The following is a 144179-nucleotide window of genomic DNA, read 5'->3' as shown; positions in this document are numbered from 1 at the left end:
AGAATTTACCTGTATCAAAAATAGGGTTGCGTTTTAGGATTTGGAGTAAAAGGATGTTTTCTTCCACAACGATTTTTTCAAGGTGACTTGGTTCTCGAAGATTCTTAAAAAAAGGTTTTTTGTTCAGGTATTTTTTACAGCCATGAAGTGGGTCCAGAGCATATGAGATAAAAGTTATATTAGGAAATACTTTGAATTTTTAGTATCAAAAGGAATATTGTATACATAGAATGTACAATCTTTTATTTTGATCAAGTATGGGCAATTTTGTAAAGAAAATAATAAATATTTAATTTCTGTCATCGAAATAATAATTAATATAAAAGTTATTTTAATTTATTTAAGGCATTCATTTTGCAATTGTTTTAATATAAATAAAAAATAGCATTAATTTTAGGGAAAAAAAGTGCAAGTTTCATATCTAGTAATAAATGGCTTGAATATACTACATATTATAGTATTAATATAGATAAAAATAATAGTGTTTGTCTGTCTGAATGTGTATGTACCTATAGGTGCGCACACAGTTGGAGCTAGGAGGCTTTAATTTTGCATGGGTGTGTCATTTGAACATGGTCAGGCAAAAACAGGGGTGCTGAATTTTTCGGGGGGAGCTCATATAAGGGGGTCTTATTCTATACCAAAACACAAAACCCTTTTTTGAAGCTGAAAGAGAACAAGAACGGGGTTGCGTTATAACTAAAAAGTGACTATCGTCTCAAAGACCAACTATAACAACTACTTTTTTTAACTTTATTCAAGGTCAAAAAACTTACAATTAAAAAATGAAATCGGTGAGAATTGAAATTTCGTTTTTTTTTTTAGTTTTTTTTTTTTTTTCAGGAACAAAAAAATGAACTTCCAATGAATTTTGGAATCATAAATAGAATAAAGTTGAACAATTTGTCTGGAAATTTGTTTACATATAAATTTAACACATAAAAAGTTATGTTTAACGGATATATCTGTCATTACCTGAATGATTTTTCTTTTTTTTTTCTTAATTTTCCATCAAACGTACATTTTCAATTTTAAATAAGAAATGCCATTTTGGATATAATATTTTAAACTCAATTTCATTTTAAAAGTTTTTTCAATTTCCAAATTATTTTATTAGATAGTTTTTGCAATATTTGCGCAAATGAACCCCTTATCGAGGTTTTCGACCCTCATTATTATCCATAACTTTTTGTTTTTGCGAGTACGAAAAAAAATATTAGTAGTTTTGTGTTTTTCTTCACAATACCAATAAATGCTATTAATTACTTATTTAGCAAAATTATTTTGAAGTAGGTTTTTGCAACTTTCATTGTGAAATTTGGTTTGTAAAAGTTTTAACCAAAATAAAAGATAGACTTGTCATCTACATCTATTTTTGTACACAATTTTATATGCAGATATGTTGGTATTTTATTTGAAGATTATAACACTTTTCTTTTAATTCATAATAATAGTACTAAGGTTGTAATAGTTGAGGTTAAGGGTATTTAAGGGGGTTGCTGTGATGAGACTTTGTAGATTACTTTACTTAACCGGATTGGTATAGTGTGATAATTTCCCCTTCAATCGTTGTTATCATACTAAGAGAATTAGAATTAAAATTATCAGGATCTTTCTCGACATCAACGAAATATTCATTTTATAATTATTAGTTTATATAGTATATAAAAATACTTTCTGAATAATTTTTCAAAATTATTTTGACCATTGTCAATATGATTTCCCGCTCTCTCCTTTGCCCGAGCAACGCCGGGCTATCCTTTGCTAGTTTTCTTATATGTATTTGAAAAATACTTACAACATTCTTGTTAAATTATACGTGATAAAAATGTAAACTATTATTAGGAATATCTAGACTTTGTTTGCTTATATCGCTGACGTCACAAATACAATAATATAATTCCAATTATTACAACTTTGTTCCAGGTTCACGATATATTCTTAGTTTATCATATTATTTTCACAAATAATACCTTTACACTGTATAGGTGTAAGTTAAGTACAAAGTTGGAGTTGTAAAGGGGATATGATTAATAATATTAAGGGCCATTCAATTTTCAAAAAAATAGGATTTTTCTAAATGAAAAAGATTTTTTTAAAACGAAATTGGCAAAAAATAGTTTTCCAATTTATCTGAAAAAAAATAATAACTTTTTTAAATTTGTAGTGTACTGGCAATAACATTTACGCATGGCGTCTCCTGTGAAAGATATATAAAGGAAATTAAAATTGTAATTTTTCTATACAATAATCCTATCCCTAACAATCATGCCGCGTAAAAATTACTCTAATTTTGAAAAAAATCATTCAGTGTTCAAGGTGATACATTTTTTTTTCTTCGTTGATATCACTATAAAAAAATTAGTCTTTGGATTGAAATGGTGGGTTTCTGTTTGATTTTACTTTGATAAACTTGAAAGTTACCTTTATAATCCACATTTTCTGCTTTTGTGGCCTACTCAAGGAACATTTCATATACCATCATTACACATTTTCTTTATTAAAAAATAGCCGAAAGACATATCTTTATTTTAATTAATAAATTTTCAAAATCAATGCACAAATTTAAAGATCTTGAGATCTGATAAATAAATCAGATCAAAAAGAGAGGATCTCAAGCCAGTTCTGACAAATAATCGTTGGTGTTTGTTGTAATTATATTTCCCTATTCATGGAGAGGAAGTCGAGGGTTACAATTATGTACTTAAGATACATAATTATGGAGTCACAAAAGGAGTTCTTGTGATTTACTGTGTATATCATACTTTCTACTTTAGAAATAAGTCACTTAATCTTACACCTCTTCTCATAACCAGAGGCCGTTAAAAGGAACCAATCTGAGGGACTCAGTCTTACATCAAAATGTATCCATATCTCTTTCTCCGCCATCCAAAAAGACAGGGGTAATTTTTCCTCATTTCAAACACTTCGTGGTAAAAATAACTATTTCTCTTTTTCAGATCTGCCCGGGACAGTTGATAAAAATAAAGGGTTTTCCTAGTCTGTGCCTCAACCATTTGTGATGCGTAACAGTGAATGGATTCTTCAAAATTAGGTTTGGATCTCACAATCCATTCTGTCTCCAAGAACAAACCTGTCGAACCTTTACCTCGCGATAGATGATGGGTCTTTCTCTTGACAACCAATACTAATACTGAAAGCTTCCTTAATCATTTTGTCTGGAAATACTTCTAAAGCAATGGATTGGAGGATTTGCGCTTCAATCTACCGTCCTTGAATCATTTTTTTTTCTCAATCGTTTGCTCAAACATATGTTTCTAATTTATCTAATGTATAAGCGAATGTACTTCATAACAGATTTGTCTATACATGTATGTGACTAAAGGTGACGGGAGTAGACTCCCTCTCGTCCGAATAAAATTTTGAAGTCAAATTTCTACTATTTTCTATAAAAGATAATAGTTGGGCACAAAAAAAAATGAAAAACTAACAACCCTTTTTTTTTTTATTAATCCTTTTCTGACGCTCTTTTACATCACAGTATTGGGGCATTTCTTTTATAAGGACTTCAAACTTTTCAAAATGATTTTTTTTTTCATTACTAATTTACGTCGTTTATCTAAAAATAGAATATAATTGCCTGACTTGTGACATACGTTTTGCCATAATTTTCATCTACGTTATAGCAATGCTAATTGAATTGTATCCATTTATAAACAGGTTGCACGTGTTATTTGATTCTTTCAACTGTTAAACTACAGATGTATATACCCTTTTATGCTTACTTTATAATATTTTGAAAAGGATTTGTAGATAGCGGAGGGGGCTTAAATGTAGAAAAAATTATTGGTAGTAAATTGAGAAATGTAGAGGAAGAAAAAGTCAAAAAAAATCGATTTTGTTGTCCCTAAGCTGTGCCAACATAGAAATACTTGATTTTGTCCATTTTTACAAAAAAAAAACTAATATAAACTCACTTTAACGACTGTTAAATAACAAACACATGTTCAAAATGGCTGTAACTGTCAAGAAATGCTAGAAAGAAATGATTATATTTTACTTACAAGTGCTGCTATCTTCACGCTGAGTGTTGAAATTCTTCAGACCAAATTCCTATGTAACCTTTAAACAGAATAAAGCTCCTGTACAAACTACCAAAATCCTCGAATAATTATTGGCTAAAAATAACAATTACTGGGAGAAGTCAATGGACTACTTTATTGCCTAGATACTAATCCTTTTGATTATTCCTTCAGGCCAAATTTTGAAATGAAGGCATGTAGAGAACGTCATGAAAGTGTGGAGTTAATGGAGGTAACTATTGACCAACATTAGATTGAAATAAATTTGTACTACATGAGTAAGTCATGTGTTTCTTTCCATTAGAGGCTATAGTAACATAAATATTAGTAAATCAATATCTGAAATTATTTGAGGTAGTTTTGTATAAAATAATATTTTTGTTTAATGTATAATAGTATGAATATATAAATTATTTAATATGCCAACTGTGTAGGTCCCACTCAGTGTTCACATATGAACAAACATCTGTATAATATTTAGTTAAGTATACCTTTGTTTCTGTCCAAATGAATAATAGTTAAGAAAGATGGAAATGAGTATATTTCTACATATTAAAGAGAATGTTTTGTTTTAAAGGTAAATGTTATTTTAATTCCACCAACTGGGGATGTATCGATAATTTTGAGACGGTGTTTAAATTGGACAAAAAAACTGTTGCATTGGAAAATCTCTGTCATAATATATATATATATATATCAACTAAGCTCATCATGAATATATCTTAGTTTTATTTGTGAAATAAACGTCCAATGTTTATAAGAAAAAAAAATACTTTAAATGAGATATTTAATGTTTCACTAAATAATTTATTATATAATAATAAATTGAAACACTTTATTATAATCCAAGAGAAAAAGATACATTGTAGATGACACATTAAAATTTGGGGCATTTCTCAAGGACTGATATCAGGGACAGGACAAGAATGGTTTCAAGTCCCATATATAGTGCAAGCCAGGTTTGTGTCATTTTTTCCATCATTGGAAGATAACGAGAGCTATGAATGCACAATCGAAAGGCCAGGCCTCACCATTTTGTCTCATAGACGTGCTATTAAAGCTATAATTACACTCCAACGAATTTTAAACTAATAGATACACCTATCTCCTCCACCCTGGATATTAAATAAAGGTTACCTCTTCCACAAAATGAGACTCTTCATTCCTAATACAATTAACCTACGAAAACCAAAGATTGACATCTTTAAGCGTAGTTTTTAATACAGATCGACTAGTCTTTAGAATACAATACCTTTTTGCTTTCGCCAGGGAAGTGAGGCTGATCTCAAGCGATTTTTAGTTAATTCTTTTTTTTGTGTGACACGTATTATTCTTTACATTTGTGGTATACTTGATAATCTTGTTGTTTTTTTTGTTCTTTGGACTATCACGTTAGTTTTAAAATCTTAATATTTGTATTTTAAATGATTCACTTTTATTAATAATGATAATTTTAATATTTTATAAGCATTAGATATAACTCGACCTTTATTGGGTTTGTTTATTGCCCCTGGTCGAAATAAATAAAATTAGAGATACAGTAAAAATAGGAGGAAGGCTGAGCTGAAGTACACGAGTCATGTTTTGATGGATTCGGACTTGAATTGGACTCCATATTAAATCAGTAGTACGCGGACTCTTTTCCAAAAACCTTATTTCTGAATTCCATTTTGCTGAACGGACATTTTGCCGGGGAAAAAAATATACATTTGGTGATGCTCAATCATGTTACTCCAATTTTAAAGTGAAGATATGAGTAATTACTTGGGATGAATTACAATGATCAAGTATCGATTGATTAATTATAACTGTTTCATTTCTTTATGAAACTGCTTCAAAAGTTAACTCAACCCACCCCCTATTAGAACCCTTGTAACAAAAATCATGACAACCCACCAATTAATAAATTAGAAGGAGAAACAACGTTTGAAGAATAAAAGGAGGCAATCAATCAGTTATTGAGATTCAATGGCCATTGAGAAGTGATCAATCGTTTGGATCGAATGTGTTAGTGATCTATGTATATGGGCAAGTGTTCATCGACACTTGTCTATCCCGAGATCGTCTCTCACTCTATAATTATGAAAATGTGTTTATCATTGGAGTTGTCTAGAAGGTAATTACCTAGTAAAGTAGTAGGAATCATCATCAAATATATTTTTTATTTTTTCCAGCAATGTGTCCGTTCAGCAAAGTGGTCATTTGGGATCGTGCTCATTCGGGAAAGAGGATTTCAGTAATATGGTTTTCGGCAAAGTGGTCAAGAACTGAACTCAGCATCGTAGTGTATCGTAGCTTTTGTGCTCAATCTTGTTTTTTGAATAGCTCTTATTTTAACACAAAAGTATTGTGAGAAATTCGGGAAATTAGGTTTACTCAATTAATTTTTATCTACTCAGATTATATGACCTTGAGAGTTTAGACTCAGACTTAACTCAGAGCATGAAGACTTGGACTCGGAAAAGTTGGACTTGAATACAGGTCTCCCCATCAACAACACTAGGGTATTATCAGCTTTTAATATGTCAGTCAATGTTATTGATCCTTGGAAAACGTTCCATTTTTTAGAACACTTCTTAAATCCTTTTCACTTTTATTATAATAAATACTACAGTAAATTATTTGAAGTAGCTAAGTAGAACGTAAGGTATCTTTGAATTGACTCTCTTGATGCAGATAAATCCTCGAAAATAATTTGCCAGTAATACTTTATAGAACATTATGAAGTCATGTATCCTTCTTTTAAATGTAATATGCTTCATTATACCTCAAAAAAGCCGTGATAGATTGATGATGATATCACTGGTCCATACTTATAATGATGAAACCATTGAACAAATTTTGGTCTATTGTTTGGCTTTTGTTTCCAATTCAGAGTCAACCTTAAGATTAAATACGGGCTACATCCCAAGCAATCGAAATAAACACCTATTTCTAAAACATCTAATCTCTCTGCAAGGGACTTATGTAGTTATTTTAATCGTGTTCTTGCTTTCATTTTCCATACCAAGAGCAATCTCGATAATTAAATCTCCATCAGTACTATTTTAAATTTAATTTAATCATAGTTACCAACCGTCCACTTTTTTTTTTTTTTTTTTTTTTTTACATCCTCCCCAATAAATTTTTTATTATTTCTGAAATCTTTGGTTTTTTGTCAGAGAAACAGTTGCATATTAATTTTAAAAAATAGAATCTAAAATAAAGAAGGAAAGGCCAAAAGCCAAACGTGTTTTTAAATAAAATTATTAATATTCAATAAATCTTTTTAAACAAAGAATCACAGTTTATTAATATTATATTCTTCAATTTTCGACATAAAACTTATCAGGCCACTGGTTCTTTCTCGCCCTAATTTAGCATTAATTTAGTTATGGTATTCATTTTCTTTTTAAGTGTATTAGGATTAAACCGAATTGGTCTTAATTAACTACATATAAATATTTGAAGGATTTATGTATAAATGTGTTAATGTTAAACTAATTCGATATAACTAAGTAAGTGCATAATTAAATTTAATAATTAATTGTATTTTCAAATGAATTGCACATCTTGTCGTTCAAAGTAGATGTATGATATTTTTTAGTATACATAGAATATTTATATTGTTATACAGTCTTGAGTGAAGCCCCGAGATCTCTTGCATGGGCCCTCATGTATTTGATGGGATTGGTTTGGGATGTTTTCTTTAACTCCTCCGAGTCCAGTAAGTGAGAGATCCCGTCTTTCTTTCCAACGTTTCAGACTTGTTCACAGCGTAGACTGCTCGAATTACCCAAATGGAAATTATTCTATCACGTACAATTCTCATTTTCTCGAATTGTACATAAGCTAGAGAGATCATGTTTGTTTGTTTTTTGTAAATAATTGTATATGGTTTAATATATCGAAATATGTATTAATTTCAATCACTCAACTTTCATTCATTATTGAATTAGTAAGTGATAGATAAATACCTCAAGAAACATTAAAATAACTCTAATTCCCTTTAATTAATGTTATTTTCGTATATCATTTAGTTTTGACAACTTAATAAATATCCAAAAAAATATGTTTTCAAAGCAACTAATCTTAATTAACTTAATTTCTTAATGTGTTTTTTAATTATAACAATAATTTTTGTCATTGTGATCATGTATAAAAGGTTTATTATACTTTTGAATAAAGTTTTCACTTTTTTAGTCCAAGGCACTTTATCTAATTCAGAAAAAGACAAATAAATATTTTTTTAAACGTATAAATCTGGAAATATGTATTTACAAAATATATATAATGATCAAAATATACAGGGTGCGGTTTTAAAAGTAAGAATTTTTAAACCGGTTTTCTTGGGAACCCTTAGTCGTACAGCTTTAAAGACTAGTTTATCAGATTCAGCAGACAATTTTGTATAAGTTCTGTTTATAAAGAGTTGAAATTGTCCTCCGAGTACGACTGTCGTGCAGCAATCATTGTCACCCTCCATGCAGGGCGTGCGTCCAAAGAGATCATCGACTTTCTCAAGTTGTTCTCTGCCACAGCGTATAAAGTCGCAAAGTAGTTTTGCAGGTTGCAGCTGGAAGACCATATCTCTACCAGCAAGACAGCGCACCCGCTCATACTAGCCATCTGGTACAAAATTGTAAATCGGACAATTTGGAGATGTTCTGATCTAAGGAAATGTAGCCCCCTAGCTACCTGGACTGCAATCTTTGTACTATTTCGTGTTGGGTATCTTGGAGAGGGAGTCCAACAAGCGTGCTCACAATAATTTGACTTCTCTGAGCGCCTCCATTATTGAGGCTGTGAGCAATATAAATAAAGATCACCTGATCAATGCGTGCAGCAGGTTCCGCACCAAGTCGGAGGTCGTGGTTGAGGCTGAGGGTTGTTGGAATGAACGATTAGGTTCATGGAGGGTCCCTACATTTGTATATAAATGGATTTGTAAATACCTTTACTAATTTAAGAAATAAAAAGATTTATGCGCTGGTCTCGAAAATTCTTAATTGTAAAACCGCACCCTGGACTTATTTTATAAAAAAAATAACAAACTAACTTTTTCCCCAACTAAATATACATATATGATACATTAGAAGATTAATAGAAATACCACAACTAGGTTATACCATAATGCATGTACTACTGATGTTTGTCTTCCAACACGGTTTTTAATATTGACGTCATAGACTATGAGTGGTTGCATGTTTTGTCAAAATCTACCTGTATTGCCCAATAGTCGGTCATATACATTAAATTTAAAATTCTAGCAAGCCCGGTTACATGATGTTTAGATATTTTCTATATGAATCAAGCAAAGTCTCTTTATGTGTTTGTTTGTCGAGGCTTCATTTTTGAATGTGTGCTTAATATTTTAAAACTGTGTGACTACTCAATCTAAGAAAAAATAATGTAGCAACGAGCGTATGTAGCTAAAGCTCAGTGCGTCACATTAAAAAGAAAAGAAAAGAGGAGTATATATCTATATTATTAAAGGAAAGTTTGTTTGTCGATTTGTCAACGGCTAACTTTTTCGAGGAATGCCGTGTACTCTCACTAATTTTGAATATTTATAGATAAAAGACACTTCATAGGATCGTTAAAGTACAAAGTTGTCATGAGATGAAAATATGCAAATTTTAACATTTATTTTAACATAAGCCACTAACCCCTTAAGAGCAAGTTATATATTTCTTTTATTTTAAGAAGTTTAAAAAAAAAAACCACATAAAAACGATTTAATCATAATAATGAATCAAAGTCGGATATTTCTCCTTTAAGCTATTTATTTTCAAAGCAATCCATATATAAAAATCATGCATTTACAGATATATGTACAATGTACATATATATACTGTTTTAAAATTATACATATGACAGATATGCTTAGACAAACGCCAATGTCACTTTCTTATTCTTCATGAGTGAAAATTGGGGCTGGTGTGCCCACTTTTCCCTTTTTGTGATATTAATTAGCTTATTGTAGCAATATTGAGAACCGTGTTTTTTTGTAAAATTTTAAAAAATTGCCTTTCAGATTATGGGAATATTAACATTTTTTTCGATCTTCAAAAAGCTACAGCCATAAAATTTTCTACAGAATTGTATGATTATACAGTGCAGATTATTATTAAAAAGTAAACAAAAACTTTTGTTTACTTTTCTTAGTGTATAACACTGATTTTGAGGGGTAAAAAACACTTTTTACAAGAGTAATACTTTTATAATATTGCAGTCAGTTTTTCGGTTTTTTTTTTAATAGTATCCTGTATTATTTGAATTATTAATTACTAGTGGGAGTACCCCCTGTATTGGCCAAAGTAATTAGGCACCAACTAAATGACTAAATTCATATGGCATGCTTTATCCTCAATAATGAAAGAATGAGGATAAATTTTATATGTTGGGGTGTGTATTTTTGTCTTAAGAGAGCTCACTAATAAACCCAACAAAATGCATTTCAACAAACCTGCGTTTATATTTAATTATTTAGTACATACAAAAAATGCACATGACTTATGATATATATACAAAAGACCAATAACAAAACAATATTCTTATTATATTTGCACTTCCCACATACTGCAATATTTTATTAATACGACTCCATGATTATATATTATATCAAAATATGAATGTGATTTACATCATGGAGCACTATATACAGTCCATCCGCTGACTTGTTCTCATAGATTAAGACATTCAGAGAGAAGAAAAACAACTTTGCTCAATTAATATTAATTTGCAATTAGTTGATTTAACGTTATCAAATTTCAAAACTCTTTTATAGACTAGTAATTATTGATGTTATAACGCTCAGTACAAGGGTTGCAATTTTCCTCGTATTCTTATACAGAGTGCAACAGGATAACTGCCATATATATAAGGCAATGTAACCAGACTATAGTACTAGCCGTTTATAGGCGAAGTTCTAAAGTTTTTGTAAAAATGTAGTCAATTGCTAAATTATGTGTTGGAGTAGTAAGGAACGTGTGTTTGTCGTCGAAAAGAAATACGCCCAAAAAATTATCTAACTTATTCAATTAAACTAATTGCAATTTAGCTCCGGAATGTTATCGGTACAATTTATGAAAATTTAGTAAGGGTGTTCATTCAATTTTTAAAATACAAAAGACGATCTTTCAATTCATTTTCATAATTTAAAATTTACAAAATTCTTTGAAAGCGAATAGTTCCAATGATGCTAGAGATCTATGAGATTTGATATCATGCAAGTATTTTGAATTAGTGGGATTTCTACACATGGAACTATTAATGTAGACGGCAATGTTGTAGTTTTAGTAAATAACTATGATTGATTTTTTCTTCATTTGAGATATTACCAAAGTTTTAAAAATGGTTACTTCCCTCATCAATGATCGTAATTAGAATATTGATATATTATTATTTCTGTGGACGTCTCCAATAGAGACAAAATCAATTAAATGTTACTGATCCTCTAAACATCTATTTTTATTATGTTGGTTGAGTCAAGTCCGTCTTCTTTAAAGATTATTAAGATATTTATTTTGAATAATAACTCCATAAATATTTAATAAAAATTAGTGAAACTTTTAGTTATGATGATAAAATAAATGCTTTTATTTATAATTACATCATTATATTGTATATTGCTTCAATCAGCATGAATAAGTGATGCAGTTATCACGATAATTTTCAATAGTGAGGTAAGTGCTTTAAATCAAATTAAATTCATAATTTAAAGTTATACAAAATATGTAGGGAGCATTATAAAATATATAATGAATATTTTTGTAAAAAAGAGAATAATTGGTTTAGTTTCGGTCCTTATTTTGGACTGAAGACTGTAGTCTCGTCCAGTCTAGTCCGGCTCAGTTCAGTCGTACGTATAATTCATCAATTTATATAGTTTAGTCTTTTATGACGTTCCACAATTTTATTTCTGCTTTGTTTGATCATTTATATTAATGAAAGTATAAAAAGTATACAAGTCAAATGGACCTAATAAATAGGGACTGGAACAATGCTACATTTGAGTCTTTAACAATGGTCATGGATTCTTATTATGACGAAAGAGCCGATGAGAGCAAATGTAGGAACATTTTTAGTAATTAAAATCGTGTATATTTTGGATATGTCAAAAAAAACCTCGAAAATCAACATCGTGACTCTGACAATTAGAATTTTTTTTAGGAGGAGGGTAGGTTAACTGTCATGCCGTTTAATTAGGTCATCTACAATTAGCTGTGCTGAGAGAGGAGGGAGATAAGGTAATAAACAAGGACTTTGGCAAGAAATACTTCAACGAACTCTGATTTCTACGAGGACTTACAATTATAAGTATGAAACAAATTTTAAAGGTTTATACTCCGTCTTTTATGAGCACAGAGGAATGTTTTATCAGGTTTGGAATATAATGGAAGTTGAATAATAATGACACTATCTCAAGAACTAATAAAAATTGGTCCTAAGAATGGATTGAACCGAATAAATCAGGACTAACGCACCACTAAATCCAATACCCCATATATCCATTTGAAGTTGTTTAAAAAAAGTCATGACACTTGATGATAAAAAATTTCAAAGTGCTCTTTATGTATTATTTTGAATAATTATAAAGAAATTGAATGTAATATAAAATTTGTAAAAGAGACGGATATTATTTATCATTAAAAATTAAACTTAACACTAGATAATTTTTATTTATATTTACTCATATGCATATTACTCTTTGGAAACATTCATATCATTCAAACGTTCTTAATTTTGTTTTGTTAAAAGGGCAATCACCATTAATCAAATACTTAAGTCGTAGTGTCTTTATTTATTCTTGTTTGTCAAAAAAAAATTAAAAAAAGGCATACATACATTAGCTTAGCTTATGTATTTAAAGATCAAAGATAGTTTATGGTGTACTTGAATGAAGATTATTTGCTTAACTTACGTTATGATTTATAACTTTAAAAGGTATATATTTTAGTCAATATTACAAATATTGTCCGATGGACAAAGTTTCACATCCATGAACAATTTTTAAATAAGTTTGTTCATGAACTGTGTACATAACGTCGTTAAATTAAGCTTGCATACGAATAATAGTAGAAAAAAGGACCAAAATCAGTTGTGAGTTAGGCAAGTATGGTTCAAATCTTTCCATCTATATAATTATGATTCAATAACTGTAGATAAGTGTTTAGAACTTAAAAAGAGTTAACTCAAAATCAACCAATTCATGTTTAGAACACTAATTTCTTGCAATGTTATCAATGTCAAATAAATAAAAGTAAATTATATATCAGTTTTTGTACTGAATCTAAAACTATTGCTTATTTTACTCAATCAGGTTATCATGTTATTCAAATAGTATTACATTAAAAATATCCTAAATTCGGATCTATTTTTAACAATTAAAATTAATTTTTTGTTTTTACTATTCAAAATATTGATTGATATATTCCCTGAGAACATAAAATATATTTTGAATAAATAGCAAAAATATTTCGTTATATATATAACTATCAATATGGATTAAAACAACGACGAACGTAGGTAAAATTCAACGTCGGGACTTTTGTAATTCTTTTATAAAAATGGGGGGAAAAGTTTGAACATAACATTTAACTCTGTCATTGTGTGAGCCCACATTAAATAGCTCTACTACTTTTATTGAATGTGTGACCTCTGTTTTATATTATATTATTGACCATAAATCATAAATAATACAAATAGAGCTAATAATCTTACAAACGGTTCTTTTTTTATTATATTCTTAAACTCAACTCTATCTCTACTTTTATCGCGCCCCCATCTATGTTTGGGTAAAAATTAGAGAAAATTAACAATTTTAAGATTAAACAAGAGAAAACCCTTGGTTTTACCATTCTTTTTTCTCTCATGTTCATTATTTAAATGATTGTCGGGGTATTAACATCTCTTTCTGAATGATAAATTCCCGCCTAGTTTTTGTTCATTTTTAAAAATAGGTATGTTTAAATATAATTTTACAATATATTTCCCCTGCATTAGTGTTATTTTATATGTTAAAGGGACTTATCTCTATAGCAGTAATACATTTTTTCCTTAGGGTACAAATTTTTATAACTGAAGCTTATGTCAATATGTATATTAATTTAGTAAGCCTCCCTCGGCCTTATCCTCGCGCTCTACGAAAAGTATCTATCTCTAACTATAAGATATGATAGAAGATTGAAAAAAGGGAGCATTTCATACTACCTAAATTATGTTAATGAGGTTTGTTAATTGTGTCTAAATTGAACTCTTTAAATACACTTATTTGTATATTAATTCCATTTGGAAGCCCTTAATAAAGCCACATCTTAGCACACGAGTTCGTAAGAATGAACAATCCCAGTTATATTCCTACCATAGAAAACTGGAATCGATTATAATATTATTTAAAATCAAGTCACGATTCTAGGATTACTTTAATACTAGAAATAGACAAAACTATTTTGTAAAAGATTTAGTTGGTATCAGTGTTGTATTTTATATATAAGCCTGAAGTATAAATAGTTTATACTTTAATAGTGAAATAATGTATGCAATCTGCAAACTCAATTTCAGAGGTTTTTTTCTTATTTAATATTGTAGGTACTAAAAAAACTGCCCTGGAGAAAATTACTAGTATGGAAAAATATTCATGATGAATAATAACACATTATAAATTCCCCTAATATTATTTATAAAAAACATCTAAACATATTTGTTTGTTCCATCTCCCAAAGGAGAGCCTTCAAGTGTGAGTAATATTATTACAATAACATGTCCTTGTAATTTTTTTAAATTCAATCTAATCTTCTAAGAAATGGATCGAGAGGATTTGTAAGGATATAAAATATGGTTGAATGCACTCCACTCTCAGATTGGCCTGGGGGTATTGTGGAATTACTAAAAACCACTGCAAATACCCCTTTAATACCAAAAAGTAGTTATAAGCACTCGGGTTACGTTGGGTACTTAGGGGTACTCCTGAATCCTTAAAAACCACCGCCAATTCATTCAAGACATCCAAGTAACCCCTCTAATACTAAAAAATAGTTTAAGCCCTCGGTTTGCAAATTGAAACCCGTAGTTTTTTTTTGTATTTTTACGCCATTTAACTCTTTTTTCTTATGGATGCTACGTTACATACAAATAACATTATTTGTATTTCAGTAGTCATATCAATAACTGTTTTTTCTTTCATTTTGTATTGGGTACACTCAATTTTAATCTATTTTTTAGCTTTCCTTTTTTGAAAGGTTAGAGTATCTAACTGATTTCTGTTAGAAATAATTGAACTACCAAGTTTATTATTTATTTTGGTATTTTCTATTGACAGTTTTTGTTTGCCTTTGGAAGACTACAAGCTACACACACATTAGATTATTTATTGCATCTTTTAAACTTTCTTGAAAAAAGATCGTAAATAAACTGTTAGTTTGCCAATTACGTCTTATACTCCACAGCTATTGGGCTATTCTTTATTTAATAGTAGAGACACTCCTTAACAACAGATAATTCAAGTACAACCAATCAACATTCAGAAGACTAATCAGGAGCAAGGAAATTAGAAAATCTACAGATGCCAAAAACATGCATGATTGTGATATACCATTGTGAAAAATTAAATTATTTTAATTAATATCATCCTGTTAATTTTATTATAAATCACAACCTTTGCTCCAAAAAGAAACAAAAAAATAGCCCAATAGCAGTTGGTACTTAGTAATTTTCTTTTTTATCTTTCTAATTAGAAAATTATTATTTAATTAGTGTTGGAAATTATTCACAGTATTTTAACAAATCCTTATTTGAATTCAACCAATCAACATTTAAAATACTGATAAGAAATAGAAATAGACAAATCGACAGCTCACAATAAAAATTAAATTTTTATCGAAGGGTTTGGTTATGATTTCAAATCTTTTATTACATATAGTTTTAATAAATCATGAGAAAAGAGTGTCCAAACTTATAAAAAATATACTTCATGATTAATTTTGAAAATGTCCAAAAATGAAATTGGTCACATATTGAACAACTGTTGTGTTTCGGTTGCAAATACAAAAGGAGACCAATCTTCAATTTTCATATTTTCAAAGTATTAACTTCAGCATTGGCTGGTATGTATGAAGTACAATCATTCATCACGTTCACTAACGAATAAAGCTAATTTTGGAATCAACGCACTAATGATAAAATTCTAATTTTTTGTAATAAAATTATAATTCTAGGTTTTTTACTTGTCATTATTGTAATTATAGAACGGAAGTCTGAAATAAGTTCAAAGTAGAATAAAATATTAAATAACGAATTCACAAGAGGAATTAGGAATTCTATACACGGAACATATTTGTTTCCAATTCTAATATTTCCAATTTTACTGCTGATATGACCCAGATACTTTTCTCCTGCACTAAACCATTGTATATCTAGAATCATCCAAATTTGGTTATGTCCACGGAATTTTATACTGGAAAAGTCATTCCCTGACTTTGCTTCTCAATCAACAAGCAAATGGAATCTCAATATAAACTAGTGTTGTCCAAGATCCATAAAGCACTTGACATGTTTTATACAGCTCTGCTAATATTTTTTCCATACAACTTTGATTCTAACTCATCTATTTAACTATGACATCAAGTGGCCAAAGTAAAGTTAAGCAAATTTAAATTATTTAAAATTTCAAAAATCAATTCATCAAAATATTCATTTTAAATTATCCAAAAATGACGGCGTAAGTTCTACCTTCTTAAACAGATGTGGTCTTTATCTTTCAATAGAAGTAATATTATGTATACTCCTGTATAAATTATAGCACATTAATTATTAATGAAATCTAAAAAAAAATGAATCAAGCCGGATACAACTCTCTAATAGTGATACAATATGTAATAATTATTTTTTTATATTTCACGTATATTCCTCAAATATTATCAAATATCAGTTATGTATCTTCGATCACTCGTGATTCTTACTTATTCAAGTTCATTGAATTCTTTAAAAAATTTCAAATCGTATCTTTGGCAGCAAAAAAATAGACATTTTGGACACAATCTGATCCCCTTGTTTATACACTAACTTTGTTGTTGTAGCCATTAGACTAGATTTTTTGAAAGAAACATAATTTTCAAGTGTTAAGCTTCCTCTATTTCTGAAGTACCTCAAAAAGACAAATCAATACAAGAATTTAATTTATTAATCACAAAAGACATTAAACTAAAATATAATTATTTTTGATTAATAAATTTTATGATCAAAGTATCAAGAGTATCCTGTGAAATGGAGGTAAGGAGAAACATCCAGTTGAGCGGACCACAGTACTAAAATTGTATACTCCCATCTATCAATATTATTTTCTCTTATTTTTACCCATTTTTTGGACAAAAGATATATATAAATATTTGCCAATAGATTCTACACATACCTCAATTTCTTATTTTAGAATAATTTTTCTAATACCAATATGAAAATCAGAATGATTTACCTTTTATATTATTGTATATATTTTTATTTTTAGACTTCTATCAACAAAAACATAAAAAAACAAAAAAATGGGAATTTGTATTATTCATTTATTTATTGAACACATTTTTTTTTCAAACTTTCAAGGACACAACCTCTTTGATTGAGATTTTTAGTTATTATGTTCGGATAGTAAATCATCATTTTTATTCCTTTTTAATAACTTAATCCAATAACTACTTGTCTACATTTTACGTTTTTAGTCATAGAAGTCTAAGAAATATATACAATAATATAAAAGGGTTATTATTTTGATTTTTACGAATTTAAACGAATTCTTAAGAATGATCGAGTAATGCCATTTATTAGTCATTTTACATAGAAGAAACACTCAATTCAAATCACTATAAAGAGAGTATTTGGTATTTATTGTCTTAATCATTTACTAATCTTCTTATCACTTTCTTTGTCCATTTTTGAGTATTAGAGACTTTAGGATCATTTTAGGTTTTTTTTAATTCACATCAATTGATTTTGATGTTTCTATATTCTTAAATTGACTTTAATTAAAAAAATATTTTGTTAAAGAAAATCTCAAATTTTATTAGGGGGACCAGTCGTTCTTTTTATTACGAACACTTTCTCGTATAACATCCTGAAAATCTATTAAACCTATAAAAGTACTGGACATATCATGAATTTATAAAAAAATCCCTCTGACAGGATATAAAAAGATAAAATGTCGTTAAATATGAGGACAGTTGGTCACCCCAGACAGAATAGTAAAAAAAAACCTTTTTTTAGTGAAATTATTGACCCCTCCACTTTAAAAAAGATGTACAGCCTGTCTTGTAATTGTTTTTCTATCTTTTTTGTCCAGGTTACAGATATAGGTGAACATAATTTAGGTACATGTATTTTGTTTCATTATTATTTGAACTATCTTGTGACCTCTTTCTTAAAAGTCTCTTAGAGACGCATAACTAAAGGAAAACTTTTATCTTGTTTTCTTTTGGCAACTGCGTCGTAATGCACTATTTTGGAGAAACACTGGTATAAGCTCAATGCCACATTTTGAATATTTTTTATATTTGTATTTTTCATAGTGAATATACATATTTATACAATAAAAAAAATGGAATAAGACCATTAATATAAAAAATAATTATTGTTTGTAGGAATTATATGACCCATAAGTAAATGAGAATTTTTAGTACCGCTTAACCATTTCTTTCTCCAAAAAAGAAATGTAATGCGAGCCAATAATGAAAAGTTTCAAAGCATGATAAGGTTTTTCATTTTTGAACAGTTTTTCATACAATAAATATATTTATAATTAACGCTCTGCTACTTTCTAAAGGTGTGTATCCACTCCCAAGACTACAATATCCTTGTAGTTTGGGATGTGAAAGCTGTTTCAATCTTTATGACCGTTAATTTAATAAGAAAAGTATATGTTGATAACTATGACGGACAACATTATTGAATTTTCAAAACAGAGAGAAGTAATTAATAGGAACACTAATATCTTTCAGGTATTCAACATATACTTTTTTTAAATGTTTTCTCACGAGTATTTTGACACCTTTCTCATTCCTACACGTAATATCTAGCGAGTATAATTCTTTGCTTCAACTTTTATGTACGTTATATATTTATCTTATACTTTCTGCATTGTAAAATTTTGGAACTAATCCTCAAAGTTTTAAAGAACATTTTGTATGGTTTTTTATTAAATATTATATACCTCAACGATGTATATGAAAAGAAAGATGAAATGTAATTAGTAGATGTCTTTTTCAGTTTAGAACATGTCTTGTTTGATACTAATAGTTTATTAATAATCCATTATTTGCAGGCTAAAAAATTAATTTGTAGACTTTCTACAATTAATATTTTAGAACATGAACTTACTAGTATAAAATATAAAATGATGAAAATTTAGGAACACGCGTAATAGACCTTGGGACTTCAGTTGAACATGATATTTCTTTAAGTGCAAGTATTTTCTAGTATACATAGAATAATGCACTCATGCATCTGTTATCATGCATTAGTTATTAACATCGGCGCCATAACAAGAGGGGGATGACCTTCCCCCTCCACTTTTTGAAAGACAATAAGTATAAGAAATTGTGTTATTATGTTGTCATCAGTATTAGATGTCATTTTTATTCAACTCAACTCCCCCCCCCCGCCCATTGAATTGCTATTAACTGGTAGTGAGTGAGTATATAAACAATTTATAAATTTGTTACTTAATTTTTAAGACCCACGATGACGTCAGTAAAAAAACTATTAACTGCTTCATTTCCACAGTCATTCCTTGTAGCCACGTACTCATTCTAAAAGGGAGGGACACGTAATTATACACTACGGCGACTGACCGGGAGTTTTTGACGATGATGGATGTGTCCATGGTGGTGTACTATGCTGTCTTGATAGCAGCTCGGAGCGAATCCAAATTTGGATCAGAGGTGCAGCAGAGATTCTATATTAAAACGCCTCAAACCACTATGTGTAGATGGTTCAGGTCAGAGTGAAATGGAGGTAGGCCAGAGGTCAGACAAATTGTTGCTGTAGAAGTTTTGGCTCTTCTTGGCTGTATGGGGCTATAAAGGACTTCTTGATGTTGTAGGCAGTTCGAATGGAGAAGCCTGCCCGGCACTGACGCCAGCGGGGAGGAGGTCTAACACACACTTTGGATTTTTTACAGATATTTTGACATTTTTAGACTTAAAGACATTTTTGTTTCAGCTGTCATTTACTTCCGTATTTAATTAAGTTTTTGCTATTATTATTGAATAGTTTGTATCACTTTGCCTCTTTTCTGTCATATTACCTTCAATATTTCATTAATTTACGGAAGAAACCCCCAATTAAATATTACTCAGATGAGCTCAAGTTTTATTTGTAGCTTAAATTTGTTATATAATGGTGTCAATTAACAATTATTTTAGATCAAAACTAAGAAAGAACATCTGTTAAGACTTAAAATCAATTGGGAAAGTATAGAAATATAACAAAAAGGCGCCATGTAAATATAAGCAATTTAAGTTTTATATTGCTAAGATATCTACATTGGGGTGAACAAAAACCCCAAGGAAACACTCGTGGTAGGAATCTGAAGTGATTTAACGAAAACATTGTCATTTTGAGCCACAAATGTTGATATATATATAACTCTGTTAATAGAAATATGGAATGACAAGGTTCTATTGGTTTTATATATAGATATAGTGTAAAATCCTTCTTTTTTGTGTGTAGGGTATCTTGTAAGCATTTATCAAAGTGTGAATTGTATTTATTTGTAAATTAAGGTATCAAGTTTCCTTTACTTGCGTTACTTAGGCCTCCTTGCACATTATTTACTCTAATGGGCAAATCATGCTAACATTTCCTTTCATTAAATGTTTTTAATTTGCAACACTTTTTTGTTTCTTTTTGGACGAAGAAGTTTGGAATCATAACTCACTTTTGTTTCTATTTCCTTCTTATCATTTTATATGTACAATCAACTTAATATATTTTACTAAGACATGGAATCATTTGTCTTATACCAACTCGGCTTCCCAACTAATGGAGGTTTATATGCATGTATAATGCATATGTTCCCTGTCAACACAAAAGCAAGCAGAATGATTTTTCTCTAAAAGGAATCTGAATTATTATAGGTATAAATTTGACTTTTTCAATTGATTATTTTCCATTTCTGTTAACACGTTCACTACCAGAGTATTTCTCCATGTTCTTTCCTAGTGATGTAAATTCAAAGGATATATTCGTGGGTTTTTCAAAGTTGTTATCATTATTTTTTCATACTTGAATAGGTATAAGTTGACGTTGAAGAATTTTTTTTTTTTTTTTTTGGGGGGGGCGTCGTGTATGTTATAAGTGTAAGCCTTTGTTGAACTACCTAAGAGTAGAATTAAAGATCGACATCAGAGTAATTCCTGTTTATGTTTTTTCTAGATACAGAGTGTTTCTTTGCTTCCTCTCAAAGCTACTCGTAGTTAACACACAATAGAACGTCATGAAAGCAGAGCTGTTTTACTCAAATATTTTTCAAATTGTCAGGGTTAACACGATAATTTTCTTTTTTTTTTTTAACATAACCACAGTTCATATTTTTTACAACTCTACCTATCAGAATAACTTTTTTATATAAATGCTCATTCAATCAAATTTTACTATTTTCGTTTTTTTCCCATACATTAATATCATTTATACTAAATATTATTAATATAATATATATTAAGTATTTATACTGTCAATGATAAATTTTGTATATTTGATTCAATTAGATTTAATTTATACTATTGTGTCCACCCCACTGGCAAGCCCATGGGGTATGCCTCCTCATTTCTTTGGAATATATGTAGTAACGACAATATTTTTTTTAGGAAATAGCTTTTGTTAATACATAAATTCTTTTTTGGGTTAGACATAGGCTCCAAAATAAATACATAGTAGGGTTGAAAAACAAGGACTGTTTATTAATGTTAATTGTCTCATTACTTGTTGTGCCTTGACGAGGGAGAGACACAAGCTTATTTATAGTAGGAGAGATCCAGGATGACCGAGAGACAAATGAGAAGATGAAATGGCGTGGAGGAATAAGACTACACTGTTAATAAGATCATATGTATTCTTTATAATACAAAACCATACTCTATTTTATTTACACAATACGAGACTATTTATACTACGTAAAACACAGTACTTTAATACACTAAAGAACATACAAGAAAGGAAATATGAAATACATAACATCACCCCCCAAGCACCAAATCCATGGCGGTGATTACACAGGTTCCTCTCCATGAACAGCAGCCTATAGATCTGCTCCATCCATGTCCAGGTGCGGACAAACTGTTTGTTCTTGCACATAAAATTTTTATCTCCATAGACGTGCTGTGCTCTCAGCACGCGTACCGGAGAAAGGAGGACAATACTCCTCATAGAGGTTTTAAGGACCCGAGCACCCTGCTCGTCCCTGGGAGAAATAACCTTCACCCTTATCGAAGTTTCAGAGACACGAGCACCCTGCTCGTCCCTGGGAGACATCTAGCTCGATGTACCCTCATCCAACTCGGGATGATCCAGGAGAGAGACCGTTGCACATCCATTAACCAATGATGTGAACGGGAGAGTAGGAACAGCAGAGAACCAAAATTGCGTAGGGCTAAATCCACTTTTAATTATGTGGTCCCTGACCCGGACACACACTTCACTTCTTGTAAGTGACGAAGGTTCTCTTCCTTCCTCCACGAGGCCCAAACTGAGGCACAGTCCATATTGCTCCGCCTTCCGCAGACGAACGAGCGTTCTCCCTATCGACGAAAAAGGGCTACCCAACTCCAACAGGGCTAGCTTCCCCGACGATCCCACAGCAGGGAGGTCACGTGATCCTGACCCCATCCTCGTCGCCAATGTTGCGTCTTGACAAAGGTAAGGAGGTTCCAATTCTTTAAACCAATAGATCCAGGACGACCGGGAGAGATGAGGTGAAGGAGTGCGTGGAGGAGTAAAACACTTTTTACAGGAACATCTGTCTTCTTATTAATACAAAACCTACTCTATGATTGTACCCCCAATCCAATGGTGTTCTTATTGACTTTACTCCGGTCCGTTGCTTCCGTCTGTAGGTGGTGTTTGTAGAACATTACAAGTGGCGACGAAGATGGTGAAACTATTACCAAGGCTCACGCTCGCGGAGCTGAGATGCGAATGTTCCAGGTTGGAACTTGGAAGTGAGGACGAATTGAGGGGTAAAAAGAAATTGGAACTCGTGGCATTGGTGAGAGAGTACATCGAGGGTTGTGGCTGTGATCCCAAGTCGTTCGACTTCAACAATGGGGCTCAAGCCTCTGGAGATGGTGCTTCAGGCACGACGGGACAGCTTGGGGTACGGCAGCCCTCTCCATTTGTGATGGATGGTCCACGTAGAGGCAATAGATGGTCGTCATGGTGGGACGAATTCGAAATTTACGTGTCCTTGTTTGGGGAATTGTCCCCGGAACGTAAAAAGTATCTCCTGCTTCACTGTGCTGGGACAGAGGTCCAACAATGGTTCAACACCATACAGATTGTTGCATTGCCTGGGGAAGACGTCTTCACCTCGACGGTAAGGGCAATTCGGGATGCTTTCTCCCAACGGAAAGTCTGTTGTTTGAACACTTCCGGCTCTCTGAGATGAAACAGGGAGTCGGGGAGCCTGTTGATGATTACGTGACTCGGTTGCGTGGCCAGGCAAAGTTTGGTCGCTATGCGTGTGGGAGCTGCAAAGTTTCGTACGAAGACGAAATTATTCTCGACGTGGTGGTTAAGAACACGTCGTCCCCACGGCTCCGTCAAACTGTCTTCGAGAGAGGTAGCACGAAATTGACAGACGTGTTGCCATTAGCCAGAGCATTCGAAACCTCCATCAGCCACGTCAAAGAAATGGAATCGAGTGAAACTGTAATGGCATCCGAGTATAAGGGGCCAAAAGGTGTCCGTCGCTCCAAAGGGACGTGGTCGACGCAAAAGACTAATCCAAAGATGGACAGAGAGAACATACAAGAAAGGAAATATGAAATACATAACATTACTATGAAAAGGTTTAGTGATTATGTTTTGATATTCTGTTTCCGCCGTACGTTTTAGATAAACAAACTATTCTAATAATTTATTAATTGCATCATCATGAATAGGAACACGTAAAAAGGCATCTCACATGCTGGAGTTAATGTGATGAAGATTACAAGCATTGTTAAGTGTTCTAGGAGCCTGGTTTTTAAGTTGGTCAAGATGAAAAAAAAAGACCTCTCCAGGATGTCAGGAAGTGGAGGGCATAATTTAAAGAGGGATACAAAGTTCTTGTTAACTTTAGAGAAGAATATAAAGGAGGATCCCAAGGATGAATTGCCACGCAAACAACGACTTCTCTGTGGCTCTTATGACCATCAGAAGGGCTTTAAAGTACAACTTGGGATTAGTTTCTTTCACAAGGACCCTATGCCACCTTCTAACAGAGAGCATGAAAGCCAGGAAGCTCGAAAGGTGCAAAAAAATTCTCACATGGATCAAGGTAAATGGGGCTATTGTGAAAAATTTATCGGACAAGAAGATTTTCACAGTTGATCAATTTTACTGCCGTTGGAACGAACGCTGGCTTGTGTCAGACCAAAGAAAAGGTCCAAGGAGTTTACCACTCTAATTATCCGAACCAAACAATGGTCCTCAGTGTTGTGGCCTCTGATAGAAAGAAGATGCATCCGTTCTTTTTCAAGGATGGACCGAAACTCGGCTAGGAGTCCTACTATGTGCTTAGGTACACCATTTTGCCATGGCTGAAGATCAACTATGCGTTGAGGCTAACTATGTGTGGACTCAGAATGCCTCTCCCTCTCACACGTCTGCCAAGTACAATCACAGATAACATGGCTCGATTCTGCTCCAAAGAGATATGGCCCCTTCCTCACCAGATTTGAACCCACAGGGAGTTTTCTATATTGGCCACTTTGGAGAGGAAAATCAACAGGACCTCATACCCACATTTGGACACACTGAAGTCCTCCATAGTGTTTTGCTTGCATAGTCATTTGAAAAAGTCGATTTTCTCTAAGTTTATCGAATACTGACATGTATTATTAGACATCTATTTAACATTATCTTTCCTACGATTATGTTTGATAAAATAAATTAGTACTTCACTATAATGGAGGAGGATTATCTTCATTGGAAAACAATAAATTTTTACGATATTCTTGATATTTTACAGGCAGTCTTTCAACTAATTCATGCAAAATTGCAGGCTTGTACTCCTTCTCCCTTTGTCCGTTCAATCGTTTATTTTGTAAAAACTTTCCGTTCGCCGTTCATTCGTTAATTTCTGTTCAATCGTTCATTTTTGAATTATTTATTTATTCATTAAATATTTATCCAGTAAAAAAATTCCAACTACAAAATACTCATTAATATATAAAGCCCTTTTTTACTCAATACATAAAAATGAGCCTCAATGGCGTAGCTTACTAAAAGCAAAATAGGAAATCCAAGGGGTCCTGAAATGAACAGGGCCTAATTTACCAGCAAAAGTGATGTTCTCAATTTTTTTAACTTAACACACAAATTGATACAAAAGTATATAGTAATTATTAATTTAAATACATCATACCAGTTGTCATTGAAGAAAAAAATTGTAACAACTTCTTGATTTATTTGGGGCGTGTAAAATATAATTCACACTCAAGTACTAAAGTACTCCTTCCCTACCAATGATTAATGAATAATTATACAATTGATAAGATTTTTTTTTTTTTTTTTTTTTCGAAATCCTGAATGACCTTAACAGCGTGGGAGATGGACCTTGAAGCGTATGCTCTTGCATTCCCACATACTAAATCTTCCCTTAATTTATATATGTTCTCACATATCATCTTTGAAAAAGGCGCGAATCTCAGGAGAAATAATGTTTTTGGGAGGATATTGATATCCTAAGCCTTCAATTTTTCATTTCTGGTGAGTGGGTATTACTGAAAAATCTTACACTTTTCTGTATAGAAGATAAGATTTTAAACTCATTTCTTCTCTCAGCATCGGCACTGCATCTAGAAACCGGGTTTATTTTTTAAATCCTGACTGACCTAAATGGTGTGGAAGATGGAGTATGCAACTTTTTCTTGTGTTCCTGTTCGAAATAAGGTAAGATCATCAGCATATAATAAGCACTTGAGTGACTTTTCATTTATTTTCATACCTTCAAGGCTGGAGTTGTGGTTGATCATCTCGTTCCATCCTTTCATTGCGATTAAAAAGAGGGATGGTAATAGAAAATCTCATTGCCAAGCTCCACGTTGAATGCAAAACTTAGAATGAGCAGCGGGAATGTTGTTCAATGATGAGTTTCTAAGGATGGCCAGATGATTGAACTATTCTTGTTTAAGACATATGATTTTCTTTTTTTTTAGTTTTATGAATGATGCTATTAATCTAATTTTTTAAGTTTTTCATACAAATATTAAACATAGTGCCAAAAATTTCGGAAATATAACAATCTAAATCATTGTAGCAAATATTACGCATAAATTTAATATTATCAAAAACACTCTTGATCGATGATAAATAATTTCAATCATAGATACAAATATATGTTTTTGATTAGCACCATTTTGAAATAATGCTTTGGCGTCTTTATTTTGTGTAATTGCTTCATATAGATTCCAGGAAAGGATACAAATTAAATATTTAGTATCTGAAGGACATACAAATCCTCCTCGATTTATCATATTGATCAAAGAATATTTGACTCTTTCCGACTCATCATTTATAAATTCTACTTGAAAAATTAATATTAGGAAATACTCTAAGTGAACAAAATTTGGATTGACAACAGTTGCATGACTCAGATTTCATGAGGTCTCGAGCAACATACCCACTTATAAAGATTAATAAATTTGAATCAAGTTCATCACATTACATTAAACTATCAACATCTACATTATGGGTTTAATCAAAAATAGGAAAAAAAATTCCAAGATTCTCCATATGAAAAGAGATTGTAATAGCTCAATAGCGAACGGAAATTACTCGGAATCCAGCTTAATGTACAGTTTTTAAAACAAGATCATCATATTGTTTTTATTTTTTGGAATTGAGTTTGGTCACAAGATTTAAGCTCACAACATCATTGTACGTCCCACACGAACTTTTAATCAAAAATATTGAGATAGTTTGTGAGGGCACAAAATCTTCATTCTATCCATATAATTTAGCGTTACTTTAGTCTACTTGCTTTTTCTGTATTGGATTCAAATTTTCACTTCTACATTTCAGGTATTTAATGGTGGCATCATTGATGCCAGTGTTGACAGTCACCGCTCCAAAAACTCTCATCAAACGGGACACATGTGGCATTGCAACAATTCCTTGCATTTGAAGTTGCTTGTAAAAATTAGGGCTGGTTTGTTCCAACATTAAATATTTGGCTAACATTTCAACCGAATATTTTGAGTTCATCTAAAATGACTTTGAAATGAATAAACTTGATCATGATCTTTTTCTCCTCAACTATGCAGCTGTACAGAAAAGCTAAGATATTTAGTACTTGAGACATGGATTGGATATTCCATTTCTGACTCATTATTTGTTGTACTTAACTGAGACGTAATCGAACATTCCCATGAGCCATGATGAATGTCATGTCGTGAAATATTTCTAATTGATGCTTTATAACTGTTCTTCCATGAACAGAATCAGAATCAAATCTAGAAAATATGAGTCCATTTTGAATATCTGCGATTGATATATTAGCAGAACGATTATCCAAAGAGAGCTATTGACCCTTAATTTCTTCGTATAAAAGTAACGTTATCCGCTTCAAGAAACTGTTTTCTGTTCGACTAGAGAATAAAGCGCATAACTATTAATCGATATATATTAAATTAATATCCACTCTATCTAAAAATTGTCAATTTTAATGGAGAATATGAATTTGGTGAAGCACACACACACAAAACAAAAACATATAAAGAATTACTAATACTCTTCTTGGAAACGTGCTTGATTAGTTGATCTACCACTCCTTCGATCTGGTTGATGTCTTGATAAATAATAAAGGATATTTTAGCTTCATCTTTTAATCTTCTATTCGACAATTTTAAACCTTTTCGCTTCTTCATTCGAAAACTATCGGAATCCATCGATACTGTCAAGAAATCTTGATTGCGTAAATGTAAGGAGTATAATTTTAACTGTATTAAATGATTGGGAGAAATTTGTCTAATCTCTTTGAATGACTCTTTTCCACACTTGGAGTCTATCTGGATCTTTTGGATTTTGATGGAACGTTATTTTGTTTTCCGTTTCATCAAGGCCTTTCCTTTTTTAAGGCCATACCCAGACCGACAGGAACTAAGAACCTACTCGACATCTTCGCTTGCTCCACCAAAGAATCTTATTTAACAATCAAGGGATGATAACTTACTAAAAGACACGTTGCAATTTGAAGCTGTTACTACCTAAATTTTTAGATGTGTTCTTCTTTTATCACACCAGACTCTTTGATTTTTGGCCCAAACATGCAATTGAAAACAAAAAAATCTCCATATAAATAATGTACTCATTAATCTTGTCTACAGTTTTCGTATTGTACATAGTTCAATTATATATTTTGTACTGCATTGACACAGGGCATCATTCATACACGTTCATACAAAACTAAAAATATGTGATTAGATATGACAAAAAAAATAAAGTCTAGACAATGCCTCCATTGTGATACATTATTCTGTTCTCACAACCTGAAAGGGAGGACGAAGGAGATTATGGTTGCACCAAGCTTAGTTAAAATAATAATAGTTTTAGATTTACATTTAAGTTCAGGACACTACGCAAAAATTAACCCTTATGTACATAGGCACAATAAGTACAGATCTGTTAAGCACCTATTTTTGTGGTCATTTTAGTCAATAAAAATGAGCTTCTTCCAATTGTAATGAATTTATATTCCTTTCCATTAAACTACGAATAACTTCAGGCAATTTTATTACTTCAATTACTCATCTTATGATGTCTGCAAACGATCTCTTCAGCCAAATACAAGACTCTCCATCCAACATGGATAATAACAATGATCCCGCTATGACGACTGGTCATTAAACTACAAATTGTGTGGTGAGCCATTACATAGAAACTGATGACTTTACATAGTAATGCAAAGTTATACACAGATAATCAGATCTATAATTTTTCAATATACATATAAAACTATATTTTAGCACATCATAGATAATTATAATTATAACCCAAGGTTAATAGGAATACAAGGTTTTAAACCATAACGCATGTACAACATATGTTTCACTTCCACCACACTTTTAATATTGACGTCATAGTAAATGAGTGGTTGAGTGTTTTTTTTAAATCTGTTTTTCTTGCGCAGGAGTCGGTAGGATACATTCAATTGAAAATTCTGGCAATAGTGACGTCATAGACTATGAGTGGTTGCGTGTCTTTTCCAGCAGTTGGTACGATACATCAGATTGAAAATTATAGCAAGCCCGATTATATGATGGTCTAACCCTGTATTTATATTGACCTTGATTATAAGCATAATCAAGAAAAAAAAACGTAGTAATCTTTAGAAAAAATTGTAAAAAAGTCACCCATTATAAACAATAAAAAATAAAAGTCAAAATGAACGCCGTTCATATTTTTCTCCCGTTCATCGTTTATTTTTATTTTTTCAGTTCGTCCTCCATTCGTCCCAAAAATTATAACTGGTATTGCTCTTTTCAAACAAACCAAAGGAATTCATCGACAAAGAACTGTTGTCTTTGGATTTGAAGATTTTGGTGTGATCAGAATATTGATCATATGTACGCAAAATAAGTTCAGAAGTATATTAAATGATTTCATAGACAGAGTAATGAAATCAGATATAACTTGAAAGGTCCTTCATGATTGTGATCTTCATTCGAGTTGAAACTTTAAGGAAATGGTAACTTTTTTTTTTTTTTTTTTTTGACAATGAAAGTTGATTATAAATCAACTGGAGCCAACAAAAATTTCTGAATCATGCCTGAAGTATTATATTTGATGAAATTGTTAATATTGACCGATTGACTTCCAATGATTAATATAGCTTATTTTAAAAGAAAAGTATAAACTAAATATGTCAGAATTCATTGTACATCCTTATTAAATCCATAATATTTTATACTTCTAGTTTGAAATGATATACTTCTTGACACAATTTTAATACAAAATGTCTTCTTTCTCAGATTTACTAGGATTAACATAATTGAATTTGATGCCATTTATTTGGCTTTTGATTTTTGTTAATCTTTTTATGAATTACCATAATTTTATTCATTAATTTTAAACTTTGTAGCTTTATCAATTATCTTATATATTTATATTTCTACCATTTTTTAAATAATTTAATATTATCATTTTGGAAGGATCTCATTTATTCTTTAGTGAGCTGATAACTTATATGTATTATTGTATCTAATAAAGTTTCTGTTTTGTATTTCAAAAATTATATAATATAGTTTCACTTTGTTATCTTTGATTCAATATGAAATTATATGAGTTAAATTTAGAAATGGAACTTTTTTTTAATTTCATAGCCTACAACTCTATTTTATTATTAATTAAAAGGTATATAAGTATGATTGAAACTTCTTCAGATAAGTAAAAACATAAATATTTTATTATTATAATTTTTTTTTTTTTTTTTGGACGCTGTATTTAAGTGATTCAATTATTCTGTATAGTTATTAAGATGATAGTCTGTATTTGGAGATCAATAAGATAAAACTAAAACCATAGTCAAACATTATTAGGAGAAAGTTCATTATTTTCTGAAAAGACGTCATTCGATAAATATTACTAAAAAATAGGATGTTAGTCTGAAAAATTTGAAGATATAAAATCAACAACCCATCCTCTTCCCTTAAGAAAATAATTCTAGGAACGGCCCTGGTTATAAAAGGTAGGAAATAAAGACAAAGCCTACTCCGATTCTAGGAAGGACATAGATAGAAATAACTTAAAGGACGATCATCAATTCTGTTCTGAGTACAGTAAGGACTTAAACTCATAACTTTCCAACAAATATTCAGGGTAGATCTTAGTCTTTGATTCACGCTTTCTATTCAATAACAATATCCAAAAAAAATCACAATTCTTTTTTAAGCACTAGAACACCATGTGCTCAATTTAATAGAATTGTATCCCTTGATTCCAAATAATGCCTTATTTTTTCTTTGTTAGCCTCGTGGCCTTCACGAGGATATACAATTGGTTTTATTTTTGGCTATTTTTAAGGTTGAAAGCTTTTGTAAGCGCTTAGTGTTGAAGGTAGGGATTCATCATGTCAGAAGCCTCCAACAGGTGTGGACTATAGGGGTTGTAGACCCCCAAAAAAAAAAAAAAAAAAATTAAGGATTTTCTTCATTTTTACTAGAAAATTTAATATTTGAATTTATTTTTTTTGAAAAAATTTAATTTAATTTTTTATAAATATCTGTAATTTTATTTTTTAATTCTCTAAAAAAATTAATATTTGAAAAAAATTTCTAAAAATTTAATATTTGAATTATAATTTTTGTAACTAATTGTGGATTTTTGAATATTTTTAGAAAAATAGAAAATTTGTGAAGTTTTTTATGAAAAAATTGATGTGTCAAATTTTTTTGAACAGCTGAGAATTTTTGAATCTTTTTTTCGAAAAATTATATTTTTCCAATTTTTTCTATTGGAAATCTTTAATTTTGGGATTTTTTTCAAAAAAATTCGAAAACCTAGCCCTCCCAAAATATAATCCCGGGCACGCCCCTGTATCCAAACATATTTTAAATCCCAATGTTGATAAATTCTAAAACTATTTTTCAAATGTTTTTATCACACTTATAACTCGAGTTATCACTGTTTAAAATTTCCAAATAGGGATTTTTATTCAGAGCCTCATATCTTCAAGATTAATACATTCAAAAAGTTTAAAAGTATCCCATTTGATAGCTAAAAGTATGAACTTTAATTTTTTTAAAAGAACCTCACGAAAACACTCTAAATTGTTGTCAATTTTTCATAAGGCCTCGACAATTTTAACATTAAATGCTAACTAGGATTTATATTTAGACCGAATAAATCCACACCTTCTGAATAAAGATGAATCGAAAAATGATTGGCAGTCGATTTATTGGTCTAAATTATTATATTAAGTGGGCATGAGCGAAATAAAAAATATATATATTATATGCAAGGTGGTTTGACAGTATGTAGTTTGGTATGCAAGGTGAATAAATTAAAAATGGGCATTCATTTTTAACTTATTTTTCTTGCACACCCAATAAAATTTTGAATTTTCAAATAATATTATCGTTCAGAGAGTATTCTTTTGCCTGCAAATGGGTGCCACTCTCCAATGTTTTGTAAATAAACTAATATAAATAAACAAGGCTCATGGTCCATTAAATACTTAATAAATATCTAACATGTATTTAAATTTTGAGATTCTTGATTTTTATTTTTCGAGATTCTTTTACAATTGATGCAGTAAATATAAAAGTAACTTGGATTATAATACATACAAAGTAACTTTGTTTCATGACTCTCAAAGAAGATAATCTTCTTATTTCGTATGTGATGTCATTACGCTACATGTATAAATATAAGTTAGACACGCGTCCAAAAAAATGCTTACAAATTGTATTCTCATACTGATACTAAGGGCTCATTATATGTAGATTATGTATTTGTCATACATATATTTATTTTTTTTGTTCCACAGAAACATCATTATTATCTCATAAGAGTTGAAATGATAATTATTGCATCCATTATCATTATGGAGTTCTCCTATGCACTTACATGAAAATGTACAATATATTTCTTTGTCCGTAGTGTAGTTTTGAACATAAATCTTCTCCTTACCAGTATTTTCAACTTTGTTCTACGAACATAAACTTTGTTGCACTTGTTCAGCCCTGTGAACAATAACCTATCTTCTGTATCATTAAAGCAAAGTATGCCTTTCTGAATGTCTGTATGTAGGAAAACAAGGCACTGGGTATACTGCATATAGTGGTCCATGATGGTATATAAAAAACATTTTGCTCAAAGAAATAGCAATGTAGTCATATTTATGAAATATTGTAGGCGTGTGCTTATAGTATCCAACGTGTCTCCCTAATGTAAATTATATAAACATTTTTGATATAAGAAATATCAATGTAAACATACTAATGAAATATTGGAGGCGTGTGCATGTAAAACAAGAGCACTGTTTCTATTTGTTTGTTTTTGTTATTGTTCTCGTATGCATAGATTCGATAAAGTAAATCCGGTGTGTTTTTTAGCTGGCCCGCTAATTTTTAATTGGAAGTATAAAGAAGGAATTTTCTTTTCCTGAGCAGTTGTCATTATTATTTAATTCTTGAGGAGTGAACATCCTTTCTTAAATAGATTTAACTATATTCAGAACATGAACTGAGGATTTGTTGCGGAGTTAAAATTGTATGTCCTTGTTGGAGTCAGAGTAGAATTGGAGATCCACATCGGAGTTATTCTAGCGAATGTTCTTGCTTATATCATTTTCTCCTTCCCCTCTTGTCACAGCTGATTTTAGCTGATCTAATGACACGTCATGAGCATTATTCTTTCGTTCCTCCAAAACATTCTTCAAATTGACTTTCGGTTTCTTTTTTTTTTTAATCATACCGATTCTACACCGGATTTTCATTTATATTTATATTCATAATTCAAAATGCGAATATGTTAAGACTTGAATAAAATATAAACACTGGCAAAGGTTAATAGAAATATAAGGTTATACCATCATGTAATTGGGCTTGCCAGAATTTTCAATGTGACTATTGAGCAGGACAGATAGATTTTTACTTCATAAAGTATAACAGCAGTATATGAACAGCATGTAATACTAGAAATCTTAAGATGTTAAGATTAACAGTATATACTCTTTGACGTCACTTTTAAAAATATTGGTGGAAGTCAAACATCAGTCGGAAAAGGGTCTTAATCGTATAATCCAAGGTTAATATAAATACATTCTATTAACCTTGAAACACAGGTATATTAATATGAATTTTGTTTGTTTTTATAACTAAGTGAGTGCTCCTTTATACGTACGTACTCATCAGTCATCCCAAGTAGTATTGTTTCGGTCCTTATTCATTTGGTCCGGTCCAATTATGTCTTAGAACCGGTTCTATCTGTCCTTAGGACTATCGATCATTGGGACGATCATAAAGACCGTCAGTAATTGGGATCGGTCCTTAGGACTATCGTTCCTCGTAATTTTTCATTAAAATATGGATGGTTTATTTTGCCCAGTAGGACATATGAAATATGTCTTAAGATTATTGCGCATATCTTGCGAAAAATGTTATATTTTTCATTATAATACAATATAATACGAGCATATTTTATTGTTAATTAGTTAAATAATTTACTCTATTATAATGGAATAATTAAAAGGAGGAAAAACACCCTCATTGACGTCACGAGGGATCGATTTTACCTAATAAATAAATAAAAAATAATTCTACATATCTTATCAAAGGTTAAAAACCGTCCTGATAGTACTATATGTCTGAGTCGAGTTGTAAGTATTTGATATTTTCATGGAGTCCATTTAAAGTCCATGACTATTTTTATTAGGGGCAATTTGAGTCCTCAAATTTCTTTCAAGTTAATTTCACGTCCATAAAATAATTAATGGTACTCTCAGGGTTATTGTACGTTTAGTATAAAATAGCTTCCGAGTCCAAGTCGAGTTGTGAGTCTTAGATTACGAGATCAAGTCGAGTCACAAGTCTTCAAAATATGTACTCATGCCTAAGTCTAAACACAAGTTCCCACCTCCTGCAATTAGTACAAATTGGCTAACTATCAACGGATGTTATGCATTTATTTATTTTCCTGTTTAGTGGAGGAAAGTTATAAAGGTACTATTTGATCATACTTATCCCTGTATTATGACGGCATCGTCCAACTAACATGGACATTGGACAATGATATCTTTATCAGTGTTCTGAACCTTGATTACTTGAACTGGAATTAAATCTGATTGATCAGCGAATATATTCCATATTAAATAGAGGATATTTTGACCTCAAGTACAAAGAAACTAGGCGTTGTGGACCACCAACTCCTTTTTATAGCTCTGGAGATAATAAAAAATAAAAGGAACGGAAGTTCGGGGAGAAACCTCAGACGAAAAGCTGGTAACCAAACCCATGGGCAGACTAGTTCTCCCGTGGGCTGACTTCGATACAAAAATACTATTTAAAAACCCTTTTACTTACTCAAAACAAAATGGATCCACTACATAATCCCTACCTCATCAATTTATACGAACAAGTCAAATAACGAGGATGAGAGTATGAACTGCACATTCTATAGGTAGAAAATAGAAACGTCAGCACATATTTTCTACGAGTGTAATAGGGTGAGTCCTTTTGTAAAAATGTGTGAAGTAAAATTAAAAGAAAAACTACAAGTATCGACATGAGAAACTGATTGGTAATGGCCACCGATCCCAATTTTCTCAGTGCTTTTAAGGTGGAGGCCATCATCAGTAAAGTGTCGGTTATAATATATTCTTGTAGATGCAACAAGAAATCCATACCAACAAATTTGGAAGGTGTAATAGACAAATAACTCGACGTTTTATCTAATTTTTTCGACAATGCTCGTTAGTTCGGACTTTTGTGTACTTGTATGGAAGAAAATGAAAAAAGATGTGATTTTTATTGCTGTTTTTCTTATTATTGTTTAATTTTTTAACCCATATCAGATATGTGTAAGGATTATGTTATATTCAGATAGAATATTTGTTTGTGAGAAATATAAATAAAGGTATTCCTATTGGGCCTTAAAAAAAAAAATAGTCAACAGTATGGAGTGTAATACCAGTTGATTTCGGGGCTTTTTTTATCTCCAAATTTTAGAAGGAATGGTTGAAACTATGAAGATTGCTATGTGCGTTATGAGAATGTATTAGTGCTCTTAACGTTGATTATCTGAATTCAAAGTAAGTCTTGTTATGCAGTAAACAATTTGCTATTATATATTAAAGGTAGGATTGTCACATAGTTGGCTGCTAACTACAACTGAGTAATTTTATTTCTTTGTTTCTTTTTGGAAGAGGAAAGATTCTCCTGATTGACTCATGTTTTTACATAGTTTATTATTTTTCTTAACGCAACGGTTTGGAATAGGTAAATGGTGCTCCTTATTTAGGGTTATTATGTACCTTGTTCAACTGGTATTTCTTGTTTCATAGAAAAAAAAGAGGGGGTTGATATGTGTATACCTACCTTTTTATAAACTACACCTATATCCTAAGCACTTCGATAGTTGTTGCTCTTGTTGAAAACTCCCATTTTTGAGTATGTGTATGTCCTGAAAGGATATTTGATATTTTTTATTTAAAGGTGAGTTGTTACTGAAAGGATATGAGAAGATTTATACCTAAAAAAGTGCTTCACTATATTAAAAAAAAATTAAAAATAAGAGTAAGTGACATTTTGCCATTCTTTAAAGCAGATTTCATATGGATCATAAATCTACTCAAGCTAAGTAGCGAGTTTTGCCACTTTTTTAAAAGTTTTAAGCAGAGCCAATTTAAAAACGAGGCCCACTGAGATCAAAATGGTCTTTGGTCTCCACTGCTCCTTTTTAAAGTAACAGTATACTACTAGAAAAATAGTCAATAATAAAAATAATCCTTCACAATGTTCTCATTGTTTATTACCTTATCCCCCTCCTCTCTCAGCACAGCTGAATGACAGCTAAGCTCCTCCCCTCCAAAACATTCTTCAAAATTGTCTGGATGACCATGTTGATTTTCCATTTCTTTTTGCAAATTGTTCTAAATACACATCCCTAAAAATGTTCCTACATTTAGTCTAAACCAATTTGTCGTCATAATAAGATTCCCTGACCATTGTTAAAGACTCAAATGTAGTGTTGTGTCCGTCTTTTGGACAGAGGACGGACACAATCCTACTAGAATGTATCTCCTCAGAGTTTATTTGTTTTTTATTTATGTTCATTAGGGATTACATTCTTATTTGATGGTATTATTATACATAGTTTGCGGTGATTGAGTTATTACGGTATTGTTTTGAGTGGGATAATGGTATTATTTTTTATAGAGGGAACATTAACAATTGGGAAGCAGTGGAATAGTTGTCTATCGTTAAATATATAGTCTATTACAATCAGTAAAAAAAAATCCTAATAATTTTACGAGAAACGGGCGAGCGAACACGACTCTCGAGATAAGTATGAGGGAGAGCGCTTACTCTCTTTATTCGAGATAACTTTAGTTAAAATTCTTCCTCTTTTGAATTACAATCATTCACAATTCATCCTTTTTTCGTATAAAGGGATATTAATAAAAAAATCTAACAAGTTTTTAATGATATTTTGTCTTTGACAGTAATAAAAATCCGTGTTATCAACGTGTAATTTTTTTTGGTTTCTTGAGTGATACAACAAAATAAAATAGATTAAAGAAAATAATTTTTTATTCATCATCATACGAGAGTGGTCCGAGGAGGTAAGGAGATTTGATTAAATTTTATTTTGTATAAAATTGAAATTAGATATATCTATAATAATATACTCATCTACGCAAAATATATATGAAAATACTTGTGACATATTGTATAGTATCTGACTGAAGGAATAAACGTCTTTCAAATACCTAAAATGTAGGGAGGTATTCACAGAGGGGGCTAAAAAAACAATTTGAAAGGATGCCAAAATATTTGTAATTCTTTGCTATTAAAATATACACAGATGTGGAAAATAAACAAAAATTAATATGCGAAATTGTCCCTTCCAATTGCAATTCTTGTCATATCTTGTGAGATATGCCATGAAACGTGATATCTATCTCAAAAGTAATTTTTTTATTGGTTATATTTATGGTTACTACGCCTCGGTTTGTTACACATACATTTAACTTAATACTTCTCTTTTCTCAATGCAAATAACCTTAATTATATAACATATTATGACTTAGAATGTTACTTAACTCTTATATATATATATGTATCTCTTTTGAACTACGCAATAATGTAACATACGCAAAAGAACAAACACTACACGAATGAAACGACATGCACAAATCAATATCGCAATTAACCATACATATTTCATAGTAGGGAGTATTATATACTATGAAGTCATTACCGCTCACTTCTTTTTAATGTTACGTAATTAAGGTGCCTAAAATACTTCATTTGAATAATCTCAAAAGGACTTGTCTTTAATATATTAATTCACTTAGTCCTGGACTTTGGATGACTAATAACATATTTTGACATTCAAAAAAGAGGCTTGATTCATTTTGGTTTGAGGGAGTTACTTTATTGAAATTAACACATCCAACCATTCGTCTTCATTCCACTTATTGTGATCGAGTAAGATATCTAATATCTATGTTGTATCGGTACTTCTTTAGGACTGAAAACTGCAGTCCCGTTCAGTTCAGTCCAAAAACTTATATAGTGTGATCCTTGATGACATTACTCAAACACATTTCTTCTTTTTTTAATCAGCTTTTGTAACATTCATAAACTCAGTGGTTTTTAAACAAATATATTAGATTTTTAAAGTCCTTTTTTATCGTTCCAGTACGTAATACCTATAAGTTAGGTAAAATCTTCTCATAAATTATGATTTCACAACTTCAAAGTAACGGCAAAAAAACAGCAAAGAAAATATTCTTATATTTTTATTATAAAAAGAAGATTTTCCCCCATCATTATTTAACAGCTCATAAAATCCCCTATTAATATTTTATACAATTTTTAATAACTTGCGAAAACTTATTTATTTTAAACATATTTTTGTGTAATTTTAAAAAACTCATAATGGGAATAGAAAGTATTGATAATGAAAAATAATTTTAGTTAATGAGTAGGCATTTCCTTAATTGTTTGCTGAATGTAAATGCAATAACTTCCAGCTCTACTCTGATTTCAAGCATAGTAAAGGTAAATTTAATCCTTAAAGGATATTATAAAGTATCAAAAATAATATCCTTACTGATGATTAGGATATAATTTAATTGGTTTTGTACATTTTTTGTCCGTGGTGGGCTCAATGAACTACGAGTTTACGATTCTTTTAGCTGGAATGCAAGTCGAATTATAAGCCTTTTCAATTTGAGTCTACTTAGTCAAGTTCGAAGTCGTTGTTAAATGAGACTTACGTGCTTTACTTTCCTTTGAAAAATGTTTTTCAAAGCAAAAAAGGGAATTTAATTTACGATATTTAATTTTTTTAGTAAAATTAATGGTAGTAATTAATTGTCGTCATATTAATAGCTATACATTTTAGATATTCATCAAAAAAAAAAAAAAATATGAAAGATAGGTATGAAGAGATTGTACTATCTTTAATTTTCTTGGAGGGTACTCCACCGCGAAGAATACAATTTAGCCGTTTCAGAGCAATGCACTATGCTAAGTGGATATATTTAGGGATACGTTTAATAAAAAATAGAGTGGATTTGCCCGGCGTTACCTGGGACATTTAGAAATTAAAATCAATTAAGAGCTCTACAGCTAAATATAAAACAAAAATAATTACCCTAAAATTTTAATAATGATTCTAATTTTGGTATTTTGAGTATAGGTATACAAATGTTTAGGCAATTTTCTTTCATGCCATGAGAAAGTATTTACTTTATACTGGGTCAGGCAGGAAACTCGCAGCCGCTTCCCTGAGCATCAAGTAAACCTCCTAGTATCCCAAATACACTCCAGCTCTTAGGTTTTACAAATGAATTACTGGGATAAAATACAGTAAACTAGCTCAGAATTAAGCTTTTAGATCACTCATCCCATACAACTTTGAGTTGTATAGGGCCTTAATAGTGAAGGAATTGACATTTTGTTAAATATTTAATAAAGAATATATATTGTCAACCTAAAAAAATAATAACTTAGCTTAACAAAACTTATGTAATTATAAATACAGTATTTTTTCTTAATTGAATATATTTTCCTATACTAAAGTTTTAAAATGAAAAAACGTGTCTAAAAATGTTAATCTTTTATGTTTTTAGAAGCAGAGTAATATATCGTAACAACTCTAATAATTTGTATTTGAAACCATGTAACTTATTTAATTTAAGTAAGTAATTCACATTTTTCATTTATATAACAAATACTCCAACTAACATAAGAATCTTGTTTGAAGTACATATACATAAAGTATATTTCTTTCTCTAGGAATCACTTGAGTGCGAACGTACACAGACTGAATTAAATAGAATAATTTCTCCCGAGTCCATTGTTCATGAGCTGTGGTGATTCCATACAAAATATCTTTATTTTAAAGAGAAAAACATGTCCCATGACATGATATTGGAAAAAGAAAGCTATTTCTCTAAATTGAGTTTGGATCACATTTGTATTCTTTGACGAATTATTGTCAATTTCTATCAATAAAGATTATTCAGATGTATCCCTTAGAGGCGGTGCAAATTCTATACTTTAAGTTGTACAAATTCATCATCAAAATGAAATAATTATATATTGGCGGATCCCTTTTGAAAGATCATATCGTGTCCAAATCAAGTCTAATAAATACAAGAACAATTATAAGGGATAGTGCACACCCTTGAGGTTGCCACCTCAATCCAGAAATTTGAATACAGACCCGTTAAAGTCTATAAATTATAGAAATATGTTTGTGAAATGTTGGGCTGTATGTATATATATAGAGATGTAAAAAGTTCTGAAATCCTGGCAATCTTAAGTTTTTTTAAGCCTGGGATATATGAATCCTATTTCTCTCCATTTTGAAAATCTAAAAGTATTAGCAATTTCTTTTTATAGATTATTGTGATATCGTACGTAGGACAGAGCATACTAGGATTTACGAAACGTTGATCATTTTGAGCAGAATGTTTTTTATTATTACTTTTGAGCTGGGATTTGGATTAATTATTTATGGTGTAAATAAATACATTGGACTTTTTTCTTTTTCTTCATCTTTGTTCAAGATTCTTTTAGCGTTCACTGAACACTATGTACATGTTTGTTTGTTTTTTTATCAATTCAATTTTGCTTAGAAGGTTTAATTTAAATGTACCTACTGATATTTTTGAAAAACCACTCTTACAATGAATTATTAATATGTAAGATATTACAGAAAACGTCAAGAGAAAAAAGACATAAAAACTATGGATACTCTTTAATAATATTAGGCTATAAAACTGGATACTTTTTCCTTTTATTCAAATAAATATTTGAAGAATAAAAAGGATTAGATATTTGTTTTTTATGTGTTATTAAATATTACGAGTACATCGTTTAAAAAAATGCATGATTTTCCCTCCCCAAGTTCTCTTCATGGTGTAAAAATGAGTTTATTGATATACAGAGAGCGGGGATCAAATTGTTGCCTACTTTAAACCTTGATAACTTGAAGACGACATTGTCAAATAAAAACCGGTTACCAAATAGGAAAGCTATTCTTGTCAGCTGACTATACGTAGTTCAGTTAGCATTATGCCGTCATCATATGAGGAGATAAAGAGCTATAAGTGGAACAAGGAGATTTCGAGGTCCGCCGTAGTCATGGCATTGGTTAATAATGGAGGTGAAATCTCCCATTCAACGATTACTTCAACCTTAGGAGTGAATTTACGGACTGTTCAGTGTATCCGTAAGAAGCTAGAGGACACCTGGGAAGTTGATGCCACCATAAAGAGGGTACCCAAGGAGGAAGGCTCCAACAGGAAGGTCAGGGACACCGACTTTGTCCTACCAGTTCCATGAAGACAGGAAACAGGCCCTGGGTGTGGCAACAGGACTCAACACCCTGCCATGTGTCCAAAATCTCCATGCAGTGGTTAACCGAGAACAATGTTATGACGTCGTAACCAAGGATTTGTGGCCTCCTAACTCTCCCGACCTTGATCCTTTGGACTATTTTGTCTGTGGCTATGTCGAGAGACATACCAACAGACACCCCCATAGCACCAAGGCCAGCCTGATGGACTCCATCAAGGAGGAATTTGGCAACATGTACAATGAGATGGTCAGAAGAGCCTGCGGCTGGTTCAGAGGCCGTATTGATGCCATTATTGATGCCAAGGGTGATTATATCGAATGAATGGCTACTCTATACCTATATGCTTGTCATAGTTTTGATTTTCAATAAAAAAGTTAAAAAATGTATATTTTGTGTTGTTTTTTGTAGAAAAATATTTTGGCGACAATTTGATCCCCGCTCCCTTTACAGTGAAGAAAATATGGGGCAACAACCTCCTTCCGTCAGGGCAGGGCTCTTAAAACGGGCTTGAGTAATGTGCCTTCCTGTACGACAAATACCCAAAAGATAAAGGAATAAAGGAGTGGTTCAAGAAGAAGCATACTAAATTCATGAAGTTACCTAGCCACTTTCTGGACCTCAGTTCCATAGAAAATCTTCATCATTGGGCAAACTTACAAAATGGGCAACATATAAAATTAATTTCCTCTATTGTACAATGTACATGCTATAAAATGTACATATATATAATGAAGGGATCTTTATCGTCTCTCTCAGCCTTTCCTTTTCCATAAAGAAAACGAAAACATGTCTCAAATTTAGTTGGTAGCAAATTGGGCATGAATAAACTAAAGAAAATATATTAGCAGCAAGGGGGTCTGAAAGTATGTAGTTTGGGGCGGATTATTTTCATATACAGTGGTGAAAATAACTACATATTTAATCTCTTACCGATTTTGTAAATTGCCTACTGACAAAGAAAAGATCAATAATTGTAATAGTATGTTTATTTTAAGAGTAATATACATTATATGAACAACAAAAAATTATTTAAATGGAGAAAAATGCTGGGTATAAGTCAAAGTGGGTGTTTCTATGCTAATAGAAAAGCACGACTGCACCCACATTGAAGTAAGGATAGACGAGGACATGTACCCTTGAAATCTTGGGCCATAACTTTGGAAAGTTATGGAACTTTCAGCACGAAAATGATTCAAAACGTACTGCCAAAGTAATGAAGGGTTAGCTCAAGAAATAATAAAATATCATGGAGTGACTTAGTCAGTCTCCGGACCAGAATTCCATAGAAAATCCGTGGGCAAACTTACAAAATCCGCAAGGGGTCAAATACTTATTTCCTAATCTGCATATTATATTATAAAGCGTGTTCCAGAATTACTATTATTAGTATAATTAATAAAATTAACTTACTCACAGATTATGATTTATATAAATAAATAGGTTTAATATTGTTCTACAATTGACTTATATCCCATTAAATGTACATGCCCTTGTTCTGAACGAATTGGTGGAGAATCCTTCTCACTAACTTACAGTTAGTACACACAACATTTTACTTAATTTTTTGTTGGTTACGTCACTTTTCACTGTATTAAATTTTATCCCGTCTTCGTTACATTTAGTATCGAAACATTCAAGAAAATTGTTTCGTTTCGTTTTGTCTCATAATTATCATTCAAAAAACCTTTTTCCGCCTGAAAACGGCATGGGCCTCCCCTTTGGCCATGCCCTACGTTGCAGAGTAAAGATGGTTAAGAGGGAGTCCAAAATGTCTTGTCCTAAAAGTACTCATAATTGTCTTTGCACCATTCTGGTAATTCATTTGCAGGGAGGGCTGAGACCATATCCTGTTGGAAGCGGATAATTCACTAATTCTCTCCACAAAATACATTTAAACTAAAGGTAATGGAGCTTTAATTCTGAAAACCCCTGTATAATGTTAAAAACGATCCAGCTATTGGACTTGATTCTTTAGTTATTATCTCTCTTTGTATTTGCATTTTCCTAATTTATTTTGCAGTTTTCTCTTAAGGGCTTCGATGAAAAGCTCCTATTAACATTTATGACATAATATATATAAGTACTTGATTAAAAAAATATGGTTGACACTAAAATATTGACTTAAAAAGGGAAGCTTACAAAGTAGCCATACCATTGCTTACTTTAATGTAAAGGAAAATAGACTATGTTTCTCATGGAGTAGATTCCACGGTGGCGGAGTGATTTCTTATTGAAAGAAGATCTTAAATTTATTTTCTAAAAAAAACATTAAAGATATCCGTAATTATTCAAACAAAGAGCTCATTTATTTTTGAATATAGTTTTTTTAAAACCCTTCTAGTAGGTGTGCTAAAATTTCCACCATAGGTCTTGAAACATAACAACGTTGGAGCAGATGACTCAAATTCAAGATTTGAACTCATTAAACTACGACTTCAGACTTGAATATTAAGACCCAAGACTTGAGACTCACGGTTCTCCAAATATTCAAATCAAATATTTTTGAAACATCATTTAAATATCTTTATATACCACCAATTGGAAATGGGATCAAGTCACCTGTTTATAAGTCAAAGGTACAAAAGTATCAAATCATAATGGAAGGACAAAGCTCAATGGACAATGCGCTCGGAAGGAATTATTCTCTTGAAGCGTAGGTTTGCGCCCCTGCCGTTCCTGGAGGAAAATAATAATAATAAATAGACTTCAAAGAAGATTCCTAGGTTAGATGGAGAAAGTGTAGTACCATAATGTTTACTTATACTTAATCAGTGCAATTCCATCTAACCAATTAAAGGAACATTTAAAAAAATCATCACCTTCAAGTTACATGTATTTTATTTTCTTGGAAAAAAAAGTGAGTCAAGTTGGCTTATCGGAATCTTTTTGTAACACGTTGAGGATTTTCCAGCTTACTCGTGTAGGCCTAAAGTAAAGTCAAGAAAATTAAGTTTAATTCTATTGAAATCGCAAGTCATGAAAACAGCGGCTGGAGTCCAAGTATCTGTTATACATATATTATCGAATTATAATATTAATGATGACAACCGAATAGGAAAAAATGGGGAGTCGTACTCGAATCGCACTAAAATCACTTTTAAATAAGGCCTTATAATCGACTAGGATGACTAAAAGTGAGAAAAAATTGTAATTTGACTATAGCTCTTAAAAAATGACATTTCAACTGTTTTGCTTGATACCCTTGGCCCAACAACAAACAAAGAGTGTACAAGATAACTCAAATTATGGAATAAGCCTCACTTAGGATATTATCAAATATACTTATTTTGAATTTTTTCCTATTGATCATGTCGTATTATTTTATCTCGCAACCTTTCTTCCTAATAAAAACAAGGGGGGAAAGGAACAAAATCAACTGATAGTAGTTATCCAATTATTGATAATTATGGAATTATTTTTTAACAATTCCTGAAAATGGTTCACAGCTTAAAAGAAGCTTATTTGAATTCAACAAATCAGCGTTCAGAGCACTGACAATAGGTTAAATAAGGATAAATATCGGCAGCTGACTACAAAATACAGTGTACATTTGGATGTTAGTTGTCAAGTAATGTCGTCTGATATGTTAAAGATCCAGGTTCACCTCTAAATGATAATATGCATTGACATTGTATATACTTACAAATGGATAAAAAACTATTCAATTTAGATCAAATCTAAGTGTTGAATAAATATTTGCTGACCTCCATATTACAATAGGAGTATGTATACATAAATTAATATCCATGTCTGTAGTCATCTTAAGGTTCAAAGTACAAATATGAGTCAAGGTTCAATTTGTGTCTCTATGTATTTGCAACCTATAGATTATTGTTTCTATAGACATTGATTTATCTAAAACGTATGAATGTGAATTTGTATTACCTAAAAGTTCTATGAAGGTTTTTTAATTAATTTATAAATAAGTTCTCTGGACAATGTTGAGTATCGAACATTTCTCCTTTTCTCGGATATGTCGTCTTCCTACATTCTGTCCAAATTGTCCGGAGAACTTATTTATAAATTAATTAAAATTCGGCATCTATTGGTTTAAGTCGTAAGAAGAAGACGATTGGTTTCCCTAATTTAATTAGGGTTTTTTGTCAAAATGCATAATAAAAGTCTTATAAAAAATAAAGAAAGATTTAATAAGATAATAATCAAGAATCAAACTGGACTCTAATTGGGCCACATGTTCTTTTTTTGGAGGAAAAAAATATATAAACAGGGTGGTCATGAATCTCCCTGCTGTGCGACTCTTGTTTAAGACTGGACCTAGTCTCAACACTAATTCGTACATACTGTTTACAGCATAAATTGGCACTTGTTATTGAAATCGTCTTGAATTAATTTTCCAAGAGTCTTTGAAACGAGTTTTTGTTGAGCATCATAATTCTGGATGATGTTACATATCATAATACAATGTTCCCTTTAGCAGAGAAAATCTAATAAATACTCTTTTTGCAACTTCTTACAACATTATTGATTGACCGTCTGATTGATTAATCATTTATATCAAGTACATAATATTCACAACATCCTTAATTTGTAATCTTCTGAACAAGAATACAAGTGTTTACTTTAGTTATTCAATATATGTGTAGGTTTTGTATGTTTATAATTGTAATTATACGTCTTGAAATGTGTTATGTCAACAAAAAACAAAATTGATGAAGAAAATGAGAAATTCTTAATTAATATATTTTTACTTTTTAAGTATAAACTTTCTAGTATTTTCTTGTCATATTTTGATCACTTATGGATTTGTATTCAATTATTGTGGAATAGGGAGTGATACTCGGAAATGACTGCTTTAATCTAGAGTAAAGTTTGTCAAACTAAATTCGAAACGAAATACAAAGTTCAAAGAAGGGGTTTTTGCGAAACCCCAAGGATTCTATTTAGGAATCTTTGGATTGTGTGGAACCCCCTTTAAGAACAACTAGTCTATACCTTTCATTTAATTTAAACAGGGAATACAGTACCTAAATAGGCACTCTTTTTTCCTTTGACCAAATAAAGGCTACTTTTTTGATTTTGTATTAGTAAAATAGTATTGAAATAAAAGATAGAATTGAATTAAAACAATCGTGTTATGAATGTCTTCAGGAATTCCAAGAACTTTTGTATTAATTCAATGATATGAAAAGATCATTCAAACTCAATACCTAGTCCGGCCAAAAAAAATTTACACATTGAATCTAGAAATTTATCAAAATGTATTTCAGCAACCATTTATACCAGGGTATGTCAATAAAATAACTAATAGTCTAGTCTTGGCTCCCTAATCATCAATGTTGCTACCCTTTGTAGCAATGATGGCTTCCAGGTGGCCAGAGTAGGTTTTACAACCTTTGCCAATGTAGTCCTCAGATATGGCATCCAAGTGCGGGTTGACGGTTCCCTTGAGGTTGTTGATATTTTGGGTGGCGGACGATGCAGGCCTTGGACTCAACATGCACCAAAAAGGTGAAGTCCAATAGTCACATATTCTCTGGCCAGAAAGGCAAGTTGTCCTCCAACCACTTTTGGGCCTTTTTGGACGTGTGTGCAGGCGTACCATCCTGCTGGAACACCACGTTAATGTCTGGGTAGTTGGTCTGGACACATGCTAACAACTTATCCTCCGTTGATTTCTTTCCAGTGTCCAAAAGTGTGCGGACCGAAATTCGTTGGTCACGTTCAGATGACATTTCCTGGGCTTCTAAGACACTTAAGGAGATCTTTTTTTTTTAATTATTTTTGATTATTTCTTTATTTGTTTTTGTTTTATTTTTTAGTATTTGACTGGAAACATTTTACTGCATTCACAAAAACCTTGATTTATGTAGTGATGACTAAGTGTAAAGATTTATTCGTCGCACCCAGTATATCACTCTTTAAGACATTAATTACACAATTTTTTAAATTCAATTCCCTCTTTCATTTCATACCTAATTTAATCTAAAAATAGCCCTTACTTGGTCAAAAATTAGTTTCGAGCATTCCTTGATTTATGAGACTTTATTTGGCTCCAATATGACTTTTTAAATAGAATTCTTTAATAATTAGGACCATATGACGTTTAAATACAGTTTTGAAGGATCAATCAGACTGATTTACCAATAAAAATGAAAGATAATTAGCTAAGAAATACAAATTTAATCCAGACTCATTTTTCTTGTCTTATTTTTTGTTTTGATGGTTCATGTGCTTATGTCTAATATATCTATGTTATTTGTTTCAGATGATAATGACTATTTGGTTAGCTTATGGCCACATAATCTTCACATCTGATATTTTATCTGGAAAAAAGAGAAAAAAGTAAAGAGCAGCAAATCCCTGTTTCATCCTGGAGTACAATTAATTTTCTAAATATCCTGTTATGACACTATACTTTACACTATTTTTTTGTGTACTGATCTGGAGTAATTCTGCTGCATTTAGAGAGGGTCGATGCATTCAAGAAAAGAATCAAGTGGAGGAAATCAAGTATCTCTACTATGGAGATAATGCTCTCAACTTAAGGATACTCACAAGTGATCGAGTCAGTCATCGAATTGCTTCCACGGTTGTTAAAATCTTCATTGAGGAAATTGTTGGCTACTCCAATGTTACCCTTGTACCCTTGAACGATCCAACAAAAGCATTTGATCCAGATACGCTATTTCGTAACTTGTCGTCATGTAAAGACATAAGGTAATATTTTTTTTTAGAGAAAATTGAAATCAGGGCGTATTTCTGATTTTCCTGTTTTAGATGTAGAAATTTAGATACACTTCCTCCTTCGAGTCTTGCTCCTGTACCCAACGCCATGGTCAATGTAGAAATGTGGCTACCTCCACATTTTCGAGTGGACGATTGGAAAGTTGAAGATTTGGGACAACTTGGACCAGGAGGAAGGTAGGAAATGTTTTTAAAAGCATATTTTCCCCCTCGAATATACAATTATTTCAAAATACACAAATTATGTTTAATACATGAATAGATTTGGATGGTACATACCCGAAAGATTTGCAAAGCAAACCCCTCCTATCAAAGACCATTGGCGAGCATTTACAGATGAAAATGTTACGCGGTATTTTATTCCTCCTCAAAGACTAAGACGACGTATTCTAGCGAGTTTAAAAGATGAAAATAATAGGTAAGAAAATAGATAAAAAGGCTCACCATGTCTTTAGTAATGTTTTTCATTTATTTTATAGATACAATTGTGAGGAAGACTTTTGTGGAGGCATTGGTATATATTCCCCATCTGTTTGTTCAGGATCGAATCTTCGAAGACGAATACATCGTGATTCTCCATCCAATTGTGCACTCATGCTCACAGACTATCCTATCCTTTCAGCTTTCTATCATACACATCAAGTCATTCGACAAATTCAAGTTCTTGGACTTTTGGTTGAAGTTGTATTTGTGGGGAAGTCTCTCCCAAGTTTGGTTCATACCCTGGATTCAAGTCCAGAAATCATGAATGGATCTCGTTCATATCTCATATTTCATTATGAGCCATCTCCAATCACCACGGGGTTTAATTTAACCAATGTTAAGTTTGAGTACTGTGGTCATGGAAATGATTTGGAGTTTGGAGAAGAAAGACTCAATCGTCCTGAAATTGTGGATCCTCAATCTCGCGAAAAGTGGATGTCATATTATTCGCAAAATTGTTTTTATAGTTTTAACCGATTTGCAAAAATAATATGGCCACCCCTGCAAGAGGTGGCTCCACGACTCTACGAAATAATACGCAAAATGGAGTTTACTCAGGATAGCTACAGAAATATGCTCAAACTCTATGAATCCTCAATGAGCTCAAAAATACTTGCAAAAAATCCTATTGACCAAAATGTAATCAATGATGTTGCTTGTTCATGGTTGAATGCCGAGTCTTCCATTCGAAAAGGAAACAAAAATTACGAGCTATGGGAGAAAATAGGGAAAGAAAAGCAAAAGCTGAGAATCGGAGGTATTTTCCCTATGCATGGAACCAAGTACAAAGCTCCTGAGCTCGTACCTGTGGCTAAAATGGCTCAAGAGCATATCAATGCTCGAAAGGACATCCTTGACAACTATGAACTACAATTAGCCATTTTTGATGGGCAGTGCAAAGCAGACATAGTCATGAAACGTTTTATTGAAATCATTACAAATCGCGACTATAAATCTTTTGTTGGAGTTTTAGGTACGAATTTTGTTTTAAGATCCTTTCTCCTCACTCTTAAAAAATGAACTTCAAGTATTGACTTTTTTTCATGTTCACATGAAAATACTATTTACAAATTATGAATCTACTCAGATAATTCATTTAAAAGCAGTGCATAGCTGCATAACTCTGAGGGTTTTGACATTTAATAGTGTTAGACTCGGTCTGAGAGAGATTTTTTTTTTCTTTTTGGGTTGGGTTGGGGGTCCACTCTCAAGCAATTTCGTCTAGACTTATTTAAATCAATACTTAGCTGAGATGGGCATTTCACTAATAACTTTTGCTAATTGCTATTCCACTCATTAGTAGACTATAACAAAATTAGATGATTAGTGTTTAGCAGAATTCCCAAATCCAATCATTACTTCTTACTTAGTTTTAGATCTACTGGTTTTTGAAGACTTGATATTTGAGCCTATAGTTTCAGTAACGCTTTGAGTTTGTTCTTAATGGCTCACCTAAATCCAATTTTATTAGTAGATTATCGTTAACGTACCCATGAACCAACAAAATTAGCGGAATTATCGATAGTGGAACAACCAAGAAAATTAGCGAACTAGCTTTTAGAGAACGGAGAAAATAATAGTGGACACCCTCTTCTGATTTTTAGATCATAATTGGTCTCTGATCCTGGGCCAAAATTGTGACCGTCTAACGGTAGTTATTTAATTGAAATCACAATTGTCGTCAACAAGAGTTGATTAAAATATTGGTCCAAATCTAAATTTAAAATGAGATAGATGCATACCATTTTTAATAAGACTAATCTTGATCTCAGCAATAGTTCAAAGACATAAATAAATATGTCCAATCAAACATTTTTTCTGTCTGTCCCAAATCGAATCGATCAATAGTTCGAAGACATAAATTTCCAAACATTTTTCGAATCGCAGTATTAATATATAATTTAAATATCTTTATAGGACCTGCATGTTCCGACACTGTGGAGCCAATCGCGGGTGTTTCCAAACATTTCACAACGGTTGTTATTACGTACTCTGCTGAAGGTACTATTACAAGTGATAGCAAAAACTTTTTTCGGACCATTGCAGAAAACAAACATTATAAGTAAGTTTTTAAATCAACTGTAAACAAAAAATTGGAGTGAATTCTATCCACATTAATTAAATATTGTTATTTTTTAATTAAAGGTATGTTTACTTGGAGATTTTAAAGAAATTAGGGTGGAATCGAGTTGCTAGTCTAACACAAGATGGTCATAAGTACTCTGAATATATTTCTCATCTCCAAGATACTCTCCAAGCCGATGGAATTAGCTTTATTACTAATCGAAAGTTTCCTAGGGATACAATGGATATGACGCTTGTAAGTTGTTTGAACATTTGTAACTATAATTAGAGGCATCTTGGGATTCAAAAAGTATAATGAAAGAGTATTATCATATGTTATAATCCATTTTAGTAACAAAATGATCAAAGAAGAAAAAAGGGAGGGTTTGAAAGCACTCAAATAATAAGTGAAAATGTAGCTGAGTTGGTAGAATTTATGAAAATGTACTTTTTTTATTTTTTTGTTCTGTTCCACCACATCCTTAAAATTGCCCTAGCTATTTTCAAGTGGACATATATATAAAATACTTCATTTTACATGCATCAAACGATTTAAGATATTCAAATATATAGTCTGAACCTTTCCCTTAATTGTCTCTCATATGGTCTTTCATATAAAATGAGGAAAGATTAATCAGAATCATTCATCAATAGAAATGAAAGATCATTAACTCATCCTAGCCTACTTTTTTTGTGAAGACAGACCACCTTTTAATCATGATTTGCGATCACATATTCATTTATTTAACACTCTTTTGAAACTCTTACCCTAGTACTTGAATGATTTGAGAGAGCGTGGAGCTCGAGTCATCATTGGAGAATTTTTTGAAAGAGCGGCTCGCCTTATTATTTGTGAGGCTTATAAGTTGGGAATGACACAAAAGCAGGGCTATGTGTGGTTTCTTCCCGCTTGGTATCAGTACGATTGGTTCGACATTGATGCACTACGCAATTCTTCGAATAATATTTCACAAAAAGATATTGACTTTTTGCCCAATTGCACGACGCAAGAAATGAGAGAGGTAATAAGGGATTTACTCTTTAAAAATCTGACCCTCAACAAACTTTGATATTAATAGGCACTCAATGGTCATTTATCTGTACTTCATGTTGAGTCTGCACATCCTAATGATACAATGCAGACGGGTGAAACTGTGGGCCAATGGAGATTAAATCTCAAAAATGAATTGGAGAGAAACCATTTTGATCCACATCGAGCTAACAAATATAGCGGTTATGTGTATGACGCCATTTGGGTCTATGCCTATGCACTTGATCAACTCATCAAGCAGAATAAATCTTACATTCAGGATATTCACTCTGAGAGGAGCATGAATAAATTTGTTGAAATCATAAACAATATTGATTTCAAGGGAGTCACGGGAAGAATCAATTTCATCAACGGTCCTTCACGTCTTTCCAACATCCGAGTAAGATCTTTATGTGTTTCTGGAATAACTAACTGTATGTGCAAGTACATAATTCTCTATTTTAAACAGATTATTCAATGGTTTGGTAACGAAACCCATGAAATTGGTGTCTATGAGCCAGAGTACAATAGGCAAACCTCCACGGGAATAAAGGGTCGCTTGATTGAATGGAATGCACATAAACTTCGATGGCAAACTCTTAATCACCGCAAACCTAAAGATCATGCAAAGCATTGCTCTATTCTTTCAAGTTTTGCAACATCTTTGGATATTGAATGTGAGCATGCAATTAGTATTGCCTTCCTTATTGGTTTTGGAACGCTTCTTGGAATCATCTTATTTATTTTTGTCATCGTTAAGCGGAGGTAAAATACTTATATATATAAATACTCATTTTAATAGCTTCATATCTTTAAATGGCATTATTGTTTCCTTCTAAAATAACTTCCCTTTAAAAGCAATGTTGCAACTAACTTATTACTTAATTTAGTTTTCAATTTCTGCAAAATCCCTACACACTTACCATGCCTATTTACAACATGCGACAACATTCTATGCATTAATTAGTAAACCAACATATTTATGTTTGTACCAATAAACAGATATGAAAGAAAAATGCGACAAACGGAAGAGAGAATGAGAGCCCTGGGACTCCTCACGCCCACATCCGTTCTCACACTTGATGAATGGGAAATTCATCGAGATAGAGTTGTTCTTAATAGAAAATTAGGCGAAGGAGCTTTTGGGACAGTCTATGGGGGAGAGGCATTCTTCGATGAGAAAGGATGGGTAATTACATTTTATTTAATTCCTTTGCTCTTATTTGCTCCTGTTTTTGAATACTCCTATAACTCATTTTAAATGCATTCATCATCATCCTAAGGTAGGGATATTGTCTTAGCGACTCGCAAGCTAATGTGGCTAAATTTCCCTGAGCCCTGTGATTGATTGGGGATCCAGATATCATTCTTAGGAATATATATATATATCAATTCTATTTTCCTTTGTTGTAACGTCTTTATTCCAAACGATGATGATTCCCGAAAAGTGTTTCTTAGGGATGCGGCTTTTGTAGAGATAAAAATTATAATTTTATTATTCGAAAAAAAAATCGTAGTTGGACTATAATTATTTTTTAAATTTATTTTAATTAATTAATTATGTATTTATTAGACTGTTGTGGAAGAAACATCTACCTTTAAACTAAGAATTTAAAAATTTCCACCTACAATTGCTGTAGATTTTGTTAAAAATGTCTTATAAAATTCAACCATTTTCAGCATCCAAGACCTAAATAATATTCTTCCTTCATTCATTTTATTTTAACTGTAAAAGATGTGAACCAAAAGTCTTTACAAAAGGGTTGTAAAAATTACTGGAATCTCGGCAAAAATATATTTTTTTTAAATTTGGCTCCTAATATATATATTTTTTTTTTTTTTTTTTTTTTTTTTTTTTTTTTTTGAAGATTGACCGGGAACGTTATAGTGAGCTCTGTACGCAGATGTGTTGTTTCTCCGGCGTGGTTTTTACATCTAAAATTTCCACTTCTCTATTTTTAAACAATTACCTCCTGCCTTCTTCTGACGCTCTTCATAAGTCGTCTACCTAGTTTTTGTGCTAATTAAAACAAAAAGTAAAAAGCGATATTACTTGCAATAATGTAATATTTATTTGTTCCTGATTTAAGTCCTTGATTTGTAAAAATGGTTCTTCTGTATTTGTAATTGAATAGCTCAGTCGTAAGACATCCAAGATATTATATAGAAATATCATGAATGAGGTTTATAGGAAGAGAAACCTATCAAATACCGGCCGCGGCGAAAAAATCTTTACACTTTCAATCTAGAACTTTATCAAGTTATATTTCGGGAACCAGTTGTAATAGGGTATGTCAATAAAATAAAAATAACTAATATGATGTCTTGACTACCCTAATCATTGATTTAGTTCCCCTTGGCAGCAACGATGGCTTCCAGACGGCTACAAAAGGCCTTGTACCCATTGCAGATGTAGTCCGTAGACATGGCATCCCAGTGCTGGTTGAAAATATTGTTTCTATTTTGCCTCTTTTCGAGCACGAATATAAAACTCTGCTTATAGAAAAGAAAGACGTTCTTACAATATTGTAAGCTAAGGAAAACATAACTACAAATAAGTTTCAAAGTATATACTCTTGTATTCACTATAGTAGCTTTGATAAGATCAAAGAACATATTAAGAACTTTTCCAAATCTTTTACATAAATATTGCTTCTAGAAGAAAGCTGTATAATGTTCTACAGAGATATATTTTCGAAAAACCATAAAATGATTGGCTAACAGATTTATCAAATTTAAAAAAATATAATTTCCTAGCTAAATTATTTTTGTTATCTCTCTTTTCATCTCTTTAAATTATTTTGATTTTATTTATTTTCCTCATTCAGGAAATATAAAGATACTAATTTTATTAATAAATTCATGGATGATTTAGATTGAAAAAGATTTAAGCAGATATAATTTTATAATTCAATGTTTCCTTACTATAAATTCCCTTTTCATTCCCGGAGTTTGAACTTGATCCTTCTTTACCTATCAAATCATCTGCATATGTTTATAAAAGGAGTAAATCCTTCAAATAAAGATTAGGCAAGTCATTTTTCATATGTGATCCGTCAACCAAAAAAGCAATCTTCAACAAAAACTAAAATTTTATTCCAAATTTATTTTTCATAATTTAATAAACGCCCTAATATTTCATGGCCATAAATTATCCATTCCTAACAATTATGGGCTTGATACTCAATTTTTTGGCGTACCTTAATAATTCCAAGGAATGTTGACTAGAGTCTAGAGTAGTGTTTCTCAAAGCGGGTGCTGCGGGACACTGGAGCCGCTGAAAAAAAGTTGTATTTTGACATCTAATTAAAAAGATATGGTATTTCATATATAAGTGAATTCTTTGTACATATGAAAGGATAAAATTTTAAACTCATTTTAGATATATATATATAATTAACCCTAAAAATCTGTCTTAAGTACTTATTGTCACTTGTGTGTCATGTTGTAGCCCACCGGGGTCAGTTTGACTATAGTGCAGATCATATTTTTTTAGTCATTTAACTGCAAAAATCCAATTGATTTCACAAATAATAAGGAAACATATTCATGGATTGCTTTCTCAAAAGAAAAGTCTCACAAGAACTGGATATGATTGACTATGAAAGGAAACCTCAGCATAAGTTCAAGTTCTCCTTGTCTTAAGTTGTTATATTGCTTGGGGGTCAAATAGGTTTTTAAGGCTGTGTTTTTAAAGGTTAAAGATATTTTCATTACTCTTTCGTCTAAATATTATTAGATTATATCTATTATTTTTTTTTTTCTTGGTGGGAGGAGGGGCTTAATTTTTGGAATTTTTTTGAAAAAAAATTAAATTTTTCATATTTTAATAATGTGATATTTAAATTTTTTTCAAAAATCCACAATTATTCACAAAAAATTATCAAAATCTGCATTTATTCAGATAATATTAAATTTTTAAGAAAAAAATTTCCGAAGTCCATAGTTTTTTACAAAAATTAAAAAATTTTGGACATAAATTTCAAATATAAAATATTTTGCAATTTCTTTTTTTCTTTTATCCCCAACTGTGCTCAAAAAAAATTCAAAAGTTAAATTTTTTTGAAAGAAATTTCAAAAATTAAATTTTTTGCAAAAAAAATTCAAATATATAATTTGATATTTAAATTTTTTGAAAAAAATTATCAAAATCCACAATGATTTACATAATATTGCATTTTTTAAGAAAAAAAGTTAAAAACCCATATTTCTTCAAAAGAAAATAAAACAAAAATTTATATATTAAATTTTTTTATGAAATTTCAAAAATGCATAATTATTAACAAAAAATTTCAAATATTAAATTTTTGTATGGTAAAGAGCAAAAAATATTTTATTTTGGGAATTGTTCTTCATAACTCAGAAAAGTAATAAATATTTAAATAGCAATAATAAATTAAAAATCGGAATCGCAAATTAAACATTATTTTCCCTACCCCAATTCCAGAAAAAACAGCCAATTATCCGATTAATCGTCCCATCACAAATAAATATTAGAGTCTTCGTTTTCTACAAATATGTTCCGTCCCTAGTCATTTCTGATTGAGGGTGTGTGAATAGGTAATTTATTTGAGGTATGTGTTCATTATTTGTTTCACCGGCATGTCCTTTCTTTCATTAGGGTAGACTAGCAAACAGTTGCAACATTTGACGTAGAAAAACTAAAGACTGGTACAATCGCTAAATTTCTTAAAATAATAGCAGACATAAATTGTATATGAATAAAATCCTTCATAAATGCTTTTTGACGTGCCACAAAAAAGTATATGACAAGTCATAAGCCATAGTTTGACCACTCTTGATCTGGGGCCAATTGAGACAACATTTTCCTCCAAAGGAGCCTTTCAAATAGAATAATGTTATATTATTTTGCTTCAACCCGTAATTTTTGCCACCATTAAACTCCATTTGCAAACCCTCCAAAGGATTAAAATAATTTATTTGTTGAATAATATGTACATATGTAATTCAGATTCCACTTTACGAAAAATCATCGTAGTTTGTTTTGATGTTGAGGGGCCAAACATGTATACCATACAAACAACATTTGACTTAAATATATTTTTGATTCAATTTTTTTTTTTTTCTTTTTCTTTTTTTCCATCAAAATTCAGTCTAAATTGGAGCGGCTCTGGTCAGTGCCGTCTTTTAAAGATATTGCAATGAGATCTGATTTGTCGCTTTTGGATTCCAACTACCTTCATAAAGATGGGATTTTAAGAGTAAGGAAACCTCTCTATCTCTCTTTTTTAATTAAGGGAGTTGCGGCTGAAAATACATATTTAACTTTCTACCTCATAGTCAATTTTGAAGCCCCTTCAAAGTCAAGTGTATTGCCGCGTCTCCCGAATAATTTATTTATTTCCATTTTTTTTTAATGTTGCATCTAAATGTCTTCCTATTTTTTTCACCTTCTCACGGTTCTCAATAATGAATGTATAATGAGTAGGATTTTTCGATCCATAGCGACTCTTTGCCAAATCCTGGAAATAAAGTAGCAGAATTGTAAATAAAATACTTTCGATCGAATGCGTTATTTACCAAATGTTAATTGTAGCCTCCATGATTCTTCCTAATATGTACATCATTACTTATTAGTGAATGAAGTCACTTGTTAACAAATCATTTGCTAGGAAACGATAGAAATAGCTATCGACTCGGTTGGATCGACTGGAGTTATGATTTTCCGACTCCACTATCATGATGAGTCAATTTTTAAATTTGAAAAAGACAAAGTGTACTTCATATTTTAATGATTTTTTGTTTGTTTTGTTTTTGAGTGTATTTATTCAGAGAAGTTACCTATAAAATATGTATATATATATATAAACATTCTAGTTTAAAAATAATTCACTAAGCCAACGTCAAACATCTTGAAAAATTGCTATAGTATATGATGATAGTAATCAATCCATTTTCAACAAAACGTTCCTTCTATAAAATTGGACAATAAATAAATAAACAAAACAAAGTCACAAAATAGCTTAAAAATTCATTAAAAATATGAACAGTAGTTACATAATATTTAAATAGAAGGATAAAACAATAATTATTCAGAAGATTTAGAATAGCTTTTTAATTTCTTATAATTGTGTATTAAGCGGCAAAAGAATTTGAAGGGATTTTTATTATTAAACCTCATCAAATTTTTTGAATTTCGTGGGGCTGTTGTCCCTAAGTGAAAAAAAATAAAGTCACTGAAAGTGTATATGAAAAAAAGGTAAAAAAATAGGATAGGTAATTAAATTAGCTCAATTCAATCAACTAAAATCAACACAACAACAACAAAAAAGATTATTTCTCAAATTTGGCAAAAATAAAAAGGTTATTTGGCAAAAATAAAAAATTACTTGTCATTTTTTTTTATAAACAAAAAAATAGTCAAAATTTCCAAAAAAAATAATCTTAATAATAGCTTATGAATTGCAGAGGGTTAAACCCTAGTTATTTAGCCATAAGTTGGTTCAATATTTGTATTTTTATATTATAATATGTTTGACATTCAATTGTTAGCATTTAAACATTAGTTTTTGCTCGGCGTTTTAATAAGTTAGCAAGTAGATATCAAGTGCAGCATGCCTATATGCTAGTGTTGGATATTGAAATTTTTGGAGGAGGGTTATAGTTATCAAAATCGATTTCATAAATGAACCCTAATTATTACCTTATGAGGGTAATTGGAAAATTAATTTATTCATTGCTAATTGATTGGCTAATTCCATTATGCAACGCCTATACGTGATTGGTTTTGTTATGTTTAGTAAACAAACGCAGTAGATCCGAAATATTTTCCACTTCTTTATTTAAGATATTTTAAAAAGTTTCGCTGGCAATCGGAAAAATCTATCTCCTCAACGTTTATTTTATATTTAATTACCTTTACTACACTGGCTTAGGAATGAATTCCTATTACACATATGAACCAAATATGATTTAACTGTACATAATTATCGGGAACTGATTGTTATTTTTATACATGTTAAATCCTATTGTTTTTTGTTAGTTCCTTTAAAGATGATTTTTTTTTTATGTGGACACTTAAAATCCTGAAAAATACGTATTATATAAACTGTAGCGGCAGTTTTTTCTTCTGAAATGTGTGTACTAAAGGATCTCTCTTGCGGATATGTGAATGGGATGTCCAGTGAGACTACGATTCTGTTCGAGTAGTATTATATATTTTTAGAAAAATTAGCTTTTATTTAATTATGTTCTTATATTCCATGGAGACATTAATATGGGGTGCATGTTTCTATAGAAAGTTTTTACGTGAGCTCAGCATTGTTGATGTAGGCCATTTTAAAGTTCGAAGCAACCAAGTTTTATAACAACCTAACCGTCTGTCAAAATTTTATCCACCTATTCCCTAGTTTTATTATAAATCAGACCCTAAATGTATTAAAAATATGTTATTCCATCAGGATTACAATAGGTTTGTATACTATGTATTTCCATATTATAGACAATAAATTAATTATTACAATGGAAATAATTAGTCACCTTTCTCATTTTTAATCAATCAAAAAAAATATGTATCTATTTGTAGTCATATATCTTTGATTTAATTCAAAGAACAGTGTTTCTCGTTGGCATCAAGTAGTATTCTACACAGATGTGAAGACTTGTTTATTTTTAAAGGCATTTCATTAAGAAACGTGTCAATTTTATGTAGTACAGATATCCTCTTTGAGTCTCCAATATATAAAAAAAGGACATTTTTGAATGAAAGGAAATTTTAATAACCTTTCTGCACTCTGTATATGTAAAAAAGTTTGTTCCTCTTCCTGATAAAATACGTTACATCGAAGAAGAAACTCAAAATATGTTAGATAACATATTATAACATTTTTTACTCCTTCTCAGACGTAGTCAACAACTTGTAGATCACCTTCCTTTCCACTGTGAAAAATGGAAATTTTGTTCTTAACAAAAGATATGAACCATATACTAGTAAGATGCCTTTTTCTACTTTAGATCTTTTCATGCATCATAATATTGACTGACTATTCAGTAAGTAGTAAATGGAGTATCAAAAGCGTTATTTTGCTGAAGATAAATATGTAAAGAGACAGATGGTTTCTTTATAGATACACCCCTCTTTTTAGAGAATTATTTGAGACATTAATCACAGATATGGATCTAATTTGTTTTTATACATATATTATATCGTATCGAATTATTGTACGATTTTTTATTTAATTCAAACTTATTTGGTAAATTTTAGGCAATTTGTGAGCATAAAGAAATACAAAAATCATAATTAAATAAAATTCCATCAAAAATTGAAGCTAATTGAACCCATTATAGCCTATAATTATTACAAATTGGAAAAAAATTATGAATATATTTTATCAATTTATGACTTAAAAAGGATAAATATTTTTAAAAATCTCAAAAAGTACCTGGGACTCCGATGAAAGCCAGTTAATTAATACTTTTTTTCAACTCTATTCTACCCCCTTACCTTGTTTCTAAAATTTTGAAGCATTTAGATATTTCCTATGAAAACAATATATTCTTATAAATCATTATACTTTACCTAATGGTGAGAGGTTAAATATCTAACCATCTAATTTTAAAATTAAATTAAAATATTAAAAAAAATGAATGCAATGTATTAAAAATGTATTCGTAGCAACATCAAGAATCACAATAACATTTCATTTAAATTTTAATATATATTTAGAATATTTGACTTTTATTAGAAGCCATATTTTTGAATTGAACTTAACGAGATATTTGACTTTCCTTGGAAACACTCATTTTGAATTGAACAACATTCTCGATTCGAGCTAGTAACGCGGGCCTGAATAAATAATTTATACATTTCTTGATTTATATAATATTAATTAAAATATTAAGGATTAATAAATATGGCATATAGATTAAAAAATGCATATTTAGTGGTAAATTAATAACCTGTCATCTGTAATAGGTTAAAATAGAAGTTTCAATTAAATGAGGAATCGACTGTTGTATAACAAGACAAGGGAGCCAGATAATAGTGGCTATTATGCTCACTAACCTCAACAAATATCCCATCTATATAAATAGTTTTTACTAACGTCACAAAATGCACCATTAATGAAGAATATACCATTCTAAGGGGGAATAGTTTAATTAATTATAATGAATATATTTCAAAAAGTATTTATTTAACTTGATCAAATGACTTTAAGTATAAAAGAGGCTAAAAATCCGTATCGAAAACACTTTGATGGCAACGAATAACAGTGATATTTGAATTCATCATATTAAATGATTAGTTTTCTATAATATAGATTGGGAACGAGTTAAGTATAGAGGGATGATTCATGAAAATGTAATAGTTAATTTATTGTCTACACTATGTAAATAAGAATTAATATGGATGTAATGAGATATTTTTAATACATGTCAGCGTCTAGACCTTAGACATATATATTTTAATTAGACTATAAGGTTCAAGTCTGTTTATTTGTTGATCCTCTTTTGACATACAATATTCGCTAATAGTTTCCAATTTTCCTTTACAGTAATGAAAAAGGGGTTTTATTTTTATAAGACTTTGTTGTTTAGGCCTCCAAAATGGCCTACATCAACAATGCTTACGTCAACATGTGAAAACGAATATTTTATTCGTCTTTATTAATGGATATACAAGGGTATCCTCAGGTTTTTTTTTGGAGGGAGGTAGTTATTTGAAAAAAAATCTAAAATTTTTTGAAAACAAATTTCAAAAATCCATAGCTATTCACAAAAAAATTAATTTTTTTGGAAAAAAATTTCAAATATTAAATGTTTTGGAAAAAAATCAAAAATCTGAAGACACTCCTTAAAAATTAAATTTTTTGGGAAAAATTTTCAAAAATCTATAGTTATTTATAAAATTTAATTTTTTTGGAAAAATTAATAAAATACATTTTTTTGGAAAAAAAATTCAAATATTAAATGTTTAGGGAAAAAAATCTAAAACCCATTGACACTGACAAAAAATTAAAGAATACTTTTTGGAAAAAATTTCAAATATTAAATGATTTGGAAAAAAAATTCAAATATTAAATTTTTTGGATATGGAAAATAAAAATCCATTAGACACTCATGAAAAATTAATTTTTTTCGGAAAAAAATTTCAAAAATTTATAACAAAAATGAATTAAAGTGTATTTTTTGGAAAAAATTTCAAATATTACATGTTTTGGAAAAAAAACTTGAAAAATCAATTGACACTAACCAAAAATTAAATTTTTTGGAAAAAAATTTCAAAATCCATGACTATTCACAAAAAATTTCAAAAACTTTTTTTTTTTAGAGAATATTTTTTTTTTTTTTTAAATAATTAAACTTTTAAGAAGAAAATTACAATTATTAAATTTTTGTTTCTGCTGCTTAACTTTCCCGAATGACGAAAAAAAAATTAAATTATTTAGTGGGGCCTACAACTTATCCAGGCTACACCCTGAAGACACCCCTGATATAAGTCAAATGCCTTTTTTACACTATGTTCCCAATCAAGTTTTTTGGTCGTATAAATGATTGACATTATGTTTAGTTCCATCAACACAACCCATTAAATGAAATTGCCATAAATTATGTAAAGAACGTGTTAGTATAAATTATTTCAGGACAATTAATGACTCCTTGATTCATTATTTTTCTTTCCTTTGAAGCAATCTATCAATCAAGTTATGTAATTGGTGTATTGTACATAATAAGAGTTGTATAAAATAGGATCTTAACGCATTTGAGATTTTTTTTTTCTATTTAATAATCTAAAAAGTGTTTTTTATTTTAGAAAACTGCAATCATTATTCTTTAATTCTTGTAAAGAAAATATCTAAGTATATATATATTTAAGCATTAATATAAAGCAAATGAAAAAAATATTAGTTTCTACATAAATAAAACCCTTCATTTCACCTGACCTTTGTTCACAAAAATGCACAATATAATACTTTTTATCAATTGATATTTCCTTTAATTTTCATCTGTATAGATGTTTCCCTTTGAAATGTGGTTCTGAATCAAAATTATACATTAAAAATGTCATTTTTTTAAGTATCTAGGTTTCAATGGCCCACCCTACTTGGATTGAAAACTTTAATGGTATTTTTCGTATTTTATGGCTCATATAAAAATAATAAATGTGGGTTCTAGCTATGGGGGAAAATGTTGCTGCATAGTGGGTTAATCTTCAAGTATACAAGATTCTCGTAATCATACAGTTATTTGTTCAAATTAGCAAAACAAATTACAATCAAATTTGCATATAAGAAAAATACACTTATAGTCATTATTTTCTCTCAGATACAAAAAGTTTTATTCATAAAATACTTTGCATAAATGCAACTTCATGCAAAAAAATTCCGCATAAGTCAGTTCTTCCCTGTTTTTATATAAACTTCAAAGGGAATTCAACAAAATGAAGAATTACCTTGAGAAATTATAAGCTGGCTGCAACAATTTTGACTGTATGTTTTTTTGTTTTTTTATTTATGTGCATGCAAATATATTTTTAATTGTGAGGGTCTATAAGTATCGATGAAAATGCTCTGTATTTTGGGCATGTTAAATAAAAAGAAACCGAAAATCATCGGTCCAATCTAGGATTTCCAGACCGAAATCCAACCCTAATTTCAAAAATGATGCTCATGTTAATAAGAGTCTTAATTCAGTGATACCATAAGTCTTGCTCCCGCCTTATCCTCTCCCTCTACAAAAGTCCCATACATTGTCAAAACAGATCATTCGTTTATTCATCTAAGTATAAGCACTCTCTATATTAACCAATCTCAAAAATGGAACTACATTGTTTTTCCACATTATTATTTTTTTAGAATTTCCAAGAACTTTCTCCGATAGTAATACGATGCAGATATTGGATATTTTCCTGGATACATCACCCCTTGTCTAATAGGTACATGTAGGAGCAAGGGTTTTAATTTTATAAAATCGTACTGTTTTCCTACCAACTAGACTGAGGACCAAACGTCAAAACGCTCTTTATCCCTCTACTTGATGATATAAATGCTGAATACATAAAAATATTTGTGTTAAAATGAATTCCTTTCAAGAATTAAGCTCAGTTAATAATAGAGTTATTGATTTTTCCAGGTCGCTGTTGCAGTCAAAACTTTGAAAACGGGTTCTTCAGTAGAACAAAAAATTGATTTTTTGAGTGAAGCGGAAATGATGAAAAGATTTGATCACAAAAATGTGGTGAAATTATTGGGTGTTTGTACTCGAAATGAGCCTGTCTACACAGTCATGGAGTTCATGTTGTATGGAGATCTCAAAACATATCTGCTTGCCAGACGACACCTTGTGAATGAAATAAACAGAGAGGAATTGGATGAAGTTTCAAATCGTCGGCTCACATCCATGGCATTAGATGTAGCAAAGGGTTTGGCATATTTGGCTGATCTTAAATATGTTCATAGGGACATAGCATGTCGTAACTGTTTAGTCAATTCCTCAAGAATTGTCAAGTTGGCTGATTTTGGTATGACGAGGCCAATGTATGAAAACGATTATTATAGATTTAATCGGAAAGGTAAAGCACGAGACCCATATACATTGTTTGATAATAATATTTATATTTACACAATGCTTAATTCAATTTTTTGTTAAATAATAGGCATGTTGCCAGTCCGTTGGATGTCACCTGAAAGTCTTGCTGATGGACTTTTTACACCCATGTCAGATGTTTGGTCCTACGGAGTTCTTTTATATGAAATGATCACGTTTGGAAGCTTTCCCTTTCAAGGCCTGAGTAATAATCAAGTTTTAGAGCATGTAAAAGCCGGAAATACTCTTTCCATTCCTTCTGGAATAAAAGCTCAATTGTAAGCTTTAGTAAATGTTATCTAATCCTTATAATAGTATGTTATTTCATTTGTAGAGAAACTTTACTAAAGAGCTGTTGGAGTATAGCGAGTACAAAACGGCCTACTGCAGCAGAAATAGCCGAACTCCTCACCAACAATGCACGTCTTATATCCCCTTGTATTGATGTACCATTAGCTTCCGTCGTAGTTGAGAGAACAGACTCTTTAGAACTCATACCATCCGTACGGAAGCCCTCTGGCTCAGTGTCTCAGACCAATCGTCCCGTTCTTCTCTATGCAGCCGGGAAAAGAAATAGGATAAATGAGGACTCCAACACAGCACCTTATTCTCCAATGAGCATTTATCCTCCATCCATTACATCACCCAATAATTTTAGACTGGATTTGAAGGACTTAAAGGAGCCTCTTATCTCTTACAGTAACAACATTGGACTACATAACAACAACAATATTAATTCAAAAAATTCACACAATGTAAGCGGCGGCGGCGTTGGCACGTCCTCTTCTTACGTTCCTCCAGGTTACATTGTTTTGGATCATACAGCCAATGGTGGAGGTCTCATACCCGACATGGCATCTCCTATTTGAATCATAAATATCATGGATTATTATATTATAAATCGTGCCAAACCTTGTACTACTAATTACTATTACTATTTTATAAAGAGTAATAAGTAGCCGGACCTCTCAATATTATGATCTCGACTAGTAGTTGATGCTGTTTTGTTAGCCAATCATATTACATATTAATATGTAACTACATTTATTCTATTTCTTTTTTTAGCAATCAGAACATTCCTCTAGGTTTCTACATACACATATACTTAAAATAATGTTTCTTCCTCATTTTCTAAGAATTAGTTACATGCTCTAAATCATATTAGTACAGATTACATATGTTTCATAAAAGTACCATTCAAGATATATTTTATAACACTTATTTTCTATAGCATTGTTTATCCCATAAAACAATTTGTTTCTGTCCTTTATATCCAAAAAAGGAAAGAAAAAAAACATACCTATACAAAGAGTAAAACAAAGTCCAAAAACATGTTTTATGAACATTACTAGTCATTTCATATACATGTATGAAACAGAGGAACAAACATAACATGAGTTATAAATTAATATAACCCGATATTTATCCTCTCATTTAAAGCCAAATTGAGCGTAATTTTATTTAATCTATGCTCAAATCGGGTTTTTTTCTTTTAAATTATATCCATAAAGGGGTGAATTGTCTATTTCTAACTTCATTTGATGAGTGTTCCTCACACATTCTCTATATGTACAATTATACATTATTATCAATGTGTTTATATAAGTCATCATTTTAACTTTTATAATTAGCATTATTGAATGTCAGATCTATTTAGCGAAAAAAAATTAAAAAGGATGTTTCTTTGTACCTGTTGCATGAGAGCTTTTTATTCACTATTTTTTTTTTTTTTTTTTTGAATAATAGAAGGTTTTTTTATGATATACATACTATATTTTTGGAAGTGAAAGTTTTTTAAATGATAATTAATTATTATTTTTATTGCTACTATTAAAAAAGTGAAAAAAAAACAAAAAACATTCGTGATAAAAATCTATATTTATTTATATCATTACTGTGTATTGTCATTCAAATTTTAATATTTTATTTTTCATAGTCTATCAATCCATTGTATACTATTTTATTCTAGTTCTATAAATAATTTATTACTCTTTTTTTTTTGTTGGATACAAAGTTTTGTATCTGAATAATTGTTACATATATATTTTTTCGAATAAAATATGAATGTTTCCAATAGTTCATTTGTGGTGTTCATTTCATTCTTAACCCTTTATTACTAGAGAGAATTGAATAAAATACAACTGACGTTATGTAAAGAAATAAGATACCAAAAAATGAGAAAGTAATCCTGAAGCTTCAAACCAAATAGCTAAACGAGGATCCACGTGAGCTGAAAAATGCCTTGGTGCACATTTTTTTTTTTTTTTTTTTTTTTTTTTTTTGTCGGCTAGAGGTTTTCTTAATTGTTATAATATAATAGTTATTATTTAATATTTGCAGATATAATAAGTAGATATGTTATCTATATGCTTATTTTTTTAGAAAATGCACATTTGAGGTCCGGAAGACGGACATAGCTTAGCTAAGAAGGATTTTATGATATATAGTTTTGTTAATGCACCCATTAGTTTATTGTACGATATTTTTTTTATATAACATTAAAGTAAAAATATATATTTTAAAATTAAACTATGGGGTCCATGTCAAGTCTTGAGCCCAAGTTTTTCCCGGAACAATAATTGAACATTGGTTTTCAATTATACATTCCTTATTAATTATTGTAATAATAAGTAATCACTCATAAATGTGTAATTGAAAACTCCTCTTCTCTTTGGTGGGATATTCTAAAAAGGACAAATTAAAGAATAAAATAATTTTTTTTTTCCCACAGCAATTTAAGAGTGTGAGCTAGGCGTGTTTCATCAATCATCCCTCATTTATATCCCAGTCTACGTCAGTAAGCACCATTGTATCTCCTCAGGCTAATGGGCGTGTTTCGCTACTCGGTTTAAAGCTTTAGGTAGCCCTTACAATTGGAAGAGAAACAGGTTTGCTGTCATGATTTTATAACATTTTGTTGAGAGCAGCTTGGGAAGTTAGTAAATAAACGTATGTCCTCACCTTGAAATATTACAAAAGACATAGGTATCTCAAATGTCGATACTCAATTCTACTCTGACTCCGGTTTTTTTAAGCTGTTTACAATGATTGAATAATTATATATTTGGGAAGAATTTCTGATAAGAGTTTCTGGCCTTTTTTTCTGTTTCTTTCTGGAGTAAAGGCTGGAATATACCAATGTTACTAGAACAAGGTTAGGCAATAAGAAAATGGCAGGGCAAGCACAGTAGATGTATCATATAAATCTCTTTTTATTTGCGATGACGTCATTGGGACGAGTCTTGGTTATTGATACTACATAAATTTAAATAAATAATATCATTATCATATTTCTTAATCGATATTTTACTAAATATAATGCCGAAAGTTAGTTTTTAAATTTAATTAATTATCAAACACAAATGATCAAAATGATGAGCACAAATACAGACTTCATTATCATTTAATTCGTCTTTTCTTGGACGACCCAAAATCCAAGTCTTTCGCCTTGCAAGGTCTTTGAGAAATCAGTGGTATGAAACACTTCTTGGGTTTTTACAAATAGCCAAATTTAAAAACTTACTTTTTTTATTAACGATAGGATTAGTGTCCTGAACGTTGATTTGTTAAAATTGAATTTCATCTTGTTAAGCTTTGATCACGTTTCTAGGGCCTACTATTACATAAAGAATAGAAATTCAGTTGAGTATAAAAGGACTTAATAAGCTAACTCCCACTTAATTATGGGTTACTTTTTATTTTTCTTATCGAAAGTAAGGTTGATATATATAATAATTCATTATTAATGAAAGCCTCATTGTGATTTGTGTTATATGTATGCATTTTATATGTATTGACAGACATAATAAGGCAGGAACATTGGTTATTAGTGTTGGGTTTCTGTCTATAAATCCTGGACCATTATCTTTTTGTTGGACCAAACTAATTCGGTCCAACAAAAAAGCTCAGTCTAGATCGGTCCAAAGAAAAAGTTCGTTCTAGATCAGGCCTTAGGAAAATGTATATATCTTACCTTTTGAGATTTAAAAAATATCAATGACGGTTGATCTAGAAAAAAAAGGTCTCTTATAATAAATGAGACCTTAAAAAATCCGTCGATTGGGTATGACTGAAAAAAATCTATCTATAGATTGAGACCGGAAAAAAACGGTCCATAAAGTGAGACCAAAAAAAATCGGTCCACAGTCTGAGACCACGGTCTGGGCTGAAAAATTGGTCCAAATCGGTCTAGCAAAAAACACTTAAGACTGAACCAAAAAAAAAAAAAAAAAAACGAGTCTCAACACTATTGATTACCTCTATGAGTTTGTTTACAAAACGACTAAGAGTTGTGTCATCTTGTGGTAAAATAATACAACTCCCTCACTGATACCTAATATATTTATTAATAGTCAAAGTCGTTACTTCGCCAACACAAAAATACCCTAGGTATTTTGTTGTCACCTGTCGATCCCCTCTTCTCCCTTGATACGCCATGGCTTTTTCATAATTTATTGATTTTGACAAATAAAGGAAGGAATAAGTTATTCTGTAGTTATGCTCCGTTTCCAAAAGAACAGGAATACAATTTCTTGTCAATCTCTTGTTGCTTATATAGTATATATATTGGCTGGCTATTTTATTATTTCGATGAAGAAAGTTTGCCTATCATACACAATTACTAAGGTATAACTTCACTTTAAATAAAATATTACTAAGCAATTTTATAATACAGTATCGAATAAAATATTATGTAGATTGTTAAAAATGTGATTCATTTTAAAAATGGTGAATAAATAATATGACAATGGTAGTTTGGGAGTATATAAGAGATTAATAGCGGTTGGTATTATTTACTTATTTGGCTAACTACCAGATGATTTCTGGCCTTTTTTTTCTTTATTCTTTTTGGAGGAAAGGTTGCGTGAGGCAATAAAGATAATTACGTGTAGTAAATTCTATATTGAATTTGGGGCACAAGAATATAAATTAAAAATGAATACTCTTTCAAATTTATTCTTATTGCGCGCCGAAAATAAATACAGTCACGCCAGCTAGCGGATAATTTATTTTTTTTAGTTTGTTCATGACCCATTCGTATCATCTTATTAGTTTCAAACCCACATTGTGTACAATACATATTTGTTTATGTATGCTTCTCATAAATTGTTCTACGTTCATGCAAAAAAAAAAAGCAAAATATCGTAGTTGCCCTTATAATAAATTCCCTCCATTTTTCTTTAATTGTTATTATTCCCGCAAGGAAAATATTTCTTTTTTGAGGAATCGTCAAATGATTTAGAGACACGCCTCTGTTTTACTTTTATTATTCATTGTTGTATTCCAACAAATAATAGATGGGATTGCAAATTTCTGAGGGCTTCCAGTTGAACTCAACCAGGGCAGTAATTCAGGAAGCAGGAACAAGACTTTCGAGAGATAAATTTGAGACACATAAATACCTATAAGGATTGAGGGTATTTCCATTATATTTCAGCGAATGCAATATAACCATGGTTGAACTGTCTGAAAAAATATTTACAAATAGCATGTATGTAGTTAAACATACACTTCCAAAAAAATAATTTTAAAATCGGCCAACCGGTTAGCGAAATATGGTCCTTTTTAAAATATTTAACCAATAGGGGGCGCACACATAGTGAAAACTTTAATCACTAATTTCAGTGGTCATACTTATGATAGAAATATGATTTTGGTATCAAATTATATTTCAAATTAGCAGTGATCCTATTTAATGATACTCTGTGCAACATTGCAGTTAAAATAAATTTTCATCGTAGTGGGCATAAAATCATTTAAAAATTTGTTGAATGGAACTACCCCTTCCTGTTGTTTGGTTGTTTGTTTATGTTTACTGAAATTAGAATATTTGCGCCATCTTTCGGTTATCAATGTTTTTATTAGTTTTCTATTATCCTACTGGATATTTGGATATGTGGGTTAGGACATCCCAATCACAGATTTTAAAAACATAGGGTGATGATGTCAAAGAGAAGTTGACGCATTCGCAGTTGACCAGAACATTCAAATTATAGCAGTTGTAAATAGCTATCTATGTTTAAAAAAATAGAGAGCCCCCAAATATTTTTTTGGTTGCTCAGTGTATTTTACATCTGATTATACCTTTCCAACTGAACTCTTTAGTTTTATAGGAGTACAGGGTCGTTTAGATAATTTTGGACCACCTTTAGCTGCTGCATCCTCATCAGTGAGAGAAGCAAGAAGAGGTTTGAAATTTTACATACCATTTCTAATAATAATAAAAAAATCATTCAATGTTTCCGCCATATTCGCCAATCCTTCGCTCGATGCGAGCCCTAAAGGATTTTCATCCCTTGACCACGTCCGTGGGGAAGACTTTGTCCTTGTAACTGATGATTGGAAGCCTTCAAGGAGTTGAGGCTATTGTGTGAATTGGCAGACAAATTCATTTCTAACTCTCTGTAAAAGAAGTAATCTATCGGATTCATATCGGGGTAGTTAGAGGGCCAGTTTGGTGGTCCCAAAATGTTACATTCTCTTCTTTCAACTAGTTTTGGGTCGTGCAGGTCTTGTCAGAGGGGTCGAGTATTGATGAAACTGGAACTTGGCACCATTAGCTTCAGCTTTTATCCAAAGCATCCCTAGGTCAGACAGGAGTTCACAGTACCTGTCGGAACACACCCTCTCTTTTGGTTCAAAGAAGATGAGGGGCATGCCACTGTCGTTGCTCAAAATGACCATCGGTGGGATGATACTGTGCTGAAACTTGGTCTTAAAGATGTGGGAGACATTAGCTCCCTCTGAGATCGACCATCTGTCGTTCTGGATGTTGTGGGATCTGTCGAGAGTCCATTGTTTCTCATCCGAATAAATAATGATTTGGTTATCATGAAACTTCAAATCGTTCATCAATTATTTTCTTCCTTGGCCTTTATTTTGTCTGTAGGGATATTTCTTTTGTAGAAGCGGTATGGCTTCATCCTCAGGTCAGCGTTTATGGCACTGGAGACTGTTGCACGGCTTACTTGGTGATTTTTGAGATCACCATTAATCAGAGTCCCAGGAGATACCTTCGCAGACAGTTTCAGGCCTACGAGGAATCTGGCAGTACATCACTTCGGAAATTGTGGGTTTTTCTCTTATAGCCCTCCTCCTTCTAGCAGATGTAGACGTAATAGACTGTGCTCATTGGATACCGAGCACCTTCTTGATGTATGCCCTCATGCAAGATGAGGGGATTAACGTGGACTGTTATCTTTAACTCCTCCTGGTACAGTTAAGCCTGTTTGACAGAGTCCTTCTTCCTCTCCACCGTTTCAAACATTAGTCCTGAAGACGTCCAACTATTTGGAGTGCCTGAATGGAAATTCGTCGATCACGTTCAAGTGTCATTTTCTCAACTATGTAGCACAAAAGCTAGCTAGCTGAGGCTTGTTTTGTTTGTAACTAATTGTTTATGCTTTATTGTATCGACATAAGAATTAACTTCAATCACTCAAACCTCATTCATTATTGTATTAGCAACTGTTTGTATTTCAATGGACTTCCCGGTAGTATATGCTTTGTTTTTTTTCTAATTTGTTATTTCCTAATTGTATATCCATATTGCGAGTGGATAAGAAAAATTCGACGTGAGCCCAAGTAAAAAACCAAATACTAAACAATAAGTTTTAACTCTCTTTCTTTCAAGGAAAATTAATTAGTTTGTAAAATAACATAAATATCTTTAGAATGTACTTATTCAAGTTGTATTTTCATAGTATTCGAACAGTTCCTTAAACTGAAAATTGTTTGAAATACTATTACGGTGAATAAAACAAATAAACTCAACTCTTATAATGCTGTTGAAAAAAAAAAACCATGAAAGTTGTAACTCTTCAAGTATCATTTAATTACTCGGAGATGAATAAGATGCATAAGGGATTCAAATTTCGTGTAAGGGAAGTTCACAGTGCCCAGCTCATCGGGAAGAAAGTTCATCCAGAGAAAAATTAATTCCCTTCTACTGTGATGGATGTAACATTTTTTTTTTTTAATACATAGAGTTAGATTTCAATAATATACTCATCCTAATAAATACGTTCCTAATTTAAATGAGAAATCATGCTTAACAAAACACTTTATTTAATGATTGACCACCGATTAAAACAAATTTGCTTCATAGCTTTATGTTATTTTTATTTCCCTAATTGACATATTATTAATTTAATTATCTCTCCTTATGACGATTGTCTCAAATTATTTAGACTCATTTTACCTTTTTTAAACCCCATATGGACCAGTTTTATTTTTTGCTGGAGTTGAATTTAGAAATGTGAATAGCCTTTGAGTTTTTGAAAAAATGTTTTGATGAGTTTGATGGCTGATATCTAATAATATCATATACCCAGTCCCAAGATCCTTGCATCCTCTTAGGAATATTCAATTCGAACACTCTGTGCCTTGCAACCGCCGAAATTAAAATTGCACGAATATCCTCTGCAATTATTGGTTCTCCTATAGTTATATTTAATGATCAAAATCCGGTGTATTTTTTGGCTAGACCACTTTTTTGGAAGAATTGGTAGTCTGAAGAATGAATTTTCTTTCCTTAGCAGTTGTCATTATTATTCAATTCCCGAGTAGAGAACATCCTTTCCTTAATACATTCAATGATATTCAAAATTTGATAGAACATTCCTGTGTGTTTATTCAAGAAGGAGCGTAAGCCTGAAAATTTGTTTTATGCGGATTAATGATTGTAAGTCCTTTTTGAACTCAGAGTAGAATTGGGGATTGTGGTGAATTAGAGTCCGGAACCATCACACAACCTCATCGTATAGAACCGGACGTATTTGTTCTGTGATAAATAAATATGAGTTATTGTTACCACGCTGGAAAGTATAATTTAACGATTACTAAATCGTGAAAAGAGTGTCTTTTCTGCAAAATCAATAAAGCTTCTGGGTTGGTTTGTTAAGGAAGGAACCATCAAGCCAGACCCTGATAGGCTTATTGCTCTCTTAGAAATGCCAATTCCAAAAGAGAGATCCGCTTTGAAACGAGTTTTGGAAATGTTTTCCTACTCTGTAAAATGGATATCTGGGTACTCCGATAAGGTCCAGCCCCTCATCAATGCCCAAACTTTCCCTCTGTCTGAGGAAGAGGTTGCTGTTTTTGAAATGATCAAAGTAGAAATATCGAAGTCGGTCATCAAGGTCATAGATCCCACTTAGAGCCTCACCGTAGAGAATGACGCCTCGAATTACGGCATCGAAGCTACCCTCACCCTAGAAGGAAGACCCGATCTTCTTCTCCCGCACTCTCTCTACAGCCGAACAAAGACACTCCTCTATAGAAAAAGAAGCATACGCCATCGTAGAAGCTCTCAAAAAGTGGAGGGATTTTCTATTAGGGTATCCTTTTAAACTAATCACCGACCAACAAAGAGTTCTTTTAAGTTCCATCATCACCACACATAAAATCAAGAACGAAAAGATAATGACATGAAGATTAGAATTAGCTTCTTTCTACTACAAAATTATCCATCGAGCCGGAAAGAAAAACTTAGTTGCTGATAACTTATCTAGAATCTGTGGTTCTATCACACTTAATCAAGACACTCTGAAAATTCTGCATCAAAATCTATGCCACCCGGTATCACTAGATTGTCTCATTTTGTAAGAGCCAGAAACCACCTTACTCAATCGAAGACATAAAGAAAATGAATCAAAACTGCTTAGAATGTCAGGAGCTCAAACCTAAATTTGATCTCGATCAAACAGGTACTCTTTTATGCACTGCTACAAATTGTACCCGTCACGAACGACTCTTCAATTTTAATAGAAAAACTATTAATGGACTGGCACTACCCTCTTGGTCAATGAATCCAGGACGAGTACTAATGAAACGGCACGTAAGACTTAGTAAATATGAACCCCTGGTGGACGAAGTAGAATTGATATCTGCAAATCCCGAGTATGCTCATGTCCGTCTACCGAGCTGTGTGGAAACTAATATTTCACTCCGTATTCTAGCTCCAAGAAATTTTGTAGATGTTGAAAAGACAACAGAGAATGCTAATGGAGAAAGTTTAGTACCCCTGGAAAGCGAAATTGACTCACACTTATGCCAGGAATCAAATGCAGAAGCTTCTCCCGAACATCCTACTATGCCCTTAATTCCAAATACTGATCCTCCCCCAAGATCGTCTAGAAAATCCTCAAAGCCTGCCTATCTAACTGACTATGTATGAATCTTTCTTAAGCGGCGGAGAATGTGGGGAATTGGAGTCCGGAACCATCACACAACCTCGTCGTATAGAACAAATACTGGACGTATTTGTTCTGTGATAAATAAATGTGAGTTGTTGTTACCACGCTGGAAAGTATACTACTATCATTGTTAATAGTTGTTAATTAAATAATGGACTCAATTGAGTAAAATAAAACCAACATTTGGTCAATAAACTTCTAGTTATTTTACTAGAGGGCTCGACATCGGAGTAATTCTAGGCAAATATCCTTGATTATATTCTTTTTTCCTTCCTCCCTTGTCATAGTTGATTGTCGCTGATCTAATGAAAAGTCATGAATGTTATTATTTCTCTCCTCCAAAACATTCTTCAAATTGTCAGGGTTACCATGTCTTGATTTTCGTTTTTTTAACATGCCCAATCTACACTGGATTTTCATCATTAGTTGTATATGTTCTTTGCTAGGTAACTCTTCACATTAATTAAAGCATTCTCTATGGATTTAGTTTTAGGAGTACGATCTTTATTTATCAATGACACGCTTCACAGAATTATTACCTTAATTATATCAATGTTATTGTCCTCCATACCCCTCAAGTTTAAACTAATAAATGATCTCAGAATATGTAACTCGGGACATTCCAGAAAAACGAGTATAATGTTGTTGAATAATTTACCATAATCTGTACATGGAGCGCTGAAAAATATAATTCATGTGTCTATTTAAAATTGAGCTGTGAATTTTCTTCCATTATCTATTCGGGAAGTACATAATTCTATGCATCTAATTTAAAAAAAAGTTTATTTCTAAGATTCTTACAAATAATATCCACTATCGTTCCATAATCGTAAGTTAGAGTAGCTTTCCAAAGAACCCTTTGGGTTGCAGCAAGCAAAGGGGAAAAGTCTTCAATATATCCATTTATATGATATGTTCCAAGTATAATATATTCATAGTATAGACTTCCAGGCTTGTACCCGTTCAATCTTTTTCAGTTCAATTGTTCATTTTGCAAAAACTTTCCGTTCGCCGTTCTTTCGTTGATATTTTTTCCCTCGTTTATTCGTTCATTTTTCCTTTCTATCGTTCATTTTTGAATTTTTATTTATTCATTTAATATTTATCTAGTATAAAAAGTCCAACCTAAAAAAATACTCATTAATATATAAAGCCCTTTTCGTTTTGTAATAAATGAAAATAAGCCTCAAGGGCTTAGCTTACTAAAAGCAAAACAGGCAATCCCAGGGGTCCTAAAAGGATACTCTCAACTTTTATAAAATAGTGTCCAATTTTTTCGAATTGTTTTCGTTTTTTTTATATCCTCAAAATAGTGGTAATACTTTTACTCAAGGCAACCTCCAATTTATTTTCAACAATCCTTTAAAAAATAGCTGAACCGACATATTTTTTCTGAGTTACCGTATGTAATGGAAAGGTTGACTCGTGGCATAGACAAAATACCCAAATGCTAAGTGTGCCGTTCATTTAGGGGTGCTGTAATGGTGCCAAGAAAAAAGAAGCGGACACCGAACATAACCTGACTTTCGGCCCGAGCTTTTTTTTTCCAACATTATAGTTGGGCAATGTTGCGCCCATAAAACTAAGTTGTGGTCGGTCTTTAACTGTCAGGGCAAGTCGGATTTCATTTTTTTATTTTCTGGCTTAATTTTTTCGGGAGTGGCCTCCGATTGGTTTTTAATTGTGTTGCTGATTTTTTCGGGAGAGGCCTCCGATTGGTTTTTAATTGTGTTGCTGATTTTTCAAAAGGTTGTAAATTCCTCATGTAAGTTCATCTCTGATATACCCAAAGTGGGCCTAGTTTATCTATAGTGTTAACATCTCTAGACAGGTGGGTTCTACTTTTAGTATTATTATTTATTGTTAGAGACATTATACAAGACTTTGGGGTGGAGAGGGGGGTTTGCCGTGAGAGCGGATACAATTAGTCCTGAATCACTTGTCTATATTTTTGGCTTCAACCCGACCTGAATGCACTGCTCCAACCAGTTAATAACTGCATTTCTTAGTATGAAAATAGTCAGTCCATATCAACGGTATACACTATACATATATTCGTGCAGTTGTAATATTTTTATTTTGTAACGCTTGACTACAGTTTTCTTTTAGTACATAGTTCAATTTTATATTTTGCATTGGCATAAATGTCTGAGGCAATTAACATATTCAGCTTTGTGTAATAGTATAATATTGAATATACATACTATTGGCTAATATTTTCCATAGGGCACCAAATTGATTTGGATTGGCCCTGTTCGATTGCATAGTTGATCAAAATACCATTTAATCATAGTTTAAGACAAATGATTTGAATTTAATATTGCAATAATAAATCATCCACGGCTTAATAGACCCATTCATCAACCTGTATATGCTACATGGCCTTAAAAACATTTGTCTCTCTCTAAGTTTATTGAATAATTATTGGTGAGCAAGTTCCCAAATATATGACGGTTTTATTTCATAGCGTTTTGGAGCTTCAGTAAATTAATTGTAAATGGATTCAGATGTTTCAATTTTAAAGTTATGTTGCCAAACTTCAGAAGTTTGAATTTTAAAGTTATCATGTTGTTAAATTTCAAAAGCTTCATTAAATTACTTTTCTCAAGGGATAGATAAGAATATAATCCTTATTTTTTATTTTGAAGAAAAACAAATTGTAGTCTAACGAAATACTTTGGATACTCAAACGATCAAAACAACTTTACCAACCTCCAAATCGAATCAAATAAATATTAAAGCTCGCTCCTAAATTTTATTGTGAGTGGCTAAATTAATAGAATTTACTCTTAAGTTGAGTGCCAAAAACAAATTTACACATAGATGGATAACGGATAATAAGGGAAGCGGTTTATGAAGAAGGAAAAAATAAATAATTAATTTCGTAGAAAAATAATCCAATATTGCTCAATCAATGTTACTTTTCGCCTTTTATGCACTTTTAATTACTTTACACTTATAAGTTATATGTTCTCTTTTCAAGAATATAAGAACAATTAGAAAAGTATATTCCGGTAGCAACTACAAAAAGCTGCGCACCCTTCCATTACAATATTATTTGCATTAAGCATCTATGGTTTTATCTGTATACGATAATATATCGTTTAACCAGGGAATACTGAAATGAAGTAATTATGAAACCCGTTTTTTGAGTGTGCTTGACGGGAGTGCAAAATAGTTTTCATAAATTAATAAAGTAAATCATATAAGTTGAAACTTAAACACCACATATCTTATCCTTTCAAAAAATAAAAAATAATTTCTTTTAATAGCAAGTTTAAGCATAAAACAATTATTATTTTAATGACATAAAATATGTACGATATATTTTTTAATTTAACCTAATGTTTAGAATGAAACAAATAATTATATACCGTATATATTTCATTATTATAAAATATGTATTCAAGCCAATTTATGCAAATATGTGAGAGCAAATCAATTAATTTCAGTGTCCCCTAGTATAACAATCAGATCAAGAGTAAATAATAAATTAGCTATTTTCTTTGTAAGAACCATATATTTTTTCATAGTATCTAACTTTTCTAGTCTCTAATATATCTGGAACAAAATTAATCTTAAAAGTCTATGCTTATCAAATTCCTTAAGGCTAAAAATACAGTCGGTGAAATGAAAAAAAAAAAGTGAATGTATAGTATAAGTTTAATTTTATATATGTATATATATATATATTTCGAATAATTTTATAAATTATTTTTTGCAGTAAATATAATCAATAAAATAAGTACTTACATTACTTTTCCATCAATAAAAAAGCTAAAGATGTAAATATTTATGAAATACTGAAACAGTTTTATGGTGACAACTTTAGTTAATTATATTATTATTATATTGGTTAATTTACTTGACTTAGAAAATAAAATAGTGATTATAAGCGTCAGATCTTATACATTCAAACTCTGGATTAATTTAATTAACGTATATAATATATATATATGTATAAGTGTATTAAGCGATTTCAAAAACAACTGCGATAAAAACGATGATAATTATATATAAATATTAGAGGTTAATTTTCTTAGAGATTGCTAAAATTTGTTCTTCTTGTCGATTTAAAGAATTAATGATGAAATTCTGCAAACTGTAAAGCTTTTCTATGGTAATATCTTCTCGGTCCTCTTTTTTCTTAAGCTTTTTTCGAGTAATATCTTTGGATTTTGCTAATATATCTCGCACTTCAGCGTTTACTCTACCACCTAGTAGCCCCTTGGCGACATGAGGAAATCTTGCAGATTTATCTGTTAATAAAGTAAAAAATAATAGAATGCCTGTGGCACCAGTTATTTTTTGGAACGCAGATCGGACGGTAGGACTTTTAGTATACAGAGCATTGAGGAGTGCACAAGAAGGTAAGTGTCTGTTCAGCCATGAAAAAGGCCCATCTCCATTAGCCGAAGAAGACGAAAGAAAATCAAAAGGATCTCCAAGCAAAACTGATTCTGCATATGAAACCGATTCAACTCTAGTAACGTTTGACACTATTTCTGCTCTAGCTTGAATGATCCCAGTGTCGGTAATGGCGAGCCCATTGAGTAAATTCATTAGAACCACCACAATAAAGAAAACAAAGGCCAGTAGAAACAAATATGCAATGACGGGAAGAGCAATATATTCTGATTCATCAGTGCTACGATCCACAGGGATGTCTGAGAACTCAATTTCACCAACAAACATAGTAAACGTCTATAAAAGAAAATATTTGATTATAAATAAGTTTGAGTTGCAATGATTGTTTTTTGCTCTGTTATTACCTTAGCTAGTGTGAGCCAGGGAGAATCGAAAAATTCGTAGTCTCCTTTATTCACATTATCCCCATTATCTCTATGCAACATTATATAAAATCCAAATGCAAATGCAATAATAAAAAATGAAAACCAAATGAGGAAATAGAAAAAACTTTCAAGAACTTTGTAAAACATGGTAACGTAAATATTGTATCTAGCCAATTTGGGATGCCTTCCAACCATAGTAATCAGTTCAGCCCAAGATATGAGCAAAGCAATAGCTGCTAAATGTCGATTCCATTTGCATGGAACAACAGAGTTTCCAAACAGTATCACTGATAAAATTCCAATAAGAAACATTTCCATCCAGTTTTCAACGCTCAGAAGATATCGTTTGAAGGAGGATAGCATCTGAAATCCCTCCCGGAGAACCATGACACCCAATAAAAGAACTAAAACCCATTTAAGAAGTCCAAGTGAGCCATAAAGAACAATTGCAAAGACAAGAAACATGAAAATCTCAAGCCAACTTCCAAGAATGCATGACGTAAACCCATCTAAAATTTAAAAAAAAAGAATAAATCCATAATTAGTAAAACACATTCATTCTCACCGTTATAATAGTCTTTGTACCAATCGGTGATTACAAATCCAATTTGTACCAGTACATGTAAAGCAAATAAAATATAAAAGAAACCAAAGTAGCTTTCGTCAAATCGTAGCTCTGAACAAAAATCTTCCCCATCACCTCGAATATTAAGACTCTTTCCACCAAAACGAGCAAAAATATACCAAGTAAGAAGAACAACAAACAACAAGTAGAATCTGAGATTTCGATTAAAAAGTCGGCGGATTTTTTGCCATTTCAGCCACATAAATGACGTTAGCACTGGATGTTTAATTAGATGTCTATGTGTTTTGGATCTAGCTATATACCAAAGAGAGTCTGTTTCAGGCAATGCTTCAAGCTCCAATTGAGTTTGTTTTTCTCTATCCCAATTTTGAAGTTGTTCTTCTGTTACAGGAGGTGCCAAAAAGTCATAACGAAAAGTAACTTCGAATGAATCCGAATAATCGTCTGGATCCTTTTTTGTCTGCGTACAATAATTGTCTATAAAACAACAAACATAGAGAGAAATAATATTAGATGTTTACTAATCATAGATGTTTGGCTACTCACCCAAAAATTCTTCCAGAGTTTTTGTTTGTATTCTACTTAACGGAACTTCTCCAAAATGATTTCTAATACCAATATTAGCTCCAAGCTCTAATAACTTGAGAGTCACTTTTTGAGGCCATGATTTTGCAGCAAAATGAAGGCATGTATTTCCTAAGTCATCTTTTTTATTTATGACAGGCTTAAGTTGCGTACAAAAATCTTCACTTTCTAACAGAACATTGAGACATTTTTCATAGATACTTTGATCCGATGCATGGCCTGTTCGTAGGCTTTTACGCAAAATAACATGAAGCAATGTTTCTTGAGAATCCGGTGTCCACGTTGCAATAATTGCCTTTCCTTTGTATAATAGGCTTTCAAGAACTTGATAATGACCCCGACTTGCTGCAAGTATAGTAGGAGTATAAAGGTTTTCTTTGGAATACATGTTTGCATCTGCTCCATTATTAATAAGTACCTATGAATGTAAAAATTGATGAATGTTTTTAATAATTCATTAATGAGCGTACTTACACAAACAAATTCATTTAAACCTTCAATAGCTGCTCTTTGAAGAAGGGTCACGCCACCACGCACAGTTCCAGCACTAATTTCAGATTTATCTAAAAATCTAATTGCCGATTTAAATAGAGTAAGATCTCTTTTATCCAATACATCAGAGAGAAAATCAAGTGTGTAGTGAATGGGTTGCTTCTTAATATTGATTTTATCTATGCTCAAATCAGGAAAAGTAGACTGCACCAAATTACGGAGATTTCGGCCGTCTCCAACTACTTTTTCTTCTAAGTTGGCTCCATTTTCTATCAGAAGAATTGTAGACTCGCGGTTTTTAGCCAATAAGGCTAATTGCAGTGGAGTTCGACTCCCACAGTTATCTTTTGCATTGATTCTGGCCTTGGGCTCCTGTTTTAAAATTAAGTATTAAATATATATATTTAATTTTTTATAAGAAAGCTGCATAAATGTAATTATTAATTAAGAAGGATTATTTAATATGAAGATATTTTGTATTTCTTTAGTTTTAATTATCTATTGTATATTACATATCTGTGGCCCCTCATCAAAAATGCAAATTAAAAAGATCTCTTTCAAAAATGAGTCTGGATTGCATTTATATTCTTCAATGAATTATCGTCAATTTCTATAAACAAATTATTCTGATTAATCCTTTGGAGTTGTCGCAATTTGGACTACTAAATCCATTAACGACGAGAAATATTTCGAAAGAAACTTTTTAATTTAGAAAGTATGGATGTAAATAATTTTTTTCACCAATTTTCACAGGCATCTATTGAGGCTAAATTTTAACCCCCAAGCGCATTGTCCATAGACAGAAAAGGTAGTCACTTGGTGCCAGGTCCGGACTGTAGGGTGGATGCATAAGAACTTTCCATCCAAGCTCCGGAGCTTCGGCCGCGTCATCAAAAATGCTTACATCCTGACGCTGTCTTGATGAAACAAAATGTATCTCCTTTTCACCAATTCTTTTTGTATCCAGCCTTCTGCAAATGATTCAAAATAGTTTTATGATCGATGTTCCGCTCCTAAGTGATTTTATCGACATTTTCGACAACAGGTCAGCCAGTGTGTGGTGCATTATTCACCTCCACTACATCTCAGAATGACATCGCTCGAACCATTGGTGTGCAACACAAACCAAAAGAGTATCGGCCCCATTTTCAACGCAAATTTTATTGCTCGCTTTCGACGTATTTTTTCCCTTTCAGGTAGTAAAAATGTAAAATATGGCGAATTTCTTCCTTTGAGACCTCCATACTCGATGCACGATAATTCACGGCTGGGCCACCCAAGTACAATATTGTAGAAAAAGCGTTTAAATTATACACTCACACCTTTACAACATCTTATTGTATGATTCAATGTGACCAATAATGAACAAGATATACTTAGTTAAAAAAAAGGTCGGAGAAAATACGAAATTACTTTTTCACCAAGCTACTATTTAAAACATTTTCTATTATATATCGGAACAAAAAAAAACATATTAAGGTACCATGATAGAAGAATATTCTAACTGTATTCTAGTTAATTTGTTCAAAATTTGTCAATGGTTCAACTTAAAGTCTAGAATAAGAGATCCTCTATAAAGTGTTTGAATTAATCATAGATACTCTTTGAAGAATATAAAGTATGATAGTACTTAGAGTATTTAGAGGGTGAATTTAATCTGAAATTTAGGTGTATAAAGAATTGCTGTGTTCAATGTTCATATGATCACGATAGGGGTTAATGAGTTAAAGTAACCAAAAATTGTCACAATAAAATAATTAGAAATTGATATATTTTATTTGAAAGGTCATATTATACTCAAATTAAGTCTTTTAAATCAAATGAAGGCTCTAATTTAATGTTAAGGTTCTTAGATTGATTAAATCACCCTAGAAATTAGAATGCAATTCCTATAATTGACTGCATTATGTCTCCTTAAATAATTATGTTAAAAATAAATTGAACATCTATCATTTTCTTGATTGTTTTTCAAGACTGTTTTTCTGCTCAATCATCACAAATACCATCGCTATTTTATACTTATTTGGGCCAACCTTTAATATTTAAGTTAGCCAAAGTATCAAATTATAAAAAATAAAGAAGGACTTTTCCTTAAAATAATAAAGAACGAAGAAGTTACGAAGTTGATCCTATGATTTTTTTTTTTTTTTGTATAAATGTTTACAAAAATTGGGAATATATAAATTTAAAATTGTACTTAATATAGTGAAAGACTCCTCCGAAGAATCAAATTGAGTCAGAAAAGAAATAAGTATATGCATCATCACTTCTTTGTATATGTACTGAATAATTTATAATAAAAACTTAAAAATTATACATCTATTAGACAGGCAGCAATTGAAATGAGCCCACATGATTAAGCCCAACAAACCTACTTAACTACTACAGTTATTGATTCTTGATAATGAATGTATGAGAAATTACTCAATTTGTATTACAATATCGGCTAAATTGCAGATGATGTCATCAACTGACAATATTAATGTTATTATGAGAAGATTCGCTTGACAGAAGTCATATTTTTTAAAGAAAACCTAAGATTCTTAAGAGTTGTTTTTTTTCTTTTCTCTTTTTTGACACTTGATACTTAACTATGAGCCATTTTTTCCATGAATAACAATCTTGTAGAAAAAATAACTTGCATATTTACAGTCTTAAAAAGATAAGACAAATTTTAAATAATTATTTTTCCTCAAGGAATCACAAAATATTTATTTACATAATACTTACTTCTCTTATGATTGTTTTCTCTTAAGATATGTGATAAATCAAATTAAACAAATTCTACAAATATTTTAAGTTTTTAAAGAGACCTCCTCATATATTTATAAATATTTTTTAAAGTCCTACCTTTAATAATCTTCTCAAAATTCCCGGATTGTTCACAGCCAAATGAAGAGCATTTTGACCTTCTGGCTGAGTAGTGACAGATATATCTCCTTTATTCCACTCTAGTTCTAATAGGGCCTCAACTTTTTTTTAAATTATTACTCTGAACAGCTACATGAATAAGAGCTAAATCTGTTTCTACATTGAAAAAATCCGCATTTGCTCCAGCATCAAGGAGTTTCTTAACAAAGGGAATGCCTTTTTCAGGAGGTTCTAACTCCAATGCAAGTTGAAGAATATTTCGATCATTTTCATATATTTTCGAATTAATCCAATGGGAACTAGGCAATATAGACGGAGTGCTGTAGCCGTTATTGTTATTGTTTCCGCATACTTCTGCAACTTCAGCCAAAATGGAGCTGAAAGTGGTTAAATCTCCATTAGTTAAGCATTTCCAGAGGCCCACCTGTGGATAAATAAAGAAATTCGTGTGAAGTATTTTAACGAAATGGGACATGGAGCAGTGAGTAAATAGTCATATTCTTACTTGAGGATCCTTGCAACTTAGTTGTGTGCAATAGAGAGGGATTTCATCCTGAGCTGGAGCAAACTCCTTGGGCTTCGTAAGACTACAATTGCTGTTCATTTTTCCCATAAGAGGCAATCTCTCCATTCTTATTATTCTTTACACCATGGAATTCATGCACTAAGCAGCTCGATATATTTATTTATAGTATTAAATATTATAATACCCAGGTCTTCTTCATTCCTTGTTTTGATCCGTGTAGAATGTACTACGGCAGCAGGTTACAAAATATTCAATGACTGTAACATCACAATATAATAGAAAGAAATGAAAAGGGGGGCACGGGGCTTACATTGGCGGGCTCGTTTCTTCCTTGTTACTACATTCTTATGATTGTATTATATTTACAATTCTTACTCATTTCATGCCATTCCTTTTCTTGCATTGCTGCTTGATTGCTGTAACAACTTAGAGTGTCAGTGGATCACATATCATGCATCAATTTTATATCTAAAGAGATTTTTTAAAGGGGCAATGTATTGATCTTCATAGAATACTATTTAGTATGTGATATCGTCTATCATTTCTAACTGAACTCTCGTACAAAATATTATATTTACAAATGATATTTTTTGGTATAAATAATATATATTATTTGAAATTTATTGAACGGATGTTTAGAATGATAATAATTCTTGAGTGATAATATATTTATTTTCTTTTTGCAAAAGATAATAACAGGAATGAATTGTTTTTTAAATAATATAAAGTACATTATTTTTGTATTTTAAATGAAGGGAAAAAATAATATGCTGGGCTCTCCATTTTAGAAATCCGTTAGGCGTGTGATGTTTAATCTTAGTCATTACGTTGAAAGCCCGACTTTATTACACTCAATATACTTAGAGGTAATTGATTACAATAAAGATGTTATTCAATCAGTGTCTCAAGTTTTGAAACTGGAACCATTGATGCAAACAAAAATAATTATTTACTTCGTATTAAACCTGAAAATGTACTTGTAGCTTTTTTTAAGGTTTTTATGACGGTTATTGATGGCTTCAATTTGAAAAATTGTGATAAATGCAATGTGTGGCGTAAAATTGATTGGAATTCCGTGAGACTTGGGAGCTCTGAGAATATAAGGTTGAATTTGAGTCGGTGCATGGTTCATAGTATGCAGTGGCCGGTCTAAAGAAAGATGGATTATGTCATTTTATTCATAATATTGACCTATTTTAATGTTCCATATCAGTGGTGATTCTAGAATTAGTGGTTTAGTCAGGTCCATACTTTAGCCAAATCAAACAGGAATTTTTATGAATACTTAAGATACACTTGATGATTTTTGTAAAGAATAAAATTTTAATCATTAAAATTAGCCCATGTTCAAAATCATTAAGAGCGCGAAGCCTGAGCAATAATCTGCAGTGATCCCTCCCTCAAATGGACACTGATATGAATATGAGTTTGTTATCCTTTTGGGATTAGTTTGTTTAGTAACTCGGAAATTTAAACGACGTGTCCGCAATTTTTGTTAAGAGGTGGCTGGCAGTTTAAAACTCATTACTCATTAGGTATTGATTTATATTTTTATATTATATTCTGAATTTATTTATTAAGAAAGTTTTAAAACATTTAAAAATCATATTATTATCTCAAAGTTATTATTTAAAAGTATTTAGCAGTACCATGAAGACGACTATTCTCTGTTGATGATTATTATTAATTAATTTGTAAAATTAATAACAATTTATGTAGAGTAAACAATATCCCGTTTGATCATTTCGGATCAAAATGAAATGATATCCAAAGTTGATAATTAATATAATTAAATGAGACAAATGGAGAAGAACAATTAGCAACTCGAGTACAATCTGAAACTATCAAATTTTATCTTGTAATACTGAATATGTATAACATTAATATTATACATATTCAGTATAAATATAATAAATTCGAATAATTTCTATATAGCTAGTTAGCTTAACTATAGATTAATTAACAAGAAGAAGCATGGATCTCTTATTAAATTTCATTGAAGAAATACATTTTTAGAGAGAGTATCCATGACATAGTTGGTAAATTGTCAGTTCCTTCATAGTTTATCATATTTCGATTATATTGGAAAAGAGAGTCTCTTGGTTACCCTTTTTTATCTATAGATTACTTTACATTAAGTAATTCATGTTTCACCTAAACGATAAAATAAAATAATTCAGTGAATCAAAACATTAATGGTTATAATAGAGGTTGTGTTAATTTATCCAGATGTTAAGTAATCCTGGGATTATATGAAGGCATGTAAAACTTAAATCAAATGAATATGGAACGGCATCTTTTTTATGCGTGCACTTAATTTGACTGAAGTGCAAAATAGTTTTGAAAAAATTTATATCGTAAATGCTTTAAATAGAAACTTTTACACCTCATAACTTAGCCATTTTTAATAATAATTTAATTTTTTTTTAAGTAAAAAGTTAAATAAACAATTATCATTTCAATGTCATGGAATATGTGGTATTAATTTTTTTAACTTTTAATATCAAACACATAATTATGTGCAATATACATTTTTACACTTGAGTTCAAATTGGGTTAATTCGCAATTCAATCAAACTTTTCGGAGGAAAATTCCAATTGAATAATTTTTTGATACACATTTTCTTTTTTTTAATTGCAGGAAGAAAACGAGTTTCCAATTAACCCTAGGACATGAAGTTGGTTGATAACTTCTAGATAATTGAATTTATTTGGATTAGATTTTTTTGAGCTTCAGCAAGATGATATGGTATAAAATAGTACTTTCAATTATCCTTGAATTACAATACTATTCGCTTCATACACAAAAATTAGCAAACATATTGAAGAATTTTGATTTAAAGTTGACTAAATTTAAAGCATTTTCACTTGACGTCAAAATTGTTGTTGGCGGACATTTTGGGGCCCTAAACAATCAAGTTTTATAAAAATGAAACCCCTTTTTGATTACTCTTAAGGAATAATGTACTATTGGATGTCAAAATGGGACCAACAGATGAAATGACTTAAACCTTGTTATCTATAAAAAACATATCCCTGTATGGCTTAATTTTTTTTTTCTTAATATGATGTTTCTATTAATATAATAGAATTGCAACCTCTCTTCCAAAAAGAAACAGAAAGAAAGGACTATAATCAGTTGGTAGTTGGCCAATTCTTCCCAACTGTGGAATTATTATTCAATAATGGTTGAGAATTGCTCACAGCTTAACAAGAGGTAATTCTAATTCGGCCAAAAAAATTCCAAATATCAATAAGCAGAAAAGACGCAAAAACAACGACAAATAACAACAAAATACTATGTATATATTTATTCAATGAATACTATATTGTCTATATTACATTTATGTTAGCAAGATAACTCTTACGGGTTGTTTTTTGAAATTGACAAAAGATGCGGTGTATTTTCCTTTCAGCTATTTTCATAATTATTTTACTCTTGTCGATTTAAAGCAGCTGATTACTTATTATGGACTTTAAAAAGGTATCACATAGGATTAAACCATTAAAATAATGAGCCTCTTTATTCTCTATAGTTTGGACTGTAAAGCATATTATATTCTGATATTACATATAAATAGATATTGTATTTTGTATGATATCATCCTAAATATTTATTAAAAAATGAAAGACTTTCACAAAGAAAAAAAATGTTCTTTTATTTCAAAGAATTGGGAGTCCTGAGTCTACTTCGCTGGATTGACGATTCTTACTATGCGGACGTAAGAGAACGTTTATCATTGGAATTGCATTACATCTTTCTTTATTTTTTTTGCCCATCAGCGATGTATTGGGGCAAAACATTTTGCCCTCAAAATATTTTTCACAAATCAGTGAAAAATTTATAAAGAGAAAAGGAGGACAAACTATATCTATTTCTAAAATATATCAAAAATTAGTTACAAATAACTAAAATAAATATGCCCCTAATAATAGCTCTATAAAATTCATATTTAGTTTTTAAAATCAATTGACAGAATTTCGTAAAATTGTACTTAGTCAATTTGTTCCCTCTTACCTGAAGTACTTCCTTATGAGTTATTAGTAATGAAATTATTATAAACTAAATACTCCTAATTTTTAAAGAATGAAGTTAGTAGAATTGAATGGATGATAATTTAAATTATATATGAATGGGATTAATAACATGCATCATCCGTCATGTTACTCTTACGCCACAATTCTATACATTCTATATGTATGGAATTGTGACGTAAGAATGCTGATTCAAAAGCGATATCTTATAAGTTTATAAGAAAAATGGCAACGCGGGTACACCGAATTTTTACAGGCTAGCTGCCTCGATGCGCCACTTTCTTTTAACGCTTTACATAGGATTAGGATTTTTATATTACAAATGTATAGCTACGATTTTATTAAAACATGACATTAATACAGTAGATTTAGTTCATATCCACTATTTATATCAATCAAGGGCCTTCGTGAAGTATTCGAGTCATTACATACTTATTTTCATAAGATTATAATGAATTCAATGTACCTATACATAATTAATAACTATTCTCAAAATAATAATTAGCAGTTGGCTCCAACGAATATACAGAAGACTCAGTACCATATGTTTTTTCAAATTTTTCCTTTCCCTTTTTGACAGTCCAGGTTGAGAGTGAATAAAAAAGATAGTTGTGTCCGTGAATAACGTTGTGTTTCATGACTTAATCCACCGACCTAAAGGACACTAGGCAAGGAAGATAGGATTTAGTAATTTTCCTATTCTGATTGGATTAAAATTAGAAGCTGCTACATGTTCCTTCAGCTAGACAAACAGCCAGTGTGTGTGCCGGAGGGGAAGTGAGTCTGGCGAAAAGAGAAGAATAAGGGCGACTACGTTAGGAACATCGTCTTCCCTGTGTTATAGATTGGTATTGTTTATTTTCCCCTTGACCACTCTTTCCCTGGAGTCCTTTACACCGACCTATATAATATAATAACTGGATGCACAACCAATTGAATAAAAAGGAGAAAAAAAGCGACTCGTCTTTCAGCTGTTGACTACTAGATAAATACTACTTCTGATGGTATTTTTATTATATAGCTAGATATAACATAGAATATCAGCTGACAGGCATTACCTTTGCCTCCTAAGTATCCAGTTATTATATGGGTTGGTGATTTAATTGCATTTACATTCAATGTGAGTTATTGTAGTCCAACTAGAGGCAATATTTAAATCAACGGACATATATTGGTATTTTTTTTTCCTTCTTCTTTTCTCTTCCTTTCCCTCTCTTTTTTCTTTCCTACTACTATTTTGATGAGCCAACAAGCTGCGCGCTAGCAGTAAGAAAAGTAAAACAGAAGCAGCTCTCCTTAGAAGTGTCGCTCACTCGGCGCTCTCAGTTCTTATTTTCTTAGTTAAGTTATACTGACTTGGCTTGATCTGACTCATTTTTTTCGAGACGAATTCGTATCTTCATATACGTTACTATTGTCTTAATGGCGGCGGCTTCTTCTTCTTTGCTACTGCAGTTGGAGTTTGAGGTCTTTGGTAAAGTTCAAGGTATAACATATTATTATTAATACTATTTATTTAAAATATAAATAGTTATATTATTGCCAATATTTATTATTTAATATTGATACATTCAAAATTATGTTTGCTGCAACTGTTTCTAATGGAATATTTATACTAATCCTGGCCTACTGTTGTATTTCCAGGAGTTTTTTTCCGAAAGGTGAGTGAATTTTCAGTGTAGAAGAGTGGGTTGGACTGAGTTTAGCGTGGCCATGTCTGTTTCGGGCACACAAGAGTCCTACAAACTCCGGTGGGGAGAGTTCCACGGGAATCTGATTTCAAGTTTGGAGGAATTACGAGGAGCGGAAGATCTCGTGGATGTGACTTTGATCGTGGATGAAGACCGGGCTGTGAGTGCGCACAAAGTGATTCTCTCAGCCTCGAGTCCTTATTTTCGCAAGATATTCAAAAGGAATCAAAAGCCGAACCTGGAGTTGATGCTGCCTCAGCACGCTCGCTTGGAAGATGTTGTTTCCTTACTGGAGTTCATGTACACTGGGGAAGTGAGTGTGAATAAAGATGAAATGGATTCTTTCATGGCACTGGCCAAACTTCTCAAAGTGAAAGGTCTAACGCAAGATTACGATTCCAATGAGAGGCCTCCTCCATCAAAAATGCCTAAATTCCCCCCAGAAATTCAAAGCAACCGTCAGAGAGGAATGGTAGCACCCATGGTGAATAAGCGCCCAAGAACTAAGCAAGAAGGGAATAGTTCATTCCGTGGCATTGAAGATGAGATCCACAATGACCATCAAAGTTCTATGGATGGAGGACAAAATGAATACTATGAGGACTTTAATTCTTCGAGGGATGAATTTTACCCTGAAGAATCCAAGTTGGTTCATCGACCCAATGCGACTGGGACTCAACTTATATGTGTCATATGTCCGAATTGTCGCTGTAAGTGTCAAAACGTTCAAGCTCTTAAAGATCATATGGCTAATTCGTGTAATGCGAGTTCTACTCAATCCTCTGTTCCGTTTAACTCAACGTCTGATTCCAATAATGTTGACTACCAAAATGAAAATGTGATATGCAACATTTGCGATAAAACTTTTAAAAATCACAAGAGTATGCTTGCTCATCGAAAACGCCTTCACAAAGTTGGTGTAGCTGATGAACCTACTGCAAATATGAACACTGAGCTAGTATCGATGAATCCATCTATGGTGAAAAAGCGGGGAAGGCCAAGCAAGAAAACTCAACCTGTTCCATCTGTTAATGATGAGTCTCTTGAAGAGGAAACAGATTATTCAGAATCAGTGTCTCCCCAATCTGTTGTTTCACAAAGTAGTTCTAAAATGCTAGTAGGAGAAACTTCAATTATTAGGCCTGTTGTCCAGGTTTCTCCGGCTCCTAGACCACAAGGAAGCCATACAACTCAAGCTCATTTAACTAAAGATCCCTCTAAAATCTCTGAAGATAATGTTTTAGTGCGTCAAAATAGTCCTCGAGGAGATAATATGCAAAACACGATAAACTCGCCTCTTCATCAAATCCAACAAGTAAGACCACCACTTCACTCTGTTGGCATACCGAGGGGTCCACAACGTTTGAATAATCCAAGTAATTTTAGAAAAAATCCGCAGCATCCCAATGCTAGAAATAGGCAAGTAGGTGGTAGAAATATGGACTTACAAAAAATTGGGATGAAACTTGGAGGCCAAATATCCATAACGAGCTCTGACAATGATCCTCCTGGCGCTTCTACAAATATGGGTGTACCAATTCCTAACCCAAACAAACTAACTATTACAAAATTAAAAGGGGATAATCCAATTGGCAGCCCACTCTCAATCAAAGAAGCCACTCAACGTCGGTCACAAAATGAATATAATAATCAACAACAACCTACTGTTGAGGTGAAGGAAGAACCAACGGAGCATTATGGAGAAGATAATTCGGAACAACAATTTAGCAACAATAGTTATGATGATACATCTCAAGAAAATTATGACGAAATTGCTGGTGATGAGGAGGTACCAACAGGTGGTGAAGGATTATATGAAGAAGGGTATGAAAATACCGATGAGGACATGGAGGACGAAAGACAGTATATTCCTACTTCACATATTAACAGGAGATATAATCATTCCCCAGGAAATTCGAATAGCTTTACAAACAATGATGCTTTTGAAGATGTAGAAAATAAGATGCAATAAAACTCTTTGTTTGTTTCCTTTATTATTATTTATGCGGAACTTTTGTCATAGGTCAATAATATTCAGTTATTGTGTTCTAAATTTTGGTTATTACTATTAAATACATAAAAATCATTTCTTGAATATATTTGTTGATTTATTCTTATAGTACACTCAAAAAACGGCCAACTCTCTTAAAGTTCGGGGATGGATAATGAACACTGAAGCATTGACGGTTTTAGGTGTTCTTGAGGGAGAAGAAAGGAGTGTCATGGAAATGTAAATACGCCGTTTTTAAGTATTTTTAATATATGATTTATTTTTGCTATTAAAATCAGTGGTTAAAAATTATTATGAAATTTGTCGGTCACAAAATAATTTATTTAATCGTTTAACAGAACAAAATCAGGCCAAGAATAATTATAATGGGTACAACATTTGTATGCATGAAGTGTCAATTTCGATAAATGTTGAGCCAGTGATCATTTGGAAAATAAATAATCTAAAATGTGACAATAAGTCAAAGATGTGTTCAACTTTACTTATTGTTGCGATGATTTTCATTTAAAAAAAAAATTTAAGTGCAGAAACTTGACAATATGATTTTTATTAGTTTCAATTACGTCCATATGTTATATTGATTTAAAATGATTAAACCTGTATAATTTATTTATATAGGAAAAGTTGGCTACGAACTAGAGGATCTCCATCCTCGAGGATTGATAAAGCTGAGTTCAAAAAGGAGAAAAAAATTGAAGAATACACCTTTCCAGAAACGACGTTTCAAATTCGTCGATATTAAGCCAATGTCCTACTCCCTTGATAAATGTGGATTAGTATAATCTTTATGAATAAGTATATTTCAAATATATTGCAAAATGTTTGAAATACTTTCTTATATGAGCTTATTTTAATTTCAAAAATCAAAGCTAAACTAAACAAAAACAGAAATACAAAATGAATAGCGATATTGAACAAAGGATGTAGTAGACAATTAAATAAGTGCTAAATATAATAATCTATAATGACTATCTGCATAATTGTCATATGGTTTCTAAATTTGGAATCTCACGTTCTTCGAGTTTCATACATTTTTTTCAACTCTTTCTGGTAAAAATCTTGAATAGGCTTTCTTCTGAGTTTGAAAGCTGCAGTTACAAGTCCAGATTCAGGTGTCCACATTTCTGTGCATAAAGTGATTGCCCCAGGAACTTCAAATTTTTCTAGGCCATTTTTTCTACCGTATGATGCAGTTTCTTTTTGCATAGTTGCGATTACTTTTTCATTCATACATAGATCCTCAAGGCTTGCGTTGTAGATCCCTATACTTTCACCAAGTTCCGTCAGCTTGTTTCTATCTGGTACAACAAGTGCAACACAGTATGATTTTGTAGGATCCCCATAAGCGCAGACATTTTCAACGAGAGGGCATGTTTTGATAACAGTTTCTACTTTACCGAGGGACACATATTCTCCATACTGAAGTTTAACGAGATCTTTCTTCCTATCAATAATTTTGAGAGTTCCGTCCTCTGCAAATTCACCTACATCTCCTGTTTTAAACCACCTTACATTATTTTCGTCTTTGTAGAAATCTTCAGCAGTTTTTTGAGGTAGCTTGTAGTAACCATGAGCAATATTAGGCCCGCCAATCACAATTTCACCTAAAATAATAAATGTACATTATAATAATTTTGAATTTTTAACATTAAATTTAAAGGTGCTTATTACCTCTAGGTCGAGGTTTATCTGTGACTCTATAACCTCCATCCTCCCAGTTGATTAATCTGATTAAGACTCCCTGTCCTGGAGGACCTACTCTACCAGTACTTAATTCTTCCCTATGCATGACGGAACCACCGGCACAAGATTCAGTTAGGCCATATCCCTGATGAATTGGTATGTCCAATGCACAACTAACATAGTCGTGAATATTATGAGAAAGAGGAGCACCCCCAGAAACGATTACTCTCACTTTTCCACCAACAATAGCCCTCATAGGCCGAAATATCAGCGCATTCATAATAGGAGTTCGCATGCCCAGGCGTCTATAATGTGACTTGTAGTGATAGCAAAAATGAAGTAATGACCTCATAAATTTACTTTTTTTACTTAGGTTTTCATGGATACCCTTGTAAATGCGATCGATGACTAATGGGACAGCACACATGAGTGTTGGTCTTAAAACAGAACAATCACCTTTACTTCCCTTCATGACTTTGGTGCTCTTATCAATCATTGTATTTGGAGAGGAATAACCTACTTTAATGCCGTGAATAAGCATGGTCATTTCAGCAAGTAGTTCATATATATGCGCAAGAGGTAAATAACCCAAGTATGTTTCTTCCGGTATTTTATCTTTGACAACTAAGTGGAAAGCGGCAATAGTACCGATAAGGGATTCATGGGGTAGAATAACACCCTTTGGGACACCAGTGGAACCGCTTGTATACATAATGATCGCTGGATCATCTTTGGTAGGTGGAGTTGCTTTTGTCTCACTTTTTGATCCTAATTCAATCACTTCCTGAAAGCTCAAAATACGAACGCCTGATTTGTATCCACTACGATCCGTAGCATTCAATTGATCTTCGAAAAAAATAATGTATTTAATAGACGGTGTCCGCTCCAACACATTCTTTAATTTGGGTAGTAAGTCATGAGTGGTAATGAGATGAGAGACTTGAGTTTGATTGACACCATGGGCAATAGCATCCTCTCCAAGATTGGCATAGAGAGTCACAAGAGGAAAAGTTTGCTTAAAGCATCCAAGGGCACTAATCATCCACTCCGCCTTCGACTCAGCAAAAATGCAAATATTTTCCTTTGTCTCCAGCCCCAATTCCCTCAATCCTTTTCCAAAATCCGTACTCAGCTCCTCAATTTCGTTAAAGCTCTTCCATTGGTATTCTCCCATGGCCCATTTCTTAAAGACTTTTCCATCGGGTTGCACCTCGTCTTTTTCCTCCAGGACATGCCGTGTCCCGAGGCAGTCCTTGTCCCCGTGCAAAGACACGGCCAATTTCCAACAGTCCAACATATTGTCCACCCCCGCTGCTCGAAAAGCATCCAGCCGCTCAGTAGATCGGTACACAGGAGCATACGTTATTTCGCTATCACTTTTGGAAATCGGACGCGAGCGAAGAGCGTTGGACGCTTCACGCACTTCCCAGGGCCGCTGAATTGCAGCGTAAATGGGATATGTTAGGAAATCGTACACATAAATCAATGTCTTGATCACACCCAGTCCCAGATTTCCAACGAGTCCAGCATCCGGAGGAATGCTCTCCAAATCCTCATCATCCTTACTCTTCCTCCTCCTCATCTTGATCTATTTCTTATCACTAAAATCTCCTCCTTACTTCTTACTCAAAACACCCGGAATCCTACAGAGTTCAGACTCGGCTTCAGCTACACTTCTTAGCTTAGAGTTTCTTTCTTTTAACACTCACTGTTTTTTTCTCTTTCTAGCTTCCCAATCCAATTCATTATTCAAGGGATTCCTCGCACGCCAAATAATCTTCTCCTCTCCAGCTACTCCATCTGCCCACAAGCACACCTACATACGCCCTACTTCACATCAGCTCATCAGAGAGAAAATAATCAAAAAGAGAAAATAGGAGGAGTTTAAATTAATAACATAAAGTTAATGCAGCTGCACACCCCTTCACAATAAACCATCCCTTTGAGGAATTTGCCCGGTCATAGATCGGGAAAATTCCGTATTTCACTAGTTTTATATAAGTAGTTTATTTAGTCATGAATCAACATCCCAACTCAACTCGAACAGACATAAATTCAACCCAATATAATAAAAAGTACTTTGAAGCCAAGAAAGTACATTTGTTTTAGTTTTTTATAAGTAGACGAACCATCTCAATGTTTATGATGACTCTCCAGCTTGAGGGTACTTCTATTTAGAATAATATGTAATAATAGTCCTACAATGAACAGATGTTTAAACTTTTTTCGTTTTTTCCCCTTAAAGTTTATTAACATTATTTGCCTTGGAACTTTTTTTTTTTTTAAATAGAATACAACTTGTATTTTAAAACCTGATACAAAACGTAAACAAAATTTTGAAAAATTACAAAACATAGAATGATACAAATGAGGAAAATAACTACATTATCATAAACTAAAGGAAGAAACAAAATATTCATGCAGGGATGACACAGTGAAAAATTGCAATCTCAATAATTACTACTTCCTTCCTATAAGGAAATATATTTTATTTGAACCCAATGATTTAGCTTAAAAATCCTGCTGATTTGGTGATTTATTCTACATATAATAGATTATTATATTCTTAAAGAGTCAAAAGTCCTACAATTGAATTTAATACGAAATTAAATCTAGTTTTCGTCAGTAAATTAAACAACTTTAGTTTTTAAATCTAAGAACATAGTTATCTATAAGGTATTCCAAAGATAAAACTAGTTTATGCAAAAGGTTTCTAATATAAATTTAGTGCGGAAAAGAGAATGCCAGTATGGGAGGTATTACAAATATAAATAAGTAGGCTCTTAGTTTCCTCCCATGGAGATAAAAAGAAACTTTAATGCTTCAAAATTACAATCCCAAATAAATAAGTCACCATAAAGGGATTTTCAAAGCAAAATAATGTAAATCATTTTCATGCATCACCAAATGATAGATCACGTTTATTGAATCAGATTTCTCTCTAAAGCAACCCTGTAAATTTAATTGCCGAGAAGTATAATTGTTTTCTTAAAACAAATTGATATCAATAAGCCTTAAAAGGAATACCATTTCCATCAATTGTGTTTCATACTTAATATGCGGCTAGTCAAAATAAAAGCAAGTTTAAATGATTTTATTCCAAAATTGAATCTTGATTACATTTGAATTCTTTGACAAATTCCAATCAACTTATATCAACAAATAATTCAGACTAATCCTTTGGAACAGCCACAAATTGCACACTTAAATGTAAGAAAAATTTATCGTTACATTTAAAGAATTAATGATTTTATTTAAAAGGGCCATTGTCGAGGTCAAATTGAATTTCATAAATCAAATGAAGGTTCTTAACTATGTATAGTTCACATTCTTAGGTACATCAACTCATTCCAGAAATTAGAATACAAAGCCCATAGTTGACGGAAATATGAGTGAGATATTCGGCAGTATGTACATATGATATATTATCAAGTGGATATGAACCCTCTTTCTCTCAAACATTTAAGTAGTAACACCCTTCAATGGTCATCCAGTTTAAAAACCATAACTGTGCCACTACAATTATTGATAAGAAAGTAGAAATAGTTTCTAGAAAATGCATTTTCCTAAATAATATGTCGCATGTAGAATCATACTACCGAGCGCTATAAGTGATTCAATAGTTCATTAATAACCTACGCTTCGTCCGATGTAAATATTGTAAATCTGTTTACAATATCTATGTATAAACAACTTCCACAATGTCAGTCAGTCTAGAAGAACTTGATTATATATGAATGTAACTAAGTAATAACCCAAAAAAAAAATCGAGAACTTCTTCTCCTTTACGAATTTAGAACTTAATAATGGTTAGCGCTAATAATATCGCAATACTTATTAATCAATTGAAAAAATAATAGTAAATACAACTAAGAGTTTATCTTAATTGATAAATTGAGAGTAATTTCAATAATCACCAAAAAATAGACAAAATGTATTTCAGGCCACATAATTAATTAGTGTGTTAAAAGTAGGACATCGTAAAATATACCAATTTTGTGTTTATTAAAGTTTGTCAAATAAATTAAACTAAATAGAAAGTCGATGGTTGTACTTTGTCTTAATAAAAGGTGGTGTAGTAGAAATTGAAGAATTAGCGTTTATATTGTATTCTTATTTATCGTAATGTAGTCCTTTATATTTTATGAATCAAAGAAGTTAAGTGAAATTGAAACTAGGAAATTTCTTTCAAAATTTCTTGAATCTTGGCGTGAAGTTCCTTTGCCATTGCTTCAGTTTTAACTTTAACTAACATAGTAACAGGGCCTTCAGGCATACCTTTGATGGTCGGGTTTGGAATTGTAACAAATTGCAAATTGTTTCCACGTTGATTAAAGGTAATTTTCTCATTTATTAATATGTTCAATAGAATATTCCCTAGGTTAGTCTCTGCACGAACAAGAAGTTGAACTTTCTTATCCTCCAGCACTTTTAAGTGTAATGTACCCAAACCTCGATCCACAAAATCCTTTTCTTTTTTATAGTACAGCTTACACCTTCAAAAAAAAAAAAAAAAAAAAGAGGTTAAATAACAAGTTGAGTCAATCAAACTCATGATTTGTTAAAATGAGAGCTACCTCATGGAAAATTTAGCATCGTTTTCCTCCACGGTTTTTACTTCCACTTTGGGAGGTTCATCTTCGTTCGCATTATCATTATTACTCTCTTCGGTTTTGTTATTTGCAGGAGTTGTAGCAGCTGCTCCGGTGAAAAATGAGCTATAAATAAGTATAAGTGTTAAAAGGTTATAATCGTGTTTCAAAATAAATTGCATACCTTGAACTTGCGCCACTGAAGACAGGCGTCGATGCTTTCCCAAAAGAAAATCCTGAAGATGAATTACTGGCAGTATTACCAAAACTGAATGTAGACTTAGTCGCAGCTGCATTTCCGAAACTAAATAAGCTTGATGAAGTCGTTGACGAGAACGATTCAGACTTATCCGCTGGCTCATCTTTTTTCTCTCCATCTTTTATCGGTTTACTGATATCAGGAGTTGCTGCTTTATCTTCTGTTTTCGTAGTTAATACTTCTGTAGATGACGGCTTTATAAAATTGCCAAAACCACTATTACCACTTGACCCGGTGGAAAAGCTTACTTTGTCCACACTTTTATCCTTACTACCAAAAACAGCACCAAGCAGAGGTTGATTAACATCCTTCTTAGGTTGGGCAGGTGATGAAGCAGCTGATGTGGTTGTACCATATTTATCAGTTATATCCTTAAGATGTTTGGCGTAATCATCAAATATAGGACTTAAAAGGACATTAGGGTTTTCCTCAACCTTGGACATGACCCATTTAGCGACCTGCCTATTCAGAGCTCTCAGATTTGCAGTAAACTTTCCCTTCGAATTTAACTTTGACCCATTATTTTCTTCTTTAGAAACATCTTTTTTCTCTGCATCAGACGAAAATGAGCCAAACTTTACTTCTGATTTGGAAGGGGTAGAGCTATTGCTTGAAGTCTCAAACTTAAACCCTTTAGAACTTGAAGTAGAAGCAGGTGACTCTTTAGGTGAGCTTTTAAAAGAAAATCCAGACGTTACCGTTGGAGATGCTGAGGATTCATCCGTCGAACTCGTTGTAGAAGTAAACTTAAATCCCGAAGGAGCTCCAGTTGTAGAAGCAGTAGTTGTTTTCGCAGTTGAACCGAACGAAAAACCACTTGATGTTTTCGTTGTGCTTGGAGATGAGCCAAATTTAAAACCAGAAGAGGGAGATTCTGTATTTGACGATTCAGGTTTTGAAGAAGTTTCAAATTTAAATCCTGTCGAAGGAGAAGATGACTCTACTTTACTACCAGCAGAACCAAATGAAAATCCTGTTGATGCAGCATTAGTTGGAGTGGAGGAGGACCCAAATTTAAAACCACTCGATGGCGTTGATGACGCTGTAGAATCAAACTTAAATCCAGAGCCCTTTTTTTCAGACTTGGTAGTTGAAGATGATACTCCAAATTTAAATGATGAAGTTTCCCCTGATTTAGAAGAATTGCCGAATGAGAAACCAGAGCCTGAAGATGTGGCTCCGAATGTTGTTGCGGATTTAGGGGTAGAAGCAGTGGAGCCGGGTTTTTTGGTCTGACAACAAACACACTCGTTGACGTTTGCAGCATTGGGAACCATGCAGGCACTAAAATAATAAAAGGGAATATGGCATTAGAAAAGAATGATAATGAATAAATAGGGCAAGAAGAGACTTACTCGCACGTCCACTTGGTGGCGGCCGAAGCTGCTTTGGGAGGAGGAGGCCCTGGTTTGGCTGTTGTACAAGCAACGCACTTATCAGCAGAACTCTCGTTGGATACATCGCACACAGTGCACTTCCAAGAGCCAGGCTTAGCTTTGAACAATTCACTCAGCGGAATGGGAGATGCAGCGGCGGAGGAGGAGGTGCTAGAGGACTCCTTCTTCAAATCCCCGAAAAGTGTTCCCTTGGTGGCCTTTCCATTGGTGAAGGACGTCGTGGACGAGGATTCAGAAGAAGTAGGAATCCCGACTCCTCCCTTCAAGAAGTCAAAGCTGGGTTTGCTCTCGGTTGAAGCGACGGATGTGCCTTTAAAGCCACTAAAACCAGCAAAAGTCCCGCCAGAGCCCGGTTCCGCCGAGGACGCGGTAACTCCTCGTCTTTTAGCCTTTTTGATGACTCGAGCTTGGAGCACGTCACTCCCGGCTTGCTCAAACAGTCCGGGTTCTTCCTTTTCCTCGTCATCGTTCCAATTGTCGTGATTCAATTCTCGAGTTGCAGACCTCTTCTTCGTCGCCATTCAAATGGATAGTCTTAGTTCAGTCCCAAAGCACCCCATAAAATAAATGGAATAGCAAGCCGCCAATTCACTCTCGTGCTGATGCTGATTCTTTCACAAGAATTCCACTTCCTCTCTCCTAGCCCTCTATTTCACTCATTACTCCCTTCTCATTCGTCCATTCCACTCTTCTCTTCCTTTTGCCTCTTCTTTCATTCGTCCATTACATCACAGTAGCTGTCTTCACACTTTTCTCTTCTCTTCTTCTTCTTTGGATTCATATTAATTAATATACCTTTAATTTCTACAGCCAGCTAGCTGGCTCTCCTTTTACATATTTTATTTCATATTTTAGGAAATGTGCCAATGGACAATGGTTCTCTCATTCATTAGTTATTTATTACAACCATTAGAGCGCCTTCACGGACATCATAAATTGTATGATAATAGAAGGCCACACCATCTTGAGGGCTTATAATTAATATTCTCTATGTATAAAATAGAATAAATTTCCAAAAAGAAAACCGTTATATAAATCAAAAACACTTGCAATGAGTTCTATTAATAAGGAATACTAATTCTTGATACCAATGATATAGATTATATTTGAATATAATCAAAGTAATATATATTGAACATCCCTATGAAAAGTATAAATTTGTAAAAAAATAAAATAATCGATTAGGGACGAATAAACTAGGATAATTAGAGAAAAATACTTTATTCTTTCGATTGTAATAGTTAATTTTTGTCTACAAGATAAGGTTTTATAACTATGTAATAATTACTTTTAATACATATTACGATCTGATACATAATTAAACAAGGCATTAGAGGAATATATTTTTGATATACTCGAAGGTTTGAGCCATTTCATTTGTTGTTCCCATTTTCAAATTCAATGCCAGTAATGGTTGACTATTTTCTTTAATATGAATCAAAAAAGGGTTTAAAAAACTTGTTTATTTAGGTTCACAGAATGGTCAACTTCAACATTGCTGACGTCACTTGAAAAAGCTCAATAAAAGAAATATATTGTTCAAAGTCTCCTAATAAACCCAAAGATTCCCGCCTACACAAGGGAAATATGCTAAGGAAAGCTATGATTCTGTGTTTAAAGATGATTGTTGGATCGTTTTTTTCCAATTGTCACAATAAAAATATCTTTCTCTAAAATAATAAGAATTTTTCAATGCAAAATTATCGTTAGATGAACCATGGACTACTTAACATATAGCTGGATAAGCTATTAGCTTTTAAACCCACGCAACCTCTCTATCAAAAGTATTTCTGTTAATATTCAATAACTTATATAAAATAAATATATTTTTTAATGTTAATTAGTTATAATAGATATTATTTTGTATAAAAATTGAGTTTTCTTCCTAGACGTGAAATATGCCTTCAAATTGTATGTTTCCTTCTTGCAACACTAATAAAACATCTGATTTAAAGCTCAATGATAACAAAATAAAAGCTTCTTTGCATAAAGTTCCAACATCAAATATGGAAATTCTTAATAAATGGAAATCATCTATACCAATAAATTAGATAACTGGTAAAAGATACAATATATTTGTTTTAGTGATATTTGATGAGGGTTTATATACAATAATTATTGTTTATATAGATGGTAAATCAACGGATTTATTTTTCTCATCATTTTAAATATGAAGATTTTGAAACAGAAAGTAAATGAAAAAATGGAGAAATTAAATTTTGTATCTTAAGAAAAAGTGTTATAGCATCTCAGTATTTTTTAAAAGTAACTATTAAACAAAGGACCAGTATAATGACAATGGCTTAGGTGAGGCGTGAAAACCGAAAAGTGCGCAAAAGTTTTTAAGAGAATTTCAAATTTGTCAGAGCTCAAACAAAAATTAGATATCAAATGTCTGCCAACAAAAATAAGAGTAGATTGAATGGAAGATGAAGTTTAATATCTATACATAACAAAAATCAGATTAAGTTATTTTCAGAGCACACAAAATTAGTGAAATAATAACTCTCTTTTTGAGAAGATAATTAATTATTATTTTGATTTAATACATGTATTTATTTAATTAATGATTGATGACTAGTTTTAATTCATTTTAGGTTGTCCAGTTATTGGATTTAGTGTAATAATTCAAAGAAACTCGAAATATCAAATGTGGAGTACTGCAAATAAGATTTGAATATGTCATTGGTGGTTGTAGAGCGAATAAATACATATAGCAAAGTTTTAAATTTACTTGATTTTTTGAAGACTAAGTATGAGGACATTAACGAAGATTATGCAATCATTAGAATAAACAGCTTCAATCAACCCATTTCCAATCTAGTTCAATTAATTTCTTATTAAAAAATATTATTTATTTCCGAGCAATAAACTATAGTATTTTCAAATAAAAATCTTAATGAACTGAACAAGAAAAAAGTTCATTTGTTACTTTATGTATATGTGAATTACTCTACATTCAGTGATCAATGTAATCATGAGTTATTCCAATTAAAGATTCAAATCTAAATATAATGTAATAAATAAATATCCGGAAGTAAAATTTGAACTTGCTGTCATAAAAATTATCAGAATCAATTTGAAATGAATAAATATTAAACCAATATGCCGTATCTTTAGTTTGAGTAGTAGTGATAATAACGATTTGTTGCATTAAAATAGGCAAAATATGGACTAATTCTTGCTTAACATGTGGGATAATCCACACTTAGGTTCTGTATTCATAATATGAGTTTAAAATTCCTGAGGTTAGAGGTACAAATTCAAGCCGATATTGTCTATATATATATATATGTACTGGGAGGATGAGGCATCCTTGATAACAAACTCTTCAAAAATGAACCATAAACATATAATCATCTAAGAAATCAAATCAAAAACACTATTTTCAACACTTTCAGAATTAGAAAATGGAGCTCAAATCCAAACACAAGAGGTGAGACCAGAAATACTTAATGTGAAGTCATTTATAGATGAAAATGGGCTCCTTAAGAGACGCTCTTATCCAATACAAGAGAAACATGATGAACTACGGAGGAATCTCTTAACTATGTTACGAATAGTCCTTCAAAAAATTTCTTTCTTCGATGTGGTTTGAGATGAAGTCCTTCCTCCATACTCACTAATAAAGGCGATCTGCAATTAAAAGTTAGATCTGAAAGGCAAAAAATGGAATTCTAGTATAAAAATTTAGCTCTTTCTTCGACAGAATTGAATCATACTTGATCATTGCTTTTGGAGGACTCTTTCAAGTTTCACCACACAAAAAAAAAAAAAAAATCTTTCAAAAACTTTTACCTGACGATCCACAACTCTATGATTGATTACTTAAATCACAAATGAGGGGTTTCAACGGACGATCGAATAAGTTTCTATCTCTGCGTTCATGATTTCTAATTTTTTAGCAAGAATTAATTCTTCTCTTTTACAATTCTTATTTAATGGAAGACTATTTTAATATTTATTTTAAAAGTTCTAATAATATTAAATATTATCCCGAAATGGAAGAATTGCTTAAAATACCACGTGATATTAATAGTATTTATTTATGAGTTCTCCGTTATTTTAATCTTATTGATTAATTCGGTTTTATTTTGGATATGCAAATTCTATTTTGTTATTGTAAATAGTTTTGTCACGATAACACATTTTTCTGCCCCAGAAATTATTGCAATAAGCGATAATATTGCCGTCTTGACAACATTTTCAACTTATATAATAATATTAGCATAATAATGCAATTACACCCTTTCGAAGATCAATAAACTTTTATTTTTAAAGAACACTGGAACTGGTCATATGGGAGACGTTCAAAATATCCAGAATTAATTAAAAAAAACATCCAAAAACAATAAATAAAATTATTTTAACCAATAATGTTCTTGAATAAAAACCAAAGACAATAAATACAATTTAAACACTAAAGAAAAAAGATATAATCGAGATTGTACTTCAACAAATAATAAGCTCAGACATACAGGGAAAACTGTCAATTAGGACCTTTGTGCAAAAAATTGCAAACTTACAACAAAAACATGACTGAAAGCGGATGCCTCAACAGGTCATATGTAGCTTCTTTAGTCTTGCAGATTCCGTGCAAAAAATACCTAACAAGACCGGATTAAAAACTTTATTTTGAAGCGTGTGGATGGAATCTATTGCAGCCGGCAAAAAATTATCGCTCATTTTTATTGATCGCGCAATTAATCGATTTATTGTATATCGCGACAGTATTAAAAAAACTATTGCAAGCAATATGAAAGTGGGAAATCTTTAGCAAATTTCATTTCCCGTGTTTTATTCAAATATTTACAAAAATATATATCTCTTTCTGGAGAGATAAGTAAGAATCACAAAGCAAGAGAGGCTTATTCAATGCATCATCTGTAGTTCCGTTAGCAAGATACACTCTATATGAATATAAATACAAATTAAGATCTAGTTTAAGTTTTTTTTTTTTTTACATGAGCGTTTCTTGTTTAGAAAAAAATCCACCTATTTATAATAAATAATTGATTTCTTTGCTATATTGATTGTTATTTCAGTATAAAACTATAACTAATATTATGATAATGGTGTATATCCCCGATTTAAAGAAAATTGAAAAATATTCGCAAATGATTAGATCCAATTGTTCAAAGTTACAACTGCAAATAAACGTAGATAGATGTTTACCTATTTTTTTATTATTCATAGCAACAAGGATTTAGTATGTAAATAAAATTAATTCCCCCTTATATAGTGCCAGGCCCCGTTTGTAAATAGGAAATTTTACATTTTGAGTCACATTCCTTGTAATCTTAGAGCAAAATACAAATACGGGCCAGTGTTTTCCATACATTTGTTACGTCATTAAAATGGGATTAATTACTTCTGTCAGATTATAAAATTCGTGAGATACACACCTTTATTATCCTATTTATCCACTACCTTGCCTGTCACAGCTGATTGTAAATGATCTAATGAAACGTCATGAGCATTATTCTTTCCCTCTTCCAAAACCTTCTTCAAAGTTTTAGGTTTTACAATTTTGATATTCGGTTACTTTTTTTCAACATGCCCATTCTACACTGGATTTTCATCATTGGTTATCGAAAAACGTCTAGAATCATTCGGTTTTTTATCTACGTTCAACATTTAACACGGACTTAGCTCTAAAATACTTTATCTAGTTCGTAATATGTATTTTGTCGTCAGCTGTCAATTTCTTTGTCTCACGGGATGAGTCATAGTTATGCCATAATTTATTACTTTTGATTTGTAAACAAAGTAAAGATTTATGAATTATGATATAGTTTAACTCCGTTTCCATAAGGACAAGACCATAATTTCTTATTGATCCCTCGCAGTCGTTATTTATATACATATACAAGGTGTCCACGATAAATTGGAACTACTTTAAACTTCATCCAGATCCATAATGTGGATATTCAGGGTTAAATCATACTAATATAAAAGTTTGCGTGAACAATACACTATAGCTTCCACCACAATTGTTTTGACAACCAACAATAGTCATCATGGAACAAGCCAGGAGAGACACCATCCTTGAATTGTCTCGCGCGGAACACAAGCCCTCTGGTATCTACAAGCTTCTTAACTACCCAAGACCACGGTGTATCGGGTCTTCAATGCCTGGGAGGTTGAGGGAAGGTCTGCCGCAAGGCTCACAACATGAGAAGTGACCGAATCCGCACCCCCCTCTTCCTATAAGGCCTCCGGAAGTCCATCAAGGCTTCACCAGGGACTTCTTTGTCCAGTTTGGCCAAGAACCGTGGAGTGAGCAAGCAGCGGGTTTCTAAGGCTGTGAATGAGGACCTCGGGTACAGGTCATACCGAATGGACAAACAACACATCCTCACGGCATCCATGAAGGCCACGGGCTCAACAACGGTAAGCGTCTCCTCAATGACCTGAAGACGAGAAGAACTGGACTGTCAACAGAAGCTACAACGTCCAGAATGACAGGTGGCTTGCCAAGGAGAGAGAAGAGGTCCCTGCAGTCTTCACCACAAAGTTCCCGGCCTCCGTGATGCCCCCGGGTGTCATCTGCAGCACCGGTGAGTTGATGTCCCTTTCTTCTTCAATCCCAAGGAAAGGGTTAACACGATAAAGTACTGCGAAGTCATGGAGGAGTTCGTCATCCCCTGAATGAAGGATACGTCCGCTGGGAGGAATTTCATATTCCAACAAGACTCAGTGCCGGCACACATCGCCCTTAGGACCACTAACCTCTTCAACTCCCACGACATCACTTTCTGGGATCGCAACACCTGGCCCTCCAACTCACCCGACCTCAATCCGTGTGATTACTACTGGTAGGGGAAGTTGGAGAGGGAGGTGTGTAAGGTCAGCCACAAGAGCATCGCGGCCCTGAAGGGATCCATTACGAGGGAGTGGAATGCTGTCGATTCCGCGGAAGTCATCAGGGCATGCAAATCCTTTAGGTGTAGGATGGAGAAGATGGTGGCTGCTGAGGGAGGACATGTTGAATAAATTTATTGTTTAATATCATGTCTAACTTTTTCATATTAACAAATACACTCCAAATTCCATTTTTATCAAGCAGGTTGAATTTTAAGATAGTTCCAATTTATCGTGGACACCCTGTATATTGGTCATTTTAATATTTCTATGAATAAATTTTGGCTATGATATACAAATGGAAATGTATAGTTACGCTTATAATAAAATTTTACGAAGCGTTACTATCATAAAATATTGAATAAGATACTTTGTAGGATTTAAATTTATGAAATATATAAAATTAATTCATTTTAAAAATTGTAAACAAATCATATAACATTGATAGTCTAGGATTACTTAGGATATATATAGGACTTTGTAAGATTGATGTATTTGGCTAACTACCTTATTTCTGTATCGTTTTGCAAGAAAGGTTGTGTGATACAATGAAGGTAATGAGGTGTTAAATGTTCTTGATTCATATTTCAAAACTTGGTTTAATCAAGGTTAATATAAATACAAGGTTATACCATAACGCGTTTACGACTGATGTTTCCCCCTACGCTTTTCAATAGTGACGTCATACAGTATGATTGGTTGCGTGTTTTGTCAAAATTTGTCTGTCTTGCCGAGCAGTCGTTACCAGGCTTGGACATTGAACGGAAAAACGTCCGCCGTTCACGCTTTCCGTTCATTTTTTGAAGGAATGAACATCGAACGAAAAAAAAGAACGATAAACGAGGAAAAAAATATGAACGGCGTTCATTTTCTTACTGTCTATAAGGAGTCGCTTTTGGACTATTTTTTCTGAAGATTACTATATCTTTGTTTCTTGATTATGGGTATTATTATAATTGTTACCTTCGAAGGTGGCTAAAATATAGTTTTATATATATACAGGCGTGTGCGTCTAAACTGAACAATTCTTTAAATTTTACGCCATGCACATATTCGTGATTTTATTGACTTAAAACCGGTTTATACTTCAAGGCAAGAGTCATGACTAGTTATAAACAAAACTCCAGCAAAATCTAAAAAGCAACAGTGAAACAACAGCCGATAATATGGAGAGACGTCGAGTCACAATTTTGGACCTTCCGCGCGGGGAAAAACTCCCACTGAAATTGCCAAGGTTCTGAACTGCAGCCGCACCACCGTTTACAGCGTGGTAGCCAAAGGGACTCCTGAGGGGACCACAAGATCTAAGTCAAGGCCTCGAAGGTCGGACGAAATGGTTGCTGCCGTGAAAAAGTCTGTCGAGGACAAGAGAGGCAAGGTCACCGTCAGCGGCCTCTCCAGGGAGTTCAACGTCAGCAGAAGGCCCATGGACCGGCTAGTTAAGAAAGATCTTGGTCTTTAACGAGATCATTTGCAGACATCACAAGATCAATAAACAGAATAAACAAAGTAATAAAAATTGGCTGAAGTTAGTTCAATGGAAAGGGATATAAATTCATTACGATTGGAAGGAGCTTATTTTTATAGAGTGAAATGGCCACAAAAGAAAGGGGGATTAGCAGATATGTAGTCATGCCGCATGCCCCTATGTACAAAAGGAGTTATAGTTCATTAAGACCAAAGTGTAGATTTTTCTACGTGTTATTTATACCAGTTTAAACATGTATTCTTCATGAATATTTAATTTATACAAACTTTGTTTTTGCATGTGATGGTGTTCATTCTTTTCTAGAATTATTTCGACATATATCAAATAAAAATTCAATGTTACGAGTAGGTATGTCATGTCGCAAGTTTCAAGCCTTAAGTCTTCTTTTTGTCTAGTCCAAATTGAGTCCTCGTGGAGTTTAAAGTCCGAATTTAATAAGAGTTTGATACAACTCGTGTCCCAGGTTCCAATTCTGATTGGTGAGTTATAATTATTTGATAACCGAATAAACTGAGCAATATTTTCTTCACTTCACTCTGTGTATGAATAGAATGTATGTAACTAAAAAAACCAGCACACTCTTTCCAATGGTTGCGTGAGTCATTCAAGTCCTGTATGTAGTAAAGTATGTTTTTATATATTCAAAATAACATGTTCAATTTAGGCGCACCTCACATTTTGAACGTAGTGTAACGACATGAAACCAGACTGGGCCTAACAATTAAAAATTAAATCCTGAGAAGACCCGAGTTTTATGGACCCAACTTGACCCAATTATCATATTGAATAAATTGAGCTAGACTTGAAAGTCGGCTAATGTTCGAGCTCACCTTTTTTCTTGGGATCCATTATGGCACCCTTAGCATTTGCTTATATTGTCTACGCCAATTGTCGACTTGCTAGTAAATAAGGTTACCCTGAAAAAATATCTATGTTCAGCTATTTTTTAAAGGAGGGAGGTTGTTGAAATAAATTGGAGGTTTCTTTGAATAAAAGTACTGACACTTTTCGAGGATGCCCTAAAAACCTGCCTTGAGACTATTGTGAGGCTGTTCTAAAAATCAATCTAAATAAATTGGACAACAAATGATAAAAATTGAAACCATCATTTTTACCAGTTTAAAAGAGCCTTCTAGATTTCAGGACCCATGAGATTCCCTGTTTTTCTTTTAGTAAGCTACGCCTTTGAGGCTCATTTTTGTGTATTGAGAGAAAAAGGGCTTTAAATATTAACGAGTAATTTGTATAGTGCACTTTTTTACTAGATCAATATTAAATGAATAAATAAATCATTCCAAATGAAGGAATAAACGGTGAACAGAAAGTTTATACAAAATGAACGATTGAACGGGAAAAGGGTGAACAGTTACAAGCCTGGTCGTTACGATACAATTGAAAATTCTAGCAATCCCTATTACTTGATGGACTAATCTTGAATTTCTATTGGGCTTGATTTTATTTTGACTATGGGCGTACCACCATGTATGATCAACTCATACGATGAAATTGAAGAATCAAATGTCATCTTAGATGAAGGACTGATAGAAATCCTCTGTAATGAAGGACTTAAGGTACATTTCAGAAAGGTATATCAGCAGTTTAGCTTCAAAAATAAATTTATTTCACTTGTCCTATTTTATGGGTTATTGTGAGAAAGTTATTGATAGCTTTTCTATCTTCATACCACATGTAAAAATAGTTTTACCGTGGTTGTTAATCTTCTAAAACAAAAAACGAAAAAAAACTATTGCAAATCAATGAACGTGAATACTTGAGATTATAAGATGACATGATGGGACAGAAAATACTTAAGTCTCTAGATTGCTCCCTGGAACGTCCCAAGAAACCAAAAAATTTTACGTAATTATCTTTTTAATTATTTGTATATAAATTAGTGTTGGATTGAAGTCAACATTTTGGAGTTCAGTTGAGTTCGAGTTTTGAAATGTGGTTTATCCTATTCAATAAATCAACTTTTCATTTCATAAGAAAGTAGAGCCTGTAAATAGCTCAAGTTTAAATCAAATTGAATTTTCAAAAAAAATACATATTATGGCAGACGGGTCTTTAATTATAGTAACTCAATCAAATATGGATACAATTTGATAAACAACGACGACTTTTTCTAAAAAAAAGGTTGTAATAAAAATTAAACATTCACTTCATAAAGGCGAGACTGAATTTTTTTTTGAAGAAGTTTTATGAAAAAAGCTTTACAAAAATTGAAATTAACTCAAATATCTGCTATTTATTGAATGAAAGCTATAACGTTAAAAACCTATTTTCATTATCATTAATTTTATGAACCTATAATTTTCATTAAAATTAATTTAATTAATTTAACATATATGTACGGATGGGCAAAACGTACATAAAACTATTTTTAAGATTAGAAAACCTCAAAATTATGATATAAAGTATGTTTGAAGAGCAGGAGAGTTAATATGCGTATGTGTTTAAATGACAGCTATTCCAAAACGATTTTGAGGCAAGTGGCTGCAAAACTTTGGGTTCTACACATCTTTTATTATTACATAAATTAAAAGAATAGCCTATTATTGGGAAAAAGAGAGTGTTTACTTTTTATTTTGTTTACATAGCAGAGGATAGTGGATCTTGCATTCATTATTAGTTTGCATACTTAGCCGGGATTGATTGGAGTTATCAGGCATTGATGAACAGACAAACTTTGATTTAGTAATATATTCAAAATTAAATACATATTTACTCCTTAAATTGTACATGAATAATGTTTACAATGTCAGCTAACGCACAATCATTCCAAACGATTTTGTGGATTTTTTTTAATGATTTCTGTTGTGACGACCTTCTCATTTGGACGTCCACTGCGTTCTGTATCATTGGCATCTCTACGAACAAGTTTGAAGTCAGCAAACCAACATTTAATTGTTGTTTCTGACGGAGCGTTTTTCGAGCCATTGCTTAGCCTGAACGGTATTTTTCCCATCAAGAAATAGTGTAAAATTAAAACACAAAATTGTTTTTGATCCTTTGTTTCAGAAATAAAAAAAATAGCATCACTCTTAGCACAAAAGTTTGGACTTTGCACATAGATGGCGCTTAAATTCATCTCATTTTCAGTCAGTAGTACCAACCTTCAAAAGATAGCCGTCAAAATTTCATAACAATCTGCACTGGAATGATTTTTTTTTGCTTTTGATGGAGATTTTATACATGAATAAAGTCAATTTGAACGTGGAAAGAAAAGGTTTTGTTTGTTAAGACTGGGACTTGTCCGAACTATGTTATTCACACTCAGGAGAGTAATATCTATCAATTAAGGTCAACTTGTTTGAGTAAGTTTTTTTTTCTTGGCTCGGAGTTTGGACGGTTTATTATCCTCAAAGTAAACACATAAAAGTAATAGCAACATAATTAACTCCTAAAACAAACAACTAAATATTGAAAATAATATAACTGTTTATAACTAAAATGAGTTTATTATTTATAATAAGTCCTTCATAATCAATAAAACTTCCATCCAAAGCTTTTCGTTTCTTTTTAATCCATAATAGTAATTGAAATTGTAGTGTCTTTGTAAATTTGTAAAATCTTTAGTGTAAAACTATTATCTCTCGTTATGTCCCACGACAATTAGATATCCCCTTCATCGACGATAGGGGGTAATGATGAAAATTGAGAGTAGAATGGGCATGTTAAATTAAAAACTGAAAAATCAACATGGTAACCCTGATAATGTGAAGAATGTTTTGGAGCAAAGAAAGAATAATACTCATGACGGTTCATTAGATCAGCTACGTTCAGCTGTGACAAGGAGGAGGGAGAAAATGATATAGAGAAGTATATTTTACTAGAATTACTCCGATATCGATCTCCAATTCTACTCTGACACCTACAAGGACTTATAATAATGGCAATGGCTAAGTAACAGAAAATTCCTTCTTTATATTAACAATCCCCCCTCAACGGGCCAGCTAAAAAAACACACCGAATTTTCATCAATGATAGCGTGGGGACAAAAAACCACTAGATGGCGCAACCAACTAGGGCCCTCTTCATATAAATGAAATATAAAAAAAACTATAGTGTATAGCATTTACATAGACAATACTAACTAACGCTGTTCAACAGCCAAAATGTCAAAAGATCGAAATAGTTGAGTTTGATCCCGTGATTCCAAATTGGCATTAGTTTTTTCTTTATCAATCTCAGGGCCTTCAGAAAAAGGCTATAAACTGTTTTTATTTTATTTTGGGCTATTTTTAAGATTCAAAGCATTTTCCAGCGCTGAAGGTTACAATATATTACAAGGCCTATTATTAAAAGATTCCAAAACGGGGTTTTAATCTATTTGTAGTGTTAATAACTTTATTTAACTTTGTTTAAAGTTGTAAAAGGCTGTTTTTCCTTCAAATACTCATAACTCCAAGAAGAATGAATCCAGAAAGTGTCAAAATATCTCATTTAATAGCTGAAAGTCTGAAATAAAATTAACAAGGTTTTCATTCAAAACTCATTTATATCGTTGCAAAGTTATATTTGAAGCAAATTTGACTCTAATTTAGTATGAGTTTTATGATAAAATCCATTATAACGCTTAAGAATCAAATTATCTATTTAAGCCGGAATATTTTTTTCTTCAATTTTGATCTTAAATTCGAGTATATCTTCCCACACTCTCTATACAATAAATGATAATTGTTAGAGGGAATGAAAATTAAGACAAAGTACTTTCATTTTGCGCAGTAATAATTAAGTATACTCATTAGTTTTGCAATAACAACACGTTATTAGCATTATTGCATCACGCTACCTTTCCTTCAAAAAGTAAGAGAAAAAAGGCCCGAAATCATCTGGTAGTTAGCCAAATAAGTCAATCACACCAACTGCTATTTATCTCTTATATACTCCCAGACTATCATTGTCATTTTTTAAAATGAATTACATATTTTGTTAAAATCTTCATAGTATTTTATTCGATACTGTATTATAATATTGTTTAGTAATATTCTATTAAAAGCCTAGCTATATATTTATATTTATAAATATGATAGCCAAAATGTATTCATAGAAATAATCAAATGGCCAATTTATATACTCAATAAAAGACGAGGGATCAACAAGAAATTGTATTCCTGTTCTTTTGGAAACGGAGCATATGAATAGAATAACTTATTACTTTGTTTATTTATCAAAAAGAATAAATTATGAAATAGCCATGACGTATCAAGGGAGAAGCGCGTATTGACAGCTGACAACAAAGTTCATAGGGTATTTTTGTGTTAGCGAGATAACGCCGTTACAAAAGTTTTCAGAAAATCATTTTTGAGGTTTCGCTACTGCAATGAGCCCCTTAAATGTGTTGGATAATATCGATATGGAAGTTAATAATTTAAATTGCTTTTGTAACTCTGCGAATATTTTTCTATGGGACATTCACAAAATAAATTAAGAATAAACTTTGAATCCTACTGTGTAGGATTTATTTATTAAATAGAATTTACTCTTTCTATATGAATATTTCATATACATTAAATATATGTATTCCGTAATCTAGGGCACCAACATACATTGTCATCTCATGGACTATTTTGAATCATGTTGCTCATATCTCACACCAACCCATTCCCAAATATTGTCTATTTCTCATTCTTCCTTGTCTTAGTAATTGATAAAATATTGTAATATTAGAACAAGTTTTATGAGCGAGCACCTGTGTCTACCAAAAGCCTCAGTTTCATCTAAATTAAAATTGTAGTATATAAATATATTGTACATCAACATAAAAACAATCAAGAAAAAGAAAAAATTACTATTTATTTTTGTACTTCATGGGTATGTACAATATACATGTAGACTTATATCCTATTAGGGGTATGCCCAAAATGTGGTTTGGAGGGGCTGTATCCCTCCCAAATTAACAAATGTTTGCTTTTAACTAGAAAACTTAAAATTTCAATTTTTTTTTTAGAAAATTTTATAATTGACAGTTAATTTCGAAAGGTTAAATTTTTTGTGAACAGCTGTGAAGTTTTGAATTAGACAAAAATTTTATTTTTTTGCAAAAAATAATTGATTTTAGAATTTTTTCCCAAAAAATTTAATTATTTTTGTATATCTGTGAATTTTTAAATTTTTTCCAAAAAACGTAATTTTTTGCGAATATCCGTGGATTTCGATTTTTTTTCAAAAAATGTAATTTTTCGAAATTATTTCAAAAGATTTAATTTTTTGTGAACAGCTGTGAAGTTTTGAATTAGAAATTTTTTTTAATTTTTTGCAAAAAGTTATTGATTTTAGAATTTTGTTCCGAAAAATTTAGTTATGTTTGTATATCTGTGAATTTTTAAATTTTTTCCGAAAAATTTAATTTAAATAATCCGTGAATTTCAATTATTTTTCAAAAAATTTAATTTTTGAAATTTTTTTCCAAAAAACTTTTTTAAATTTAAATTTTTTGAATATCTGTGATTTGTAATTTTTTTTTTAAATTTAATTTTTCTGAACATCTGTAAATTTTTGAATTTTCCACCTATTTTAAATTTTGGAGAAAAGCTATGGATTTTAGAAATTTAATTTTTTGTGAATATCTGTAGATTTTTAATTTTTTTTTTTCAAAAAATTTAATTATTTGAAATTTTTTTCCAAAAAATAATTTTTCAAATAATTTAAAAATTTTTCTCGAAAAATCCATAAACCAACTCCCCCTCTAATAAAAAAATATATATATAATCATGTGGGCACCCCTACTTATAGACATATTTGTGTAAATTGTAGGCTTTGTATACAAATTTACTGGATAAGTCTAGATATTTAAGAGTGTTAACAATAGTTTAGAACCTTCATTTGATTTAAGAAACTTATATTTACCACGATATGGCCCCTTGTAAAAAAACCCATCAATTTCTCATAAATTATTGTAACAATCAATTTCGCTACAGGACACCCAAAGAGTTAATAAGAATAGTTTAATGATAGAAATTGGCGATAATTTATTAAAGAATATAAATGTATTCCAAATTCAATTGTGAGAAAAATCATTTTAGCCTGCTTTTGTGTTGATGGACCACATATGTACAAAAAGAGGCGGTAAAATAATGACTGTCAATCAACTTCAATAAATAATCAAATACGTGTTTTATTTTAAATTGAAATCCGTTAATTCAATCAAAATGAATCCATGTACCACGTATTTAATATAATACTCCTATTGAATAATCAACGCAACATTACAGCCATTAATCCTAGTGTCGTGTTCCCTCAAAATAAATATTATGTATGGTAATATATTTGCATGCAAATCAGTAAATAATAAATGTGTACTCCCATTTTTCAGAGGAATGAAAAAAAAAAAAATTAAATAATTAATGAATGAGGTTCCTTTTTGCTAAACATGAAAGTAACTACTTAAATAAAAGTGTAATTACATGATATTTATAAATAGATATAAAGCTCAATTAAATAGAATGGTTAATAATTAATTAATGGAATGAAGAATAAATATTTAGTCCCTGAATAACCAATTTCCCGCAAATTTGACACGTTAATAGAAAAACAATTTTGAACATAAATTAAGAAATTCAAAATGCATTCCTTTATTTCCGAAATACTAGTCATGGGACGATTAATCCGTTTTTTCTGGAATCGGCATTGGGGGAAATCATGTTTAATTTACGATTCCTTTTTTTTGTTTGTATGATTATTTATTACTTATCTGTTATATATATAACAAAATATATTAAGTATATCCATCAATATCTAAAAAATCACCATGTGAATTTGTAAGTTGAGTCACATAATTTTATAAATATTGTAATAAAATAATTTATGATAATAAATGCTCAAAAACGGAGAAGAAACAAATTGAACAACGAAAATAAACCTGAACAAAAATTGTTCTAAACACAAAGGGGAATAGAAATACAAGGTTATGTCATAAAGCTTTTGCTACAAATATTTAAGTTCCACCACGCTTTTTAATAGTGACGTCATAGAGTATAACTCTTACCAAGAGTAGCTATATATTGCCTTCATTGACTGGTGTCCTCTATGACGTCATATATGTCTGTCTTGCCCAGTAGTCGGAACAGTACCTCATATTGAGAATTCTAGGAAGCCTGATTGCATGATGGCATAACCGTGTATTCCTATTATCCTTGCTAAACACATGCGGTCGGTGCAGATACTGTTATTTTAGGGGAATAATTTTTATAAAGGGATCTAAAACAGCTCACTTTCGTAAGATTTGCCTTTGGAAATTTTGTTACGGGATTATTCGCCATGGGAGAATTCGCCGTGGGAAAAGCTCGAGGGGCAGAGGAATTGCCTTCCTTGATTGTATGTAAATATTATTTACTCGTAAATTAAATAGAGGAAGGCAATTTATTTTATCGATTGTAATTCTTAGAAATATATAGGATTGATTTTTTTTTGAATCATCCTATCACTACTAAATACCAACGTCCCATGATATAAATGGCTTTATCACTCAATTATGGGCCTCATGTTATAATTTGTGTGATAGTTTAAGATAGGTAAGAATATGAATTATGGTCTAAAGGCTTCATAAGATATATTACACTTTATTTACTTCCGATATGGTCTTTCAAATATAGTATATTTTATCGTTTTTCTATAACTCTACAATTTACGGTCCCTGAAAATGATTTATCAAAAAATATATAATAAATGAAATATAAGATAATTAGATTCAAAATATACATGTGATGCGTCAACATAAAAAAACCTTAAGAAAAAAAGAGAAAGTCCAAATTAATATCTTTAATATAATTAAGGCAGCAGTAGGCCTTGTATTCAAATTCGAGGGAGGAGTTACGATACAGAAGAGTTTTATCTATAGTTTAGAACGGGGCTCGTGGGCCGCATAGTTGCCCGCTTAATGTTTAAGTGCGACCCACTACTCATTATCACTTTAAGTAGTATTTTTTAGCAAAATAGTCACGATATCATCAAAGCGTGCAGAACGCGCGTAATACGCGTATAAACATTGAAAAATATTTCTCAAATAAAGGAATTTTTGAAAAATTATCACTCTGAGGGGAAAATTTTTAATGATAACTTTTCTAGAAAATAAACGATGCAAGGGAGGAAAAAAGTTAATTTTTTCAAAAAATTCAAAAAACTAAGCCTCCTAAAATATATTCCTATGGACGCCAATGTACAGGGATGCTAGACTGCCTTTTTTGAAGCAGTTTGGACTTGAAAAGTTAGATTTGGCCTATCATTCTTTTATTGCAAGGACCACAGGAAGTAATGCAGAAGGTTCACGTAGGGGGAAGAGGGGGCCTGTGAGATAAGGTTACAAAGTCGTAGCACTCTTTCTGAAGCCAAGTCTGGGTCCTTTTGGACTTGTGGGACGGCGTTTAACCCTGCTGTCACATCCAAGGTCTGCTATCGACCACCTAATGGCACCAGGAGATCACCAAAATCATCAACATTTCGAGATAGTGCCGTGTTACTCCTTATTTATTCACTCCAGTCGGTCCTTGGAACGGTCAGTAATCGATTAAAACAAGAAGAAATACATTTGAGTGACGTCATCAAGAACTGTAGGACTAATATACGGGACTGAACTGGACCAGATAGACATTGAAATGGACGGAATTGCAGTCATCAATCCTAAATAAGGATTAACTCAACACTACACTTTGGTGTTGCCTCTCAAGCTAGTGCTATAAAAACCCAAAAATTAACAAGGGTATAGATCATTGGGAGGACAAGTGTATATTGGTATAAAAATATGAGCTCGAGGGAGTATAGGTATAAACTTTAAAAAAATATATATTTTATCATATAATTGACTCATCCCATTTACTATATTGTTAAGACAAGATCATTCTCCTTATTTTAATTAAGAGTAACTATTTATTAGCCTATTCACACGCAATTCCTCCAAAAGTACCTACACCCAAGAGGCCCTTTCATCTACGTCCGGCATCCAGAAAGGTCCTTCAATCTACTCCTATGAGGTCTCAACGAGAAGCAGCATTAGAAAATTTTTTTTTGAGGTTTTTTGGAGTATATTTGAGTACAATGTAGTAATTTATTTGGGGACTAATTTATAAAATGTCTTATGAGAATAAAACTAATAATTAGGAATAATATCTAATTAATATCACTCTAATCATAGGCTACTTAGTTTATGGGAGAGTCTTAGTTTGGATTTAGGGACAGGGATAGTTGAGGACCGCAAGTCTGGGCAGGGGTATATATGCATTTCAAAACGACTTAATGTACCCAAAAGCACCGCCTGACGCATTATTGCCATGAATGAAGTGGATCATTCTGTTATTAATATAAAAGCCGGGGTCGCAACTCCTAGATTATTGCTAAACTAGAACACAAAATAGTAAGGGATTTCACCAATAATCCCAGAAACACATCTAAAGTCATTTTACAAGAATTAGAAGGTTTAAATGTAAAAGCCAGTCAAACCACTTTGAAGCACACCTTACACAAAAATGGCGTAAGAGGTTGACGGTCAAGACCATTATTGAGAACCAGGCATGCCAATTCTTTGGCTTGAAGTATGCCAAAAACACATTGACAATGATGTTTACTTGTGGAAATCGATTAGTTTGGTCAGATTAGACAACAACTTGAGTTGTTTGGACATCGTGTTGTAGCATTTGTTTGTCGAAAAAATAATGAAACATTCAAACCCAAGATCCCCGTGCCCACTGTAAAGCATGTAGCATTATTCTACGGGCATGCTTCGGTGCCAGTGGCCCTGGCAGCCTCGTTCAATTACATGGGGCAATGACACAGGAGAATTACATTGATATTATAGCCAATAATCTAAAGAAGAGCGCAACTAAACCTAAACTTTTTCCACATTGGTTATTTTAGCAAGACAATTATCCAAAATTAAAGCCATGATTGTGGCAAAGTGGTTCCAAGACAATGGGGTTAAGGTCCTGGACAGGCTAGTACATGTTCAAGATCTTAACATAATGGACAACTTGTTGTTATAAATTAATTTTAAATATTTGCCAAGGAGGAATGTTCCAAACTTTCTGTGACAACATTTGTCAATTTGGTGATTAAATGCAAAAGGAGATTTGATGCTGTGCTCGCCGAAAAAGATTTTAAATTGATTATTATTAATTAATATTTCTGTACATTGTATATTTGTATTTTCTTTTATAATATTTAAATTGTCATACATAAATGATAATAACTCATCCAGGATTTTTTAAGTCAATAACTTTTCCAAGATTCTGAGAAATCTTAATTGTTCCAGAAGACTTATATTGTAATTATGAAGAAAAGTCGTCATTTTTATTAGGGGGGCGAATAATTTCGTTCTTAACTCTATGTGATATATAAATATAATATATTATTCCAATTTCCATTAGTATCTAAGAAACCACAATTTAGAGCATCTGGTGTTAATTTAAAGTTAAAGTTTCTATAGAACCAAACTTTTCTATTTATATAAATTACATTCACATGTTCTTTTGAACTCACATTCAAAGTAATGGTTTATTTTTACAAAGAATAAATATTTAGAGAAATGAGTGTATTAATATTCTAAATGGTTTAATGGTTAAATAAACATTGGTTAATATTATTCGTTAAAGTTTATTTCTTTTACATGCATTCATATATAATAATATGTATTTAAGTATTTTAGTTAGTTAGATACACAAATAAAGTCGAAATAGAAACCTCATAAAAGTTTTTTTAATAACTTTCCCACTATACTTTTTGATTAAACTTTTTTCAAAATTAAGTAGCTCATTAAGGCCCTCATATTTTCAATCAAGTCAAAATCATAAAATTTAATTAAGTCGGAGCTTGAAAAAAATATTTAGGAAAACGATGTTGTATATTGTTGATGCTATAATGTTCTTCAACCGATTACCCAAATAATAATTTTGCATGCTGAGAGTTTGGTGAAGTCTATGAAGAATATATTAGTCAAAACAGGAGGAAAATGTAGTTATAAAAAGTTCATTTATGAAATTCTGAAACACTCCAAAATATGATGGAAGATCATCAAACGAGATTTTGTTCTGTCATTAAGTAAGATCGTGTTTATTACCCATCCATTGGAAAAAATATAGATCCTGAACTAAAAAAAAAAAATAAAAAAAATGATTGAAGAAAAATGGAGAAACAAAGGAAGAAAGCAAAAATCCACTTTAATCATAATAAACTGGATTTACCGGAGTTCAAAATAGGCACAAAATAAATAAATATTTGGATTTTGAGCCTTTTTTTTCGGCCAAAAAAAAGCAAAAACAGAATGCTGAAATTTTGAGAAATGAGTATCAAAAATATCAAAATGAGTAATGTTTGTGTAAAGAAAAATACTATTTTATGAGAATATTGAGTAGTTTTAAACATGCTAAAAGACCATTCAACGTCTACATTAGTAGTTGCATGAAATTTGAAGATTGGGGAAATCTTTTGAGTCTTGTTAGATGGAGGCATCAGCTCATCACCACCTCTGATTTTATGTCTAATCTTTTGTATAATTGGAAGATCAGGATAAGAATTTCACAATTTACTGCAAAAGTATATCTCCTTTGGTGCAAGATTCAAGGAGATTATTCAATAGCCAATTTTGTGCCAAATTTCACTTACTCTCATTAGCTGTTGTCGGAATTAAGCTCCTTCATAGTTCGGATCATGTACTCATAAAATTGATTACATCAAGTACATAATTTTCCTTACAAAAAGAGCAAGGGGTTTTTCTATGGTTTTCCTCCGTAATGAAAGAGGGTTTTTGCAAGTGAATTTTCCATCAGAAAGAGGCAAAATGTGGGATGTTCCCCCCAAAAAGGCAAAATGAGCCCTTTTTGAGCAAGAGCTAACAAATCCTAAGTCTAGTGAAAATGCAAAATTATGATAATCATGGATAGTTGTATGGCAGAAGAGCTATTGTAAAGGAAGACAATTTAAAATATCAAGTACATACTATTGAATACGGGAATGATTTTATGAAGAAATATATGTTTCTGGAGACTGAATAAGGGAGAAGATATTTGGGATTTACCTTAATTTGGAGTCATAAGGTCTAAGAGAATTCGAGTAAGATCGAATGTAGGAGGAAGAGGTTGTATTGGATGAATGAGTGGGGGTTTTTAGTAATCTCACTTGAGATCTGGGCTAATCCTTGGGCGGGGGATATTCAATCATATTTAAAGAGGCCCTAAGCTATTTATCCCCCCTCCTCACAAATCCTATCGATTCTTTTCTTTGAAGATTGGATTGAATTTAAAAAACTGCAAGGAAATTGAATTGCAATAATATTACTCACACTTGAAGGTAATCCCTAGGGAATGGAACAAGCAAACATGTTTAGATATTTGTCATAAATAATATTAAAGGAATTTATAATGTGTTGATATTTATCATGAAGTTTGTACAAAATACGGACAATTTTCCTTTATGACAATTTTCTCGAGGGCAATCTTCCCCGAACAATTTTCCCCAGCATTTTTCCTAGTACCCACCTTATCCTGAACATATTTCTAGATTGTTCAGCGATGAAAATAAAAAAAATCATCAGCCAGAATATTATAGACATTGCTAATAATAGTTCCAAATACATGAACACCCTGACATTTTTTGGCCTATTTATTTCGAATATAGGTTTGTTTTTTTAGATTAAAAAGCAATTCATGAGGTTCGAAAAACTGCAAATAGCAATTTACTGAATAAAAAAATATATGTCAACTAATGAAAATGACCTCTAAACAATATCACTGTTCAACAGGAAAAATGGTACAAGAACCACATATGATGAACTTAGTAGAACTTGATTCCTTGTCTCCAAATATGGCCTTATTTTTTTAATCTATTAGGTCCATGGCACTCAGAAAGATGCCATATAGTTTTTGTTATTTTTAAGATTCAAGGCTTTGTTAAGCCCTTGTTGTAGAAGGTAAGTGTAAATCATGGAAATATGTTCCAAAGGCTAAAGTTTAGAAAGTATAACACCATTTTTAAAATGTATGTAAAATGTTTATAACTTGAATTATCTTTGTTTAACGTTGCAAATATGAGCTTTTTATTCAGAGGGTCATAGATTCAGGAAGAATATATTCAGAAAGGAAAGGAGTAATTCAATTGATAGTTGAAAGTCTGAACTTTAACTTAAATAAAATATCCTTCCCAAAAATGCTTTATTTTTTTGATGGTATTGAGAGAAAACCAATACTATATTTCGTGGATAAAACTCATTTTGGAATTGATTTGATAAGAAAAGTCAATATATTTGCTTGTCATTGCAAGGAAGAGAAAAAAAGCGGGGAAAAAAAGGAAAAAAAAAGAGGCAGTAGAACTTAAAAAATGTCAAATTAAATTCCTCTTGAGATTATAATCCAAAAATTCGGGATTGGTGTTTATCTCTGGAGAAGTGTGCATGTATGTTCAGGAATCCATGTCAACGAAATCCCTGCTGAACTTACCCTGATCAATCCAGAAATGAGATGTATCCTTCAAAAATTGACTTGGTCTTATCTCCAATGGACAACGATATAGCGCATTTTTGATCAAGTTTGAAAAAAAATTTAAAACTCAGACCTTTAAACTTTCTTAATATGATCTTTTTGTATCTATAAGCCTCTGAATAAAAATCACCTCATTTCAACTTTAAGCAAAGATAAATCGAATTAAAAACATGACAGATTTTGAAAATGTTTTATTTAATGCAACGGCTGGAAAAACAATAAAAACAGCTAAAAATAAACTAAAAATTTATATTCAAAAGAGAAAAAAATAAAAATATGGAATTAGGGGTCCTCTAATATTCACCATTCTTGTGCATTTTTGCAACTCTTGAGATTGTGTAATTTTTTTCATATATGTAAGTTGTTTTATCCTTAAATTTCAAAAGGAAATGTAGAAATTTAAAAAAACAATCAATTATCAAAATTATATAGTTTGAAAGAATAGAAGTGGGTGACTATTTTTTTATTTGAGCATAATTTTATGGGTTTTTTATTTTTTTGCTTTGTTTGTATTTTTCATATATTTTTTCAAACTTAAAATAAAGCTTTTGAGATGCTTTGAAGTTTACATGTATGAATATTGAATTTTCAAAATTCTTTACTTCCTGAGAACTATGTATGTATGCCTAAATTAATATTTAGTTATGAAAACTTTTCAGTGTAATTCAATCAAGTCTTTGTATTCTAATTATTTTTTCATCAATAGGAGCAAATAAAGACTGATTTAAAACAAGTAGATACGTACAGAATTTAACATAAGTGCTATACCTAGTTTTCTACTTAATTCCATTTAAATTTAAATTAAGAATTTATAACGTCACTGCATTTAAGGTGAAAAAATTTAATATAGTTATTTCTACCTAAGAATATAAGAGAACTATTGGTTTCAACTTATCTAGCTTTTCAATCCTACTAATATACATAAAGAGACATCTGCAAATGTTCGAATTTCTCACCAATGTGAATTTAAAAAAACCAAAAAAGATTTGTCCGTAACCTTATCGATATTAGTGATTTTATTAATTATGTCTCCCCAATGCATCAAGGGTCAAAATAAAGACTATATGATCAATAATTTAGTGGTCTACGCAATAATTTCTTGGTTTCCTGAGGCGTGAAGTTTACTTGAATATTACTAACGACGCAACCTCTATGAATTCATTTGGTAACGCGTGATCTGTTTCGGCACTTTGTGTATAACTTCAAACGTATTTGCACATCCCACTGTTAACAAATTTAGACAGCCTTTACATCCCTAGGCATATACTTACATGAATTGAATATGATATTTTAACTAAACGTTCAATTACCTTCCCTTAGTGCCGTGGTATCTTAAATTTGACATTATAATTTCTGAATTGTTGGATACAAAGTTAACTTCCAAAAGATTGGGTAAAGCTCTGGACTTTCCTCGTTCCTGGGGGAAAAAAAATAATAAAGGGCTCTTTGAGATTTATAATGAGAAAAGTTTAAAACCTAGTTTCAGATTTCTGTTGTATTATAAAAGTCCAGTGCAAAGACTATAGTTGAAAATTTAATATCGTTATACATTATTTTTTTTTGACTCCTCTGCGTTATTTGTTTGGGTTTTTATATTCCTTAACTATAACCTCATAAGAGATTTTGAAACCAATCTTGTAAAGGCTCAATTTCTGTTTGATCTTCTGACTCACCGGTCGTGTTGTTCAGAAAAGACAAGAATAAGTCATCAGTACTGCTTTTGGCTTGTATAGCAACGGATAATGTAGGGATTGATGGGATCGATTTGAGGTTTTTTTAAAAAAATATTTGCTGATTTTTCTTTAAAGATTCCCCAGCTGCGTGATACATTCTGAAATTCAGATTTTATCTATTAAATATAAAATTATATTTTATTCATTTAAATATTGAGTGAATATGTAGATAAATAAAGACCTAGACGAGGTAAAACAATATTTAGTTTTATATATATCTTATGATCTGTCAGTATGTAAAAATAAAAGAAAATTTGAAGAATGTTTTGAATGGTATTAGCTGCAAGCATCTTGTGTAAAATAAACACAAATCTTAATCCGTATCTAACAATGACATTGACAGAAATGACTTTAATATCGATCTCAAGTCTAATTTGAGTCCAACACGGACTTACAGTTACAACTTCCTAACCAATCCTGAGTGTTATTCGCCTTCATTCATGTGCAAACGATCGGGTGATTTCTTTATATTTAGCTGTTGCTTCCATCTTCTCCCTTGATACGTCATGGCTACATCATAATTTATTCTTTTTGATAAATAAACGAACTAATAAGTTGTTTTATACATATGCTCCGTTTCCAAAAGAACAGGAATACAATTTCTTCTTGATTCCTCGTTGTATATATAGTCCGTTTTATTATTTCTACGAAGAAACTTTGTATAGTTACGGTTGTACTAAGCAATTTATATTACAGTATCGAATAAAATACCATGTCAGGTTTTAATATTATAAAATATATATACATTCATATGTATGACACAAATTCAGGATAAACAATGTGACAATTATAGTCTGTGAGTACATCAGTGATAAAAACAGTTGGTATTAATTACTTATTCGGCTAACTAACAACGGATTTCGGGCTTTTTTCTTTTTGGAGGAAAGGTTGCCTGATACAATAAGGATAACAGTGCCTCAAAATGAAAGAATGATACTTTGGAAAATAAAAAAACCCTCCTCAGATTGCCAAATAAAAAAAAATCTTACACGTGTTAAGATCATATTTTATACAACTCTATTATTAAATGCAGCCCAAAAAAATAGTCAAAAAGTAGACATTTGTTATCAATATCTATAATATATGGGTTTTAAATTTAAAACATCTTAAAATATCGCTGATATTACTGGCAAATTAAGATCAAGTATCCAACTTATTATTATTGTTCAATCTAATCATATTATATATAAATATATATTTTTGAAACTTAAGATATATTTTTTTATTTCAAATATCTATAGACTTTTGTTAGAATAGTAATACTTAAGGCTTTAAGTTACATTGGTAGAAGAAATCAATAATGTTGTATAAAGTAGGTCCTTTTACATGTATTGCAATTGTTATCAGATTATAGTCATTTAGTCAGATATAAGTTCCTTCGACCAACAAATTATTAAACCCCTTATAAAGCTTCATAATCATCCAAAGTTAGTTTGTGCCTCTGATATTTATTGAGAGTAGTAGATTCGTTTCTTATGTGTAAACACAAATAACATCATCCATAGCGATCTGGTCTTGTTCAATTCGTATAAAACATCTCAATCCTTGGAATTCTATAGTCAATTCTTTGAACAAATGCTCCAACGGCAAATATGCATTGTAACTTTTAAGAAGCTAAAATTGTTTACTTCAAAAAATTGTGAATTACTGAAATGATCAGAAATTAATCATCCAAAATAGGAAAAGAAACCCATCAATGTTAATTGTCAGACTCTAAAAACCTTTAAACATATGAGTAGAACCACAATTTTGTATATATCGGTCATGTCCAAGAAAAAAAAGCTTTAATTAATATTGAATGTAAAAAGATAATTGAATAATTTATATAATAATCCTATGATTGGATTATTGATTCTAAATACCATATAGCTCCTAAATGAAAGGGACAATTGCTATCAATAGTCTTTTTTTAGGACTGAAAAAGCAAACAATAACCGATTAATAAGTCAATATTTTTCTTGCAAATTAACAATGTTGATCCCATTAATTATTATGACGAAACAAAAGCCCAAATATGGCTTTTGTATAATTTTCCTCATCATCGTAGCAAAGCAAATCATCTGCAGGGTCAACATAAACTCTCTTTATGATGCATAGCAATCAGGGTGTACGAGTAGTAGAGGGGTGGGCGTGGTTTAATTCTAGAGGTAATATTCTAAAGTTTTTTGAAAATAGAGTCAGTCGCTATCATGCGTTGGAATAGTGAGAAACATGAGCCAGCTGTCGAAAATGAATAATATAATTTACTTATTTATTTTTGTATTGGTTCGATTTATGAAAATCAATGTAATAGTTTAATTTCTAATATATTTATGAAAAAGGATTATTTCAATTAATTTTCTTAATTTCAAATTTGCAAAATGATTTAAAATCACATTACTCCACAGCTTATAATGCTGGAGAGCTAAAATTGGTACCATCAGTTTTGATGCTATGCAATAATTTGAATCGGGTAATTGGAACCGGATTTATTCACGAAAAACCAAAAATTTCAAGACCTTCGCAAAATGGCCAATAGCTAATTGTATCATCAACTAATAATTATCTACAGTTTTACGTAATTATAAAAAGATAATTAAGTTCTACATTCTCCGTTCTCCGTTTCAGCGATACCTTCTTTATTAAGAAAGATTTCTTACTGACAAGCATTTTTTAGGTCTGCGAACAGCCAATAGTCGCTGGAAGCTAAATCTGGAAAATAAAGTGGATGCAGAAGCCATTTAAATTTATGTAGTTTTGATTCACTTGAAACAATTTTCCTGGTGAAATTGAACTTTCTTTTTCTTCAAATGGGGCCGTTTCCCGTGATTTCGTCATTCAAACGCTCTTAAAAACCTATGTAATATTAACTGTTGATGGGATTTCTCTTCTCAAGATAGTCTATGAATATTATTTCATATGCATTCCAGAATAACGAGGCCATTCCCTTTCCAGCTGATTGTTGGGATTTTGGGTGCTTTTGAGGAGGTTCACAAGTTGCTTTCCACTCTGATGAAGATTGTTATAATTCCGGAGTGAGGTGATGGATCTATGTTTCATCCATTGTCACATACCGTTGAAATAATTCCAGTTTTTTAAACGTGACCAAGCACTGCTCAGAATCATGAAATGTTTTTATTTTTGGTCAACGGGTAGCAAACGCGGTACCCACTTTGAACAAAGCTTTCTCATGGAGAAACGCTCATGCAATATGAAGTCAACACGTTCTTTTTGTATCTGTGCGATGTAAGTTAACTCCTGTATCTTCACTTTCCTATCATTAAAAATCCAGGACGTGATTGCATCTTTGACATAAAAACAATTCTTGAACGGAATCAACGAAACCAAAACTGCTCGTGATTGGATGCTATAGTATCAAAACCATAAAATCTATTCCGTTTGGGTTGCGTTTTCGTCTTTATCAAAGAAAAACTGTAAAATATGGTGTTCTTTCTCTTTGGTTGTGTCCATCCTTGACGTGCCCTCAAACAATATTTGGATAAACAACAACAAAAAAAAGACTAAAAAGTTTTTTAGGGAAAAATATTATCTTTCTAATGACATCTAGCATAAACCGATAGCACTTATATGATGTGAGATACTCATAACTAAAGCCAAATATTGGAATAATAATGGATTTGTCATTATTATGTAATAATTCAATACGAGATTTCCATGTAAATATTTTTTTCCTCAAGAATTTATCGTAGGTATAAACCCCCGAGAAATCAAAGAATATGGGATCCTTGAGATAAATATTGAAACTAAGGTACATATACATATACAAGTGCTTAGACGTGATCTGCGACCTAATGGTTTTTTCAGTTCAACCTTAAGCGATTTGGAGAGATATTTCTCTCCAAACAGCTGTCTAAAACTGTACACCTATTTTTTCGGTCTCATTATATATATAAATTATTTTAGGTCTCAATCTATGTACCGATTCTCCTTCAAATATAATGTTATTTTACGAATTTTAAAACACAGAGAACGTCTCCAGAAATTTATTTAAAGATTCGGCCTAGACTAAATATTAAATGAGACCGATCTAGGCCCTATTTTTTTTTTGACATCGGTCAAGACGCAATATATATAAAGGACAAAATTAGTTTGCTCCGCAAAAATCTTAACGGTCTCAGGTAGGTCTAAGATTTTCAGAACCAAAACCCAACACTAGCATATGCATACCTAAATATATATACCCACTTATATGTCCTTAAATCATATTTTCTTATGGAACAAGTGTGGCATATATTATTATAATATTCAATTAATTAATTATTATCGATTATGTTATCTTATATCTCTATCAGAGGTAGGCGTAGGTTACTAATCTACATACAGAAGTGAGAGAAAGTCATGAAAATATTCAATATTCAAATAAAGTCTAAAATCGTTGGTTTCAAGTCCGGAGTTGTGTCTCAAGTCATGAAAATTGTACAAGTACTTTAATATATTTATAAAGTCTCTAATTTTTATAGAACTCACTATTCCTTAAATATATATTTGTTAATTATCTTCAGTCCAGTATAATTAAGTTATAATAAGTCAATAGAAATAAGCCACCAAAAGGCATCAATTGTTCAGCAGCATATAATTCATTCAGTGTTAATATTTTGATACTTATTATCTAACTAGAATTGAGTTCTTTCCCCTATTAAAGGTACTTAGATTGAAAAAGTTCTACTTCATATCCAGTGAAAACATTCACAGTACTGTGAGAAAATTTGTCAAAAAAAGGTATCAAGTCCAATGAAGTCTCAAGTAATTGCTTTTGCATCTAAATCAATTATCGATTCTTTGATTTGAAGCTCAAGTTTTCAAAATACGGACTCGAATACAACTCCAGTCCCAAGTCTCAATTCACCACTTTTGCATTCTAAGACCCAATCTACACATAATCCTTTTCGGTGGAAAACGGAAAATATTTATTAGTTTTGGGCTTGCATCTACACGAGTCTAGTGTGCCGTTTTTGAAAACGGCTTTTAAAGTGGATGAATCTGACAACCCTTGTACAAGTTGTAGCTTATACAAACAAATTGTACAAATTAACTTTTTAATGCGCTCAATTTCCATTCTCTAATATGAAAATTCCTATTTAATAAATTATGGATCACCATTATTTACCGCCTCAAAAGAAGCAGATTTTTATTAGTGAGGACGCGAAATTTTTTGTATTCAAATAAAGTTAATACAGCATCATTTTAAAAAACGTTGCTTTGTGGACGGCTACCAAAAATCCATTTAAAACGCATTTCTACTATAACGTGGTAGTAATTCCCTCTACTTGGAGTTGATAATCATTTTGAAAACCAATTTACAAATAGCAATTTACACACTTCATACCTTGGTACATATTATTTTCGTCCATTACTTTTTTCCTTAGACTCTACTACAAACGCTCGAACAGAAAGAAAATTGTTTTTAATACTTTTTGCTGGAAATGGTGTAGGTAGGGCATAAGCACATACGCAAGTAAGGTATCTAATTATTATTATTATTCTTATTTATGGTCTCACTCTACCCTCAGAACATACTAAATAATGTGATGATCCAATTACAGAAGATTTACTTTTCTTATGTAATAACAATCTTAAAGGAAAGACATTATACTGCCCATAAAGTGACTATTTATTAAACGTTTACTAACTTATAAACGACTGATATATGTGTATAAACATATACTATAAACTCCAGAAAATCGTAGTAAAAATAATGGGCCTCATTGCACTTATAAATTGATGAAAAACAAACGCAACGAGGAAATAATTACATAATTACGTATCTAGGATAAATACATCGCAATTTCACTTCACAATCATTCATTAAAAAAATAAATAATATAACATCAAAAATACCAATTACAAATATTTTATCTATTAGATTTTACTCCATTTTTTTATTTATTCTAATATTTGAGTCTCTGTTCGATCTATTCCGTCTTCTATTAACGTGCTCAAATCGAAAAGAAAAATATACTCTTTATAAACATTTACAAGTATAGATGTAGTCATTAGATTTAATAACGAGTTGTATTTATACTGCTAAAAACCGCTATGAAAAGTATTAGTCTTCTAGGTAACTATAGTTACGCGTCTTAGAGCTAACTAAATCAATCTCATAACCTTTACTTCCAAAAGAAAAAAGGCCCAAAATTGATAGTTGGCGAGTTCTTTTCAACTCTAGAATTATTATTTAATTATAGTGGAAAGTAAAGGGGAAAAAAAATACTGATGGGAAAAATTGGCTGACAAAAAAATATAGGTTTCTCACATTTTCAATTAATAAAGTTCTCAGGCAACACAGCCGACTTTCATAGTTCAAAGTGGAAAGTAGACTCTTCGTATGCAAGCCGATTCTTTCACGATTGACACATCACGTTAAAATGCTTGGTAGTATACAAGGATGCAAGTAAGATTTTTAAACTGGAAAAGTGTGGTGGACGAAATAAGGTTGCAAAAAACAAAGGGGGACATACTCCCCTATAAATTGCACTCATAGTGTGATTAATTTCCTCTCGTCCAGGTGCACTAGAATCAATTTCAAAGAAAGGTAGCATTTCTATCAAAATGACGCCACAAATTAATGACTTCATATTCATGCAACGTTTCATTGCTATTGGTTTTCAAAAAAAATGTCGGGCTCCTTGCCCCTTCCTTCTATTGAAGATTCTACATATGTACAGATCAAAATTGTACGTATTATTTTGTTTACTTATTCTTTGTTTTTATTGTTTCTATTCAACCTTTAATTATTTAACAATTTTAAATATTAAATTAGGTCTTTAATAGGTTAATTAGTAATTACTTTCATTTGTTGGAAGGATGGAGTGTTTTTGTTTGTGAAAGCCTTGTAATCTAAAAAATAGAATTATAATGTTATAATAGACGAATGAGTCTCAAGGGAAAAAACATGGATATCAGAAAGTATGAGTGCTTTATCCATCTTCTAATATGTATGTATAATTAACTAAACTACTTTTGACAACCAGTATCTTTATACTTGCCTCCTTATTTTCCTCATACATCCATTTATATTTGCTTAATATTTCATATTACGCAAATACTACATCTTTGAAGTATTATAGATATCTTGAATTAAAATGTATATCAAAATAAAATAAAACACATTATTAATGTGAGGTTTTTTTATATTTATTTATTATAATGAATAACTAAAATCTTATTTTTTCCTTAGAGGAGACACGGAGTAAAGCTTTAAAACAAAGTGGAGAAACGTGCTTGATAGTTTGAGTTGATTTCTGGTTGTATTGATATTTCTTCCAACGAAAAATGTTGTTTTTTATGATTCCACCAATGACATCATTAAATCATTTTTTCCATTATTCTGTAATCCAATTTTTCTTCCCTTCTCAGAATTTACGTTGTTAATTCAGTTAAAAGGTTCAATTTACAGAGGCTGTAAAGTTAGTTATGGAATGATACCACACATTCCTAGAGTACCAAAAAGTGTAACTACTACCTTGACCAAATATTGATCACGTGGTCTTTGTTTTACCACTTGTCTCATAGCTTCGACTGGACACTTGCAACACTTTTTATTTTTGGGCTCAATCACTCCAAGGTCGATTGTCTTAGACTCCTCAAATTTTAACACAACATATCTGCATATATCTGATAGTGTTGAATCTATTTAAAGAGTACAAACAGCGCAAATATGTATCCTTATATATTTGTACAAAGTCTTTATCCTAAACGTTTCAAAATGGACCACCAAATCTATCAACCTACAACATTGATAGCGGATCAATTAGAAGTAGGTAAATATATATTAATATAGGAAAGTTTTGTCTGTGTTTATGTGTATTTGCTTGCTTCATTGTCAGAAAAGAACTACAATTTAACAAAGAGTATACATTAAAAAAAAAAGAAAATAAGTGTAAAGTACATACATAAGATAAAAAGTAATTAATTTTGTCATTTAATGTGCTCTAGTAAGGAGCATGTGTAGGCAAAGACCAGTCTGTAAGTGCTAAAAGAAGCTTAAGTACACCCTTGCTCATCACATCATGTTAAAAAACTCATACTGTTAGTTATTATTATTATAATTTCATTCTTGAGGAGAGAATATCTAAGTATTGAGTTGCTACGTGTGAGTGAGTCCATACAAAACAGAGAGTAAAATTGATGATTTGTTGCAGAGTTATCTTTTACATTATTAGAGAAAAGTTTTTCTATTCGTTGACCCCTTATACCTTCCGGCAATGTCAGGTACTGCCACTAACGAGGAATAAAGTTAGTATGATTACCCTGAACCAGCATTGTTTGTTATATCTGTACTATAGTGTTACTGGGAGACTAAAGTATTTAAAGTTGGCACCATAATAAGTCGGGATAAAAACTGGTACATGCGGTGCTACAACTTCATAAAAAAAAAAAAAAAATGAGCCGCCGATGACGTACTTTACTTAATTTCTCAGCTATTCACGGAAATAACAAAATCAACAACTTTGTTTTATACTAAATTACCTCAGTGAGCCACGCCACTATTCTAAACAAAAATCATTCGAACATATTTGTATCCAAATTGCCTAAAAAAATTTTTGGTATATTTTTAGTCGAAAAAGTATAGAAATCGACCACATTATCGATATATACCCTGGTACCGAAAGGTTAGCATCGTGAGAAATATACATTTAAAGATTTTCTGTTTATTTGAATCTTCAAAAAATTTATTACAGAATATTATTAAAACCAAAAAAAAAAAAAAAGGACTTCAATCATTTAACTAACATTTTTGAACACTAATGCATGTTCCTAGATTCTTCAAAGTGCCAGAATCTCACCCATTATTAATTCAAATTTGTTTAATTTGTACCAAACATTTATCAAATAATGGTAGCTCTCGTATTGTAATCGGCCGGAAATGTTGTGAAGGATATCATACGCGTCACAAAGTACAACTGAAATACGGTGGAAAACGTTGTGGGACGGCTGGAAGGTAGCAGGGGCATCAAACATGCTCAGTTTGGTAACAAAAAGGACAAAAATTCCAGCCCAAAAAAGGTCCCACGTGCATTCTCTCCCTTCCTTTCTCCCCTGAACTCTGTGATTCAAGCGGCCATATTGAGAAGAAAGTGTTCAAAAGTGGCCTCTGCAAATTTTTATTGTTGAAAGATATCTGCTCAATTATGAGAAAATAAATAAATTATGGAGCTTTAATATTTTGTGTGAATACTTCTTCCCACAACTGTATTTGCATTGTTTCCACCCTCTTGTCCGTTATCTGTGCCAACCCGAAACCATAAAATCCAATGGTTATTAACATAAAATCTATCAATATTAGTCTATGGGCAGTACTGTACTTTACTTATCTTCATTGGCTACTGGTCCGAAGATTTACAATAGAATAGAGTTACTGATCCGTAAAAATAATTCTCATCCTTGTTAGAAGATTTGAGTTATTCACTATATATAATAGACAATATTATTCTGTAAGTACTGACATTTGTGTCTTGCCATGGATTACTTAACATCCATGGTAAATAGTTTTTTTAAAGATCCTGCAACCTCTACAATATACCCAATTACTGTTTTGATTCAATTCTTTATTAAATAAAGAATACTTTACCTATTTCATTTTGTTAAGTGTATATTACATTATATTTTTTTGTATACAATAATATATAAGATTAATTTAAACCCTTATAATCATAATTTTATGTTACAAATCAATTTTCTTTCTCTGACTTTCTAATTTGTCGTAATTGAAAGGGAAAGACCCAAAAGTTTTATTCCTATGTCTATTAATGAAATAATACTTTTCTACATAAAATTATATGATCTCCTTGGATATAAATTTGTATCTTCTAAAGCTGAGAAACACTACTAAAACCCCTTTGATACAACTAATTAGTTTCATTAGTGCAAATTAATCCAAAAAAGAAGAATTCATTTCTCAGAACATTATATTGTCTTAATTTGATATATACGTATATCAAGTAGTGGGTGAAGCCTCCCTAAAGCTCATTCCTCAAAATACTGTTGTCCAAGTCGATATACTTTACGTAAAAGAGGCTTTTTCTTGGATTAAAGGAAATCGTGATAAATGGGGTCCTAGGGGGTTTTGCATCTGGTCAGACTCTCAAGCAGTAATTGAAGCAGCATTGCAGTCGATAGAGACAAATAGTTTCCTTTTCCAAGATACGAAAACTCTTTTCAGGTCGTTAGCTAGTGTGGTAATTCTCTCCCTTTGATGGGTAAGAGGTCACAGGAATGTCAGTGGAAATAAAGTGGCTGATATGCTAACCAAAGATGAAGCTCTGGATCAACCTTCTACCTTGTTGGAATCCCTCGGTCATCTCTTAGGGAGAAGGTATCTAACCATTTCATAGACAAATAGCAAACACTTTGTTCGAACCTTGACTATTGCCTTCAGAGCCATGCAATGCTCCCAAGAGTTAGACTTGGGAGGTAGAAGCATTTCTTGGATGTTTCGAAAGAAAAATTGGACTCCTTGGTTCAGTTTATCACTGGCCATTGTCTCCTACATCGACACTATCCCCTCATATGCCATGAAGTTAGCCCACTATGTCATGGGTGTGGTTTAAGAGATGAAAAACCACTTCATCTGGTTTATGAAGTTCCTAATTTTATGATTGAGCGGACAACACTTTTAGACAATATTTGACCTTTTCAAGGACATTCCATCTCCATCCTCTCCAGTTTTTTTAATGAATCCTGATATCAGGGACTGGCTGAACGATCCACTATTACTAGAACACGTTCATGACGGACTACAGTAGGATACCTAATCCGGCAAACTATTGCGAGGGTACCAAAAGCTATTTTTACATATGCCGTACTGATTGCACGTTTTATATGAATTATAGGAATAAATGTTAAATAAATTTGATAAATGTGGACCTACGAGGGTTGCAAATTTTTCTTTTTATGCGAAATACATCATATATAAATTTTGAACGGGTTGGAAAATTATTTCGAGGTAGCTCAACGGCTTGTTTATAATTGATAGTTAAAAAAATTGAAAACTGTAAATTAATTGTATTTTTGAGGGTTTTTTTGTGTGCTTGTTTGAGTATGTCGAGCATATAAAGCCCTTTAAACAGTAAATAGTTTACAAACTTTAATTCAGAGGCATTTGAATCAGATGGAAAGTGGAGGTACCAAAAATATTTTATTTATGTTTTCTGAAATTTGATACATATTTTTATATTGAAACCTTGATGGTGTAGTATTTAATTGGGAGTTTATTGGCTAGTTTAATGTTTATACTATATTAAGAGAAATGGTGGTAATTGTGGTACTTTGTTTTTTGAAAATTTGGAATAGAAATTTCTGACCAATACATTACCTGCTTTATATGATATTCCTTTGTCATTTGTAACTCTATTTTGATTTAAAAAAATAAACGATATATTCTTGCAATTCCCCAATTTACATTGCAAAACAACATTGGAAGCCTACATTAGATTAAACAGAAAAACTCATGATATTTGACCTAAAACTAGTAATTTATTAAAGAAGGAAAACATATTGATCTTTTAATGTGTTTTTTTCGTGAGATATGAGCTATAATATACTCCTGTGAGCAGATTATTGGTAAAAACATTTTTGCCGGAGAACAATTTGCCTAATTTAATTTCGCCAAAGACCATTTGGGACCTTTGCCTGAAAAATAATATTTAATATATGGACATATGCAATGCATATTTTAACACAATTTAAAATTATAATATGATAAATAAGTATTGGATAAATGGTTTATATGTCATCTATGTAAATTAGTTAGTGTTATATTGCAGTTAAATATTATTTTAAATTATATTCGTAAATGGTCATGATATAAGCACAACACATAAGGATGAAAGAATATAGTTTCAATCTTTACTTGAAATCATTTAAGCCCTGAAATCTTCCCATAGAGTTCGCCCCATCCATACAACCACAAATTAACAAAAATATATAATTACATGAATTTTTGTATAAATTTTTAAGTGTTATTTCTGTAGTCATTAAATTTGAATATACATTTATTCAATAAATAAATTAATTTATGGACTTAAATACTGACTTAAGGGTCATTGATAGGCGTGCCCCTCTAAAAATAACTACTATGAACATATTTCGAAAGGTGAATCCCATTTTTCCCTTAAAATCACTCAGCCTATCAGCTAAGTAAATTTGTAGTTGGAGAAGATACTGCGTTTCATTTTTAGAGGTTTTTGGATGTTAGACCACGCTTATTCTTCAGGAAATATGTTCCTAGTCATTACATACAATTTTCAAGTACGAACCAACTTGAAAAAGTTCATTTCATATTCATTAATTAACAAGGGACTTCGAATAAGGGATATAATAAATAACAATCTGTGATGATCACCAATAGGGGTTACCAACGGGATTATTGAAGAGAATCTCTTGGGTTTAGCGTATATGGAGGATTCTTCGTTGGCTTATTCCTTTCTATGTTGCCCACATAGGTGAATATCCGTTTATTAATGATTCAAATAAATATTTATTGTCATCTCTTTCTCGTAGCCCTGGAGGAGAATTGATTTGAATATGGAGTTGCACCTTGAAAACTTGGATGGACATTATGTCGACGAGGGTCTTCCTCCAAGTTATTGCCCGGAATGAATGCACTGTCAAGATGAATTCATTGTATGATGCAGAACTTAACCACTGCCTACATATTCTATAAATTCCAATAGATTTATATGCAATATTGAATATTTGCCAACTCCATACAAGCTCATATTTCACGTCGAACAAATGAATTATCAATCATGTTTTCGTCAAAATGGACGATATCAACTGTACTGGACGCGGGGATCAAATTGTCGCCAAAAATTTTTCTACAAAAAACAACGCAAAATATACATTTTTTAACTTTTTTAATGAAACAAAAATATGGCGAGCATAAAGGTATAGAGTAGCCATTCACTCGCTATAATCACCGTTGGCATCAATAACGGCCTCAATACGGCCTCTGAACCGGCTGTAGGCTCTTCTGACCATCTTATTGTCCATGTTGCCGAATACCTCTTTGATGGAGTCCATCAGGCTGGCCTTGGTGCTATGGGGATGTATGTTGGTATGTCTCTCGACATAGCCCCAGACAAAATAGTCCAAAGGATTAAGGTCGGGAGAGTTAGGAGGCCACAAATCCTTGGTTACGACGTCATAACAGTTCTCGGTTAACCACTGCATGGAGATTTTGGACACATGGCAGGGTGCTGAGTCCTGTTGCCACACCCAGGACCTGTCTCCGGCCCAGATCCCTTGCCATGGCCTTCATGAACCTGGTAGGGTCATCCTCAACCATCTTCTTCACCTTGTCGACAAAGTCGGTGTCCCTGACCTTCCTGTCGGCGCCCTCCTCCTTGGGTGCCCTCTTTATGGTGGCATCAACATCCCAGGTGTCCTCTACCTTCTTACAGATACGCTGAACAGTCCGTAAATTCACTCCTAAGGTTGAAACAACCGTTGAATTGGAGATTTTACCTCCACTATTAACCAATGCCATGACTACGGTGTACCTCGAAAGCTCCTTGTTTCACTTATAGCTCTTTATCTCCTCATATGATGACGGCATAATGCTAACTCAACTTCGTATAGTCAGCTGACGAGAATAGCTTTCCTATTTGGTGACCGGTTTTTTATTTGATAATGTCGTCTTCAAGTTATCAAGGTTTAAAGTAGGCGAAAATTTGATCCCCGCTCCCTCTATGTAATCGGCGTCTTGAAATTCTGCCAATTCTTTAGATTCTTTCTATATCTGATTAATAATTATTTCCTCTTTCCCGTATTATAACACCAGCAGTGGATCCGATTGAGTCTTTCCAAGTTCAAGGCACTCTAATTCATCAACTTTATGCTGAAGTATATTGTCTTCAAACAAAAGCTTATATTCATAGCCTTACTGAATTTGGAAGTTCAATATACCATATAAATATCATATTTCAAGATTATAAAATTGAGCCATTTTGAAGAATAAAATTGCATTAGATAAATCAATGTTAGACTGTTACATGATTTAGTTATCAGCAATTTATGGAATACGTTGTTAACATATTCAATTACTCAATTAAAATTTGATATATCGTCTTCATATTTTCTGATACATCTTATTTGGATAATTTTTTCAATGTAGCAATTTATTTATTAATTGACATATATGTCTTTTATCTTATCACTCATCTTTGTTAATTAAAAAATTAATTTTTTTTCGCAGAAGAATATTACTATTTTTAGTTCTATGTATACATCATACTTTTTTATAAAACTTTCGAAAATTGAGACATAACAAGAGGACAAAAGAATTGGTCTATATCTGGAGGTATACTTTCAAACAAAAAATTTTATTTATATTTTTATTGATAAACTATTCCTTATAGTTATATACCTATAAAATATCTAATTATGTCAAAGAAAAAAAAGACCACATCCTGAAAACAAAACAAAAACTTATTTCTTTATTTAAATCGATCAATATAAATAAAGAACTATTATATAATATTTTAGAAGTTAGACATAAATAATGCGAAATTTTAAGAATTGAGTTTTGAAATGATATCTCGTGTCAATAACTTGGATCTCATTAGAGAAGAAGGGTAGATTAAGTGCTCCATTTTCTTAATCCTACGCTTGGTAAATAAACTCAACAATAGTACGTAATCTAAAAGTAGTAAATTTTGAGATGTATAAACCCACGATAACATTATGAATAGAGTCACACTTCAAAGTACAATCCATTTCTAGGTCCAAAAATAATTTAAATATTATATGTTATTTACTTAAGTGAAACCCTTAAACGACCATTAGAAAATATGCGGGGACGTCCTCAGGAGGTAAGCTGGAGGGGATATAGCCCCCTCCCCCAAAAAATTAAGAAATTTTTGCTTTTTACTAAAAAATTTAATATTTGATTTTTTTTTCAAAAAAATTAATTATTGAAATTAAATTAAGTTTTTCAACTTTGTTTCCAAATTATTTAATTTTTTATTAATAACTAATGATTTTTGAGATTTTTCTCTGAAAAATGTCATATTTGAAATTTTTGGAAAAAATTTAATTGTTGAAATTAAATTAAGTTTTTCAATTTTGTTTCGAAATAATTTAATTTTTTATTAATAACTAATGATTTTTGAGATTTTTCTCCGAAATTTGTCATATTTGAATTTTTTTGGAAAAAAAATTAATTTATTGTTATCAGCTCTAGATTTTTTAAATATTTTGCTAAAAAATAGAATAGTTGGAATTTTTTCTCTAATTTTTGTTTTGTTTTTGTAAGTAGCTATGAATTTTCAAAAAAAATAATCATAAAAAAATAATTTTGAGTGAATAGCTGTAGATTTTTTACTTTTTTTCCAAAAAATTTAATATTTGAGTAAATCTTTTTCAAATTTTTTTTTCAGAAAAATTTAATTTTAACTTATTTTTCCACAAAATATTGTTATTTAGATATTTTTTTCAAAAAAATTAAAGAAAACCAACCCCCACGCGGACGCCCCTGATATAAAATAAATATACGCAAATAAGATCTGAACCTTCTGGTAGTACCTCTAAAAATGTGAAATTTTTTGTTATTTCGTAAGTAGCACCTGTACCATACCAAAAATAAGGACATATTTATGCATGTACAAATATGTTCAAAAAATAATTTATTAATCTATTCTAATCATGGAAATTGATATATGATTTATCAAAGACATAGAGTAAAAAATAGGAATAAAATCATTAGTGTATCTACTTTTTTGTAAAGTAAATAACCTGTTATAAAAACTTATAGCATTAAACATTGTTATCAAGTACCTTAATTTGATATAAATGAAAAAAACAAAAAAACACACATAACTTACTTTAAAGATAATTGATATGAATTACATTGTCGGAGCCTCCATTAAGAAATTTATTCTTTGCTTTTGTCGTTTCAAATAAAAATAGGCCCGTGCACAAATATCATGTAGTTAGTGCTTATATTTAATCTATTTTTATAGACATAGAATATAATTACTAAGTGTTCGATAAATGTTTCTCATTAGGTGGATTGTGACCCAAAAGGGGGTCTCAAATACTTATTTTTGTTTTAGCTGTCGTTTGTTGCGTAATGTAACCACCTTGGAGTTAAAAATAAAGGAGAAACAATTGTAATTATAAGCTGCTTCAAGCTATAGGTCTCCATTATGTATATATCCAAAACTATGAATAATTTTAAAATCATTATGTGCGTTTTATTTTTTACTTACATTTGACATAGAATTTGTTCAAAAAGAAAGCTGGGATATTGCCTTGTAAAAAAGCCATATCCCCAATATATATTAAATATGTATGTAAAAATGTATTGAATTTCTTTAAATAAATCATGCAATGTGCCTTGTAGAGGTACATTGCTGCCTATTCATTTATTAGACATATTTTAAGTAACAATTTTTTACCTGCATTAAAATAGATTAGATAGCATATGTAAAAATTTAGTAGCTCTTTTTTCACTTCTCTTCTTCTCAATGGTATCTTAAATATAACAATCACGACGAGCTCTTGTATCCATTTGCAACCTCGACTAATAAAAGGGAAAGCAAACATTATAAAATAAATATGGTGTACAGTCATCTATATTTTTCTTATTGTCAACTGTTAATTATTATGGGCGGATTTATTATTCATATAAATTCATTTAGAGATAAATATTATTTTATCACTGACACCTCCTTGATTTATCGAAATTAATATAGCAATCCAAATTCTATGAGAATCCTCTTTTGAGTTCAAAATACTCAGCCTTCATACAGAACAAAAAAACATAAAAAGTTCAAAATTTACTAATAGTTAGCCAATAACGTCATTATATTAAGCAATCGGACTATCACATATTTAATTGTCTAGATATTTCTACAGCTTATCAAGATCTAATTCAAATTCAATAGATCACATAGCGTTAACTTCCTAACATAAACAGTAAAAAAACACACGGTATTCTTGTTTTGTGAATTGCTCTGTTGAGCAATTCTATAAGGTCAGGAGGCTCATTAACAGTGGCGACAGCCTCTCCAGGAAAACATAAAGTGCAGGAAACATCAAGATTGTCACTAAAGACTTCTCTACCGGTGCAGATCAGGCTGGGAGCCAAGGAGTACCTGAAGGTGATGAAAATTGTTGTGAATGCCTGGTTGGATGCAAGGAATTTTTTTTGTCAACAAAAATCAGCACCTGGGCATATAACTCAATCTTGGTGCAAGAAAAACACTACCGATTTATGGAATCCGAACTTGAGGCCCCCTCATCACCGACGGATCGCCACTGGACTATGGATATGAGGCTTCGTGTAGAGTAAGGCCTGCAATGTCCAAACCCGCAATGGTGACTCGTTTAAGGCTTTCATTGAGAAGGAGTGGCTGATATGTTCAATGGCTACGTCATGAAAGTGTTCAAAGTCTTCAGGCCCAGACTGTAGACCACAGGGGCTGCAGAATAACAGACATTTTGATAAAAAATTGTCGATAGTATCTAGAGTTTTTTTATATTAAAATTATAGCATATAATATGTTCAATCTACATAGGGTTCCAATTAAATCCCTTCTTGTGAAAAATTAAATATTTGAGGGTTCAAATGCGTTTATTTTAAAGAAAATATATGATTAACAAAGTTTAAACAATTTTATGAATATTTAGAGGAAGTTCAACAGTTCTAAAGTTTTGGAATTTTACATAAATTTTGGAAAAAGACGTGATTTTGTTCTAATATCATCCGTATACTACACGCTAAAGCATGTTTGTAAAATTAACAAAATTAAGTAAGCTAAACTTCTATCAAAAGTTTTCATAAATATTTATGTGTCTAAAAGAATGATAAAAATATTTAAAATAAATGTAGCCTTTTTGCCTATCTGTATGTAGTAGGCATTATCTCTTTTTTTAAGAATTATATTCCCAATTTTTTTATGAATTAGTTGTTAATATTGGGTAAAAATTACAGTTATCCCTCTAGACTTTAAAATATTATGATTTCTTACCTATATGATACTACCATAGACCTACATATGTACCGCCCGCCCTCTACAAAAGTCCCAATACTAAATATTTTTAATAAAATATAAGTTATGGCTAGAGATTTGACAATAATACGCTTCTTGGCAAGCGTCTATCATACAAAATCATGTTAGTCTATTTGACTAAATCCTTTCCTTTGTAGTAAAATATTCCACCAAAGTATACTTCTTAATTCGTTCTCGTAGCTATATCCTTTAATGGATAAAATAAAAGCTGTTCTAGGATAAAACAACAAATATAAGAACAGCTTGTCATTCCCTCCATTATTCAAATATTGACAGCATATTAGCTTAAACGTAGTTTCTACGCTCGCCGGGAATACCTCTTTTTTTATAATCCCCTGTTTAAGCATGTAATTATATATAATATGCCTAATGTATTGTACTTAGTTGAGAAAACCTTTAGTGTGAAGAATCCATTATCATATTTATAAATAAGTATGCAGAGCTTAAAGCTTGAAAAACGTTCTACAAAAATGGATTTAATTTATAAAACGATTATAATTGAAAGAATGATTATAATTATTATCTAACGATATATAGGTCTTGTCATTTACACGTCTAATGGTAAATTCCAATGGGAATAGACCTGCCAAGTTATTTAATTATCCTAACATTAATCATATATGAATATTTAATGATGGCCATATTAAGAAAGGACGTGTCTCTTACAAACTATTTACTTTCTGATTGAGAGCCAATTTTTTCCCTCTTTAACATTGCAATTGATTTTGTCAAAGATTACTATTTTACACTTTGGAAGTTTTTAAAAGTTATAGGATAATTTAGGCTTAAATCCTCAAAACTGCGCTACTATCAGAAGTGAGGACTTGGACTCGAAACTTGCGATACAACTTGACCTCACAATCAAAGATCCCATAATTAATCCTTTCAAGATAAAGATGTTTTGTAATTAAAACGTTCCTTGTTTGGAGAAGAGAAAAAAACATTTTAGTAATTTATACTGGATCCAAAATTTAGTTTGTCTTCTTCTTTTATTATCTTCCAAACATTATCAGATATAATTAAGCCTTCTTATAGTTTGTTGTACATAATGAAATAATCTTTATAAAATATTATATTATTTTGTGCTTAAATTACTTTAAACTCGTTTGTTGTGCAACCTCTATAACTTTTTTTGAAATTGTTCAATATTTCATTTTTTCAGTTTGTTTATGGTTATTTATGAAAGGGAGCTTATATTCTGCAATGGCCCTTTTAAACATTTGGGAATACCGAATTTAGAGTATTTATGGTCTATTTTT

At 31.5% G+C, this 144179-nt stretch overlaps 5 protein-coding genes across 8 annotated transcripts; 2 read left to right on the top strand and 3 right to left on the bottom strand.

Annotated features, from left to right (window-relative positions):
• Positions 1-37260: 37260 nt before the first annotated feature.
• On the top strand, positions 37261-66711 carry LOC121118082 (uncharacterized). 4 transcript variants are annotated; one of them, XM_040712626.2, is made up of 15 exons: positions 37261-37551; positions 48034-48485; positions 48546-48689; positions 48775-48930; positions 48992-49968; positions 50913-51057; positions 51141-51315; positions 51833-52081; positions 52139-52489; positions 52559-52854; positions 53092-53278; positions 57204-57311; positions 64183-64621; positions 64706-64913; positions 64970-66711. In XM_040712626.2, exons 2-15 carry the CDS (start codon positions 48172-48174, stop codon positions 65502-65504), a joined length of 4284 nt encoding a protein of 1427 aa, XP_040568560.1. In that variant the 5' UTR covers positions 37261-37551; positions 48034-48171; the 3' UTR covers positions 65505-66711. The 4 variants fall into 4 exon arrangements, with proteins under 4 accessions (XP_040568560.1, XP_040568562.1, XP_040568561.1 ...); XM_040712627.2 differs by lacking the exon at positions 37261-37551 and adding an exon at positions 38256-38419; XM_040712628.2 differs by lacking the exon at positions 57204-57311.
• An 11778-nt stretch (positions 66712-78489) lies between these two features.
• On the bottom strand, positions 78490-84941 carry LOC121118081 (transient receptor potential cation channel protein painless). The gene is made up of 7 exons (XM_040712625.2): positions 84664-84941; positions 84138-84582; positions 81270-81659; positions 80757-81213; positions 80190-80687; positions 79604-80133; positions 78490-79535 (listed from the first exon to the last, which is right to left on the bottom strand). The coding sequence occupies exons 4-7, from the start codon at positions 81181-81183 to the stop codon at positions 78855-78857; spliced, it is 2136 nt and encodes a 711-aa protein (XP_040568559.1). The 5' UTR covers positions 81184-81213; positions 81270-81659; positions 84138-84582; positions 84664-84941; the 3' UTR covers positions 78490-78854.
• A 4523-nt stretch (positions 84942-89464) lies between these two features.
• LOC121118074 (uncharacterized) lies at positions 89465-92505 on the top strand. The gene is made up of 3 exons (XM_040712619.2): positions 89465-89567; positions 89854-90205; positions 90364-92505. Exon 3 carries the CDS (start codon positions 90433-90435, stop codon positions 92380-92382), a length of 1950 nt encoding a protein of 649 aa, XP_040568553.1. The 5' UTR covers positions 89465-89567; positions 89854-90205; positions 90364-90432; the 3' UTR covers positions 92383-92505.
• A 698-nt stretch (positions 92506-93203) lies between these two features.
• Positions 93204-96459, bottom strand: LOC121118073 (long-chain-fatty-acid--CoA ligase 4). Its single transcript, XM_040712618.2, has 2 exons — positions 94093-96459; positions 93204-94025 (listed from the first exon to the last, which is right to left on the bottom strand). Exons 1-2 carry the CDS (start codon positions 95684-95686, stop codon positions 93430-93432), a joined length of 2190 nt encoding a protein of 729 aa, XP_040568552.1. The 5' UTR covers positions 95687-96459; the 3' UTR covers positions 93204-93429.
• A 1558-nt stretch (positions 96460-98017) lies between these two features.
• On the bottom strand, positions 98018-100974 carry LOC121118072 (uncharacterized). Its single transcript, XM_071888926.1, has 4 exons — positions 100311-100974; positions 98881-100239; positions 98682-98822; positions 98018-98600 (listed from the first exon to the last, which is right to left on the bottom strand). The coding sequence occupies exons 1-4, from the start codon at positions 100871-100873 to the stop codon at positions 98279-98281; spliced, it is 2385 nt and encodes a 794-aa protein (XP_071745027.1). The 5' UTR covers positions 100874-100974; the 3' UTR covers positions 98018-98278.
• Between the last annotated feature and the right edge of the window lie 43205 nt (positions 100975-144179).

The sequence above is a fragment of the Lepeophtheirus salmonis genome, chromosome 5, assembly GCF_016086655.4.
Source record: "Lepeophtheirus salmonis chromosome 5, UVic_Lsal_1.4, whole genome shotgun sequence".
Taxonomy (NCBI): domain Eukaryota; kingdom Metazoa; phylum Arthropoda; class Copepoda; order Siphonostomatoida; family Caligidae; genus Lepeophtheirus; species Lepeophtheirus salmonis.
The sequence above is the reverse complement of the archived record's forward strand: the minus strand, read 5'-3'. Positions and strand labels throughout refer to the sequence as shown.

Excerpts from the sequence above, each read along its gene's own strand:
- LOC121118082 (XM_040712626.2), top strand. The coding sequence starts at position 48,172 with ATGACACTATACTTTACACTATTTTTTTGTGTACTGATCTGGAGTAAT. Across the intron at positions 52,082-52,138 it reads CGACGCAAGAAATGAGAGAG|GCACTCAATGGTCATTTATC; the intron begins GTAATAAGGGAT and ends TGATATTAATAG. Across the intron at positions 53,279-57,203 it reads TCTTCGATGAGAAAGGATGG|TCTAAATTGGAGCGGCTCTG; the intron begins GTAATTACATTT and ends ATCAAAATTCAG.
- LOC121118081 (XM_040712625.2), bottom strand. The coding sequence starts at position 81,183 with ATGTATTCCAAAGAAAACCTTTATACTCCTACTATACTTGCAGCAAGT. Across the intron at positions 80,688-80,756 it reads AACTCTGGAAGAATTTTTGG|ACAATTATTGTACGCAGACA; the intron begins GTGAGTAGCCAA and ends GTTGTTTTATAG. Across the intron at positions 79,536-79,603 it reads CCTGGCTCACACTAGCTAAG|ACGTTTACTATGTTTGTTGG; the intron begins GTAATAACAGAG and ends TTTCTTTTATAG.
- LOC121118074 (XM_040712619.2), top strand. The coding sequence starts at position 90,433 with ATGTCTGTTTCGGGCACACAAGAGTCCTACAAACTCCGGTGGGGAGAG.
- LOC121118073 (XM_040712618.2), bottom strand. The coding sequence starts at position 95,686 with ATGAGGAGGAGGAAGAGTAAGGATGATGAGGATTTGGAGAGCATTCCT. Across the intron at positions 94,026-94,092 it reads AGATAAACCTCGACCTAGAG|GTGAAATTGTGATTGGCGGG; the intron begins GTAATAAGCACC and ends TTATTATTTTAG.
- LOC121118072 (XM_071888926.1), bottom strand. The coding sequence starts at position 100,873 with ATGGCGACGAAGAAGAGGTCTGCAACTCGAGAATTGAATCACGACAAT. Across the intron at positions 98,823-98,880 it reads TTCAGTGGCGCAAGTTCAAG|CTCATTTTTCACCGGAGCAG; the intron begins GTATGCAATTTA and ends ACTTATTTATAG. Across the intron at positions 98,601-98,681 it reads GATGCTAAATTTTCCATGAG|GTGTAAGCTGTACTATAAAA; the intron begins GTAGCTCTCATT and ends TTTTTTTTGAAG.